The 144179-nt window shown below is 40.8% G+C and overlaps 1 protein-coding gene across 3 annotated transcripts; it reads left to right on the top strand.

Annotated features, from left to right (window-relative positions):
* The first annotated feature begins 41972 nt into the window (after window positions 1–41972).
* NECTIN2 (nectin cell adhesion molecule 2) lies at window positions 41973–104824 on the top strand. 3 transcript variants are annotated; one of them, XM_072110396.1, is made up of 9 exons: window positions 41978–42229; window positions 60105–60437; window positions 61118–61408; window positions 63924–64041; window positions 64278–64429; window positions 89376–89520; window positions 91943–92003; window positions 103628–103696; window positions 104185–104824. In XM_072110396.1, the coding sequence occupies exons 1-9, from the start codon at window positions 42019–42021 to the stop codon at window positions 104347–104349; spliced, it is 1545 nt and encodes a 514-aa protein (XP_071966497.1). In that variant the 5' UTR covers window positions 41978–42018; the 3' UTR covers window positions 104350–104824. The 3 variants fall into 3 exon arrangements, with proteins under 3 accessions (XP_071966495.1, XP_071966497.1, XP_071966498.1); XM_072110394.1 differs by lacking the exons at window positions 89376–89520; window positions 91943–92003; window positions 103628–103696; window positions 104185–104824 and adding an exon at window positions 71684–72941 and having other exon boundaries at window positions 41973–42229; XM_072110397.1 differs by lacking the exons at window positions 41978–42229; window positions 89376–89520; window positions 91943–92003; window positions 103628–103696; window positions 104185–104824 and adding exons at window positions 44785–45096; window positions 71684–72941.
* Window positions 104825–144179: the final 39355 nt, after the last annotated feature.

Here is a 144179-nt window from a genome sequence, read left to right as displayed (position 1 = left end):
CTCAGGAAGTCTGCTATTCCATTCTGACTCCCTTTTAAATGTATAGCTGTTAGGGATAAGAGATTGTTCTCTGCCCATGTGAAAATTTTCCTTGATAGATGCAGTAGGTCTTGACTCCTGGTGCCCCCTTGATGGCGGAGATAAGCTACTGTCGTCACATTGTCTGAGTAGATTTTGATATGAGAGTCTTTCAGATATTGAGAAGCCCCCTTCAGTACTTCCCAGACCGCCTTCAATTCCCAATAGTTTGAAGACCGCTTGTGAGTCGTCAACGGCCATTGCCCTTGAAGGTATCTCCCTTCCAGATATGCTCCCCATCCTGACAGGCTTGCATCCGTCTGAATGACCTTCACTGGTCAAGGAAACCAGTGAACTCCCTTTTTTAGATGTTCTTCTTCCGTCCACCATACTAGGGATGACTTTATGGATGGAGGTAGCTGGATCTTTTGATCCAGGTGTAAGGGATCCTTGTCCCAGGAAGACAAAATCCAACTTTGAAAGGTCCTCATATGACTCTGGCATCACTGGACTGCTCCTATGCAGGTGGTTAGATGCCCAAACACTTTCATTGCCTCTCTTATTGTGCAATACTGACATTGTAGGAATAAAAACCATTTTTTGAATCATGAGGCTCCTTTTCTCCTCTGGTAGGAAAGACATCTGGAGACTTGAGTTCAGTTGTGTACCTAGAAAGACAGTCACTCTGTTGGGAGTCAGATTGGATTTCTCCCATTTGATGATCCATCCCAGTTGTTGTAGGGTTGAAATAGTCAGATTCCTGTGTAAGATCAATTCTTCTTCTGTGTCCCCAATTATTAACAGGTCATCCAGATATGGAATGATCTTGACATTTTTCATTCTCAAATGGGCTATTATCTCTATTACAATTTTTGAGAAGGTCCTTGGGGCTGATGAGACCCCGAACGGTAAAGCCCTGTTTTGAACCTGAATATTTTGTTTGTTGGAGAGGAAATCGCAAACCTGAGGTATTTTTGGGATTGTAGGCAAATGGGTACATGGTAAAAGGCATCTTTCAGATCTATGGTACATAGGAATGCATGACAAGGGATGAGATTCGTGGCTGAACTGATCTTTTCCAATTTGAATTTCCTGTAGAGGATGAACCTGTTTAGCGACTTTAGATTGAAGATAAGTCGGAAGGAGCCATTGGGTTTTTTTTTATCAGAAATAGGGGCAGTAATGTCCGGTCAATGCTGTATTCCTTGGTACCGGCACCACAAACCCCATATCTTGCAGTTTCATGACCTCCTGCCATAACTGAAGAGAAAGGGACTGATTTTGTAGATTCGTCACTGCAAACTTCTTGGGAGGAAGGGCTGTTAGCTCCAACTTGTAGTCATTCTCCAAGAGATTCAGAACCCTGGCATTCGACGTTATTTGTGCCCACTGTTGGTAGAATCCTAGGAGTCTTCCCCCCACTCTGGCGTCATTGCTTCCTGAACGGTTGAGTTGTATTGCTGGAGCTGAGGAGAAATCCTCTTCCTTTTCCTCCCTTGGAATAGCTCCATCTTCCTTGTTTGCCTTTTCCTTTATAAGGAAATTTCCTTTCTCTTGGGTCACGAAAGGGTTGTTTCTTTGGAATAGCCTTTGTTTCTGGAAATCCTTTTTTCCTGTCTGCAGCCTTTTCTAGAATAGCATCTAGCTCCGGTACGAAAACATATTCTCCCTGGAATGGATTGCCACACAATTTGGAACGAAAGTCCCCACTCCATTGCCTCAGCCAGAACGTACGTCTGGTTGAATTTGAAAGGGCGCCCTCTTTCGCACTAAACCTTACTCCTTCTGCTGATGCATCGGCTATAAACGCTGTTGCAGATTTTAAAGTAGGTATCGCATCCAAGAGGACATCTCTTGGGGTTCCACTCCTAATATGGTTTTCCAATTCCGACAACCAGAAGAACATTGTACGGGCTACTGATGTTGTTGCTATATTGGCTTTAAGGTTCAACATACTAGACTCCCAAGTTTTCTTCAATAGGCTGTCTGCGTTTCTATCTAACGGATCCTTCAACTGTATTGCATCTTCAAACGGGAGGTCCGTCTTCTTTGCAATCTTTGTTACCTGTATGTCTACCTTAGGAGGGTTATCCCATAGGCGAGAATCCTGCTCATCAAATATTAACCTGTTTTTGAATTCTTGGGATACCGAGATCCGGTTCTCTGGTTCCCTCCATTCTTCTAAGATTAGCTGTTTTAGGATTTCATTAACAGGAAATACCCTCCTTTTTGCTTTTAGAATGCCAAAAAGCTCATCCTGTACCGACTTTGATTCTTCAATGTCCTCAGTTTTAAGTGTATCTCGTATAGCTTTTAGAAGAGCATCCAAATCGTCAGATACAAACATATATTTTGACTCCATTTTGGATGCTGAGGAAGAGGGAGGTGTGTCCATTTCAAATAGAACAAGCTTCTACATCAAATATGGAGCCATCTCAGATTCCGAATCTGATTCTACCACTCTGGGTCTCTTGCAAGGTGGCTATAATTGTGGGATTAATGCAGAAATGTATGAAGACACTGATGTCTGAATTTCACTCTTTATGAATCCCCTCATTTCATCCATAAATGTTGTTCTTTCTTCTCGCATTAACCCATCAATACATTCTTTGCAGATTGTTTTTTTGTAATTTGGTGGTAGTTTATTGCAACACATATTGCATCTTTTAGAGGATGCTTTCTTCCTCTACACCTCTTTAGTTTTTTCCTTCTCCTTAGGATCCTGCTAAAGAGATGGAGATCAGGAATTTACAGAAACTCTCGGTAAAGGAGGATAATCCCCCCGTCCCCCCAGCTACCCCCGAAACCACTCACAGGAGTTATAGGAGGGGGTTCTGGTAGTCTTACATCCATAATCAGGGATTCCATGCCTTCAATCTAAACAGAGTATCATGCATTTAGATAAATATAAACCATAACATGTACTACAAGAAGACAAATCCTGACCTAATAAGCCGCACCTGCATGACGGAATAAGGCATTTAGACATTGTACAGCAACATTAAAGGCATAGACCTGAACAAGGTACCTTACACCCACTGGTTTAGGAGTGTCACGACCGAGTCACCACTGATGCAATCCTTTAGACCCCAGAGCAGCGTGCAGTTCGATTAGTACTGGCATCACAAGTAGATCCTGTAGACCTCAGATCAGCGTGCGCCATTTTTTATGTTATGGCGCCCCGCGCCAGTTTACAAAAGGCCCGATACGTCACTTCCGGTGCGACGCGGTCCACCGAAAGTAGTCACCAAGCTCCCGACACGCAGCCGGGAGCACCAAGATGGCAGCGCCGGGTGTCTTTAGCTTCCCGGAGCTGCAGGCAGAGCCGGCTGGAGACTTCGTGGGACCAGGAAGAGGAGGCTCGCCACTGATCGCGATCCCAGTCTCCTCGGATCAAGGTAAGAACCCGTCTTCTTTTAATGCAAACTCCCCCATACAGTCCCACATGGCGGAGACCGGAGGAGTACTCTCCACTCCCTGCCTGTGTAGGGACAGGAAGCCACTGGTATGTGGATGCAGGGGGGGGGGGTGTTTTAACCTCTCTGCTTCCTGTCCCTGCAGGGTCAAGGGTCATCCTCCATGTGGGGCCGTCTTGGGGGACGCTAGGGGAAAAATTGATTTTCACTTGGACAAGCCTATACTCACTAAAAAACATATGTGGTGGTAAAAAGCTCAGTATCAATGTAGATAAATTCTCTGGGTGGTGTAGTTTCCAAAATAGGATCAGTTATAGGGGGCGTTCAGTGTTGTCGTAGCTCAGGAACTTTTCAAATACAATATTGCCCTATTGGAAGAAACTGCACAAGAAAATCTTACATGTGTTTACTCATTTTATCCTGCATGAATGTGTAAATTTTAGGACTAAATAATCATTTTATTGTCAAAATTTTAAAATTCCAAATAGAAACTCCATTTTGTTTTTATTTTTGTGAGATGTTTGAAGGGTAAACAAGCTTAACAATGGCTGTTTTTAATAGTTTGAGGGGTACAGTTTTAAAAATGTGTCGATTTGTGGGAAGTTTCTAATAAATAGAACTTTGAAAACCCTTATACAGCTGCATTGTCCTCTAAAAATATTGAATCAGAAATTTACTTAAAAGTGTGGAAAATCCCTTTTTGAACTGTAAGCCTTAATAAAATAACTTCCTAATAAAATTAATTAACATATGAAAAATTATGTCGGCGTAAAGCAGACATATGATTAATGTTAGTTAGCAGGCAATTTGGGCGGTAAACTATATGATGAGTATAACATTTTAGAAATCAGAAAAATAGGACATTTTTTAAATTTTTTTACCAAATTCCCATTTATTTACAAATAAGGCAATATATTTCAAGTAAAATATAACATAAATTTGAAGTACAACATGTTATGAAAAAACAGTCTAAAATTAAACTTGGCAAGATAAACAAAAAAAAAACAGAACACCACAACAACGATTAACAGTACTAAGGCCCCTTCCACACTAGCGAGTGTGATGCGATGAACTCGCATCACACTCGCAACGCAAGCTGCCGGGAACGCACGGCCCGAACGCTGCACCGCGGGAGTGAACTCAGCATGTCAGTTCACTCCCGCGGTGCAGCGTTCGGGCCGTGCGTTCCCGGCAGCTTGCGTTGCGAGTGTGATGCGAGTTCATCGCATCACACTCGCAAGTGGGGAACGGGCCTAACAATAACAGAGGTCACTTAAGACCTAATCATAAAGGTAACTCCACTATGCCAGAGTGGTCAGAGGTGGCCCTCACCATTATTGAATAAATACCAAAAAAAATAGACGAAAAAAGGAAAACCCATGCCAATAATAATCTGATGTAATAGAGAAAATTTATTGATAACAAATTAATTCTTTAAAATGTACTAAAAAGTTCCAGGAGAGACAATGCATGCACAACCCAGGTAAGGGTACACAGCTGTATATAGAGTAATGCAAAGGGAGCGCAGCTCCTAATGGCAGTAATGTGTACTGCACCACATAACAAAAACTCATACCCAGACACAGAAGTTAAGCAAATAAATACTACAAATAAATATGCAGTTATTTGAAAAAAGTATCAGACCCAAACAAGGATAAAAATCTGTGAAAGAGGAGATCCCGTGGACCACAGTACCTGGTGTTCAGCCCCCAACGCGCATTTTAACCCGCTGGTCTTTCTCAAGGGGTAACGCTCACTAACACAAGCCAGATATATAAACTCCTCCCCCACCAATGGTGCTGGAGCAATAAGTGTCATGCGGGAAACACCTGTGTAACAGGCGCATGTTTGGACACATTGAGTCACGTCAGCAACGAGGCAGGGCCCGTGACGTCACAGGAGGCGGAGCTGAAGTCCGTCCCATGTGACCGACCGGACACGCCCCCCGCCACGGACGAAGCAGCAGCGGCGTACCAGATATGCGCACTAAGGTCCATTAATGCAAGATCGCAGCACATGAAAGAGGAAGACAAAAAAGACAAGATATGTATGCATTTGAACCGTGTATAACAAAACACGATACAATATAAACGTATTGGTTATGCCTCAGTATAAAGCACAGAGTACAGAGTACAAACAGGGTTACATAAATAACCATAGGATGATCCAACATGGACGATCATAAAAATTGAAAAAGGTGGTGAGAAAGAAAATCGGGAGAAGGTAAAGAATTAAGTGACACCTTAATCGGGAGAAGGTAAAGAATTAACACCTAATGAAAGGGCTGGTGTAACCATATACAATATGAAAAATAACATAAATTTAAAAACACTGAAAAATTGATGGGATAATATAAGAAGGACAAGACCAGTGTGAAACAATATATCATAACAATATAACAATATGAACAATATAAATCCATAAAATAATGTAAACATTTCGTACACATTTTGTAAACATTTGTAGACGTGAATAATAATGCAAGGTGGTGAAGTGGAAAACTGACAAGCATGCAAACAAAAAGTGCAAGTGAAAAAAGTGCAAAGTGAAAAAAGTGACGCTTGTGCAAAGTGCTAATTATACTTATGAGGATCCGGACTATACAAACATTTTTTCGAGGAATCCAAGTGAACATACAGATTAGTCCAAGATGAGGGCCTATTTAGGGCTACAAAAGGGTCAAACAAAAAGAACACCACAAACATTCATAAAATATGAGCAGTCAAATATCAGAGCGAATCAGAATACCTTATATACTCGAGTATAAGCCTAGTTTTTCAGCACAAAAAATGTGCTTAAAAACCCAAACTCGGCTTATACTCGAGTCAAAAAAATAAATATCTAAACTCACCGTTCCGGCGACCCCTGTATATCTTCTGTGCGATCTGTCCGGCAGGGGCTGGCAGGCTATATACACTGGGGCAGGGTCTGGCAGGCTATATACACTGGGGCAGGGGCTGGCAGGCTATATACACTGGGGCAGGGGCTGGCAGGCTATATACACTGGGGCAGGGGCTGGCAGGCTATATACACTGGGGCAGTGGCTGGCAGGCTATATAGACTGGGGCAGGGGCTGGCAGGCTATATACACTGGGGCAGGGGCTGGCAGGCTATATACACTGGGGCAGGGGCTGGTAGGCTATATACACTGGGGCAGGGGCTGGCAGGCTATATACACTGGGGCAGGGGCTGGCAGGATATATACACTGGGGCAGGGGCTGGTAGGCTATATACACTGGGGCAGGGGCTGGCAGGCTATATACACTGGGGCAGGGGCTGGCAGGCTATATACACTGGGGCAGGAGCTGGCAGGCTATATACTGGGGAGGCTGTGACCAATGCATTTCCCACCCTCGGCTTATACTCGAGTCAATAGGTTTTCCCAGTATTTTGTGGTAAAATTAGGGGCCTCGGCTTATACTCGGGTCGGCTTATACTCTAGTATATACGGTAAGTGAAAAATGCATCAAATACCCAGCCTGTAAACAAAAAAGGGGGGGAACGAAGGATATGCCTGGCAGGATAAATCAGTAAAAACCATGTAAGTTAAAATATTGTAAAAAGAACAAGAAAAATGCTGAACAGTATGAACAGGCTCCACGGACAGTGACACAATATCATTGAATATACACCAATAATGGAAAAATATATATAGGTGTAAGTAAAAAAGTTGTTAGGCAAGAGAAGAACACCAGAGCATGTAGGTTACAGAAATGCAGAGAAGCCAAAGTTCTCATTCAATCCCAGGGGTTGCACTGTGTTCAAAGTCCAGATCCATTTGGACTCAATCTGAAGAAGTCTTTTCTTCAGTGCACCTCCTCTCATGTTGAAATCGACATGGTCAATACCCCGGACACGAAGCAGATTAGGATTAGATGCGTGATGTTTTCTAAAGTGACGGGGGATGGTCTTCAATTTTTCAAATTGAGAACAATCCAAAAGTGACGTGTTCGTGATGTCATTGACATGTTCTCTTACCCTCAGACGTAATTCACGAGTCGTCATGCCAATATAAATTTTGGGACACGGGCAGTGGGAAAAGTAAACAATGCCCTTTGTATCACAGGAGATGATCCAAGAAATTTTGTATTCATGGCCCCCTCGGAGATCAGAAAAGGTTGTTGCACATTCCATATTTGGACAAGATATGCAATGGCCGCATGGTTTGCTACCCCATCTAGGTCTTGTGGCTCCAAAAATACGTGATTGGGATTTAATCAGAGGAAAATAGCTTCTTACCAATAAATCACGAAAGTTTGGGGCTTTTTTCGGGGCAGTGGCTGGATATTCAGTAAGTATTTGTTTAAAGATTGGGTCCGATGTCAAAATTGGCCAATATTTCTTCAGGATGGCGGTCATCTCATCCCATTGGTTATGGAACGGAGATACAAAACGTGGTGGTTGTACAGTAGAATCTTTTTGTCTTGGATAAAGGAGAGAAGAGCGATCTGTATATCTAGCCTTCTTTAAGCCTTTTTGATAGAGAGTCTACTGTAACCCCGATCGAGAAAACGTTGTTGTAGCTCCGCTGCTTGATTTTCAAATTCTACATCAGTGGAGCAGATCCTCCTTATCCTGAGAAATTGTCCAGTTGGAATGACATTTACCACACGTCAAGGATGAGCTGAGGAATAATGAAGATATGCATTAACGGATGTTTCCTTCCTAAATACATCTGTACGTAAAAGGCCATTTGTATCATGAGTAATCCGTACATCCAAAAAATTAATGGAATGAGTGTTACATTCGAATGTCAGTTTGATATTCCAAGTGTTGTGATTCAACTTGTCAATGAAAGCTTTCAAATCCTGCTGACTCCCCCGCCATACAAAGACAATATCATCTATGTACCGGGCCCACAAAGGGATCCGGCACATAGAAGGATAATCAGATAAAAATAGCTCCCTCTCCCACAGCCCCAGGAACAAGTTGGCATATGAGGGAGCACAGGCTGCCTCCATAGCCGTTCCCTGGAGCTGTAGGTAGAAGGAGCCATTAAAAGTAAAGAAATTATGATGCAAGATGAACTCAAGAAGAGTCACAATGAATTTTTGTTCTTGACATGTATGATTCGTCATCTGTAAGAAAAAGGCAACTGCCTCTAGGCCGTCTTTATGTATGATCGAGGTGTACAGTGACTCTACGTCACACGTCACCAAGAGATCGTCGGGTTCTAAAAAGACCAGTCGGCAAAGAAGATCTGTGGAATATGACGGTATGACGGTAAACTCTGAACAATAGGAGTAAGGAGTCAATGTACCTACAGATCTTATCAGTCAAGTTACCTTTTCCAGAAATAATTGGTCTGCCGGAAGGGGTCGTCGCATTCTTATGGATTTTGGGAAGTAGATAAAGCGTTGAAATCACAGGGTCCTTTGTACGTACTGCCTCCGCAACAGGTTTAGAAATCATGTTCTCATCCACAGCTTGTTCCAAAATGATCGATAATTGTAAGCTGTAAAGGTGAGTTTCTTGTAGCAGTTTACATCGCGTAGCTGGCGGTAAGCTTCTTTGAGATACATATTGGTCAGCCACAGAACCACATTTCCGCCCGACGAACTCTTGGTGACGTGTGACGTCCATTCGTAACGCAACGCTAGCGCACAGGGGGAGGTCCTCGGCCAGAGAAACGCATGCGATCGGCTTAACAATCGCATGAGTTTCCCTGGAAACGCATGTGCATTCGGGCCGAGGACCTCCCCCTGTGTGCTAGCGTCACGTTATGACGGATGCTTAGTGGTACGTGTGACCACGGCCTAATCCGTATGATTCCTCGAAAAAATGTTTGTATAACCCGGATCCTCATAAGTATAATTAGCACTTTGCACAGGCGTCACTTTTTTCACTTTGCACTTTTTTCACTTGCACTTTTTGTTTGCATGCTTGTCAGTTTTCCACTTCACCACCTTGCATTATTATTCACGACTCAGAAATGTTTACGAAATGTTTACGAAATGTTTACACTATTTTATGGATTTATATTGTTATGATATATTGTTTCACACTGGTCTTGTCCTTCTTACATTATCCCATCAATTTTTCAGTGTTTTTAATTTTATGTTATTTTTCATATTGTATATGGTTACACCAACCCTTTTATTAGGTGTTATTCACTTAATTCTTTACCTTCTCCCGATTTTCTTTCTCACCACCTTTTTCAATTTTTATGATCGTCCATGTTGGATCATCCTATGGTTATTTATGTAACCCTGTTTGTACTCTGTACTCTGTACTTTATACTGAGGCATAACCAATATGTTTATAGTGTATCATGTTTTTTTTTTTGTATTTATTTGGTAAGATAAACCGTTGCAAAGTTATAACTGCATAACGTGACACAGGCAGATAAAATTGGGCTGTGTCCTAAGGGGGAAAATGAGCTTAGTCCTTAAGGGGTTAAAACCTGTCTTTACAAACCACTTTAGAAAATTTAGAGCAAAGTAGGCCTTGGTGCAAATTTTGTCAGTTTTTCTCACCTATTTTGTACTTCATTCCTGCAAACAGCAAATTGCAAACCACAGATCTAAATGTTGCATTTTTAACCTTATATAATCCTTTATTTATAAGTCAAATTAATGTCACATACAAAACTATGAAGTATGACTGCGAAGTGGACAGCAAAAAAAACATCAGATACAGTAAAACCTATAGCACAAGGACATTTGAGGCACAGGGTGGAACCACAGCCGCCATGCGGAAGCCTTTGCAGAGAGAAGTCTTTGTGTAAAGGGAATGGAGGCTGAGCTGAAGCTTGGATGTGCGTTGCATGTAAAGTGGATATAAAGTACAACATGCAGAGCACACGCCAGGATCTGATCATCAGTTGTTAATACAAGCTGCAAGAATATGCAAGAAATCTGTAGATCATCACTGAAAAAACAGAGCACAATTCATTGACCGCACTACAACTTAAGCTGCTCACACCATATAGATTTTACCATTCATCATGGAACATTCTATTGATTGTCTAATAATCAAACTATTCATCCAGAAACAATTATCCTCATGATTTTACGCAAAGCATATGCTCATTTCTTCACTTCTCTAGTTTGAATGAAGTGTATTCCTTAATTCATTGCAATGACAAAAAAGCTATTTGACATTCTAAGTTATGTTGGTTGTTTCCTTCCTAATTGTGTAAAATTAAAGTACATTTTCTAGTCTCTGTGCACCACAGAGGCTGAGGATCTGTTTTACTGACACATCCCTGAATAGACACAAAGTTCAAGCTGTCTGTAAGAAGTGTTTCGGCTCATGCTGTTTATACATTTACTGAAAACTCTAAAAGAAGCTCTCCAGCTCTCTCTAGTGGTAACATAGTAAAACCGTATATTATTGTTTGATGAAATAGAAAAATTTTTTAAAGGTAGCATATGTTGTAAGCTTAAAAATTTAAAGCTTACTTACTTTACAGATAAGTGTTGTTCTTGAGCTGGAAGCACAGTGATGTTTCATTTGTGTACAGGTCACCGCTCATGTCAATGATTAGTGTGGATGTCAGACCATTGCTGATATGAAATTGATGACCTAAGCACAGGTCATCAGTATAAAACTCCAAAAAAGCCCTTTTAAGCTCGAAGCCATACTCAAGAGTTGCATTGTTTCTGAACATTACTTGAAATATAGGATTCTGCACAATCAAGTCACAAGAATTTCAGAAATTGCAAGAAATTCAGAATTTCAAAAATTTGTTATATGTTCATGGGATCTTATTTAGCAGACACAACTAGACAATGTTCTTTGACAGTTAGTATGCAGGGCATTATAACATAGGGTAGATGTTATTCTTTGGAAGATGGGCATTATACTACAGGGTCATGATGGACTAAAGCCTATCCAACAAAATGTTCCAGAGGAGATTAAAAAAAATATGCAAGGACTAAGAGAACTGGATTGTCAGCATTATTTACATTAACCCTGGAAAACACCACTGGTGTATAGGAAGTGAAGCTCCCGTAATAACAGAAAGTAAAAGGTCATTGTTTATGTCTGCAGCACTAAGCATAAAGTCAGAAGCTCCTAAGATACTGTTATACTGTTAACCACATCTGTTTTCCATGTTAATGCCCAGGCCATTTATCTTTTTATTTCTTCAATGCCTTCTACAAGCTATAACTTTTTACATTTTCTTACACTTTTTGGGATGCAATAAAGTTTTAAATAGCCCAATTTTGGGTGTCATATGAACAACTGATGAACTTTTATTAACCCTCCCTTTACAGCATACTTAAAATAGAATGCAAAATTCTGTTTTTTTTTTTAATTCCCTTAATTTGCACATTTGTTGGGGGGGGGGGGGGCGGGGGCTCACATGCTATGTGGAGTGAACTGCAGAAAGAAGCATGGCAGCTCTGGTCCATGACATCCTGCAATGAACTACATCTACATCTTGCAACTGATCAGGCAGAAAGGATGATCTGCTTTCAAGGCTGTCTGCCATCCATGTGCAAAGAGGTAGACAGCTGTTTAACCTACATTCAGAGGTAGAGGAAGGATGGATGGTACTCTTTACGCTGGTAAAGATAAATAAAAAGGAAGCGGGGCTTTACTACAGTACTGTAGCAATACTGTGCTGAGAGACATTATGAATCAGATAGCTGGGTTGTGCTAATATAGGTACTATAGTACATACCTCCCAACATTTGTGAAAAGGAAAGAGGGACAAAATGGTGGCACGCTAAGCCACACCCCCAATCACTCCCTGGCCACGCCCCAAATTTTAGCCATATTAAAATAATAAAAATCATCTCAATAAAAAAAAAAAAAATTATCCTCATTGGGATTTGAACCCAGAACCTGCAGTGTCCATGTACAATAATGTCACAGCACCTCAACCAACTGAGCTATAACCTCTGTGATTAACAAGGTGGAGAATTTTGGTAACTAAGAACTATGACTATATACTGCCTTGGTATATAGGGAGGGATCTTCTCAGATTATTGTAATTATTGAGACTATTATTATTATTATGGAGATTATTATTATTATTATTGAGATGATTATTATTATGGAGATTATTATTGAGATGATTATTATTATTTTTACCTTTATTAATAATCATCTCCATAATAATAAAAATAATAAAATTTATAATAATAATAATAATAGTCTCAATAATTACAATAATAATCTCTGAGAAGATCCCTCTCTATATATCAGTGCATTAGTCTGTGTCACAGTGTAAATGGCAGATAACACTTCTTAGTTACCAGAAATCCTCAGCTCTGTATCACTGGGCTTATAGCTCAGTTAGTTAAGCTCCTGTCTGCAGTGCAGAGGGTCCCAGGTTCGAATCTCAGCCTGGCCAAAACTTTATTTAATTTAATTATATAAAGAGCTTGTGTCTGGGGAAGCCCTGGAGACCCATAAATGGACAGATGCTGATCAGACCTGATGACGTGGTCCCTGCTCTCTCTGCTAAGCCGACACTTCTCTGAAAAGGATTCCCTGCCCGATGTCTGCCCTAGGAGATGCAGTGACCATATATGGACAGATGGTGATATGAACCTGATGACGTGGTCCCTGCTCTCTCCGCTAAGCCCGACACTTCTCTGAAAAGGATTCCCTGCCCGATGTCTGTAGAAGCCATTCTGTACTGTGAGTTCTGGCTTTCAAAGTATTTACTATGGGGACACAGCGCCGGGACACAGCGGGACCTGGGGGGAGAATCCGTGACAATCTCATAGCTGCCCGTGACGCGGGGCAGAGGTACGAAAAACTGAAAAGTCCCGTCAAAATCGGGACGGTTGGGAGCTATGATAGTATATTAAGACTTGCTGACTGTGCTGAAGTTTCTTTATAAACTGAACTGCACTACAAGGGCTGCAAAAGAGCTTGAGCTAAATTCCCATAGCTTAATGTGCAAGGTTTCCTGGGAATTGTAGTTTCAGCATGCAGGCAAACACTGCATGCTGGGATAAGAGGAAAAAGTGAAAACATTTTTCTTCTTAGGAATGTGCTAAAAGTATGAGATTATGATGTTTAGGTCATGACTAAAGCAAAGTACCAAACCAAAAAAATACTGAAGAGTAATCTGAACAAGAGAAAATGTCAGGATACCAGGAAAACAATGAACAAAGTACAACATATGGAGCTAGCTTAGAATCTCTATAAATCCCTTCTGTTCTAATTGAGAATGACAAAACTAGCAGATCTTGTGAACCACATGGAGGGCTTAGTAGGCTTGGTTTCTAAGTTGGCTAACCATGTCCATACTATTTCGCAAAAAACAATAGACTGACAATGCTGCTGCACCTTTTGCTTCCCAACAGCATAAGGTAAAAATGTTCCTCATGGATCATTTGTTAGGTGACCAAGAGAAATTTAAACTTTCTGGGAATCATGTTTGCTATAATTTAGAGTTAATTCCACCCTTGCCAAGATGACAGCAGAATATGTCTCTCCATTGCAGGGAGATCCCCAGTACAGGGCCCTGAAACTCCCTCCAGGAGTGAAAGAATGGATATTAATTAGAATTTTTTAAAAAGCCAGATCATATTGCACTCGCAAAATCACAACTCCTCTCCCTGCAGCAAGGCAAATGCTTTGATGAGGAGTATTATATGGAGTTTCGCAAGCACTCTGCAAACCCGACCTGGTGTGAACCCTCTTTGAAGGCCCTGTTTAAATGGGGACTTTCTAAGCCTAAAAGAGATGCCTAGGTTGGCCATTCTGTTCCCAGTTTCTTAGGACAAGGTTGTAATTTGCTCCTCACCTTTAAAAAATTCAAAACTTTTTTTATTTTTCTGTGTAACAAGCTTTACAAGGGCTTGTTCTTGTTTTGTGTAACACATTCTCCTTCCTAGTGTCCTTCCTATTGAATATTCAATGCTGTTTACTAGGAAGCAGGAAAATGAATCCAAATGATGAAAAATGACTCCTCCTCTTTATTGTGCACTCTAAATGACACCTCCCCTTTGTTCTCTGTGTCAATCTGATTTTAATACATTTTAAAAAATTAAATCCTTTTGTACAAAAATATCTTGTTATTTTGAAGTATTCTGAGACTAATAACTTTTTCATAGTTATGGAGTGATGCAAGGATTTTGCAGAACGTGATGACATTTTCATTTTTAAAAATGTTTGGATTATATGACTTTTTATTTCAATTTTTATTAATTGCAAAATGGTGAAAAAGTGTTGATTCAAACATTTCAACGCTACTTGCTCTACAGGATTCACCGCTGGGAATAACTGGTTCAATATTTTGATATATTTGGACTTTTGGGATGTGATGATACCTAACAGATCCATTCTAATGACAAGCCTCAAGAAAACTCCATGCTGTCATACTAATGGATCAATGCCAAGGGAAGGGATGGGAGGGCGACAATTCAAGTTGGTGGCACCCAAAGGCCAGAAGTTTTTTTTTATAAAGAGCTGAGCTGTTTTTTCAAATGCATCCAAACCAAAGCCCAACCCCTAGGACTGAACAGAGGATTTTCTCAAGGTGCAAGGTAAGTTATAACACACAATTGTATTGTAATGCAAATGCTTAGAAAAGGCAGAAAGGCATATGTGCACTGCAGGTGTGATTGACTTCTTTAACCTCTTTAGTAAAAATAAGATCCCTGGTGACAGGTTCCCTTTAACATTATTTATTGAAGCAGCTTGTAATGCAAATACAATTTAAACAGTTAACACGAAGTACATGATAAAAAAATGGGATGGGAGAAGAGGGAAGAAAAGAAAACAAGGGGTGAGGGAGACAATGTAGCAGAAACAAGAATAAGGGAGGGGAACAAGATGAAGACTCAATACGCCAATAAACATATCAATGCAAAAATAGTCCAATGCAGTGGACGAGAATAATAGTTACAATATAAGCAAATGTAATAACACATCACAAGTAACACACAACAGAACAAAGAAACACTGAAAGTAAAACCAAGGGTTCAGCATGTAAATATGAAGCAACAGTGGAGTGGAGCCATCCTCCATCCTCTTTTTGTGTTCTATTTCAGCAACCAATCGGGAACATGAGGGCGCCTAATGGGAACGGGCAAAGGGAAAGAAAAGCTTATGCTGGTGAGCTAAAGTTGGACACCCAAGAAACGTATTGATAATGTTAAAAACGTTGTCTCAAAAGGTCCGTACTGGCTGACAATTCCACCACTCATGACACATAGTACCCCTGACTCTGCCAGGCCCCCCCTGACCAGCCCCATTACTGGTCCAAGAACAAGGGGAACAGGGAGTTAAATATGAACGGTACCCTATACCTAGGATATAGCACCTTATAGTTGATTTCCTGAGCTTTGCATGCCATAGAAAATCTCAACCAGTTGGACAGTGGGAACGTCTTCCAAAGTTCACATTCCCAACTCTGGACAAACAAGGGTATGTGAGGGAATAGAATCCATTTTCTGTTGTGTTCTCACACTATGTATCTTTTCAAAGACCCCTATGCTTAGTACCATCCCCCGCGCACACAGATCATTTTACACTGATACATCCTGTTGAAGGCAGAGGAATGTTACGCATCCTCTGGAAGTTTCTTTGTCTCAAGAACCTATAAAAACTCTTTGCTACCTAAATAAAGTGGAATCAAAATCTCAAACAGCATGTGAAGGTCTGAGTGGTTCACTGAGCAGCTCGTACTATACAATGATTTGGACACACATCACATCAGAAAAAGGGATATTTCCCTAACAGGTAGGGAGGTGAACATGTTGTGTACCAAGATGCAATATACATGGAAAAGGTCACCAGGTAGAGAAGAAGCAGAGATTATCAAAGGGAGTTAGTTTCCTTCGCCGTTGCAATCTTTTCTTGAAGAAATTGTAAAAATGTTGGGGTTAGTTTTATACCCAGGTCAGTTTGGGGGTCTGTAGTCGTTCAATTAATAGAGATTCCATAGACGGTAACGTTGACTGGGTGGTAACATCACAATAAGTCAGGGGAGGGTCACAGGAAGGAGGAAGCAAGGTCTGTCGGAAGTTGCTATTGCTAGTAATAGCGACAGGCGGGCCGCCTCTCATATAAGGACATAACTACCTGGTTAGGGAACCCAGGGCTGCCAAGGATTCCCCTGCTACATAAAGAAGATCTTGGAGCTTGTAAGAGAAAAGTGGAGATGGACCACAGAGACCAGACTAATGGTGATGAGACCATTCTATGACTCTAGAGGCGAGCAGCAATATAGTAGACTCTACAGGAAGGCAGGGCCTCCATGAGCCTACGTTCATACAAGGACTGACTTGGCTATACAAGGACACCAATACAAATTTACCAAATAGGAAAGACAAATGGTTATAAAAGGAGGTAGGCAGGTGCAATGGAACAGTTTGAAATAAATACAACAATCTTGGTAGAGCATTCATCTTTAGGCTATTGATACGTCCCAACCAGGAGATATTACCATGACCATTCACCCGGTCAACTTTGGCGCCATGTCTTAAGTGCCGCCGGCAGAGAAAAGGTTAACACCTGGGGTCGGTGCAAGCACCGACCGCAGGTGATAGCGATGGGACTTTTCTGCAATATGCAGCAAAGCCCATCTCTGTATAAAGAGGGCTCAGCCCGTAAGCTTCATACACCCTTCACAGCTCTGTGGCGGATATATCCATCGCAGAGCGTGAAGGGGTTACAAACCTGATGCAATATTTGAACAAAGCCTTAAGAGGCCTCTATATTAGTTAAGTTGTGCTGTATTTAATCTGTAAAGAGGGTCCAGTATATAAATAAAACTGGGGGTGCTGTATGGATTTTAATTTATTCTAGGGAACTATAGATAGTACAGTACCATATATTTTATATGTGGGGGGCAGAGTGGTCAGTTGTGTTGTGAGGGATATGTTTTATTTAGGAGCACTGTTATCCAAGGGACTGTTGTATGTTTAAGGGCACAGTGTGGAACTGTTCTGCACGGGGTGTAAGAAGTAATGAAGTCCTCTTCTTGATGAAGAAGTAATCACCTGTCATCACTTGTAATGTACTAGATGCCACCAATGCATGAGAGCTCGCAGCATCTGTACTGTCAGTCACAGTACAGTCAAGGTGTGAGTGCATTTGTCTGTATAGTAGGGAATCATGGGTAGGCAGTAAAAAGGCATCAGGTAGCAAAAATGCTAGAATAAGCCCTGCTTCTCCAATCTGTCTTGTAATGTCCCATTAAAATACAGTAGTAATCTGCAAATCTTCCATGGTGTGGTCCTCTCTGACGAAATGTGCAGCTACTGGGAGATCTTTCCTTCAATTTTTTATATCAGATTGATGCAAATTCATGTGCTGATGTGTCTCTGGCATATTTTTCCCAACATAAAGGCCTGTGATTGGACACTGTTGACACATAAGAAGGTATGCCACATTAGAAGACCTGCAGGAAAACTTCTTATTTACCTGCTGTGATTGAGGTACAGGTATACCCATGCAAATGTGCTGGCATGTTTTACACCTATTTTGCAGGCAGGGTGTGGTATACAGCCAGGCTATACACTACAACCATATTTGTTCAGACAAGACAGACCTGGAAAAACACTTCCTAGAGCTCAGCTCTGAATTTCTCCAGTTGGGCTACCGACCAAAAGTGACTGACAACCAAATAAAACAAGCAGCAGCCATCAACCGAGAACATTTACCCACATATAAAGAAACCCAACAGGATGTCAGAGTAACCCTAGTAGTCACTTACAGCCCACAACTGGAGATCCTATGTCATATTGCCAACCTATTCTGCATGAAGATACAAGACTAAAAGAAATATTCCCAGTCCCTCATCTCCTGTCCTTCCAGTAACCACCAAACCTGAATCAGCTTGTTGTCCGGAGTGCCCTGAGACCTCCATCAGAAAATGGTACATCACCCTGCCTGCAAAGCAGGTGTAAAACCTGCCAGCACATTCGCCCAAGTGGACGTTTTCCTGTCTTCTAATGTGGTCTACCTTATTATGTGGCCTACCTTATTATGTGGCCTATATGTTGGGAAAAAATGCAAGACACTCCATCAGAGTATGAACTAGCACAAATCTGATATTAAAGATGAAAGGAAAGATCTCCCGGTAGCTGCACAAATTTTCCAGAGAGGACCACACTATGGAAGTTTGGCAGATTACTATTTTAATGGGACATTTCAAGACACATAGGGAATGAATGGGAGTATAAATTAATGCAGAGATTTAACACTTTACAAAGTGGTCTTAAAGGGATTATCCGGTTATAAAAATTTACTTAGGACCAGGCTGGGCGGGCTATTTAAAAATAATAAACGTGTGCTTACCTCATCCGGCGCCACCGATGTCCCGCGCCGCGGTCCGTTTCATCCGTGCCCCTGTTTGTTATCTCTCAGCGTTGTAAGCGCTGGGAAATGGTGTCGGATGGTGTCGTATAAACAAACCGGCACACAGATGAGACAGACCGCGGCGTGGGACATCTGAAGCCGGACGAAGTAAGTACACGTTTATTATTTTTAAATAGCCCGCCCCAGCCCGGCCCTAAGTACATTTTTATTACCGGATAACCCCTTTAACATTCATTCTGCCATAAATAGGATGTCCCTGTATTTATCAATCTGTTGTTAAAGTTTTTTTTAACATCCTTTGATGATCACTGCCTAGTGTGTATAAAATGCTGTGAGTTTTCAGTTTCATACATAACATCATGTGCAGCTAAGAGAACTCACCATCAAATATACTCAGTTATCCTCAAAAAGGTATTGCCTGATTTCTTCACTCTTCTTCTGCTCTCCATGGCTAACACCGTACAAATCTACACTACCAGCTGCTTCCCCAATAACAATTTTGGCAGATACCATTCTATTAGACAAGCCAGATTCTTTTTGTACAGCACCTTACAGTATTTGTTTGATCAGCACCTGTAGCAATCATGTCCGTAGTGTGCTACAAAGGAGAAGGTCAAGGAGCAAGACTGACACCAATGAACTCCAAAACAATGGAATCTATGAGCTGACTCATGCTCTATGTCTCATGTGCATCTAAATGGCTTCAAATAAAAGCTTGAAAACCTCCTATAAAGGTAGAAGGGGTGGTAGGTGGATGGATGGGACGTGAGGATAGCCCTTTTTTGGGCTAATCCCCACGTCCCGGGTGTCTTTTACAAAACTTTATTACATGTATATGTTAATTTTTTTATGCGGCTACTGGGGCATGGAGTAGCCGGACATGAGGCTACTAGTCGCGGCTACTCCACGCCCCAGTAGCCGCGTTACTCCGCCTACCAGGAAATCTTCAGCGCACAGCTCTTGGTAGCTGCGCGCCCTGGTCCGAGTCTCCCGGCTACTCCGCGGCCGGCGAAGATTTCCTGGTAGGCGGAGTAACGCGGCTACTGGGGCGTGGAGTAGCCGCGACTAGTATCCTCATGTCCGGCTACTCCACGCCCCAGTAGCCGCATAAAAAAATTAGCATATACATGTAATAAAGTTTTGTAAAAGACACCCGGGACGTGAGGATTAGCCCAAAAAAGGGCTATCCTCACGTCCCATCCATCCACCTACCACCCCTTCTACCTTTATAGGTAGAATCGGGGTGGTAGGTGCCCTTTAAATTAAAGGTTTCTCACATCAAACAGAAAAAACATAGATGCACATTTACTTACCCGCCCTGTTGACACCGCCGATCCCAAATGTCCGACGAGTATTTGGAGCTGCCGCAATTCACTAAGATTGTATGTCCAATTTCCTGCATGTGTCGCTTCCCCCGCTGAGGTCCGCCGGAGTTCACCTTCTTCTTCCCGGTGCATGTAAGTGCTGATCTTGCAACACAGTTTCATTTTTAAATTCTGTGGTTTGTCCGAATCAGTGGGCCACGCCCCCCATTTTGTGCCGCAAAAAAAAACGCTGGCGCGGATGCGCCACAATCCGATCACGTGCGCCAAAAACCCAGGGCAATTCAGCGCAAACTGAAAAATTTGGGAAACCTGACAGAAATGCGTGTGACGGACCCTTAGTAAATGTGACCCATGGTCGGCATGTACAAAAACCAAGATGAAATCTCACATATATTAAGATTGAATAGACATCTCCTGGTGTATGGATTGTCTCAATGTTAATTAACTTAAAGCGGTATACTTTTCATAGTTTTATTCAAGGGATAATCCATACATTCTTAATGGAAGCAGATCTCAATGATTTCCATAACTGGAACCTGATTTGTGAATGCACCATAAGCACATGGAAAATTTTTGTGTTTTAGTAGCATAAAACTTGCTTACAAACTTCCACTAGTGACATTTGCAAATTTGTCATTAACATTTATTTGTGATGGAGATTTCTAGCTTTATAGTAACATAGCATGCATATTCTTAAAGGAGTATTCCTACAAAGACAAGATTCTAAAATATACTCAGGATAACAAAATAATGCATTGCAGAAGCTCACACACACAGAATTCCTACCGGCAAGCAGCATGAGGAGAGTAAAGCTCCAACTACAGTTTGATTCAGGCCGGCCGGAAGCTCGGCACCGGCGGCATCAGGGGGCGGGCGCAAGGTGACGGCAGCGCCAGGGAGCAAGGTGCCGGATGGAGGGATGCAACGCGGTCCCGTCCTGCGTGCGGGAGCTCAGTGCCGGCCAGTGCTGCCCCCTCGTTGAGCAGGAGGCGCGCCGCCTGAGACGAGAAGCTCAACTCACCTCATGGCAGGTGTGCCCCTGGGGAGGGAGACACAGCAGATCTGACATTGTATGTTATGGCTTAGATGTAGCGGTGCTGAGAACACAATTGTGTTTTATATGCATCTCATTGATCTCATCATGTCTCTTATGTGTCTGCTTAGAGAGTCCTTGTCCACACTCTGGAATTTTACACCCAAGCCTAGGGAGTGATAGGAGCTAAAACAGCAATAAAACATAGGATCGTAAAGTAAGGGGTTAAAATGATCTTTATTGTGTAAACATCACTAGCGGAGTGAAATTTTTGAATTTTCTTTCATGTGCAAACTCCTTTAAGTGGAATTTGTATGTAAGTCGAAACAGGTATACTTTATAATTCATACAAAAGGATCATCACTCACCTACCCCTTTCCTACTCAAGCTCGCTTGAACAGGTGTTGAAATCAGCTTCATGCAAAGGACAAATCCCGTTGGCTTTGACTAACATAATCAGTAAAATTATTTTATTTCCAATTAAAATGTCATGGTTCAGATAATTACCTGAGTCATGAAATTGTAACTGAAGATGGAATAAAGCTACCTTTTTATTCAAGATAATTTATAATTTTAACTCCAGACAAAATTATTTGACAATTCGATTTTCCAAGTTTGTGCTCTCATGGGAAAAAGGATTATCAATAAGGCTTCATTATAGACACCTTACAGCTGATAATTGCAGCCCGGGACTATAGTAAAGCATTCAGAAAGCTTCACCAGAGGTCACAATGGGCAGAAAGGTCTGTCTGTAACTAAGGGTCATCTGTAAGTCGGGTGCCCTTAACTCAAGGACCCCCTGTATTGCTGTATTCCTCAACAGCTTCTTTTGGTAGAGTGTTTTACAGCCCCAGTGCACTTACAGCAATGTTTTAATTCTTTTAAATGTAGAGGATGATATCAGTATTGGCCTTTGCAATTTTTATATATAGTTTTATGGAACTCGCAATAGGTTTACAAATAAATCGAACCATAACCTTCTTTTTTCAGATTAAGAGAGGTCTAGTCAGGCCATTTTTTGTTATATAAAACCAAGACCCTTATCAGGAACCTTAACTCAGAGGAAGTATCCAATTTTAGTAATTTACATGAATTAAAATTGTAAGCTTGTAATCTGCCTACAATGGGCAGTAAACAGTGCAGCCCCCTAATATCTCATTACAACATCCTGTTTTAATTTAAAACAAAAAAACAAAACAATGAGGCCTTTGTAGTCTGCTATTATCCAGTGGGCTGTGCTGTGTGTCAAGCAAAACTATCAGTGGCTCCTCATAAAGAAAAAGTTTTAGCTCTTAGGCCTCTTTCACACTTGCGTTTCAGATCATGTCAAAGTCTGATCAGGGTGCGATCAGGGTTTGGTCAGTGAAAAACGCACATTTTTCATCGGAGTTCAATCAGTTTTCAGTCAGAGTTTGTTCAATGTCTCAGTTTTTCACACACTTTTTTGAGCAATTTCATTGCAATTTTCATGTACATATAATTGTGACTGAGGTCTATCTTTTCTATGGCAATTGATCAGTGAATAACGCATTGGACTTGCATGTTTTTCAGAGTGCAATCTCTATAGACTTGTATAGTGCATTTTTCACGCGAGTGACTTGCAAAAGTAGAGCATGTGTGTGCATGAAAAAAAATGCAAGTCTGAAAAAATCTGTTGATTAAAATGAGTCAGAGTACAATGCAAGTCTTGCACGTCAAAAACATGTGCAGAACACGCGAAAAATGCAAGTGTGAAAGCGGCCTAACAGATAGATGATGATGGAATTGTAGTCAATAGAAGGATTTGTAAAATCTGAAGGTGATGGGTTGAAAATATCATCAGATCCCACAGCAAGATCAACATTTGATGTGTACATTGTTCATGATTCTGCCAACATATTTACATATTTCCCATAATCCCCTAGTGGAGCATCAATGGCTATAAGTCTCCAAATGCCTATAAAGCAGCCTTTATTGCCAAACTCTCCATTAGGAGAACTCTTACTTCCTGACCATAGAGACACCAGGAATGGTTCAATGAACATAGCTTTAGCTGATCTGATGAGAAGTTGTTGGATTAATAATTACTGTGTATGTTGGGATGAATACACTGAAATTTAGGTTGAGTGCACTTGAACAGCCAGAAGCTTAGGTTCAGCCATTGCAAATCAGCACAGGTGAAGAAAAACGCTAAATAAAACTTAACTTTTCCTACAAACGGTCTAAGATTGACTTACCTATCAGTATAGACATATTGAGTAAAATAGATAGCAAACAATAGCTGCCACAATGGTTAGCTAGCCAATAATATTCTACAACAGCAACAAGGCTAGTTATTATAGCATAGGGTACAGAAGTTAACATCAGGAAGGTATATAAACAAGAGGGATCTCACCCATTCAGTGATGCTTGGGGAGCATTGGCAGACAGTAAGGATGGATCGTGGGGTCTGCAAACGTCTGTTCAACCGGCCATCTGATCCTCATTAGTCCAAGGAAGGCAATAGTTAGTATTCCTAATCAGAGCCTATCATTGTGACCTTGCCCTTACAGTTCCCACCGACTTTGCAATCTAGTTTCCATTAGGATTGAAAACACTGACAGATCTATCTGACTTATTATGGGAACTGTCAGATTCTGCCAAGGTATCTGTTGCTTTAAAGAGTAACTGTCACAAGATGTGACCCCACTAAACTACTTGGGTTCTAAAATACCCTTGTTTATTTGAAATCTCACCATTTACCTATAAAAAAACTTCTTCTCCGGAGTAAGGCAAATATGAGTCTTCTCACCTTATTTTCGCATGAGCAAAGTCAAGTTTAGGCAAATGCAGGATTAGTGTCACTTCAGAAGACCCTACACTCACCGGCCACTTTATTAGGTACACCATGCTAGTAACGGGTTGGACCCCCTTTTGCCTTCAGAACTGCCTCAATTGTTCGTGGCATAGATTCAACAAGTTGCTGGAAGCATTCCTCAGAGATTTTGGTCCATATTGACATGATGGCATCACACAGTTGCCGCAGATTTGTTGGCTGCACATCCATGATGCGAATCTCCACCACATCCCAAAGATGCTCTATTGGATTGAGATCTGGTGACTGTGGAGGCCATTTGAGTACAGTGAACTCATTGTCATGTTCAAAAAACCAGTCTGAGATGATTCCAGCTTTATGACATGGCGCATTATCCTGCTGAAAGTAGCCATCAGATGTTGGGTACATTGTGGTCATAAAGGGATGGACATGGTCAGCAACACTGGTCAGGTAGGCTGTGTTCAATTGGTACCAAGGGGCCCAAAGAGTGCCAAGAAAATATTCCCCACACCATGACACCACCACCACCAGCCTGAACCGATACAAGGCAGGATGGATCCATGCTTTCATGTTGTTGACGCCAAATTCTGACCCTACCATCCGGATGTCGCAGCAGAAATCGAGACTCATCAGACCAGGCAACGTTTTTCCAATCTTCTACTGTCCAATTTCGATGAGCTTGTGCAAATTGTAGCCTCAGTTTCCTGTTCTTAGCTGAAAGGAGTGGCACCCGGTGTGGTCTTCTGCTGCTGTAGCCCATCTGCCTCAAAGTTTGACGTACTGTGCGTTCAGAGATGCTCTTCTGCCTACCTTGGTTGTAACGGGTGGTGATTTGAGTCACTGTTGCCTTTCTATCAGCTCGAACCAGTCTGCCCATTCTCCTCTGACCTCTGGCATCAACAAGGCATTTCCGCCCACAGAACTGCCGCTCACTGGATGTTTTTTTTTTTTCGGACCATTCTCTGTAAACCCTAGAGATGGTTGTGCGTGAAAATCCCAGTAGATCAGCACTTTCTGAAATACTCAGACCAGCCCTTCTGGCACCAACAACCATGTTCAAAGGCACTCAAATCACCTTTCTTCCCCATACTGATGTTCGATTTGAACTGCAGGAGATTGTCTTGACCATGTCTACATGCCTAAATGCACTGAGTTGCCGCCATGTGATTGGCTGATTAGAAATTAAGTGTTAACGAGCAGTTGGACAGGTGTACCTAATAAAGTGGCCGGTGAGTGTATATACTGTTCCTTAGTACCCAGAAACATGCTGTGTTTATGTCATGTTAAAGATAAGGATTTCATCTCTCAGATTACATCAGGCTTATGACTTTGTGATTTACAGAACCAGAAATACAGGTCACTAAATACATAGTTGTAATTGCAAGCTGCGGATGAAGATCTAGGCCTATATTTTAATTGCCTGTATGTCCAGTTATGTACCTCACAACAACTGGAACCACTAAACTTGAATTATCTCATGTGAAAATAAGGTGAGAAGAGTCATATTTGCCTGACTTTAGGGGAGATTCTTTTAGGAAAACATGAGATTTCACATAAAAGAGAAATGTACAAAGGACATTTCATACTCTACCTGAGGGGAATTTAGTGGGGTAAACCTGGAGACAAGTTTCCTTTAACAGGGAAAATAGTTCCCACATTACACTTCCCCCAAGGGCCAAGTGTAATCTTGAAAGACTCTATATATAAAAAGAATACTTTCCCCATGATGAATGTGGCCACAATACATTGATTTAGGCATCACCAGATACTGACTTATTTATAAATACGTTTTGTTTTAAACATATTTAAGACGTTTTAATGATTTTCAACACAATTTTTATGTGTCACTTTCTTTTATAGTTTTATATCCTGCAATTTTCATGTGCTAATTCTAAAGGGGATCTCAGTGCAATATCTAATTCACTTCAAAAACTCAAAAAAAAAAAAGAAATACAATGGGCAATAACACATCTATAGAAAACACCATGATTACAATAGATGATGTCACTGCTTATTTATAATTCCTATCTGCACAGAACTCCATGATTCCAATCGTCTCCAGACTATTTTTGTCATTAGGTTGCTGTAAAGCATATTATTAAATGCTGAAGCAAGAAGTCAGCAGCACCCATAATCCTGTCCAGAAAAGAGAGATTGTGCAAATGAGAAAAAAGTTATATATTTTGTTATATGGTTTGAACCATTTTCTTTTATGCCTTAAGGCAGTGATGGCAAACCTTTTAGCGGCCAAGTGCCCAAACTGCAACCCAAATTCCCCCTTATTTACTGCGAGGTGCCAACCAAAAATTAAAGCAGTAACTTATTGCTCCCTGTTCAACAACTTTCAATCATATTGGCCTCCTGAGGACAGCAACATAGTAGAAAGATGGAAAATTTTCATAATTTTATCTTCTTTCCAGTGTCCCTCTGTACACAGAGAAAATCGTGGGGCCAGCAGGAGGTCCTCCATAGATAATTTGGCCATATCTACACATTCTCCCTCTTCCTACAGTCCAAGTAGCGAAGTAAGTATCAAAATATGACTGAAAGCAGCATCTTTTAAGTTGCTTGGAACTGCAGGAAGATTCTTTGAGTTCTGTCTGGAGTGCTGGGGCGATGGCCCGGGTGCCCACAGAAAGCGCCCGGAGTGCCGCCTCTGGCACCCGTGCCATAGGTTCGCCACCACTGCCTTAAGGTATGTTTTGCCATATCTTTTTATTTTGTATCAGACATAAAATGATTTGTTTTCTTTCTCGCTGTATTTTTATATTTTCCCATGGCTTAATTTTTAGGGTAAAAATAACATAATGAAAAAAATTACACACTGCCTCACATACATAACACATGCCACTGGAATTTGCTGCACCTTATGAGCTTACAAAGTTAATTTTCTGGGTAGGAGCTATGCATTTTTAGCTTAAAACAGTGTGGGTTCAAGTTAATATAGTGCTACTGGAACATGTCATTAGGCTTATTAGTGAAAATCATGTGACAGGTTTAATAGGCCTCTGTTCTTCGCAGACCCAGAAGTCATGAACAGGCTTTGATCACATTGTGGGGGATTGTGAGGGCTACAGAGGGTACCCCTTCCTTCTGGATAGAAGAAATCGCATGCCGCACCAGGTGTAGATAAAAACGTAATTCTTTAATTCCAATTTTCAGGTAAAAATAGTAACAAAAGTGCAAGAAAACTGCAGCAATGCATCCTGATTGACAAAAGAGTACCAAAAAATGTATGGCAGTATAGCCTACGCGTTTCGGACGTACACGGCGTCCTTACTCATGGTACTCTTTTGTCAATCAGGATGCATTGCTGCAGTTTTCTTGCACTTTTGTTACTATTTTTAACTGAAAATTGGAATTAAAGAATTACGTTTTTATCTACACCTGGTGCGGCATGCGATTTCTTCTATCCAGACTTTGTCCTGATACTCGTGGTCCCCGAGTAGCAGCCAGCACAGTGACTGACAAGTAAAGGTGAGCGGTCAACTATACCTCTGTATTTTTGTGTACCCCTTCCTTCTACCTGTCCCATTAGCTGTAGCCAACTTTGATTATGGCAGTTGAGTGTATATAATCTGATGTTTATAATCTGTAGATCGAACTTGTACATTCACAGTAGCAGCGCAATCACTTGGACAAATTTGAACTGTGAGCATACTTGTTCTACATCAAAAATCTTGTCCCCTGGTGTCATGATTTTTACTTGAGATTATGCCCATGCACAAGCCCATTAAAGGGGTCATCCGGGTTTAAATTTTTTTTTATGGCCGGGCTGGGGAGGGCTATTTAAACATAATAAACATGTACTTACCTCCTCCGGTGCTGCCGATGTCCCGCGCCGCGGCCCGTCTTCTCCGTGCGCCGGTTTCAGTAACAGTGCGCACAGGGAGCTTCCGGCCGACCGGATGCTCCCATGCGCACCATCTCCCAGCGCTTACAACGCTGAGAGATAGGGAGGGATGGGAGGAGCCGTCCACAACGCGGACCGGAAGCTCCCTGTGCGTGGCTTCCGTGCCCCTGTTTGTTTACAGGGGCACTGAACGAAGTGACCGCGGCGCGGGACATCGGCGGCGCCGGAGGAGGTAAGTCCATGTTTATTATGTTTAACCCCTTCCCGACGCGCGCCGTACTAGTACGGCGCGCGCCGGGTCCCGGTGCATGGAGAGGGCTCGCGGGCCGAGCCCTCTCCATAGCCGGTAAGTCTTTGCTGCATATTGCAGCAAAGGCTTACCGGTAACACCCGCGATCGGTGCTAGCACCGATCGCGGGTGCTTTCACCGCGATCACCTCCGGCAATGCTGCCGGAGGCTTCAAAAAGATGGCGCCGCATGGGCGCCGCCATCTTGGCGCGGATCTTCGCTCCCCGATTACGTCACGGGGAGCGGTGATCCGTTGCCATGACAGCATCAGGCCTCACGAAGGCCCGAAGCTGTCTCGTTTTAACCTATTCATTACAATGTGCTATCAGCACATTGTAATGAATGAGAAGTAAAATCCCCATATACTGCCATATTGCAGTATGGCAGTATATGGTAGGATCGATCAGACAACCTAGGGTTAAAGTACCCTAGGGAGTCTGAAAAATAGTTAAAGTAAAAGTAAAAAAAAGTTTAAAAAAAAAAAATTATATTAAAAAAACCTAAAAATTCAAATCACCCCCCTTTCCCTAGAACTGATATTAATATTAATAAACAGTAAAAATCATAAACACATTAGGTATCACCGCGTCCGAAAATGTCCGATCTATCAAAATATAATAACGGTTTTTCACTGCGTTTAACCCCGTAACGGAAAATAGCGTCCAAAGTCAAAAATGACATTTTTTTGCCATTTTGGAAAATATAAAAAAATTAATAAAAAGTTATCAAAAGGTAGCACAGTCCTAACAATGATAGCAATGAAAACGCCATCAAAAGTCGCAAAAAATGACACCACCCACAGCTTCGTACACCAAAGTATGAAAAAGTTATTAGCGCCAGAAGATGACAAAATCAAAAAAAAAATTTTTGTACAGGAGGTTTTAATTTTTTTAAATGTATGAAAACATTATAAAACCTGTACAAATGTGGTATCCCTGTGATCGTAGCAACCCAAAGAATAAAGTAGACATGTCATTTGGGGCACACAGTGAAAGCTGTAAAATCCAAGCCCACAAGAAAACGTCGCAAATGTGTTTTTTCACCATTTTCACTGCATTTGGAATTTTTTTCCCGCTTCCCAGTACGCGCCATGGAACATTAAATACCGTCACTACGAAGTGCAATTTGTTACGCAGAAAATAAGCCATAACAGAGCTCTTTATGTGGAAAAATAAAAAAGTTATAGATTTTTGAAGGTGGGGTGTGAAAAATGGAAGTGAAAAAACTAAAAAAGGCCAAGTCGTTAAGGGGTTAACTATCCCTCCCCAGCCCGGCCATAAAAAAAAATTTAAACCCGGATAACCCCTTTAAACTGAGTCCACCAAAAAATATGCATAAAAAAGTAACCATAATCGGCACGTGCAAGGTTCTCCAAATTATTATGCATTTTGCCTCAGTATTGATAAATGTGGGCCAATGTTTCCACCTCCATGCTTGACATCGGCAGTATTTCTCTTCCTCCAAAAATAGCAAATTGAGTTAATGCCAAAGAGCTAAATTTTTGTCTCATCTGGCCTCAGAACCTTCTACCAATCACTCACAGAATTACCCAGGTGCTCACTAGCAAGCTTCAGACAGGCCTGCACATGCACATGCACATTTTGAGCAGAGGGGCCTTGTGGGCACTGAGGGATTTTAAACCATTATGGCTTGATGTGTTACCAATGGTTTTCTTGGTACATCTACACACTTCCATGGATCTGTCCCAGTAGATGCTGACCTCATGGGGAACAGCAGGAATTAGGGATGTTAAATCACTAGTCATGTTGTTATGCTGTACCCTGCATCTCCCCAACATTTCATGATAGTGTGGAATATGTGCACTGTTATACACAGATTATGCTGTACAAAGTGCAGAATTATATGAATATAATAGTGCACATGCTCCATTCTTTAGTGTGTTAGGTCTGGTGCCAGGGCCCCCTGTCACTGAAGGCCCAAGGCAGTTTCTATGGCTGCTACCACTGTAATTACACCCCTGTCTAGCTTATCCCACTTTTTGAGATTTTGCATGGTTCCCCAGATTGATGTCCATTGTCAGTCATGTTGTATATTTGCCATTTTCTTACTATTGCACAAACAGTTGTCTCCTCATCCAGCAGCTTACTTATGGTTTTGTAGCCTTGTGCAGGTCTATGATCTTATCCCTGCATCCTTAGGCCACTTCAATACTTGTGTTGTAGATCACATAGTGTGCAATACATTTAAAATGAATGTATTTGCCAGTGTTTTATCAGTTTTTGATAGTAAGTGTTTTTGCCTTCTCACGCATTTTTTCTGATGTTTTCAATACATTTTTGATGCGTTTTTCGACTCATTTTAAACGCGTGAAAAATACTCAGAAAATGACTGTGGTTTGCATTATAATTCCTGCTTGGTTGCTATAAGTCTTATTTTGAGCTAGCTAGTGTTTATCATAGATTCTGTATTTTGGATTCCTTGACCATTTGTCTGTTTTCTGACTCTGTTTCCCTGCCAATTGTGAACTGCATTTGTCCTTTTGGTTCTTACCCATATTATGCCTTACCCATATTCCTTTGTTGCAAGAAGGGAATGTTAATCAGGGTAGTCAGGGCAAGTAGATAGGGACAGCTAGATAGACAACTGTCCTGGTCTTTCCAGTCGTTCCAGGCCAAGGCCATTCAGTTACAGCATAATAACGATAGACATCATGCTATCATGCCACTCTTATAAAAAGATGATGAAAAAAATGAAATAAATGGTAATAAAAATGTTTATTTACAGGATGTTTGTTTTAATTTCCGGAATAGGAGTTAAATATTACTGTATGATGATTTCTTATACTAGAAGTAATTCTTTTACTCAAAGTTGTTTAAACAGTTTATGAACCTCTGTTTAATGTGATAACTTCTCATAAGCTACACATTTCTACATAGGCCAGTTTGGTAAGCAATGTGTCTTATTCAATGTAGCAAAAATGATTGCTAGCTTAAAATGTTTATCTGATGAAATGAAGAAGTTGCAATATAGTTATTTTAATTTCATTATAGTTATTTAAAAATGTTCCATTTTACACATTCGCACACAAGTATTTTCCTGTTCTTTTTGTTTTCTCATAAGCCAGCTTTAAATCCCCCTTTAGACTGGATTTCCTTGCCTGTAATTTGGTTAATTTGTTTATTCTGCCAGAACGGAGCTCCCTGACCTTCCTCTTTATTTTCTGATCAATACTTCCTTTATAATATTTATAATGTGTTACAATTGTGACTCTCCTACTTACTTGGTTTTACTCAGCTTTCTGATCTTGACTATGTCTTTCTGTCAAGGCATGTTTGATGATAAGGGGGCTAGTGACAAAGGAGGTGTGGTTTTCCCATCCTGGAAAACTGGAAAACTTATTTGCATATTTCCCAGAATTCCCTAGTGGAGCTTCTATGGCTATAAGAGATTGAGGCTTAAAGGACATCTACCCTCAGGATCAAGGATTGTAAACCAAGCACACTTACATGTTGATCCAGCCAGAAGGGGCACACACCAGCATGTAAGTGTGTTTGGTTTACATTCCTTGATCCTGATGGTAGATTTACTTTAAGAGCTTTGCAGTACTTGGGCACATATTCTTGAGAACCTGGGTGAAATATGCTCAGTAAGGTAACACTGTGATTTTTTGTAGCAGAACAATAAGTGTGGCCATCTACCAAAAATCTTTGTCTAAACGTACCTCTGGATAAATTGGCATCAAAGTATATTGCTGGTATGTGTTTACAAGTAATTTAAAAATTTAAGTTGGGCCTCTGTATGACCCATGGAGCGTTGTATGGTGGAGCGCAAATATGATGTAATGGGTATCAGTGAGACATGGTTGGACAATAGCTATGACTAGGCTGTTACTATAGATGGTATAGTCTTTTTAGAAATGATTGTATAAATAAAAAAGGGGGAGGGGTTTGTTTACATGTGTAATCTTGCCTCAAGCCCGTCCTGCGAGATGACATCAGTGACGAAAATGAAAATGTGGAGTCCACATGGGTGAAGGTATGGGAGGGATAATTATAAATTAATACTAGGGGTTTGTTTTAAGGCACCAAAGCATGGTGAAGTACTTATCATGGGGGACTTCAATTACCTAGTTATTGACTGGGGGGTAGAAACCTGCAGGTCCTTTAAATGCAGCAGGTTTTTGTCAACAACAAAAGACAATTATCTGTTGCAACTAGTCCTGGAGCCAACAAGAGGGGGGCTTTATCCTAATCAGCCTGACCTGACAGGGTTTTAAAATTACATGTTGGGGGAAACCTGTGGAATAGAGACCACAATATCATTGATTTTGCTTTACTAGAACGGTTAATAGAGGGGCAACAAACACTCTAAACTTTATGAGGGTGAATTTTCAGCAGCCGAGGGAGGACCACAAAAGCATAAACTGGGACAATGTTCTCAAAAACAAAAGCACCCAAAAAATTTTTTGCAAATATTCTAAAAAGACATGTGAGAAACACATACCATATGGGAAAAAGCATAAGAGAAACAAGGAAAAGCCAATGTGGTTAACTAGTACTGCAAGGCGTACAATAAGTGAGAAAGATAAGGCATTTAAGGCGCTAAAACACAAAGGTAGCGATGAGACATTACAGGATTATAGAGACAAAAATAAATTCTGTAAAAACAGAGAACACACCTTTATTTTTTATATTTGAAGATCCCCTGAGGACCGGTTCTGTTTCACCGGACTGGTGCATAGCAACTGTGATGCCAGTATACAAAAAAAAATCAAAAAGTGATCCGGGAAACTACAGACCTGTGAGTCTAACTTCTGTTGTGGAGAAAATATTTGAGGGGTTTGTTAGAGATGCTATCTTGGAGTATCACACTGTACCTAACCTTATAACCAAGCATCAGCAAGGCTTTATGAGGGATCGGTACCGTCAGACTAATCTGATTGGCATCAAGAGAGGAATAGATTCTCATGCTCCCACACTCCAAAACATACTGGTAGGTTGATTAGATTGTTAGCCCCATTGGGGACAGGCTCCAATTTGGCAAGCTCTGTGCAGCACTGCATAATCTGTGTGTGCTATAAAAATAAAGGAATTATTATTATGATAAGGACATAGTTTTGTCCATATACAAATCACTAATCAGACCACACATGGAATATTGTGTACAGTTTTGGGCACCAGTGTATAAAAAGGACATAGTAGAACTGGAACGGGTGCAGAGGAGACCAACCAAGATTATTAGGGGAATGGAGGGACTAGAATACAAAGATCTTTTTATACCTAGGCCTGTGACCAGGACAAGGGGGCATCCTCTACCCCTAGAGAACAGGTGGTTCTACCATCACCATAGACAAAGGGGAACTTGGTTCAAGTCCCAGGGGGGACATTTGCAAAGAGTTTGTATGTTCTCTTCGTGTTTGCGTGGGTTTCTTCTGAGTCCTGCAGTTTCCTCCCACACTCCAAAACATACTGGTAGGTTGATTAGATTGTGAGCCCCATGGGGACAGGCACTTATTTGGTAAGCTATGTTCAGCGCTGCGTAATCTGTGTGCGCTATATAAAAAAAGGAATTATTATTATTACTATGATACTTGGAGTTATCCACCACAGACCATGCCTCTCTTTCTCTACACACTGCGCATGCCTGAGGAGCAGGTGCAGATGGGAGAGAGGAATGCCATGGCCCCATGGAACCTATCACTATTATGTTCACATAAGTGGAGCGTCCACAACTCTATGGGCATTTTTACGCCCCACTGACAGTCACATGTTGACACTGTTCTCATTTATTGCTAGAAATTAATAGTTTTATCTCATGAGGTGTTTTATGCTAATATATGACACATACTGATGCACATATAGTTTTTATATTAACATTTTAGAGAATAGCTGTATTTTTTTGTTTATATAGTATTAATATGTAACGAGATGTTAATTTACCCATAATGCTTTGGATATACGTCACTTATCTTTTGCCTGAGGAAAGTGTATTACACCAAAACATTGCCACTTTTGAAATAAAAGTTCACCTGAATTTTTACTTAATTTTGCAGGTGCTGCCTGCTTTTCCATTTGTTATCTATCTTATATCTATATATCCATTATCTATCTATTAAACTATCTATCTTATATCTATCTGTCAATATATCAATTTCATATCTTTATGCTAAAATATTTTGGTCTGCCCATTTTTCAGGTATATAGATTTGATAGATACAACCTTTCTTAAGATCAGTGGCATAACTTGAAGCTGATGGGCCCGAGTGCAAAGCCCGAGCCAGGCCCTCAACTATAATGTATAGTTTACATTACTGCAGTGCCTGAGTTAGTGGTGGCCTCAAAGCTATGCTGGGTCTGCCAGCCACCGTTGAGGTGTCACCATGTGTTGCTGCTCTCCGGAAGGAATGGTAAGGGATGGTACACCCCCATGGGAAATAAGTCCACATCTCCAATCTTCTATCTGGCAGAAGAAGGGTTCCATGCTGAGCAAAGGCCTGTGCTAGCTGTCCCTCTCTTTCTCAGAAGATTGGTACCCTGGTCACAGGCTAGGAGACCAGGGTCTATGGCAGAGTATCCAAATCTCAGCTTCTTCTTCTGGTTGCTCGGGTAGACTGACAGTCTTCTCCTCCAGATGTGTTCCTTAACTGAAAAACACTAGGGACTGGGGCTGTTCTCCTTACATACCTCCTTATATACCTTCTACCAGAGGAGGAATTGTTACATTTCAGCATAAAAACAATGACAAAGCATTCGCCCATAGACTTATAATGAGTCCCCATCAAATTCTATGCAGCAAGTTTCTAAAGTGTAAACAACTTTCCAGACAGCACATGTAAATTTTAAGTGGCTGACATCACAGTTGTGTGCCAGCTGGGCCATGCACATGTAGCTGTCACAGACCTGGAGGCGGCACCCGAGCACATGATGACAGAAGAGGAGCTGCCCGGGGGCGTCGGAATGGTGAGTACTCCATGTATTTTTTTTTAGGGCTGGCAGGCTATATACTACACGGGGCTCGCTGGCAGGCTATATGCTAAAGGGGGCTGGCTATATACTAGGTGGGGCTGGCAGGCTATATACTAAAAGCGGGCTGGTTGGCAGGCTATATACTAAAAGCGGCTGGCAGGCTATATATATACTACAGGGGGCAGGCTATATACTACAGGGGGCTGGCTATATACTACAGGGGACACTTCGGCTTATACTCGGGTCGATTTATACTCAAGTATATACGGTATATTTACTAGAAACTCGACACAAATCACCCCATTTTCAAAAAGCTTTTGGTAAGCTTGTTGGTAACCCTCTAAGCATCTCACAAGAATTAAAAGAAAATGTAAGGTCTATTTGCAATTTTTACATTTTGACAATAAAAAGATTATTTAGCACTAAAGTCTACGTTCATGTAGGATAAAATGAGAAATACATCTCAGTTGTTTTTTTTTGCAGTTTCTTAAAAGTAGAGCAATACCTCATATGTGAATGTAAACTACAGAAGAGCACAGAATGAAAGGAGCACCACTGAGCTTCTGAAGGGCAGAATTTGATGATATTTTTTTTAAGCACATTTGAAAGGTACCAGGTTCCTAAGTTACCAGAAGAGTGAACCCCCCCCCTTCCAACAAATTTTCCTAGTATAAACACTGGCTCCTATAAGTGAAGATCATTTTCCAAAAACCCTTGATTTTGCCCCTTAAGGGGCTAATGAAGAAAAAGCACCCCATAGTTTGTTACCCAGTTTCTGTAGAATGCAGTTATATCCCACATGTGGTCACAAACAGCTGTAGTGGCGCACTGCAGAGCTTAGAAGGATAGTCTATTTGCTTTTGGAGGGCCAATTTTGCTGGAACAAATTTCAGGTGTTATGTCGCATTGAGTCCCTATGAGAATATGACAGTAAAAAAATTTCAAAGAGTTGACCCATTTTGAAAACTAGACTTCTCAAGGAATACAGTAACACTATATTTGGAGCCCAGGGCACTGTTTATCCTTTATTAGATTTTACAGGTGGGAAGACACAAAAAAAAATCGATTCTGTCATCGATTTTTACTTTTTTTGTGTTTGATACACCAAATAGCATAGATAACATATATAATGCAAAAAACAACCCCTCACACAGCCATATTGACAAAAATGTTACGGTGCTTGGAAGGCAATGATGGAATATATATATATATATATATATATATATATATATATATATATATATAATATGTTTATATATTTTGATGTATATATATTACTGCCTTATGCTTGAGAAATATGAAATGTTGCTACTATAAAGAAAACACAATTTGCATTCACTTTGGGAATCACTGCATCTAATTTTTCTATAGCAGAAAGCCTCAGAAAGACCTTGGCCTTGCCTCCTCCTTCTTCTCCCCCATGGCACTAAGAATAGCAACACTGGGAAGTAAAACATCAAGTTTATGAAGATCAGTCATGAGGTTGTCATATATCATGGTTGTGTGTTGTTCTATTTTTCAAGCTGTCTTTTTTCTTGGCCTGTCTTCACCTAATTCACAGTCAGTATCTTTTCTTTGAGTTAAATGTTTGGGTTGTGCTTCTGGTCTCATCATGGTTGGTTTACAATTTTCTATTTGAGCATTTTTTGAACAATTTTTTGAACAATTGTCGTATTTCACTTTAAAAAAAGCTGTAAGTGTCTATTCCTATGCTTTCTGCTGGCTTGAGTAGAGTACGATTGGTTCAAAATTGTATTATCACATCCAATAAATAAATTTTAAACGGTGGCTTTCTACTCTAAAAAAAAATCCAAAATGCACCAAAGTTGTGCAAAAAGTGCAAAAACAAAGATTTAAAGTGGCATAATAAAATCTTGGCGCCATCATATTTCTCAAAGCTACAAATCATGGGCTACATATGGTACACAGTACAAACAAAATAAGACATTACAGAAAAATAAAGTGGTCAAATGTAACAACTGGAATAAGGGCCCTGCACACAAGGGCTTACAACCTATAAAGTTGGGGATTCCCGGGTATATAAGTTGCTTATTCCCACATTTACAATACATGAGCTTTCACCTAAGTCTAATGTAAACATAATTGAGAATAGTGGTACAAAGTGCCACAGGGAAGCTTTCTAATATAAGGGACAGTATTCACTACATATATGTAGTGTGAGTCTCTTTAACAATACGTAATGCTCTAATAAGTAAACATAGTCGTAATTCTGTTAAGATCAGGGGTAGATCTCTGCAGTTTGACAAGTGATACTAAAAGTGTAATAAACCTGAATACTGAAATCACGAGCAATGACCAATGTGCAAACAATGTGGAAATATAAAAGAATGGCCTCTGGCACTAGGTGTGAGTCAGAGAGATAGGATTGTGTCATCAGGGTTGGAGGCGATACCGGAAGTTAGACAGGGATTCTTATCTCAGCAAGACGTGACAAACCCAACCGGGCACAGCAGAAAGACTGAGGATGTAAAGTATGTTATAGGTTTATTGTGGTATAGGTTTATGGAAACCTACAGCTTGAGCTCACTGGTTCATGAACAGAATGCAAGTGAAATACTGTGAAGACTGACACACCATCTCAGACAAGATTGATATATGGAGAAATATTAATACAAAAAATTGTAGGTTTATGTGTCATTCAGGATTTTTACATGGTAGATGGTTCTTAAAATGTTCTGTTATTTACCCCGTGTTCCCAGCAATAACATTTGATCCCGTAGTGTCGTGGTAGACTATTCTATATTGAGCCTCGCTGCTCTGACTGTGTTACCGTATATAAGAGTTCCTGGAGTCCTCTGCCAGCCTGACCTTTAAAAATATCAAACTCATCATGTGCCACATCGCTGAGATTTTCTGTGCTTACATGACACACTTTCACTTTCTCCCTTTTGACCCAGAGCCAAGTTTACCTCTTATACTGTTAATGCTGATACTGTCATTTCATTCATGTGGAAAACTGTTTCACCTGATTTCAGAGAAAAAAAGTATATAACGGGGGACTTACCAGTCTTACATAGGCATAGCAGCTGCGTGGCACATATGTGGCCTTATCTGATGTCACTGCATAATGTAATCAGGGACTGGAAGACAGGTGCATGAGCAAGCAGTAAGTCTAGACAAAATGGTCCTAATATTTGCTACAATGTATCAGCGTAGGTAAAATATATGAAACCCCATCTCAAAGTATTGCTTATACCAAATAAAATCTGGAAAAACCAGCTCTGTTAAATGTAAAAAATATGAATAAAAGAGAATATTCTTATTTATGGATCCTCTGAAAACTAACAAAGATTTTGAACATGGTGACAGATTGAAACACAACAGATTTGCTGAACTTTTCAAACTTTATTTTGCTGCAATGTAAAAACTCTGTTTTGACGTTAAAGGGATAAATAGCTTTTACACCCTGCCCACTTGGCTGCCCCATATTGCAGATTTCTGGCATTGGCTCATCCTGTAAGTCATGCAGAAATCAGTGGAGACATAAGACAAATTTGATTGCTACTGGAATTCTGAGATGGGTACAGGACAAGCTGATGCTGAAAGTCTGGAATACACCCCCTGTTCTGCTGAGCACTGGATTCCTGGCAGTCATTTGGATGTTAGATAAACATTAACAGGAAAACCCAAAATTAGTATCCGATCAAATATGTTTACAGTAGTAGGGAATTGATTGATATACTGTCCCTATAATTTCTTATGTGGTGAATCTTGTGTCATGAGGCAACAAGTTTGCTGCCAGATGTGTCCTAGTCTCTCCACAGTTCATGAAGGCCCACCAAATTCAGAATAAACTGCTTCAAACAATATCCATCTTCCGACACCAACTTCCCAACACCGACTAATCAGATACAATAAGTGTGGAGGGTATTGTCTGTACTCTATTTCAAAGAGGAGGAAATAAGTTACTCGGGAAGGTTGCATTCACCGCTCTCCCAAGGGTTTCAGTTTTTCCAAGTAACTTCCCTTTCCCACAGTTTTAGTCGCAATCCTTGATTGTACAAAAATATAAACCTTAATAACCCAAAAATAAGTGGTGATTTCATCTATTTTTTTACCCAATATGTAAAATGGGTTTCTTTACAGGATGGGTCATAAAACACTCTGACTGCTGTGAACATCATTGCTTTCTATAGTCCTTTTGTGAAATCCCTTCCAAAAACTTGAAACTTTTACATCTGACCCCCTGTGTGGGGAAATTGTAGCTGTGAGGATTGTACAGCTTAATTTTGGCATTCTTTATTAAAAATAAAAATGTGAAACTTAGTTGTGTCCAAAAGTGACAATTGATTTTTTTGGAGGGACATCCTGTTCTCCTTCATTGAATGGTATTGGTGGGGTCATGCAGATGGAACAATCCATGCTTTTTATTCTATCTGTACATCTTAAATCATTATAATGGAGAAACCTTTTGAGGGTCATTGGAGGAAAAAATCATTCATGAAGACATAAATTAGCAGGCAGCTATATGTTGGGGAACCCAATCAGCTGTGACCACCAAGGTAAGTTGAGGTCTGTCATACATTTATTGTGCAGTGAGTAGGAGCCCTGACATTAAGTAAAACTACTCTACGACTTCCATATGCCCTAATAGAACACATAGGAAGGTATTGTCTTTAATAATGTTGTGATACTAATGTTGCTTCCTGCTGTTGCTGTTAGCAGAAAATTTTATGTGCAACTGAGGAAATCAATGTTAAGGGAAATCTACCATTGAAATCAAGCATGATAAACCCGGGGCACTTACTCATAGATCCAGGCTCAGTGGTTATGGTAATTGACTTACATTTGTTATTCATGGCCTCTAAAATCAACTTGTAAATGTATGCTAATGAGCCTGAATGGCTACCCTAGCCTCTCTGTGATCTGGCTTTATAGACTGTTACACTGTTTCACCCTTCACACTTCAGTCCATGCACCATTAACAATCATAGTGCATGTATACACATTTTATAGTGCTTAATTCTATTTGTCTGAGGATACATTAAGGGCCCTACCTGTAATCCTCACCAGCTGTGAGGTCCACTCACACACCAATGACAGAAGTAGGACTGCTTATGGCAGGAGTGAATATGAGGACATATGGACTATGCATTTTTCCCAACCCATGAGGCTTAGATTGTTGATATGGTATATTCCCCATATAAAAGACCAGGCCTCTAACAAAATATGATATTTAGGGGGCCTGGTACAGATTTTGCAATGGAGCCTAGATGCTATCAATAACTCATTTCACTGTAGGGATTAAGAAGCTCACCTCTATTGCTGTGGTCTTATTTATTCTATAGACATCCTATATATCATGCTTGTTTAATTGTTAATTGTCATCTTAGTGAAAGACAAGGAATCTGTTTTTTTCTCTCGTAAGTTTTGTTTAAATCACAGCACAGCAACTGTTTCTTGCAATGTCACTGTCACATTCTATAGTCATTGTTTATGAAGAATCCTGAATACAAACTGTGAATCTTGACAGAGTTTTTTTTTTTTTAAATAAAATGTGCTCATAGACGGCTATGAATTTGGTTTTCTTTATTTCTGGAAGTGTAAGCAGCCATGTTAACATTTTCACAGCTTCTTAAGAAATTTTTAAAAATGGCAAAAAAAGTGACATTTTCGACTTTGGGCGCTATTTTCCATTATGGGGTTAAACGCAGTGAAAAAACATTATTATATTTTGATCGGGCATTTTCAGATGCCTAATGTGTTTATGATTTATACTGTTTATTCATATTTATATCAGTACTATAGAAAGGGGGCATTTGAATTTAGGGGTTTTTTTTAATATAATTATTTTTCAAACTTTATTTTATTTTTATTTTTACTATTTTTCAGACACTCTAGGGTACTTTAACCCTAGGTTGTCTGATTTTCCTCTGCATTCATTACAATGTGCTAGTCGCACATTGTAATTTATGGGCTAAAAGGAGACAGCCTCGGGTCTTCGGAAGACCCAAGGCTGTCATGACGACTGATCTCTGCCCCCGATGACTTTACAGGGAGCATCAATCTTTGCCATTTTTTTTAAGCTGCTGGCAGCTTTGCCGGAGGTGATGAACGGGTTGACACCCGTGATTGGTTCAATCTGTGTTACCAGTAAGTGTTTGCTGCAATATGCAGCAAAGACTTACTAGCTATGGAAAGGGCTAAGCCCGTGAACCCTCTCCATGCACCCACACCCGACGTGTGATGTATTATTACGTCACATGTTGGGAAGGGGTTAATAAATGTGGCCCAGTGTGTCTTATCCGTATTTGCAGTGGATTGCTAGGTGACAACCCCCTGCAACTCCTGTTTTTTAATTGGATCCTCAAAAATGGATGAAACAAGGAATACACTTGGGACTTTGGGGCCACACGGCAGTGACATATGGGAAGTACTATTGACAGACGGTCCTAAAAACAGGACAATGGAGATGTTTTTTGAGGCCATGGTCGTGTTCAGGAGGCCTTAATTTGCTTGATGTCCCTATCGTACCAATTCATAATTTTGATTTCATATACAGTCACACTGTGTACACTTTTAGAAATGAATATAAACAGATTCATACCAACCAAACACATGGTAAACATTCAAGAACACATGCGTTTTCAGTCTGTTTATAAACGGTCCAAGAAAGCACTGCGTGACAGCACATGTACTACTTTGATTTCGTTTAGAGGCGCAATGAAAGCACAAAGGGGTATACCATGGCCTGACCCAGTGTCTTGTATTGTTTAAATACAAGACACTAGGCAGTGACGTAACAACAGCCGTAACAGTCATAGCGGTTGCTACGGGGCCCGTGCTGTACATGGGGCCGGGATGGACAGTGATACCAAGTTTGCTTGGTGCCGTTCTCCCAGGCCCCGTCTGCTATGCTGAACGCAGAGCTGCCCACCTGTGCTGCCCTCCTACCAGCCCCAGACTCATGACCCGCCCTCCAGTACGTCCTCCCTGCGGCCATGTATTCCCTCCCATGCACCCGCCGGCACGTACCTCCCTCCTGCCGGTCGACAGGTCCTCCCGACGACCGGTACTTCCACCCACTCGCAAGCTGGCATTATCTCCCTCTCCCACCCACTGGCGGACAGGTGCACTTGCCGGCACTTCCTCCTACCCGCCGGCTGATGCATCCTCCCGCCAGCCGGCACTTCTTTCCACCCGTGGTCAAGTTCCTCCCACCTGCTGGCCAACACGGCCTCTCACCAGCCTGCACTTCCTCTCACCGGCCTGCACTTTCCCCAGCCAACCGGCGGGCCGACGCGTCCTCCCCACTCCCCGGACTACACAGCCTGCTGATCTTGAAGAAGGCAAGACCAGCCCACGAGGACCAAAAAAGCAAGTAATGTTTTCTGGATATATGTGCATATGGTGTGTGTGTGTGTATATGTATATATGTGTATATGGTGTGTGTATGTATATATGTGTATATGGCGTGTGTATGTATATGTATATATGTGTATATGGTGTGTGTGTATGTATATGTATATATGTGTAAATGGTGTGTGTATGTATATGTATATATGTGTAAATGGTGTGTGTATGTATATGTATATATGTGTATATGGTGTGTGTATGTATATATGTGTATATGGTCTGTGTGTGTATGTATATATGTGTATATGGTCTGTGTGTGTATGTATATATGTGTTTATGGTGTGTGTGTATGTATATATATATATGTGTATATGGTGTGTGTGTGTATATATGTGTATATGGTGTGTGTATATATGTGTATATGGTGTGTGTATGTATATATGTGTATATGGTGTGTGTGTGTGTGTGTGTGTGTATGTATATATGTGTATATGGTGTGTGGGTATGTATATGTATATATGTGTATATGGTGTGTGTATATATGTTTATATGGTGTTTGTATGTATATGTATATATGTGTATATGGTGTATGTGTATGTATATATGGGTATATGGTGTGTGTGTGTGTGTGTATGTATATATGTGTTTATGGTGTGTGTGTATGTATATGTATATATGTGTATATGGTGTGTGTGTATGTATATGTATATATGTGTATATGGTGTGTGTATATATGTGTATATGGTGTGTGTATATATGTGTATATGGTGTGTGTGTATATGTATATATGTGTATATGTTGTGTGTATGTAAATGTATATATGTGTATATGGTATGTGTATGTAAATATATCTGTATATAGTATGTGTATGTATACGTATTATATGTGTATATGGTGTGTGTATATGTATATATGTGCATATGGTGTGTGTGTATATATATATATATGTGTATATGGTGTTTGTGTGTATATGTGTGTATATGGTGTTTGTATGTATATGTGTGTATATGTGTATATGGTGTGTATGTATGGACAGTGTGTATATGTGTATATGGTGTGTATGTATGGACAGTATGTATATGTGTATATGGTGTGTATGTATGGACAGTATGTTTGTAGATGCTGTATATACTGTATGTATGTGTATATAGTCTGCATAGAGAATATGCGTGTACTGTAAGTGTATACGAGTATATAAAAATTAGTGCATGAGTTTAAAACTTTGTGTGTGTATATAATACAAATGTATGTACATGAGTGCGTAAATGTGTGATTTTATAAACGCGTCTTTACAAATTTGTACAATTTTTTTTTATATGGGCCCAGGCTCTCCTAGTTACGCCCCTGACACTAGGTGTTGGTTCCCAAAAGTTGTGTTTCCAGTGAAACGCATAAGTGATCAGGTCAAGGCCCGCCTCCGTGCACGGTCATTGCACTTTTAAATTGAATGAAAGCGGTACGTATAACCACCGCACCCTAAGTCTTTATTATAATAATAATATTAAGAGCAAAAATGTTAGTTGTATTTTCTGCACTTTTACTGAATCCCAACTCAAATTTAGATGTTAAACTATGTGGACTTCACATCAGTGACTAGTACATAAGGCTCAACCCTTCTATATAGCTGTCTAGTCTGTTACTAAATATATACATTTTACACATGGAATCAACAATTACAATTAAATATCAAGTCAACTCTATAGAATGAAGAATATTTCTCTTCTTGGCCTCTCAATCCACATCCATCTTTCCTTATGGATTACAGTTCACCAGTCAGACAGTCCCATAGACAAACAGATAATAGATAGATGGATAAGGAAAGGCCACTCACACTAAGCTGATAAAACTGAGGCTGATTTATTGAACACTTAGGTCAGCTTTGAGACCAATCAATAAATCATCTCAGACCTTGTACTACCTTCTCCACCTTCCTCTACTGAGTAATAATTCATCATACAATATACAGAGCCCCCTTTCCAGCTGCTTGATGTATTAAATCCTGCCACTCAATCCCTCCCCCACCAACCTTTCCTAGCTCCTAACAACTATTACATGACCACAGATACAAGTCCTTGAATTCTCCTATATCCCTGTTTAGGGTGCTGCCACCCAACTTTCTTGGACCCCACTTTCTTGGAATAGCAGACCAGACAATGTCAATAAAATGCTAATTGGCTATTAAGTCAAGTATTATTTACAATGGGTGACTATAAGTCAACTGCTCTGAGAAGGATAAGATGAGTCATTTCCACTACATGACTTTTACCGGTTACATTCCATGATTGTGAATAGCAAGTCAGCTTAGATAGGAGGCAACTGGGGATATATGGTGATAGATCACTGCATAACCAGACAGGTCTGTCATTCAGAAGCCTGGGAAAGCTGAGTGAAGCCAAGTAGGAATTAGATGTCATTTTGATTTCTCAGAAACAGGTCCGCCTAAAAAGAAACCGAATCTCAGTGTGGATTTGCTCCTTAAATCATGGACCCTCTCCTCTGATAGTTATTAATACATTGCATGTAATTCCAGAAGCAGCAGCAGTTCTAGTTCATTAGGTTCTGGCTGTCCTCTCGGTGCATGTCAGATCATGCAGTGTCCTAGATTTCCAGCCTAGCAGTGATGAGAGGGTTAATCCCTGGATGAACAGGTGAAAGGGGAGGAGTCTAGTATGATAATAGTAAAGTCTGACGTCAGCAGCTGGGAGCAGTTCCACAGCTCGGAAGAGGGAGAGGTGATTGATACTGGAGAGAGAAGGAGCACAGTCTCCTTTATTATCCTATACGAGGGGGAGAGAGAGAGAGAAGCCAGGAAAGCAACAGCTACTGAGAAGCCACAGGAGACAGCAGGATGCAGCTATTCTTCCTTCTCCTGGGACTGCTATTCTCAGGTAAGTGACAGCACCCATGGACCCTACACAATGCACACACAGGTGAGGATCCTGGATGTAGCCACACAGTGCAGACCCATCTAGTAAGCATTCTGCATAGGGCCATTGATCGCTGTGCCACAGGTTATGTTACACAATGACAACATGTTGTCACAATGTATCCAGGGTTATTATACTCATCTATGTTCTCATTTAGTAACCCGTACAATTGCTTTGCTGTTGATCTATGTGCCCAGGGTGATATTTATTGGTATGGCTGCATTCTCTATGTATCCTGTGTACAGTGCAGTCCTTTCTTCATGGTGTTTGCTTGGCTGCACAATCATTTTACTTTATCAGGTTTCTACCTTAATATGTCCCCTATATAACCTTTCTCCTATCATACTGTAGATGCTATAGGTGCCCCAGCTTGTTAGGGATCCCTATAGAATCTGTAGCAGGACAAGGAAACATGGACTAAGAACAGGAGACTGTGAAAAAGACACTAACTGATCCACACACACCCTAAATATTATAATTTCAGAGTATGAAACTCCTGCAGTATATGTTGACCTTTTACATGTATGGCAATTACATGTACCCCACTTCCTTGTCTTACCTGTAAATACCTAGCAGGCTTTTCTAGGGAAGAATGTATAGTAGGTTGGTTATCGATGATCCTTTTTAGACAAATGATTATTTGTAAATATTTCATATGAAAAGGTTTGGGCCATTTGTTAACCGCCAGGTCTACCCTGAAAATGTTATAAGCAATACTTGCATGCTGCCAAAGGTATGACTGTAACTGCAGGAGGCCTTCATGGGAAATACTCCAGTGGGAAGCATGAAAATGATCAAATGTATAAAATCCAGGGCAATTCACAGAAATTAAGCCATATTTTCAAGGTATATTGTCCAGAAATTACATTCAAAAGTTGAATTATAATGTACCAAGTTCTAGGGTTTTTTGAAGCAGATGGCATCAGGTAATAGGATTGTATGCAGTCAGAAATGAAAAGATAATGCAATAAAAGAGAGGACCCAATAAGCTTTAGAGCCCTATAGTTGGGCTGTCTAGTTTTATATCCTCTATAGCTTCTTGCAGTTTACTGTTCTTCCCTCATTATAACATCTCCACTCTGGATAAAGTGCCTAGTCTGTGCTGTCCTGGAATTCTGGGAATGCATGGGTAATAATTAGAATCGGGGGGAGGGTTGATCTGGGCTGCATCTCCTAGGGGAGCTTATTGTATATGTGAGAGAGAAAAAACTGAGGTCACAGTCCCTTGTATACACTGGGCCTGTCACACCCAACTAGGAAAAGGCTCTCACACTGATTGTTGTGCCCCATCCCCCAGGGCCAGGCACTCTCACCGATACTAGTTATTGAGTTTCTTTGTTGAAAGGAAGTTATTGTGGGGATGCGTCTACTCGAAGGCTTAGATCTCAATGAGAAACCTTTACCTTAATGTTAATGATCCGAGACTGTGTTTCACAATATTTATCATTACCTTGCTACAGTGGAAGCAGGTAACTTTTTAGCCAAGTTCACACATATGAAAGTAAAAGTCGCACTGGCATTTGATAATTTAAAGAAAATCATCTATTAAATGTTCTTTACGTTTGTGACTATTGCATTGCTGAATGCATATAAAAAAATTACATCCACATACATAAAAGCATACTCACTATGACCCCAAACTAACAGTTAGTTTAAACTGAAACTTTGTATTTCCGGTTTGACAGGTAGTAAAACCCCTCCCTGCTTTGCATACAAGTCATATAGACTTGGAAGACCTTATATGTGCAAATTGAATTATGTTACCAAGTGCTTTAAAAGTTTTCTTCGATTTCATTTGTTTACATAGTATTTTAGGGGGCAACTTTAAAGTCCATTCACAGGGTAGCTATCAAATTATTATATAGAAATGCTGCAGGTTCTAAATCCGCATGGAAAATCAACTTCCTCTGCAGATTCTTTTCATGTACCAGATGGATGGGATCAGTATAAATGTCAACAACATTGCTACATTTACACTGCAAAATTAGCAGGTAATATGCATCATGTGAAGACAGCATTATCATTCCAGTTCTTATGTTTCCAATACATTCTAATGTTTACTGTCAAGAGGAAATACATTGCCAATACGTATGTTACAAACATGGTGGCAGGCATATAGGGCCTTTGTGTGCAGGACAGGGCTGATGGGATCATCTTTGGGGAGGTGTTTGAGACCCCATTAAGACTCATATTTAAGAGGGTCTGTACGCATTAAATAAATGTATAAACATCAAATTCATCAAATGTTGAGCACTGTAGCTTGAGGGAATGTTCCTAATACTTTCCTTTAATATGAAGTTTACCAGTACTCTAAATGGGACTTAAAATTCGGCAGACCTGATAAAGATTTTACCCTGTGGTTCAGTAATGGCGTATTACCCCTTGCCATTATAGATTAAATGACTGGTCTGTTAGAGTGTAAGCCACTTGAATGTTATACAGTGAAGATACCAGAGATTTATGACTGTGTGATAAGTCTAGTTGATACAAGAATCTGAACTAAAACAATGGAAAGTACTAAGAAATTACTCTTTCTGTACTTTCATTTTTATCATCTCTAACCTGTTCTAAATGTTCTTGACAAATATTATTTATTGATTTTTAAACTACTGCAAAACCGTTTGAACAAAAAAAACCTGCAAGTGTAAACCTTATTATACAAGAAATTGCCAAGGTTTGGCAGGAATTACAAGAACACAAAGTACTCTTCTGCCATCCGGTCTGCTTTCTTCCTCCTCCGCGCAATGTGTGTATTAAAGACATCACTTAAAAACATGAGTTTGGCTTGGTTGCCATTACTTGTATCACTACTTGCTGACTGTGATAACATCCAATGAGAAGTCATATTACTTCTCCACAGAAGTAGAACTTCTTCATGTTTTTACATAGTTATTTTTTTTTAGTACCATGAATTGGGGCTGGTAACGTCTGCAGCTGGATTTCATTAAGCGTGAATAGGGAAGAGGGCATAATTCTTGTCAGTGATTGGGACATAACTTTTCAATATACATACTGGGACAAATTAACTAGCATCCATTCTACCATGTGAAAACTGTTTGCACATGTATTTAAGAAATGTATGTGCGGTACGTGAATTATTTGTCGCGACTCCACTATTCTTCACACAAACTTCTGCACTGAGATGGGCGTTCTGGTGCTCAGTCAGACCGTGTGCCACATTTAACATGCAAAGTCTGACAGAAGTGTGTTGCACGGCCCATGTTAAAGGTGAATAAAAAAAAAAAAAAAAAAAAAGTTGGTGCACAATGTCGGCACTGTGCAGAGGGCGTCGGATTTATGAATCTGGCACCCCTGCATTATACACTGGCAAACTACACTGTTTTTAGTAAATGTGTCCCACTGTATGTGTAAAGCTTATGCTTCCAATGTAGTTTATATACAGGGGCACATCGATTAACATAAAATCTGTAGTTCCAGCCAGTGTATGATGTCCACCTGACACATAGGAAGACTTCAGTCTCTCGAATGGCAGATGGAAGGCAGGGAGCCCAAGGATAAGTTTTTCATAGGAGCCTAAAGGATTCAAGTTACGTCTTTGTGAATATGAGGACAGACTATTAATGTCAATAATACCTGACAGTATTTTGGACACCATAGACCTCCAGCTGATCAAATAAATAGAGGGCTGTATACTGGCAATAGAGCGTATTGATATTTTCGTAACTTCATTAAATCCTATAATACAGTTTCTTTATAATCAAGAGACTATAAATATCCATTTCAAGCTATCTATCAAGTGGGAATTATAGGTTACATTGTAGACCTATCAGTGTATATTAAGTACACAAATAGTTATTTTGCATTTATGCAAAATAAAGAAGGCTATTGGCTTCAGTGTAGGCTGTCCACAACATGGAGAAAGAAACTGTGTTTCCAGTTCAGCCTGTAAATACCTAGGAGTCTTGTTAGCTTTTAATATGCTGTATCAATCTCCACAGTATATAGAAAACTATGTACCTCCAGTGGCTCAGCAATGCTAACCGAGACAGTGGGGCCTGCTGGCCCAATCATTTTCAACGATGCTTGTATTAACTTGCTCATTGTGCTGCATCTACTTGTACATCATGCCCGATAATAAATAGAAAAGGATCAACATTACCTAGACTGTAAGGTACGTAAATCCGTGGAAACCTCCAGCATAGCCGTTCTGTGTACAGGAAAGGCGAATCTTCCACTGCATGGTGTTTATAATATAGAAGACCATATTCCTCCTATATGTATCCTCCAGTGACTCTATCGTATTTATCTAGTATAACGCTAAATGCTCTAGTACCATCATTGCCCCTTTTATTACTTCAAATCTCTTCTCCTCCACCTCTATCAGTTTTCCTGCCTGTCTACCTCCCCTTTATTTTTTATAGAATTCTGACTACCTGCCCCTGAGTGGTGCATTCCTTCCTCCTATTCATTTATCTTTTTTCTCTTATTACAATTTCATTCCTTTCTTCTCCACGTCTATTTTTGCTCTTGGTTTACGCTCTGTTGCTCCCGGATTTTATTCCTTGTTACAGTCAGCAGTGGAGTTGATATAAAAGAGAAATTCTCTAATGCCAGTGAGAGTTAACCCCACTTGGAAGCAGTTGCTTAGATGAGCGTTTAGTACTTGCATGCTCCCTGCATAACACTAGTGATTATTAAAGAATTATGCATCTGTTTGTGTTTGACCATCTGTATGCACACAGAAAAACAAAACAAGTATTATAAAAGTGGATATATAATACTCTTTACATCTTAGGCAGTCCTATAATGCAAGCCAGTAGTACATCTGCATCTGAAGGGACCACTACCTTGTACCTAGTACATTGTCAACTTTGTTCTTTCCATTACATATGTCTAATTCAAAGATCTAAAAAGAATTATATCAATTTTAATTAGTTTTTTTTCTAAATCAACACGAGTGAAAAGCTTTTTGTTCCCTTTGTAAAAATTTTTTATGGTGCCTTTCATAATGAACTCTTAGGGTGGCTTTTGACTTCTTTGGGTTTTATATACCCCACCTTGGTGGCTATCCCAATTATCTGTCATGCATCATATAATGGCACCCATGCCCATTGCATAAGATCCTTGTCTAAGATTGGTAAACTCAGCAATATAGTTTAAGCTTTTGTTGTGCGGCACTGTTTTTATAGGGTGCTTTATATTTTTTGGCTATGATGGCACAAGTCACCTGAATGGCCTGTGTTTTCTTTTATGCCCTGATTTTAAAAAAGTCTTGCTAAATGAACAGGCTGAAACCTTTTTTCTGAAGCTGCTAGTTGATCCATTTAAAGCTGGACCATCCATAATACAAATTCACCTGGTTATTTGTTTGAAAAAATGGGGCCTGTCTGCACATGGAACATGAAGGGTGATGCAACCGTACAACCTACAAACGTCACATGTCCATTATTTTTAACTGTATACTTCTATACTGCGAGCTTGAATAGAAAGAATGAGGTGATGGAGAATTTAAATGACAGTTTCTGACATTCTGGACACATTATTTGGTTTGCATTTTATTAATGTGTTCACTATAGCATTGGTAATTAAGAGGAACCAAAAGCCAATTTGGAGAAAAGCCATATAATAAATGGCACATGATAACTCTTGAGGGATGTTTAGGTTGTTAACATACCGGTACCTCAGGTGCGCCATGGTGATGCACCTTGGACATGAGAACACACCTGTCTTTGATAATGTAGCTGATGGGCCCTATATTGGCCAACTATGTGCATTATCCATAAAGACCACTGGTAAAGCTCTCCATGGCTATCATAACGCTCACTGTTTGAATACACAATGGCATGGAGCCTTCAAGGAACAAGATCATCTGTTTGCATTGCACATATATAAGAATGTCTAAGTTTACTAGTTACTGTAAATAAATTTGGGTCAAGATGACTTTAGGCTCTAAGAGCAGGGTGATTTGGTGTAATTATATTTTAATTAAAGTCAGTAATTTCAATTTTAACAGGTATGCAGCGAAGGGTGGATAAGAGTGAATAGTCATTACTGATAATTTCCACTGATATAATTCATACGGCAATTTAAAAAAATGCTATCTTAACTATGTTTAGTCATTAGAAATATTCAGCTATGACACAGCATAGGTAGTAGTGACAACTGTTGTGTGAGTGAAGCCTGGTTATGGTAGCGCTATGTAACCCTAAGCTTTGCACACTACAACCTTGATGTAACGTTGGTTGCAAGAAATGGCAGCATCAATGATCTGAAATGCACATTGTTTATTTTCTATTTTTGTATTTATTTCTATGTTAACACAATGGTCTTTGATATTTTCCAACCTTTGGCAGCAGTTGAAAAAGTAAAGCTATGTCTCTTGGGTTTCGTAGTTTTTGCATTAAAAGGTTTAGTATGACAACAACTGAAATACTTTATTAGGATCTAGTCCATTGGACGTAGATTTGACCTATCAAAGAAGGAGCAACTGATCCTATGTGCACCAAATTACTTTTAATCAATATTCAATACAGCAAAGAGTTTAATTCACATAAGTGTCTGTATTGTTGCTAAAAACCTGGAATTTGATAGATACTATTGATTTAATGGATTTCTAAAGCATTTCTGATATTGTTTACACAAGTATATTCCCATGCTGTCTAGGCCGTTGTTACTGCAATATCATACAGAAGGGTTAGAGTGCCCCTTGTTTATCATGCTTGATTTTTCATGGGAAATTTCTTTTAAAACGCCATACCCAAAATTCTTGTGTTGGCCCCTAAGGCTTGATATGTAAGTAAATCTATAAGGGGAGTTGCCCAGATATACCAAAGTGCTACACTTGTGCTTAGGTTGTGTCTGGTATAACAGCTCAGCTCTATTGAAGTTATTGAGGTTAAGCTACATATGATGACATAATCCATGATTTTCTAATCTTTGACAATGTCTTTCAATCTTGCATTCAAAATCTAGTACAAACTTAAAGGGGTATTCTCATCTGGGCATTTAATTTACCTGCCATATGCCAAAATTTCTCCAATTGGATGTTATTTTAAAAAAAATGTACCCGTGGGAAGATAATTTCCTATAAATCTAGCCATTTTGTCCTTTAAGAAATTGTTGTCCATGGATATGACCATCTCTGCTGGAGTGATTGCACAAGAAACAACATGGCCATGCAGACATCTGCAGAAACAAGAGCGGTCCTATGGTAAAGAATGCTGAATCCAGGTGGTTAGGCCGGAAATGATAGTACATGTCTTGCCAGGGTGCAGGTTGGTTGGACAGTCCTGTTTCTAAGGGACAACATGGCTACATTTATTGGAAATTATCTTCCCACAAGCAATTTATTTTTATTTAAATTAAATGTGAATGCCCAGCTGGAAACACCCCTTTAAAGAAGCTTAAGCTATTTTTTTTTTTTTTATACCAAAATGAGTCTTTGGTATACAGGTTTACACGTGGACAACTTGTGTGAAATGTTAAAGAAAATGTAGATGGTTTGTATGAACTGTCTTGAGAAAACCAAGATGCATAAGACCTAAGGACCTAAACATATGTTGTTTTGTTAGCATCAATGATTCTCAGTTCAGCCATGTCCAGCCTCTGTTTACCTTGTTCGTCATTCCATGAACAAAGGAGAAGATGAAGCCTTTCAATGGTATAAGCCAGACAATGCCATGTTGCCCAGTGACCATTATTCTATGCCCATTCTATAATCTTCTGTAGGTGTATAAAAATCATATGGTTTATCTGGATCTCACCCTTGGCAAATGTCTTTTTTGTATTGGGGGCTTTTAGAACATTCTAGTCTATCTGGTCCAACAAACCTAAAGGAACAATCATGACCTATTGAAGTTTATGAATTTCAGCTTTACCTCCTTAGTTGTATTTATTCAAGAAGTACCAGGACTTTGGTATGTGCTGTTTATAATGCCTTTTAAGACTGTTCCTTGGTGGTCCTCCAGAGCTTTAAATATAAGATTTTATGTGACAAGTTAGAGTACACAGTTTTTTTTCTTTTTTGTCTTCGGGGTAGCTTAGCACAGTATATCTTTGTTACTTTTGGGGGAGGGCCAGAGGCTTGTGTTGCTATTGATAAGTGCTTGACTTGTACCTAGGCTTGGTGAAGCTTTCTTTGTGTTCCCTTTTATTTCAGACTGCAGTTTCGGTGGTTACACATAATTGTTGGGTAGTAACTGCAGGGATTTTGGCTGTGTCAGAGACAGGTCATAGCGGTTTATATGGCTGCATAATAGTTACCGGCAGTGACTTTTATGAGTATTTCTGTGTCTGTGCTGTTTATATTTTAGAATGACTGTGGCTTTATGACTTGGTATATTGAAAAAATGTTAACAATGTAAATAGCACAAGCCATTAGTGTAATTGGAGCAGTATTAGGGAGGGAGGTGAGTATTTCATGCGGTGACTTATATATCCTATATCCTATGTTTCATAGAGGCAGCCCTGCAATGGGGTCCTAGCCTGTTACCCTTTATCATGGGCTGCATGCATCTGTGGAGCAGTTGTATACAGTGTACTGCAAAAGCCGTAGAGCCACAGGACTGAGACTGTGGTGTTGAGGGCTGAACCTTTCACTCGCCACACCACTGCAATGCTGGTAAACGGGGAAGTGGGAAAAGGTGAATACATCATTCTGTATATCCATTCTCCTGTGTTAGAAATACGTGCAGGAAGGGAAGCAAAAAGGTCCTGAATGTGAGTGGGAGTATAACCACATAGCAGTTGTAACACCCTGTGGAATATGTTGGCGCTATGTTAATAAATGTGAATATATAAAAATACATGACATATTTTTCTCAGTTTTTTACTATGACGGTGATGGATGGCGGTATGATCCAGATTTCGGAATTATACTTAATATAGTCTCCACCGAAAATAGCATACGGTAATTTGTTATGACTTGGACTTCATAAATGGACCTGTTTCTCTTTTCCCCCTTTCACCTTAGACCAGCATGGATTACCTGTACAATGTATTCTGTCTATCAGTGCTGAATTTAGTTCTAACAACCAATTATGGGAAAAATAATATGATTTAATTGCAAATGTTGGATATATTATTATGGTTTATTCTATATGATTTCTGTTTATCCCCAAATTTAACAGTTAAAAGCAGCAGCTAATGTCAGACACTGTACAAAAGGGATCATTGTGTTCTCTGAATGGCATTGTCGGCCTGGGCTTTCTTTTGTGCGGCAGGTAGACATGTAGGCCACAGCTACTAGGTTTTTCTTTCTATAAATAGCTTTCTAGTACTGTAGTGCTGTGTGTTTCCATGGCCATTCTTGTCATCTAGAGGTCTGTGCTAGAGAAAAGAATGAGCATGTTAATATTCTACAGGTGTCAGCCTGGCAGAGAGAAGCCGTAAGTGAAAAGCAATATGTAGCCCTGTGTTTCAGGGATGCTTGCTCCCCTGCAGTCATTAGTAGACCTGTGTTTTCTGTAGCCATGTGTTTGAGGGAGGGGGGGGCTTGCCCCTCCACAGACATTATTATTATTATTATTTATTGCTATTTGCATACCCTACAAGTCAAGAATTTTAGTTTCATGTTTTGGCCTGATGTCTATAAGCTTTAAGTTACACATCTGGAAAGGAGCCAGGTAGACAACAAGCCCAGGAATTGTGGGGACCAAAACCTGACATTTTGATAGAACTTTTATTACACAAATATCTTCTAATATGTATATCTGCAAAGCTGAGCTTTCATTGGTTTCCATCAGCAATTAAAAAAATTGCCTCTGATAATTCTCCCCCATAGGTGAGGTAATTTTTCCTTCTGCCAATCATAATTTTTATCTGCCATACAAGTGAGAGACTATAGTGGCCACTGTATTGCTGATCCTCCGTGTACAGAGCCTTCTTGTGGTGCTGGTTCCTACAGTTTTCCCATTTGACAGATACAATCATCAGTGGCATAACTAGAAGCTGATGGGCCCCAGTGCAAAGTCTGTGCTAGGGCCCTGACTATAATGTATGATTTATAGTAATAGTCTTCTCATATGGGAAAGATGGATAACAATAAGGCCTCATGCATCTGATGGCACATGGCCCTATGTATTTCTATGGATTCACCCACATGGCCATGGACGTTCCAATGGGCCATCCTCAGTCAACAAAAAGACCACAATGGCCATGATGATGTTAACTCTGGAAGTTACTAATCCCCCTCTCCTTCCCTCCTAAATTCCTTGTGCTGGTAATTTTTTTTTCTGCACAATATATCATCTTATTTTGGTAAAGTTTTTATATTTTATTTAGTAATTTCTAGAAGCAATATGCCTGGTAGATATTTTAGGAATGAAGCTTTGGTTAGTATATTCCGCTTCATAACTGAGCTAAAAGAATGTATGTTCCTGATGGACTGCTTGCCAGCATTCCTGACTACACCTACAGAGTGATCTGTGGTGTGTTTACATAGCAACTTTATCTTATGCCACATAAGGATTTCAAAGCCTTTGACAGGAACCAGATGTTAGAGGTAGAATTGGACGTAGAACTTAACCAGAGGGTTTCAGACTTTTTATCATACTATTGAGCCTCCCTCAGGTGTGGTGTGTGGTTTTTTTTAAATCTTTCTTTTCTTTATAATAAAGATTGATGAAAAACTATACAGTGTTTTGAAGTATTATATTTGATGCGATATAAATCTTCAGTGTTAACCGTACCAGTAGCCAGATAACAAACAAGTTGACCGTGCTAATAAGATATGTTTACTGATTGGAAATTCCACAGAAGCCCACAAAGATTCTAACCATAGTCCAGAATGACTCAGTCACTGAGATTGTGTATGATTTTATCTTATTGGGAAACAATTATAACTTATATTGTGATTAAATTAACAAATACATCCAAGTGCCTGATTATGAAAACTGTTAGTTTCTCATAAGAGGAAACTTCACAAACAATCGGGTAAATTTCTATGGAGTTGTCCCAACAATGCTTCCACCCACAATAATCGTACTGGATTAAGGACATGTGATACATGTGTATGTATTGTATGTCCTTATAGCCCACTCCTTTTAACCACAAGAGGTTATATAGTAATACCAACCCCACCTTTTCACTGCCTCTTCATTTGCAAATACCTGCCCGATGTGTCTGTTTTCAGCTTCTCAGATCCTCCATATTTACATGAACAATTACACTCATCATGCAGTAGATGACACATTTTGTAACATGCTCATCATTTTCAGTTATTCTGAGCATAGGGGAAGTGTTCTTGTGAATTCTTTCCAGCACTTGCATCTTGCTATTATCATATGAATAGAAAAATATACATCAAATTCTGTAATGTATGCAGCATGGAGGGATCATGTTACACAGATGTTTTTTATTTCTTACACAAATTGCACATATTTGAAGATGAATGATGTATTTATGTTTTGAATCATGTATAGCTCTTTGGCCATATTGCTTTTTGGCTACCTAGTACCATTTTACATTTTAAATCTTTTAATACCTGGTAATAGTTGCAATATCCAACTTTCCAAGGATCCAGATTCGTTAATTTATGTGGTTATATCCTTGTTTCTCAGCAGCTGGAAAGAGACAATTTACAGATCGTTGCTACAAAACTCTAGTGACCTTTGTTAGTAGAGATACTGGTAGTCCATGGATTGCAGGCTCTGCATCTGCTAATTGGACTGGGCACTTAGGATGGTATAAGACCTGATCCATGTCTCTGCTATATAAACAATTCTGGGGTGCATCAATGTTTTGGAATGCATGAACTCATGGTGGACACCACAGAATAGAAGTCTGTTTAGTCATCTGGGCCTTTGGTCAGTGACTGATTGCAGTCAGAGCATTAAGAGATTTGCACATTGATTGTACTTGAGTGATGGGCTAAAAGATAAATGGCAGAGAAAGTGAATGCTGGGAAAACAGACCAAAATGGAGATCTACATGTTTTTTTTTCTTTGTCCCAAAGTACAAATAAAGACCCAGAGAGATCTATAACCTAGATGGACTGTGGCTGAAATTTTTGACTACATACATTTCACAACAATCCTGTTCTGCTTTCATAGGATCCAGCCATGTGTTGCAGGTAGACGAAATTCCAGCAGACAAAGAGACTCAACCAAGTTATGGTACTCAACCAAGTTCACACAAGACTGCTGTATGACTGCTTTATTTATACAGAATTAGGCCTACATATATATTCTATAGAGTTATTCTTATTAATGCCAAGTCACACATATGATAAAACTCTACTCTTCACAGTTCATGCAGGACAGTCCATACACACATTCCTAAATAATATCATCTTATTGGTGGATGCTTCTTGAAATCAGTTGAGTGTAGCTATGTTAAGGGATGACAAAAATTCAATGCTCTATTTTTTTTTACTTTATTAGTGTTTTTGAGTTATGTGTGAGTTTGAGCCTTTAAAATGGCTTGAGGGCTCCCTTCTTCATGTAAAATTGGCCATATTGGTTTTGACCCGACTTCCCAAACAAAAAATAACTGATGGTAAAAACATGAACCTACTGATATGTAGTTATTTAATTAGATTTTTTTTTTTCCCTTCATAGTGATGATGAGTTAAAATGACAGTGGGATTAGTTTTGTACTTTACAGGTTAATTAGAAAAACCGTATTCGGTCCAAAGTTTTCAGCCTTAAGGGAAGGGCATGTGGAATAATCATAAAATTATGTTCCTTGGAATGAGACAAAACTACTGCAAAGATTGTAAGCTAGACTGTGTTGTAACTGGAACTATGCAGCAGCCCTGACGGCGTGGAAGATTTGTAAGCCATCTGCTGTATAAACTATAAGAACTCTGGCTTATACATGATGGGAGTTGCCATCTCAGGGGTAACTAGAGAGTAGTCATTTCAGTGCTCCAGTGATCAGAAGTAGCATCCCCTCCCCCACCTTTTACTGCAGTAGGTTGTGCTCAAGTGCCAAGCTCAGTTAAATACTTGAATGCTATAAAACATGCAGATGTGTTCCCTGAGGTGGTACATTTACATGCCTCCTTGCCAGCTTGTATAGCTGGGTAATTGCTGTATGTAGATGTGTGGATGCTTGCAGGATTATCTGTGTGTGTCCAGATGTGCTCATCCAAATCTTGATATAAGGGAATTAAACACAAATTGTCTTACAAAACACACAGATGAGACCTAATACCAGTGCTTGCTTTTATACCATTGCTTAAGGCTGTCACACGGACTCTCAATCCTATCAAAATAACGGCAACAAAGAACTTGGACGCTTTCTTTGACTTCGTGGGAAGGCTATTGTTCTGCTAAAGCAGTATGTGGTGAATACATTCAATGTATACAATATATAACTTTAAGACAATACAGCATCAGATGATAGCACCAATTTTTTTTCTTTTTTGAGTCAAACACATGGCTGGTGGGACACAGAAGCACTCCTACATTATTGAGCCATGTAAAAATAATGATTTGACATCATCCCCATATCCATGTACAACTGTAGTTCTCTTTTTGACAACCATAATGGCCAATATGAGGAAACCTCTCTTTTACTCAGAACAGTGGATAAAAATGTTATATTAATGTGAATCCAAGCGGATAGTAGAATGAGTCCCTTCACAATATGTCTCCTATGAACAGAGGCTGACCTTCAGCTGAAGGCAATATAGGAAAGGGCCTTCCACCACCCACTAAAACTTTTTCAATGAGAGGTTGTCCAGGATAAATGGCAGTCACTGGCAACTGCTTAATCTTTAGGCAATTTGAAAAGCTTTGATTTTTAACAACTAGGAAATTCTAAACAAACATGGCCATATGCATTCTAAAGGCTGCAGAAACGGGCGTGTGTCACCTGTAGGTAACCCGTATACCAACATAAGCGAGCTGTATCTGCAACAAAAAATATATGACCATTTCAATGAGGCCGTGTTTTGGACGCAAAAATAAGTGCATAATGCAGGCTTTACCGTCAATGACATTGAGGACTTTAGAAGTACAGCTTGAAATTTAATTGGCTGTTTAGTTATTCATGATCATGGCCTCTTTCTATATGCCCCACGAGTGTATATGTACATTGTAAAGAGATATATTGCTCTTCATGTGCAAGTAATGTCTGTCTGCAGCATTCTCTAATGATGAGGTGTGTTTTTTTTTTTTTTTTTCCCCTCCTTGTCATAGTCGATTCCTACTTGCCTAGACTTCTTATAGGTGGTTTTTCAGAAAAAGTTGGAACCAGAAACTGTTTCACATTCTTAGTCATGCCCCTCCCCCTCCTCCTCCTCTTGTAACACTCACTAACTGATCGGTCTTCCCTCTCCTATGTCTAGCAGTGTCTGGAGATCTTGTAACAAAACTATGTCTGTCTCTGGATATCCATATCTCACAGAGGAGAAGGGAATGAGACATGTGTATCATATCTCACAGATAACCTCCACTGAATTTTAAGTTTACAGTCATCTGGGTGGGGTAGGGGGGACAAAACTCATGCAAAATTAAATATTGTTAAACAATGGGAGGTCAGAGTAAATGGTTTTTAAGTGCTAATTAAAACCTTCTGCAATGCAATAGATTTAGGATTGAACTGGAACAGGTGCGACTCTCATTCACTGTAATGAGGCCAGACTGCCGCTACATATGGAAGTGACTACAGTTATATGACGACTGATCATCAGGGTGTCAGAATAATCCATATAAGTTATTAGTAGCAGCAGATAAACAGAGAAGGGAACATGAAGCAGGTGGCTCCATTCTCACTGTAGTGGCTGTACTGAGTCACTGCAGCTTAGCTCTCATTTAAATGAATCTGTGATTACACTGACAATGTAGCTGTTTGTTTCCTGTTCCATTCTCTATCTGCTGATCTGTAGGAGTCATGAGTGATTGAGATATAAGTGATCCCATACATATCTCTCTCTCTGTGTATGATTGTAAATTTATTAAAATGGTAAATTTTCTAATACCTATGTTCCTTCTCCTAACATACATTTCTTCTTTGTTTCCATTTGCCTTTTTATCCTACTTATCACATACTACCTTCTTTAGTCTTGCAGGCCCAAGATGTTACAGTAACAGACAAGATGACTGCTTTAGTTGGTAAGGAAGTCATTTTTCCATGCACGTTTTCCAGCAAAGATCCGAAAGTACGTGTGACTCAGATAATGTGGATGAATTCTACCGTCAGTTTAGCAGTGTATAGTCCTCATCTTGGCATTCATGTGAACGATCCAACACGTTTTCAACTAGTGGATCCATCTCCGACCAGCGTAACACTCAAGATCTCTCGGGTCTACTACACTGATGAAGGAGAGTATTCCTGTGAGGTTACCACTTTTCCTGATGGTAATCTGAAAGCCTTCACAAAATTGACTGTTAAAGGTAAATTTACAAATGTGTGTTTACCTTGTGGATTAATAAACAACCCTATTTTATGAGCGTAAAATTAATATTGGGTGATGGTCAAATGAGACTGTATTGGTCATGTTGTGGTACAGTATTTGACAAAAGAGTTGAATCAGGGCTTCTACTGTATCCCTCCCTTACGTCCCCTCCAGGTCCCTGGGCCGGTGCATTAGCTATTGCCAGCCAGGATGTAGCGGGAATACTATGCCAGGTGGGGCCTGGCATAGAATTATGCTTCAATATGGTTGGGCACCTGATATTAGTATATCTGGCGTGGGGTTGGGGGGGGGGCAGGGGCATTGCTTGGTAAATTCTATTCCATACATCTGTTGCACTCAATATAAGGGTTTAGACATCTGATACTTCAGCAGTATATAGGCTGCCACCTGACTATGGGATTTATGTTTGCTCTTGCTTGAATAGCATCACTGGGCTACAATAGACTAAACTGTTGATGAGAACATTGCCTACTGTATGATAAACCAGGTGGCCACTTGTTAACATGTATGGCTAATCCAAAGAAGCTCTATGCTTGTGGTAGCACTAAATTAATATGCTAGAACTATAAATGCTATAACCTAATTGGTGTTTTTCTTCTAGTTTTTCACATATCTTTATCTAATCTATAAGACTCACAATGCTATTCCCACTTTTAGCCATACCACAGAATTCTGCAGAAGCCAAATCCGGAGTTGTGGCAGATGACCAAGAAAAAGTAGTAGCTACATGTAAATCAGCTAATGCAAGGCCTCCATCCCAAATAACATGGCATAGTGTGATTCCTGGAAATATAAGCAACACCATTACCAATAACACTGATGGAACATCTACTATAGTCAGCGACTTCATAATGACACCAACATGGACCACTGATGGGATGCCAGTCACCTGCATAACCAACTATGATTCAACAGACTACCCTATTCCATTGAAATTGTCAGTGCAATGTGAGTACCTTCAGGTTTTGTTAAAATATATTTGTTGATAGATCAGTTGGTGGGGGGAAGTTGCCTCTTGAAGCAGTTTGCCCATGAAAGAAAAGTCTCACATTTCTAGTAGTGATTATGCAAAAAAGATATTATTAACCCCTTTAACTTTAGAATTTTACTCGGTTGTGAGATGCTGTGTTCCTTCAATGCCCTTAGATTATCGGGGGTTTATATACACTTTCATTTAGCTCCTGAACATTCACTAGTATCTGACACTTAGAAAAAGAGAGGAGACCTATCAGAGATGATGAGATGCATACTACACTTGACATTTTCAGCTCTATTACCCATACCTCCCAACATTTCTAGAAGAGAAAAAGGGACAAAATGGCGGCACGCGTCCCCCCCCCCTAAGCCGCACCCCTAAATGCGTCCTGGCCACGCCCCAAATTTCTATTACTAATAATCATCTTCATCATAATAATAATCACCATAATAATAAGAATAATAATCCTCTCCATAATAAAAAATTTTGCTCAACTTGGGAATTGAACTCACAAACTCTACAAGTAATAGGGATGGAGCCTCTATCCACTACGCTATTGGCTCAATGGTTATTGGTCAGAGGATTTTCTGTGACTAAGTCTTTTACTATTACACAGTGACACAGGCTCCATGCACTGCTATATAGAGATACATCTTTTCAGAGATTACTATTGTAATTATTGAGATGACTATTATTATTTTTATTATTATCATGGAGACTATCATTATTATTATTTTAATAATAGTAATTATCTCAATAATAATCTCATTAATCTGAGAAGATCCCTCTCTATATGTATCAGTGTGTCACAATGTAACAGTGAAACTCTTAGTTACATAAAATCCTCTCCCTCACATCCACAGAGCTAATAGCCTAGTGGGTAAAGGCTCTTATCTCTACTGCAGAGGGTTTGGGGTTCAAAATCCCAGACTGGGCAAAAATGTATTTAATTTAAAAAAGAGATTGTAATCTGGGGAAGCTCTAGGAGACCATATATGGACAGATGGTGATCTGAATCTGATGACGTGGTCCCTGCTCTCCGCTAACCCGATACTTCTCTCAAAAGGATTCCATGCCTGATGTCTGTAGAAGCCATTCAGATTCAGTACTATCAGTTCTGACTTTAAAGTATTTACTATGCAGGACACATGCGGGTCCTGGAGGGAAAATCCGTGACAATCTGACAGCTGCCCGTGACCCGGGGCAGAGGTAAAAAAAAACGGGACTGTCCCGGCAAAACCAGGACGGTTGGGAGCTATGCTTTTACCCTACTCATGCGCCGCCAGCAGAAAGTCAGTGTGTATGTCTGTGTGAGCTTGTCATGTAATGCATGGGTTTGGGCCACTGCATGGAACAGAGAGGCCCTCAGTGCAGTGTGAGACAGAGCAATGTCTGCCAACCCTAAAGTCAGAAGATACAGGATCAAGTCTAGGGGCAACCAAAATTGTGTACAACCAGGACAGGTTGGAATTATATCTGTGAAATGCTGCATTTAACCCCTTCACGCTCCATGATGATATATCCGCCATGGAGCTATGAAGGGTGTATGAAGAGGGCTCTTGGGCTGAGCCCTCTTCATACAGAGATGGGCTTTGCTGCATATCGCAGCAAAGACCCATCGCTAACACCCAAGGTTCGTGCTTGCACCGGTCACGGCTGTTAACCTGTTGTTTGCACTGCACTGGAAGCTTATGGTCGCCGCCATCGTCACTCCCCCTGAATGTCATCGGGGGGGGGGGGGGGGATGCGATCGGTTGCCATGACAGCCTCGGGTCTTGTTCTGACCCGAGACTGAATGGCTTCTGCATATTCATTACAATGAATGCTAGTGGCTCATTGTAATGTAAAGTGTGCAGAAATGCCATCTACTGCGATACAGCTGTATTGCAGTATATGGAAGGAACAAAAGTAGTGGTAAAAAAAAAGTTTAAAAAATGTAAGTTTACCATGACCATATTGCCTGGATCTCAGTTGGAGTCCCTGTTTATCATGCTTTTATTAATTTTGATGGTAGATTTCCTTTTAAATGTGCATGTCACGAAGTGCAATTTTCACTCTGGCTGCTAAATAGCTGTAACACCCTTTTACATCAAACAGGACAATGATGAAAGATCCCTCTATAGATAATTACATCAACAACTAACTAAAATATCATAGCTTATTTATTCCTCCTATCTGCATAAACGTTGTCTAGAAAACTCCATAGACCTCAATAATTTGGCTCCAGACTATTTCTGCCTATGTCTGAGGCTAGTGGGAAATATATCACTACTAGTGATCACTAGCAGCCCACATAATGTACAACAGAATATAGATGCAACAGAAAATAGATACAACCGGGGATTTTAATCTGTTTGGGGGAAAAAGTGTTTAGTTTTGTTCTGATTTTGAGTCAAAATGAAAGTTATTAACGCGTTACCTTTACAGAGTTTATTATTTCTGAAAGTAACAAAGTATTATTTAGACTGTATCTTCCTACTCTTGTAGATTCCCCTGTGGTAACAATTGAAGGCTTTGATGATAACTGGCACTTGCATCGCAGCGGTGTCTTCCTGATATGCAACGCAAAAGGCAATCCCCCTCCCACATCATATATTTGGAAGACGTAAGTACTCGTGAACATCACAAAACTTGTTTGTGTTGGGACATTTTAGGCTTACTCTCTATTGGCATTGAAGCAGTTTTCTATGCAGCTTGATTCAAATTCAGAAGTGGATCAAGCAATGTTGAAATGCCCATATATGTGGAACATGAATAAATTATGTATTGTCAGATTTTGTTGGTAATTTTAGTGATTTTTTTTGATTTTTTTTTGCTTCTTTATCTTTTTTATAACCAAAGTGTAGATGGATCTCCACTGCCTTCATCGGTCCGGGCAAAGGATAATGTATTGTATGTGGATGAGGTGGACGCACGTGTAAACAGATCATTTTTATGTGAAGTCACCAATGCTCTTGGGAGCAGAGCATCCCGTCAGGATGTCCTTGTGAGAGGTAATTACTATACTGCATGTGTGACCAGTATGCTGTGTGACTGAACCAAACAGTGTCTATATAGACAGCCTTGATTTTATCCTGCTGGCATTCATACATCCAGTCACCTGCTGACATCAAGTTCTATCCATGGGTCTCATACTTGATGGTTCTCCTACTAGGCACCAATCATTAATGTCATTCATTTTTCTACTAATTTGAATGGAACTGCACTCCACACATCTAAAATTGATTTTCTTTTCCACCATATAAATTGTCATACCCCATATACCTGTCTTAGGTGCCATCTTTTCATAGTCCACTAGCTGAATAATGACTTTCTGCCTGCTCTTCTACAATTCTGCATGACCTAGCATGCTGATTACCTTCCAGGTCATAATAAATTGGCTGAAGATGTTCTGACCTGCTTGACATTATGCTTGAAGATCTTGGATTGGTCTACCAGCTAAATGTAATGCAATGGTCCTCTTTCAGTTTTTGCCTAGATTATAGTAGTCTGCATGTGGTATATGATTTCTCACGAAAATAACTGGGATTTCTTTCATTTTTGAATGAGGAATATACAAAGGGCAAAGCCAAAGTTATGAGTGGATTCATGTACTTTTGAAGTCTTCTATGATGGAGTAATATAATTAATTTCATTGACCCATTTGTAAACTTGATTATAGAAACTTAAAGTGAGGAATGTAAGGAATATAAAGTCTCTCTCCATATATAGTTCTTGTACTCCATGATGGGAAACCCCCCTGTGCATCTAAAAAGCAGAGCTCTGATTAATATTATAGTCAGCCATTTATGCAGTGTTTCCTAATATATTCTATGCATACATTTTTTTTTTTTTTATTCCGGCTGCGTTGGCTGCCAGCCCTCAGCATTGCCTAAATGACTATGGTGTCTGAGAACTCGATTATTGCATAGGTATATATTATTGGCTGTGTGTATATAACATAATTCTAGAAAATGGTGTCCTCCCCAGGGGAAACGGTGCAGGTTATTGTTGGAACATTAAAATGGATCAAAACCAATAGGATTGTAAAATTAAATCTGTAAATCGCATATGTTCCAACTGAAAAAAAAAAACTATTTTCTGTCCCCATCATGAGCATAGAATGGCCTACCTGCCATTTAATGTTAATCAATGCAAGCAATGACACTGACCTTCAATAGTATTGATTTTTGGCTTAATGGCCTGTACTGGAAAAAATCTAGAGGCATTTTTGATATATGTGTAAGGGATAAAAATCTTCCTCAATATTTTTTTCACCAGCCCTACTGAATCTATTATTTATTGGTAATCCAATAAAACGTTAAATTAATTTAAAAATGAGCTAAAATGATACAATATGTTACGTAGAGCAAACCATGAATGAGTTGAAATAGATTTTGTCCCTTGGATATATTGTGCCAAGCACCACTGAAATGGAAATGACCCTCAATAGATCTGTGAACTGATGGCTATACAAGGTGTTTGATAATTATATGTGCATTGCAAGTTTACTTGCCCGTCTTGTCCCTATTATAGTGGCTAGAGCCAGAGATTTGGATTTAGGGGGAGAAGAGGTAGCAATTGTATCTGGGCCCTAAACCCTGCAGAGGCCCAAAGGCTAATATGCTACACAAGACAAGTCTCAGGATTATAAATGGCTCATAAAGGGTGGGAGACAAAAATGTCAAAATCTAATAATGCATTGCCTTAAATATTTGAAATGCAGTTATTTTGTTATTCCCTCTACTGTGTAGAGCTCAGCTAGCTGACCAGTACAGCTACTGAGATGACACTTGGGAGGGATTGAAGTATTTTTTTGCATATCCAGGCAAATTAGACCTTTGGGAAAGCAAAGTGACTATTTCTCTAGGAGCAATATTGATAACTTACTTGGCAAGTTACCAAGAAAAATCTTTTTTTAACTTGACAGCAAACAAGGGTTTGACTTGTCTGTTTTTTTTTTTTTTGTATTTTAATGGATAAATGCTTTTGGGTATGAGTGATGCCATATAGCTATACAGCTGCTGATTGTGCAATGACAGTGAGAGTTTTCTACAGCTGTGTATGTAACCCCTCTGACCTATGCTGCTATCCAGCATATGGTGCTACCTGTTAATTTGCCCCATCATCTCATATAAGCCTATACCATATCATTTTTTTCTCTATATATGGATTCATCGCAACAGGACTTGCCCAAGGTTTTTCATTGCAGTCTGCTCTATAATGGAATGACTGGCTGGAAGGAGCCTCATCTACTGCGAGCATCAGACAATTGGATTACTTCTGAATTTTGTTTTGCCTATGTTCACTTAGTCTATAGTGTAGTATTTCTTAATTGCTCACCATGTACACACTTTTTAAAGGCTAATTTTTTTTTTTAACAAAATAATCTCATATATTCGGTATGCTAGCACTGTCAGCAGCTCTTTGTTACCCAATGCTCTGCCTTTTCCAGGCAAACCAGCCAGGTGATAGATTTAAAGTTTCTCATTTCCTCTTCTACATGATGATGTCACCTATGACCTGAAGCAATATGTTAGGGGCGATAAATTTCATAAAGCAGTGTTTTCTCTGTCCTGTTTTTCTGGCTTTTGTCTGGAGGGTGTTGAGTCATTGATCATGCGTGACGAGAATATATGTAAATAATTTTATATTGCATAGGAGAACTAAAAGGAGTTTTTAGTGTTTTAGGCCACAATCTATTTCCTGATGTTTATAGAAATAACACGCATGTATATGTTCTGGACAACGCCTTATCGGCTTTGGCTATGATTACAAAACATTTGTAATTGTTTTTTTTTTTTTTAAAGTGTAGGAACCGTTTATTGTATGCCAGAGGTCTGGGAAATCTGAGTGATGAGCCAAACTATCATCTGCAATTTTTAGATCAGTTTACTACAAAAATTGCTTAACAATTTCTTAATTGTTGGGGGGGGGGGAGCAGCAGAGGTGGGAGCAAATAGAGGGAGAGGGGACAGAGGTAGGAGCCTTGTTAGGAGATACAAAGGTCCCTGTGCTCATAATAAACCAGTGACTCTGGGTAATCAGGTGCCTGATGCAGATTTTGCATTGGGACCAGCCACCAGGAGCTTCACTTGTTTCATTAATGGAAACCAAATTGTTTTTCTTTTCTCAAACTTGTATAGAACACATAACTGCAGATTGATAAAACTATGCATTCAAGTTTTCAATCAAAGAACAGTTTCTTGGTTTAGATGTAAAGCGAAATGGCAGTGTGTTGTAGAAGCTGAGCATGTGTATCATAAAGCTTTCCTTTTATAGCAATAAACAGGATATACATTGAGGAAGCCATTGTCATCTTGGCCCAGATTGTCAGGCATCCTGCTCTTGTTTTTCAATTACCAGAAAGTCCTTTGATGGCCATGAAGAAGGGGGCCTGCTTATGAAATGCGAGTTAGCAATCAACAGGCAGACATTGTGCTTGAATGCAGCTCTCCGGCTGACACTGCAAGCGCCAGGCTGCTCTGGGAATTTGAGGGCTGGGGGAGGGGATCATACAAGATGGAGATTTCGAGCAACCAGCATACAGCAACATGTTCCCTACATTCATGCCTATTGAAGCAACTAGGTCAATTATTAACATGAGTACACGACGCAGCTGCGCTCCAATCATTCTCTTTCCTCTCTCGCAATGAATGGCTTTTGTATTTTCTCTTTCTAATCTGTGCACTGTTTACAGACTTTGGTTTCTGGGCTATTTTTGTACTTGGCCTTCATTTGTTGCCTGAGCCACTGATATTGCAACTTTTGCAACTGCTTCTTCCCATGGAAAGTTTTAGCGTAAATCCCATAAATTACTGCACAACATATCAACATATTGTGATAATTTGAGAAGGCTTAAAGCAATAGCTCATAAACAGTTTTTAAGTATAAATATCCTTTCATTTAGTTTTAGACTTTTGTTTATTTTTCATACTTTGAAAGTGATCCAGATTCCCTTTTTTAACAAGGCCTTAAGAATATAGGTTTCAGATTTTTGATTTTTACTTATTATCCATTACTCATTATTTGCATTCTTTTGCTGCAACTGTTTATTCTGTTACCATGACATCAGAGTTCATTAATGTTTTTTCATCTGTTATTTCCGTGTCCAGAAACTATCACTTCCTATTTGGCTTTAGTTTTGATTTAAAAATTTCTTCCATCTCGGCCAAAAATCTGTTTCCCTTTAAAAGTAAAATGAAAGCCCAGTGTCCATTTGCTATTCATTTGGACGTCCCTGGCTATGGCAACTAGCAGCCATATTGCAAAGTTAGCGTCTGGTTACCGTGAGTACAAGAGTAAAAATTTTAGCTTCTTATCGATTCTTCACAACAAATTGAAAAAAAAATTTTCATGGTTACAATATTCTATAAAATACTCTAAACAAAGTTCTAATGAACCATAATATCTAGTTACATATTGCCAAAAATCTAGATGTTGGTGATGGCATGTGTCCTAACGGGATTATGACTGGATCGTCTAAATTAATATAAGCCCAGAGGGCTATAAATAACAAATTTTCTATACCTCTCTCTGGTTCTCTGGTATTTTAGGTACGTGGTTTCTGTATATATTATGGGTAGCAGAAAGTTATTTATTTATTCGCTCTTGCGCTCCCTCTCTCGTTAAGTCCTAGCTTTACAATGATTGCTAGAAGAGTAACCTGCCATCTTGTGCTCAACCCTCAATCAATAACCATTAGTCACTCAAGAGCTTGAGCTGGGAATATATATATATTTTTTTTTTCTTGTACTTTCATGACTAATTAAAGCGAACTGTTCACCAGGAATGTACGTAATTTTTTAGCTGGTGACAAATTCCAATAGCCTACGTTACACTGCTTTTAAAAAAGCCTTAGTTAGAATTCTGAATCATTTTTGTAGTCAATGATAAAAGTTCATTTCAAATTGCCTACCTCTGTCTCCTCATGCATTCTTCCTCTACTCCACGCCATTCTCCTCCCTCCCCTGTTCAATGCACATGACAGGAAATGGGGAGAAGTGGGGGAGCTGCATGAGCGTGGAGGAGAGAAGACTGACAGTCACACATGGGTTGCACCTTCCCTTCCCCGGGTCTTAACACATGCTGATGGCAGGGAGCAAGTCAGGCAGAAATATACTTAGTTGTGTGCTAAGGGCTCTTACACAAAGTCATGGTTTCCTCAGCATCTGTTTAGATTAGATTCGTTTTTCAGGCAAAATGTGTGTCTGTCGACAGTATGCAAAAAATGTGATATGAACCCAGCCTTGGGTGTCTGTTTCCATCTTCTATCACAATGTAGTGGCATGCCAGGTGTCACATCCCACTGATTAACTACTAATTTCCTTATAGATGGGTATTTTTATTTTTATAAAAGTGCAAGAAAAGTGGCTTACTGCCCTTTTGGGGGGCCCTTGAGGTGGTTCCTCTGGTTCACCAATTTTTTTTTTTTAATGAGATCTTTTGGATTTATTTTTATTTTATTTGAAAGTTGTACTATTTTAACCTATGTCTACAAAAATTTTGCATTTTTATAGTTATATTAAGGATGAAGCTGTATTTACTTGATTTGATTATACACTCTAAATTTATTGTAGACATAGATTAAAATCGTGTTCTGATATATTATTCAACTTTCTAATTTACGTCTTCTCCTGCAATACCCAGGACAATATAGGACTATAGTAGCACATTAAAGTAGCACTTCTATTAGTGGTATCTTCTAATAAACATTTTTTTTAAAAACTTAAGGGGCATCACAATAGAATTGTTTCTTACATGGATGATGAATGTACAGAACAGTTATTATACATTTTACATGATTCATTGTACCTGTGGTAAACGTTTTACAATCCATGCTGCTCCTGTTGAGTCCTTTATTCTTTAGTCTCAGCGCATTAGATGGAACTAGTTCTTGTTTAATAATAATAATGGCGCTTATTGCTGTTTCTGTGAATGAGCTCATAGTGTTTATAATTACTGCAAACTGTGAGTTCAGATTAAATAAGGAAGAAAACATTATAAGCAGAATGAGTCGTTCCACGTATAGGTTGTCTAATGTTGTGCTACAACCATTCAGTTTTCTGTAATGCGATAAATCCCTAAGCTTGCCTGTTTATACAATAGTGTGGTTCAGTTCAGGAGCCATTAGGTTGTATTTTTTCTTAAAAGCATGATGCAAAAAGGAATCAAGATGTCCTTTTAATATGTGGATGAGATTGTAATGATTCTTTTATAAAGCCCTAGCTAGAAATGAAGAATGTGCCGGGTGCCAGCAAGTCACATAATTTAGTTGTTTTATTTATGTTCAGTTCAAATGCAAACTAAAACTTGTGGTTACTACTGGGTCATTGATGTGAAGCGGCTCCAAATGAACAACAACTCTATCTAATAAATTATAAATTCATACATGCCACTCCTCTCAGTTTTGGTAGTAAGCGATGGATACATTTGACATTTTTCCACCCATACATAATTTGTAGACTGTTGCTTGGCAGCAGCAAGGTCTTGTTCTTCCTTCTCAATCCAATTCTCTAAAACAAAGTTATTCTGCTTGATTCAACCCTCTATAAATATACAAGCGATCAGAAACTTTAATTGATTATTTAATTAATTGCCGCACATTCCCATTGCTGAACTTTTTTGTTGAATGAATCTATAATTCTATTCGATGAGAAGTTTGATGAAAAACTTGGATACCGTATGTCACATGTTCTAATAGTATAGCTATGGAAATGCCTAAAGATTATATATCTTTTTTTTTCTATGGATTTTTGTTTCGTGAATCGAGTCATTTATTAAATTTGTATTTTATTTCAAATGTCTCAAGTGATATTGTAATGAATTAAGCACTTGAGCTTCAGTGACTTAACTTTAGTTTGCAAGGAGTCTGATTCTTAATCTGTATCAAAATAAAACTTTAATAAAATATTTTTTTTTTAAAATACTATACATACATATATATTGTGAGAATGATTATACCGTTTATTCAGCTTATCCCCATAGAACTGCATGTGACACATACTGAACCCCATTTTGCTAACTGATCTTGTGCATGTACAGATTGAGACCTTCCTTCATTCTTACATGCTCATCATATAGAGACAAAGCGAGCACTTGCCATTGCATGTTTTGACTCCTAGATTTTTCCTCACTGTTTTGCTTGTGCATGTTTTTTTTTTTTTTTCAGTAGTAGATGTATTTCAATATGCTAATGTTGGGGGTTTGGTGGGGATAATGGACTGAAATGTTAGGCTACAGAATTCCTATGTTTCTCTCGTACCCAGAACACGCAATGCAGCCGCAGACAAACGCAGGAGCCATCGCCGGGGGGGTAATTGGGGGGATTCTGGTCCTACTCCTTCTGGCTGCCATCATCTTCATCGTCATCAAGAGAGGAGGACTACAGAGCAAGAAGGATCGTGGAACATACAATCCGAAGCTAAGAGTATTTGGCTCTGGAAAACCAACTGAGCAGTTTACTTACCAAGATGATGGAGAATTGGATAAACCTCTCAAAGGCCCAGTCCCCTTGAGAGACAGTGGACTTAGCCCCTCTTTGGGAGAGGAGGAGGATGATGAGGACGAAAGGATGAAATACAAAGTTCTCGAGGATGACGAGGAAGAAGAACGATTTAATGAGGTGGGGCCTATGTTGCAACTCAGACCCCATCATCCAATTGACTCTTACCTGGATGATGACATGGAGTCACAGACTGATGGCTCTATCATCTCCAGGACTGCTGTGTATGTGTGACCACTCTAGATAAGAACTGTGTACCAACGCTATCTAATGCTAAACACCTGGACTGCTGAGTGTTTATATCCGTCCCAGTGAAATGAAATATAGAGTATGTGGAACTCTACCCAACCCTGTCCCACCAGTCACCTGGACTTTATCTAACCTCATTGACCGTGAGCCATTTGGTCCGCAATGTACATATGCATTATGAAATATCACCTTCATTTAACTTTTGCTCTTCAGGTATGTGCAATCCCCCTACACACTAAAATATCTACATCCTCCCATAAACATTGCCTAATCTACAGATACTTTAGAAACCCTTAGATGAACGCCACTATACCGTGGTGAACAGGTAGACATATTACATGCCTGTTAACTAGACAACACAGATCTTCTGCTCTTCCTCTCAGAGAATATCCAGGACTATTAAGACTTATGACTGTTTTAAATATGGACTACCCTATCCTGCTGGGCTTCATGAGTACCCCTCATTATTTCAGGGGGCTAGGTATGGTATAGGGATGCCACTCTAACCTTATATATGAACTTATTGTGCCAGGATAATGATGCCACTTGCAGTCTTGGAAGTATCTGCAAATTGTGCACTGGATCTTTCCTTTTAAAGGGGTTTGCACTATTTAAAAAAAAGGGTTAATATTTTAAAGGATTAATATGAAGAAAATGGAGTTTCGAGATAATGGGTAGGGGTGATAATTTTTGTGTTCTTAAATTTCTGCTATTATTTTTTTGTATTTCTGTATAAAAAAAAGAAAAATTTTAATAAACATCATGTAAAAATATCCAGTCGTCACATTTTTGTGAAATATTTTTCTATGGAGGATTAAATAAGATAAATCCTACTTCTGCATAAATCTACAGGTAACCCTTTTTAATGTCAAACTGTCAAGCTTCTTAGTTATATCCTTTTCCAGAAAAGCTGGGTAATAACCAATATGGCCACTATTATAGTTCCCACAGTGTTTGTCGCCCAGCTGTTCTAGGATCCCGAATAGTAGATGGTCCTAGTTACTCAAGAACTGCTATATCCATGCTTTAAGAAAGTTTTCTTTAAGTTTGTTTGATAGGGAATTTACCATAAAAATCAAGCGTGAATAAACCAGTGGCACTTACTCATAGATCCAGGCACTAGGACTGTGTAAATTTTTTTTTTTTTAATATTTGTTATCCATGACCTCACTTCCTTCTAAAAGCAACTTTTAAAATTATGCCTTGTGTATTCTCACTGCAGCAGGGTTTTAGCACATGTTTGAAGGGAGAAGTGCTTCTTGCAACAGCCTGGTAACTACCCCAGAGTCCTTCTGGCTCATTAGCTTAATTTTAAAAGTTTATTTTAGAAGGAAGGCAGCTATATATATCAAAATATAAGAAGATTAAGACCATGTACAAAGAAAGATATGCATTCCAATTCTCCTCGAATGTCCATCAGGCACACAAGTTTTAGAAGAGGTGGCAAATCTCCCAACCTTGGTGGAATACTCCAATATTTGCTGGGCTCTTAATTTTAGATTTGATGTTGGCACTTTACATGCAAGTGAAACCCCTTTTTCAGGAGGTATGTACAGTGCCTTTATAACAATTAATGTCACGTTTTCAGTTGATTGTGACTTAAGCAAAAGATCCGTATGCTGTTCTCCGGAAGACCTGTTGGCAAGTATTAAATAAAAACTTAAACTTTTGTTTGATTCCACTGCCTCTGCTTTTTGAGCCTTCATTAGGCACCCCCAATGTGTCTCTGGTCCCTCCTTTTTACACTTGTCAATGACTGTAATCTACTGGTCACACAAAAACACCAAACTAGTCAGGATGGAATTGAAACCAACAAGGGAAGGAAACCTGATGAGATGGAGTCCATACATCAATTCATTGAAGTACATTTTATTTTTGCAGATTAGGCATTTGGAGGTGGCCTACCTCCTTTATCAGAAAATTATTCTTTGCCCACAGAGCAACTGATCCAGACAATGTCCTTGAAAGCAGGCCAACGTTTCTGAGTTTTGATTGGAGATGGTTAATTAAAAATGGAAATGACTGGTCTGGTGTCTCCGTGATCAACTTGGTTATGAATTCTACATTTACCTGGAGACTAATACCATTATGAAATGTGTAATCTGCCAATAATAAATTGAATGAACTGATGTGTGGACCTCATCACCTCACCAAATTTTCCCCAGTCATTTCTTTGACAATCTGCTTGTTATCCACTTGACCAGGTACTATAGTATATACAGATTCAACTGTTTTGCTGCCTAAGGATTATTTTCCATGTCAAATATCCAAAAGCACCCAAGGAAAGCCTCCACCTTGAGGTGTGGGTGTCAGTGTACAACTTATCCTATAGGATTACCTTGGGGGCCCTAGTGCCATCTCGCTCTTATATTTTCTTTCAAGAATGACCATTAGGCAGAGATGAGCTGGGATACAGGCAGTGTTTTAATGGCTAGGGAATCAGAAAGGTCGGTATATACCCACCGTGATTGTATTCTGTACAATCAGTACTATCTGGTGCTTTCCTGTCCCCTTTTTGGTCTGTTCAGAATGTGTTTATATATCCTAATAGTCTCTTGCTGATTACTTATTGTAGCTTTGACAACACACTAATTCCCATGGATGACGGTTTACTAAAACCGGCAAAATTGGTAAGGAATTACTTCCTTCATCACATCATATGGAATAAGCTACCACTGTTTCTGGTTAGTGAAGCCAGTGTTCTAAAAAGATACATTTTATATTATGTAATTATTATGAATTTGCTCCAATGTCACCTTATGGACACATTCTCACAAGAGGATAGAATGTTAGCTTTTATTATCCAGTGAGCCTCCTGCAAATAAAAGTTATCTGGTTTCATTGTCACAGCGTCTTGTCTCTAGTTTTAATGAAGAAAGTTCCAATAAATGCTTTTTTTTTTTTATTTTTCCAAATAAAATTTTGACTCCTCCTTGACCTCCCACCAGGCGTTTGCTATTATATTTTCTGCCTCTCCTTCTCCTCCTCCACCATAGAGGTGTAAGTAATAGTTTTAGCCAGGTATGCGGAAACAATGCTGCAAGAAGAATGTTTTCAAAAATAGAATGGTGTCAATGGAAAGATGTCCATCAATGCCATCCGCCAAGAGCTGTTAACAAGTCTGTCCAGCATTGTTCTACATGGAAACTCTCACCATTGATGTAGAAATAAGATCAAGTGATTCAGCTGTTCACTAAAATCTAGGCAATACACAAAAAAAATAACCGCTTAAGATTTGCAATGAAATATTTTAGCTGTTACAGGTGTTTTATTCAGCATAGAGCTGAAGAGTGATATAAGTATATGCATACAACAGTGGAACATGGTGGAGGTTCCTTTTATAAGTTTCGGCAAATGGATTTGGTGATTTTGCATTTTTGTCAGGTTTAATGGAGTCTTCAATACTGAGAAGTAATTTTACATCATGTAGTACCATCAGAGAGGCATTAGTTTTGACTCTGGCTTTATGTTGGTTGGATTGTTAACCTGCAACAATGTTAGTTCCGAGTCCTGGAACTGACGATATGGCTCCAACATGCCCTGATCAGTCTATCCGAGAGACTCAAGATATGGGCAAGCATATATCCGTATAAGGTCTGTGGTAGGATCTCCAAGATATTTAGAACAATCTTCCTGCCAGGTTCATTCAAAAACTCTCCAAGGGTACCTAGACTAATCTACCTGAGTTGCCTTTTTTGTCAAATATGCTTATCGGTGTCTGATTAGTTAAAGTTCTTTCTCCTGTCCTTTTTTTTTATCCTTTTCTTTTTTTAACTACTTCTGTAGACATTTCTGAAGCCCCCAAATGCCACTTTAAATGGTGTTATACAGAAGCATGTTTCGAGGGGCATTTCCTTAATATGCCCCTTTTGACATACTTACATTTTATGATAAATTTGGTTGCATACAAACATACAGTAGTGTCTCAGGTTTCTTATTACAGTACCTTTCAAGTTTTGCTTGTCATACAAACATATACATTAGAGTAAAGATCATTTGATTTGAATTTTTTTCAGAAATGTGATCTCCATTAATTTTCACATTTGATGAATTTTTTTTTTGTGAGGGTTACACCATGCCACTAGTTCTTAATCATAAAACCTTTTTATGTTGCTTTGATTGTAGCACAGAGAGAGTATAACAAAATTTTTTGAAGATAACAGTCACCAATTAGTAAAATGTGTACATGCCCTATGCTTTGAATTACTATAGCACATCTGTGGCCACAGGACATCACTAGTCACTCACACTGCTCTGGTGAGATTTTGGTCCACTCTTCTTGTCTCTTCTACAATTCTGAGACTATTGTGGGTTTTTTAGCCATAGCTTTGTCACCAAGGATTTTCAAGAGGTTTTCCATTGGGTTTAGACTAGGACTCTGGGCTGCACATTTAATTGTTTGTTTCAATGTTTTCTGTCTGTGTGACAGAGGGTATTATTCTGCATGAAAATTGCTGATAGATTGAGTAAAGAATGCAGGGAAGTAACTATGTGTTGTTGAAGAAGGTACTGATAATAACTTGCATTCTCTCTGCCAAGTAGCTTTATGTGGGTTGTAACTTCTGCTTTAGAAATCATGCCCCAAACCATGACACTTTCTCCATCAATATTCAGTGACTTCTTTACACAGTTTGGATTGAGTCCTCTCCGAATTTTATGATGAACATAATGTTACCCGTGATGTTGTAAGGTGCAATATTGTAGAAAAGACAGACTTGGAATGACCAATTTATCTTGCTATGGCTAATAGTGGCACCCCTTTGGCCTTCATCATGACAACCTGCTCCCGGAGGGTTTTGGAACAGCACACCAGTGAAAACTGGAAAGTCAGGCTGTAAGTTAAATAGGGGTTGACAAATAATCACGGAAATTAGCACCAGATGCCAGATTTAAACCAATAACTTAAAGTGATTAGTGTTCTTTTTATTTATCTGATTTACATTTTTATTCTGTGCTTAAGAACGTATATTATATTATTAAGCTTAAAATACTGCTATTTTACAAGCTAGGACATATTTGCATATGACAACATAATGACCATGATTTAGAAAATTGCGTAATATTCTCTAATTTTGTTTTCAAAACCATTGTTTGTATTATAGTTTTAACTTCCTATTTCAGTTTTTTTTAGCTTCCTTTATTTTTTTCATCTTCCATTGACCTCTCACTTCTTCTCTTTATTTTCCTTTAACTCCAATGAGGTCTTCTCCTGTTCCCTTTTACAGTCTCGCTTTTTCTTCTCATTTTCTTTCCCTCTTAATATTTTCTTATTACGTTCCCCAATGTGTCACTTGCAACTTGATCTTATGTAAATTCAGTGAAATATGTCCCTATTTGTATAATGTAATTTTCTGATTTGTAATTTTTTTTCCCATTATTGTCCATGATTATCGGGCTGCAAACTTTCCTGGATTCTAGTAATAACATTTATTAAAGATAGGTGGTATAATTATGCTGTTTAGAGATGGGCGAATCGATTCTAACAAATCGAATTTAAGTTAGAATTTCAGGAAAACTTCAATTCGCCACAAATCCGAAGTTTGCAGTGATTCGTGGGAACAAAGTTTTTTTTTTTTTTTCCTCCTTTATTACCAAAATGGACGCAAGCACACAGTGTTACATGGGGCAGAGAACTCTGGGAAGGAGAAAGGAACGCCCTCTATCACATGTGAAGACCTGTAAGCCTATGAAGGACCAGCAGGCTTATTTGATGTCACACAGCCCTATAAAAAGGCAGCCATTTTCAATCACGGACTTTCACACTGCATGTACTGTCTGTAGCGTACACCTGCTTCTACTGTACTGTGCTGTAGTGATTTTTGCTCCAAGGGAGTCCATTTTTGGAGATCTGTATACCCCAATAGCAGTTCTGTAATAACTTCTGTTTCAATACCAGGTTGTCCGTTTTGGGGAATCTGTATACCCCAAATAGCAGTTCTATTTTGTTGCTGATGTGAATGGGAAGAAATTTTGTGTAAAATTCACATACTTTCTTTAGTGATTTCTGCTCTTATCCCAGGGTGTTAATTCTTGTGCTTCTGTATACCCCAAAGAGACAGCTGTATGCGTCCAGCCATCCTAAGGTGCAGAAGCTGACCATGCTCCTGTGCAAGTTGTTGGCACTGCAGTCCCTCCCTTTCTAAGTCGTGGACAACCCTTCACAAATATATAGAACAGAAGGTGTCCCAGTCCTTGAGCTTATCGGTTTCTTCCAAGGTGCACGGCAGCACAGACGTGTGGAGCTGTAACTATGGTCAGGGCCAGTACATGTCCTATAGGGCCCACGCAGCCACACCAACAACTTGAAGAAGAGATGACTACTCAACATCATGCAAGAAGAAATCAATGTGTGGCTTTTCTCCACGACAACTAAAAATCGGAACCATGGTGACAGACAATGGGAGGAACATGGTGTCCGCGCTACAACGAGGAGGGATGGTCCATGTGCCCTTCATGGTGCATGTGTTCAATTTGGTTGTCAACATGTTCCTCAAGTCTTCCACCCAGCTGCAAGACTTTCTAAAAATGGCCAGGAAACTGTGCATACACTTCAGCCATTCTTACAAAGCCAAGCACACCCTCCTCGAGTTGAAGCGGCAGAACGGCCTCCCCCAACATAGTCTGATATGCAATATTTCCACCTCCCTATGTTAGACCACCTGTATGAACAGAGAAAAGCCATTTGATTTTTTTGATGATGCAAGTAGACCGTAATACACCTGCAGTTTCCTTAGGCCCTTTGAAGAGACCACGTTATTTGTCAGTCGCCAGGACTGCGGGGATGAATGACTTAATTCCACTGCTTCATGTCCTGGAACTTGTACTGCAAAATCTGTCTGGTCAGTGCACTGGAGAAATGGTGACTACATCTCATGGGCACATGAGTCCAGAGGGGACTGAAGTAGAGGAGGAGGAGGACGACATTGGAGCAGAGTCTGGTGAAATCAGTGGCTTTTCCACTAAAGAGAGGAGGAGCTGGAACATCCGGAGGAGATAGAAGATTAGGCAGATGACAAACAAGCGTCGTGGCAGTATACAGTGGAGATGGAGGCTGGGAGTCCTTCTGAGTCGCTTGCGCAGATGGCCCGCAGCATGCTGTTTTGCCTAACTAGTGACAGCCGAATAGTCAACATCCAGCATAGGGATGAGTTTCTCTCTCCACCCTCTTCCACCCTCGCTACCGGTTGAAAATGGGTGACTTTTTTTTCCAGCTGCTGAAAAGGAGGAACAACTGGCGTACTACAGTCATGGCCAAAAGTTTTGAGAAGGATACAAATGTTAATTTTTACAAAGTCTTCTGCATCAGGTTTTATATTGGCAATTTGCATATATTCCAGAAATGTTATTAAAGGGGATGTGTCACCATAGCAAATGGCTGTAATTGGGTCCAATGCATTGTGACAAGTACTTTCACCATTTACACTTATTACAAAATCTGCAGGCTTACTGAGATGACTCCTTTTGTCCTGGTTGCTGGCGCCCCCTGGTGGTAGCTGTGTCCCGTCCTGAGAAGCAGCTGATCTGGCCGAGTCTGCGCACAAGGAGTCAGCAGCTGCTCTGCACTACAGATCATTCCACGGGCTCACAGCTCCTCTCCACGCTGAGAGATCAGCTGACACACTGCAGCCAATAGGAAGTGAGAGAGGAGGAGGGGCAGGGATTGTGCTGTGATGGCCACTGCTTACCAGCTCCACAGGTGCTTCCAGCAGAAGATACAAGGTAACTGTAGCCAGACATGACATCTGCTGCACAGAGGAGTCCTCCCCTAACATGGATCATAGCAATGTAGCAGCCCTCTCCTCCCTCCACCATTCGTCAGGTCATACAGGAGGCTGCAGAGATAACACAAGTAACAGGCTGAGCTCTGACCTCTCCTGATGCAGTCCTCCTCCTGTACTCTCCACCATTCACTGTCCCTCCATGCTACCCTGCTGTCCTGCAGTCCTCCTCCTGTACTCTCCACCATGCACTGTCCCTCCATGCTACACTGCTGTCCTGCAGTACTCCTCCTGTACTCTCCACCATGCACTGTCCCTCCATGTTACCCTGCTCTCCTGCAGTCCTCCTCCTGTACTCTCCACCATGCACTGTCCCTCCATGTTACACTGCTGCCCTGCAGTCCTCCTCCTGTACTCTCCACCATGCACTGTCCCTCCATGTTTCCCTGCTGTCCTGCAGTCCTCCTCCTGTACTCTCCACCATGCACTGTCCCTCCATGTTACGCTGCTGTCCTGCAGTCCTCCTCCTGTACTCTCCACCATACACGGTCCCTCCATGTTACCCTGCTGTCCTGCATCCTCCTCCTGTACTCTCCACCATACACTGTCCCTCCATGTTACCCTGCTGTCCTGCAGTCCTCCTCCTGTACTCTCCACTATACACTGTCCCTCCATGTTACCCTGCTCTCCTGCAGTCCTCCTCTTGTACTCTCCTCCATGCACTGTCCCACCATGTTACCCTGCTCTCCTGCAAAGGGCCCCCTGTGCCTGACTAGCAGGGAAGTAGCTAAAGATCAGTAACATGTGAGAAGCAGTCATCTATTTATCTATGCATCCATGCATGTCAGCCTGATCGACCATGGTGCTGTGAGAATACATAGTACATGTGTAGTGTGCAGGGGCCGCCAGATTCAGGATTTCTGGCGCACGTTCTTCATGAATTTGGTGCCCCCTGCACTGCTTTGACAGACTGCACCAACTTTTTTGGTGCACTTTTAACATGGGGCGTATGACACAGTTCAATTGGACTTCTATTGGATCAGTAAATGCAGGGACTATTTGAGCAAAGCAGGTGGAAGGAGACTCTGAAGGCTGAGCGCTCTGTGGCATTGAGGTGTGGAATAACTGCCGCTGTCAGTGCTGTGCATGTGCCTGGCTAGGCCTCTCCCACATTTTCTTCTGTGTGGAGCAGCAGAGAGGCTGAACAAGCATCATACAAACAAATAGAAAGGCATCTTTACTTCCAGGTAACCATTACAAATAGATTTTTGAAATATTTTAACCTCTTTGACAGCTTTTTGCAGTCAATTGTTTTGTGGCATAACCCCTTTAAAAGTGATCAGCTTAACTGCAATTAATTGCAAAGTCAATATTTGCCTAGATAATTAACTTTTTCTCCCAAAACACATTTCAACTTCATTGCAGGACTGCCCCAAAAGGAGCAGCTAACATTGTTTCAGTAATTGCTCCATTAACACAGGTGTGGGTGTTGAGGAGGACAGGGCTGGAGATCAATCTGTCATGATTAAGTAGGAATCACGCCACTGGAGGCTGGTGCTTGGCATCATTGTTTCTCTTGTGTTAACCATGGTTATCTCTACATAAACACGTTCAGTCATTATTGCACTGCACAAAATTGGCCTAACGGGGAAGAGTATCGCAGCTAGAAAGATCGCACCTCAGTCAACAATCTATGGCATCATCAAGGAATTCAAGAAGAGAGGTTCCATTGTTGCCAAAAGGGCTCCAGGGCCAGCAAGCGGCAGGATTAGCTCCAAAAAGTGTTTCAGCTTCGGGATTGGGCTACAAGGTGAGTGATATCACCAGTCTTGTCTCATGCCAACTGTAAAGCATCCTGCAACCATTCACGTGTGGGGTTGCTTCAGAGCCAAGGGAATCGGCTCTCTGTCTTGCCTAAAAACACATCCATGAATAAAGAATGGTACCAGAATGTCCTCCAAGAGCAACTTCTCCCAACCGTCCAAGAGCAGTTTGGTGATCAACAATGCCTTTTCCAGCATGATTGAGCACCTTGGCATAAAGCAAATGTGATAACTAAATGGCTCGGGGAACAAAATATAGATATTTTGGGTCCATGGCCAGGAAACTCACCGGATCTTAATCCCATTGAGAACTTGTGGTCAATCATCAAGAGAAAGGTGGACACACAAGAACCAACAAATTGTGACAAAATGCAAGCATTGATTGTGCAAGAATATACTGCTTTCAGTCAGGATTTGGTCCAGAAGTTGATTAAGAGCTGCCAGGGAGAATTGCAGAGGTGCTAAAGAAGGGTCAACACTGCAAATATTGACATGCTGCATTAACTCATTTTGTCAATAAAAGCTTTTGTTACTCATAATATGATTGCACTTGTATTTCTGTATGTGAAAAAACCTCTGACAAACACACATAAAAACCAGAGGGCAACTGATCTTTTAAAAATATAATATTTGTGTCATTCTCAAAACTTTTGGCCATGACTGTATAGAGAAATATTGAAAAGACAGTTGGCTGTTGCCTTTGTGCGCCATTGTCCATCCTCTTTCAGGTTTGACCGAGGGGTTCCTGGCAATGATCCCTCACATACTACTGCCCTGGCTGCGGTAGGGAGATTGAGGGGGAGGGGAGGGGGAGGAGCAGCAGTAGCTCTATCAGCAGCAGCTTAAGTCTGGAGTCCTTAATGAGCAACTTCCTTCACCCGACTAGTGAGGAGGGTAGCCGCCACCAGCAACAGAAGGACATGGAGTGGACCCTGCACCAGAAGGTGGTGCCCTACTTGCACAGCACTTTACCACCCTAGGTAGAGGATCCCCTGGACTACTGGGCAGCCAAACTTTATGCGTGGCCGCAGCTTGCAGAGTTTGCAGTAGAGAAGCTGTCCTGCCCGGCCAGTAGTGTGGGCACTGGTGCTCAGTGCGGCGGGGGCCATTGTTACCCCAAGGAGAATCCCCTTGTCCACCCATAATGTGGATAGACTGACCTCTATGAATCAGACTTGGATTGGCCAGGATATCAACACACCAATGCCTTATGTATTAGATTAGATCAGCCATGACGCCTCCCCCAAATGTTGAGAAATGAGTCTGGATTCTAACTTCCTGCCTCAGCCACTATTCTGATGCTGCCACCTGTCTGATGCCACACATCTGCTGCCAGTTGCTCCATCTGTCTCTCACCATCTTTACCAGGGACTGGAATGGTCCACCACCTCCACAATCTGTCATGTTGCTGCCATCTAAAGAATTTGTCAATGTGCCAATCTCTGACCTCTTGCTGCTGCTATCATCTCCACACTCTGTCATTGTGCCACTCTTTGGCTTACCATGTTGCTGCCACCTCCATACTGTCATTGTGCCACTTCGTGGCCTACCAGATTGCTGCCACCTCAACCCTCTGTCATTGGGCCACTCTGTGGCCTCTTGCTTCTGCTGCTGCTGCAAGCTCCACAATGTCATTGTGCCACTGTGCAGCCTACTCATGCTGCTGCCAACTGACCGCTGTCTCCCTGGAACACCCTGTGATTTCCATAATGCTGTTTTCACCCTCCACCACTCTATGACGTTGCCTCAATGTTTGTGTTTCCCCTTCATTTTATCTGTGAGAAGGAATGAAAAGCCTCAGGATTGATAGCCAAAAGCAGGAGTGGATACAGAACACAGAGGACATGCAAATATCCCATTTACTGGTCATCTGTGTTTTGGATCCACTCCTGTTTGTTTTTGGCTTTAGCAATACTGATGATGGATTATTGACCGATTGAAAGCGGACACTGACGGATGAAAAGAAGGGCAAAATAATCAGTGACATCAATGCAAAATTACTGCCGACACCCTCTGCACTCTTTTGGGGGATTTCTACATGTATCCACGTTTAACAGAACAGGTTCTGTCGTAATCTATGGTATCATCTTTGCTTATTTGGTGAAGTTGGCCTCTGTAAGTGTACATGTAATTGAAGAGTGAAGCGATTCTAAGAGCGGCGGCGGCTGTCATGTGCGTGTCATACTAAAACACAGCATTGTTTCAAGACCAAACCATGCTCCCTATGCATACTTGAGCATGGTACAATGTTCTACAACACCGTACAGCAGTGATGGCAAACCTTTTAGCGGCCAAGTGCCCAAACTGCAACCCAAATTCCCCCTTATTTACTGCGAGGTGCCAACCAAAAATTAAAGCAGTAATTTATTGCTCCCTGTTCAACAACTTTCAATCATATTGGCCTCCTGAGGACAGCAACATAGTAGAAAGATGGAAAATTTTCATAATTTTAGCTTCTTTCCAGTGTCCCTCTGTACACAGAGAAAATCGTGGGGCCAGCAGGAGGTCCTCCATAGATAATTTGGCCATGTCTACACATTCTCCCTCTTCCTACAGTCCAAGTAGCGAAGTAAGTATCAAACTATGACTGAAAGCAGCATCTTTTAAGTTGCTTGGGACTGCAGGAAGATTCTTTGAGTTCTGTCTGGAGTGCTGGGGCGATGGCCCGGGTGCCCACAGAAAGTGCCGGAGTGCCGCCTCTGGCATCCGTGCCATAGGTTCGCCACCACTGCCCTACAGGCTCTCTGTAGCCAGGAAATGCCTGTTGTTTCACGTGATTCGTCATGATTCAATTGGGGCCAAATCAAATTTTTTTGAAAAATTCGGTGAATTGGGTCAAACCGAATTTCAACAAATTCGCCCATCGCTGATGCTGTTATATCACCTATTGTTACTAGTGAATGTAGTGACTGTGTTGTATATGGAGTTGGCCCTATATATAAATAAAAAGTTTTTTCATAAAAGTCTATCATCTTTATTGTCCTGTATTGATTCAACAAGTAAATAAATGCCAAGCTATCCTCGTGCAAAGGAGGAAGCAAAATCCACTCTTCTATTAAAATAAATCCATGAATCAATTATCCATTTCATAATGATGAATCTAGTAGAATACTAATGGAAAAGTTTCAGTTTAAGTTACAGAGAACAGAAGTGATTAGCATTTTACATCCTTAATTTTAAGAACCACAAATGTCACCACTCAGTTTCCTCAAAGTGAACATTACTGTCTGTTCATATACAGAAACTTCTTGGATGGCTGCTTGGTGCCCTCTTAATATATATGGTAACTGTTGCCAAGTATACACTGTGCTGCCGGCACCGGGCCTTTTTATAGATCTTTACTTCTAGAAAAAAACATAATGGCTCCAATTTAGCAGAGCTCTGTTGTACCATTGCCAAATATCTATTCAACTTTTGTATTGGTGTAACCGAGGAGCTGTTTTTAATTTTCACTCTGTTACTTTCTACACAAGTGATTGAACTCTTGCTGTGTTTGGTGAAGAATTCATGCTTTAGACTATTAGAAGTTAATTCTATATGAATGGTAATAATTTTTGGAAATTCCGTTATTGTACTACACCAGGCCTTTTTCTCGCAGACTGAACACCTCTTTTTAAATTGTAGCCAAGCTGCAATAAACACTAATGAACAAACGTGGCACTGTAACTTTAGAAAAATAATTGGATGTTGAATTATTTTTATTTCTAGAAACTCTTTAATGTAAAGGTTTCCTTGAACCCTTTCTCTGTCATGGATGTGTCTCCTGAATGTTTAGCTTTTTAGTAGCCAATTCCATATCTCATTGGTCCTGGCTACGAAGATAAGTGGTAATACAAAACCAGAGATGATTACAGTTAAAAGTGCAATCTTCATATTACTGTTTCCATTTGTAGCTTTAACAGTAGTGTCTCCAGTTATGTGATATCTAGAATCTTAATCCTCATTCAGATAACACAAATGGTGTGGTTCTAGATGGCATCTATTAAAAGTTAGAGCCTTCTGAATTGTGCCCAAAACCCATGGAGGAGCTGGAGAAGGATAAGGGGTACTGCGAGGAAGGGGAAACATATAATTTGAATCTGGCATGAAACGTATTTCATGTTAAATAGGACGCACAGGTAAGATCCAATGAGTTGGGATAACAAAGTTTCTGTTTCACAATTAAGTGATATGACTGACAATCCCAGCCTGAGTCAGTGTCAAATTGTTCAACTGAAACTGCTCTTAGAAATCCATTGTGATGAAATTCTCTGATCTCTGTGGAAATAATGCTTTTCTTTTATATATGATCATATAAATGTTGCTCGTATGTCTTTGTGGCTTGGATAAAAGCCTGAAAAACTACATCCTTTATGATGAATATGTCTGAAGAATCAGAGGATGGTTCAGACATTCTGCACTTCATGAGTCACCATCGCCTTTCTTGCTCTTTGCTGATTCCATTGATGACTAATACTGGCTAAAGATGTAGCTATGGGTAGAGGCACTGGCTTTTGCAAATGTAGCAAATTGTTTTTTCTTTTTACAATTTAGTGGTGTATGTTGTGTATAACCATCCAAAATATGCAGTCACAAAGAGTAAAATAGAAGATGTTTAGTTATGCTATTTTTAGAAATATCCAAGTTCCTTTCAAAACAAATAGCTTTTTGTTATAATGAATATGTGTGTGTGTATATATAGCGAGAGAGCGGAAGGGGAAATAGAGTCAAGTAAACAATGGCCTTTCAAGCACCACCGTATTCCACAGTATGATTGAAGGTGCTGTCTAGGATTCCAAAAAAAAGTTAGAATCTATACAGATAAAAATATACAGTACTGTACTGTAATATACAATACCTTTCCATGGATGGTGAGATGCAAGAGAATCTGATTTGTGGCTGTTCTTGCCAAGATCTGGTGCCTGTAACTGTTGACATCAGAGTGTGTAATCAGAGGTAGATCCACACTGCTGCTATGTAAAGCACTGCAGAATATGATGGGGCTGTATAAAAAAAGATAAAGCAAGCATCCAAAAGTGAAATTCAGGAATGGCAAGAAAAAGAACTTTGGACTCTCAAGGGATGTATAGAGACACCCCTCAAAAATGTAAAGACTAAAAGATAGCAGCCCTATTAAGTTACAAGAGCATCATAAAGTTGGCTCAGACCTTTATGTGGACAGCAGGTAGACAAGACCTTCTTGCTTGGTGGCCTTAACCTATAAAAATAATATTTTATCTATATAGCATCATTCTATTCTGCGGCACTTTGCAAATCATGGGCTACATATACAAATAAAATAAGACCTTACAGAGTAATAACATAGTTATATGGAAGAATAGTCCTGCTTGCGAGAGCTTACAATTTATGAGATCATCAATGTGTAATATGAATGGCCACATATTTAAATGGCTATGATACAGTACCCAGCAGTATAATACAGTTGGCCAGCTTGTAGCTTCCTCTAGTTTCCATGGCTGAATCATATTGAAAATGCTGTCCAGTCTGCAGGTGGAATAGAAGCCGAAAATGAGAGATTTTCAAAGAATAGCTAAAAATTACACAGAATTCTTCATTTGAGTTGCTTAATTGTACCATAAATACAAAAAAAAGTTTTTAGAATCTTTTTGTAGTAATATCTTCAAAATGTCTACTGTGATAAACTCCTGATGAACAGCTAAAACCTTGCTAAGTTGATATTGGGAAAAGCTTTCTTTCTTCAGCCATATGCTGCTCTTCTTCTGTGCCTATCATTAGTTCAGTTTACAGATAATTAGCTGGAATATGCAATGGATCTTAAGTTGGATTCGGAGAACAATCCTCTTAATGCTACCATCATAGCTGCCAAACTGCTTAATGTTTTTTTCTTTTTTTCTTGATTCTTTTTAGCTATTCATGCTAGAGCTGTTCACTCAAATCAAATTTTTGTGTTAAATTAACCCTTTCAAGTGATTTCATTGGTAGGGTTTATTAAAATTTAATTTTCAGTTTCTGCTTTGAAGAATACTATAAATAACTTCACTACAGATAAGAAAATCTCAACAGGACACTGACATCCATCTATTGCAACAGAAGGGGCCATGGGTCTGAATGTACACATTAGTCAATAATTTGGAAACTTCTTAATGTGAACTCTTGATTTAAGAGGAAATAGTTACTGTATTCTGCTTTTTTTTCAAATTGTGATGACTTAAAGGCAACCTGTCACCAGGTTTTACCTGACTAAACTAGCAGCCCCTTAGGTAAGGTATGGAATGTCCATTCTAGAGTTCCTTCTTTTATGTGAAATTTCTCTCTGTAAGACCTGCTTACCTACAAAAAAAATCTCCCCCAAAGTCAGGCAAATATGACTCCACCTCATTTTTACATGCAATGAGTCTAGTTTAATGGTTGCAATGGTAGTGTCACTTCAGAAATTCCCATCTTCTGTTCTATAGTAGCTGTGTTCCAGACTCCTAAAACTCGTGCACCCAGGAAATATTCTGTGGAAGGTTTACTGTGACCTTCTCCAGTGATGGTCAGTGACAAGTTATGTAGCTCCCAGAAAAATTTCCAGGTGCTAGACCAAATATAGAGGCTTCTGAAGTAACACCACCCCAGCAAACATTTCACTAATGCGTGAAAATGAAATAAGTCATATTTGCCATATTTACATATATTTTTATAGATAAAGGGGTAAGATTTCACATAAGAGGGAATTCTTAAAAAGACATTTCCTACCGTACCTCAGGGGATAGCATCTTCGTGGTGAAAACCTGGTGATGGAGCCCCTTTAAGTGCTGATCTATGGTACTTGTTAACTTGTCCATAGACCAATAGTCTAAAGATATACCAATAATTTTAAATCAACCTTTTGAAAAATGTTTTATTGTATTTGGTGTTTGTTGATAATCTTGAAGCAACCAAGATATTTGCTAGATCCTGTTAAAGGGAACCTGTCATCCAGAAGGTAATTTTTACATGCTGACAGGTTCCGATAGCTGCTGGCATAATGATTTATAAATGTCCTTGTTGTGCATCTGAATAATTCCATACATTTTTAAGTGTTTCTTTAAAATTAACTGGCTCATTACCAGCAGTGTGAGCGGAGTCCTGGAATCTTTCAACATATAAAAATGACCATCCTGACGGCAGCTTCCTTTTATTATTGTTGGTATAGCAATTGAGCCACATAAAATATTAGATGGATACATCCACTTATTTTGATAGGATTTGCAGTGATCCACCATGCATGGGGCATGATAACTGAGAAATATCACTGATTAAAGTAGAGCATTCATGTATGGGAGTCCAGCAATAAAGACTTTTTGCTATCTAATCTATAAAGAACAACAAAGAACAATCATTTTAAAGTAAACTAATGCTTGTGGTAAAGAGATGTCTGACTTTGTCTTTAATTTTCACTGCATTATTGGTTTAGAAAAGGAGGTCTTCTCCTTAAGATCTTTGGAGAACATTTGATTCTCTCTTGTCATATAAACCTTTTCACATTGCATTTGCCTCCACATGACTCATAATGTGATTACTGACCTATAATTTCCTTGAGGCCCTTTGAACACAAATGCCATGCTATTTCCATCTTGCATGATCACACATTGAGGGTAGAGTATAATATTGAATGTCAATACACTACTCAATTTATGTCTGAAAACTCATTTAACAAACTGTCTATTTCTTATTCAAATAGAGAAACCAAACCCGTCTGGAGCAGGTACCACAGGTGGCATCATTGGGGGAATCATAGCCGCTATTGTTGGGGTAGCAGTGGCAGCTACAGTGATAATGATCTGTCGACAACAGAGAAGGAATGAGATTGCCAAAGATGAGGAAGAGTAAGTTCTGTCATCCGTGGATATTCTGATTGTACTGTTTAGTTCTTCACTACTGTTATAAATAACATGAGATTTATATACATTTTCCCTGCTATTGAATTCTCACTACATACAATACACATATTTTGCTAAATTACTGTATATACTCGAGTATAATTTTCAGCACAATTTTTGCACCTCACTCAGCTTATACTTGGGTATATAAAAAATTAAGTTAGTGCTCACCCTCCGGTGCTGTCCCCCAATGTCCTCTTCTCCTTGCAGCACCTCTACAGGTTCCCGGCTGAGCAGGTAGATGCACATCTAAGCGATCTGCCAGCACACAAACAATGATGTCAGCAGGCGGCGACCCTACCTCATCATAGATTGTGTGCCGGCAGCTCACATAGACGTGAACCTGCCGGGAACCTGATGAGGTGTTGCAGGGAGAAGAAAACAGCGGGGGTCAGCACCGGAGGGTGAGTATTAAGTTCATTTTTTTAAGGGGGCACTCTGCTTTACATTACATTCATGGGGACACTCTACTTGACATTAGATTCATGAGGGCACTCTGCTGGACAGTACATGAATGGGGGCACTCTGCTGGACATTATATTAATTGGGGGCACTCTGCTGGACAGTATATTAATTGGGGGCACTCTGCTGGACATTATATTAATTGGGGGCACTCTGCTGGACATTATATTATTTGGGGGCACTCTGCTGGACATTATATCATTTGGGGGCACTCTGCTGGACATTATATTAATTGGAGGGGCTGCTGTGGAGATTTTATTCATGAGGGAAGACTACTGGATATTTTATAAGAGAGTAGCGGCAGCATTTCTCCCCTTGGCTTATACTCGAGTCAATACGTTTACCCAGTTTTTTTGTGGTAAAATTAGTTGCCTTGGCTTAAACTCTGGTCGGCTTGTACTCGAGTTTATACGGTAGCATTCAATTTAAAAATTGTGAGGATGCAGTTCTTTTGCATTTTTGCATAGCTATTTTTTTTCTCCTCGCCTAGGAATAAAACCTATCCATTAAAAAAAAAAGACAGCATGTGGATGACATCTGTATGTGGTCCGATTTTTCTCAACAGTTGCTAGGTTGCTGTTACTGTGCAGGGCAACTCATCTGTTTATTTTGCAAATGTGAACTAATGCACATACAATACGGACTGAACACAGACTTCACATATCCACAATTTTTTTTTCAGATGCACAGAGCTGTAATATTTTCTTACAAGCTTTGATTTTACGTGTTTCACTTAGTGCTCCAAATGACACATCCCTTTTGACACATCCATACTTTGTCAACATATGCTTACAGAAATACCAGATTCATATAGTCATATAGTTAGGTTTTAATAGATTTTAATTTCACAGCCACGGGAGCCATATAAAAACATTTAAAATTGACTGATCTCCACCAAATTTCTTCTCTCCATTCCTCACCTTTCCACATAGTACTACACACTTTTATAGTACCGGGTGAACCGTTAGTGGTGAGGCTCCTTCACTGGCCTAAGCAGTCATGCGTTGAATTCCTGATCCTTTTATGAATTTTTCTTTTTTTTTTTAAATTGATGTTTTTGATATTTGTATATGAATTAATAAGCACATTTTAAATATTATTGTAACAAATTGTTTGAAGCCTGGCATCTTTTGTAGGGTTTATATGATAATATATAGATAATATACTGATTACATACTGGTATGCCTTTTTTTTTCCTCTTTTGGAAGTATTCAAAGTTTGTTAATACATTTTTAGCATGTGTATACCAGTCAGATGTATGAATGATACCTCATTGAAACATTTAGAGCACTATCTACATTCCCCCATTTTGGGATGTATACTTTCCGTTAGTGCCACATAGAGGTCGAGCCTTAAAATATGACTCCGTTATAAGCCAACGTCATATGTAGACAGCATTTTGGGATTATTGGCTATGTGAGATGCTAAGTGCATTGAATCAAGTAATACTGATGCACCTTTTGGAGATCCAGTTCCATGATCGGTGTGAAAATGGGTTTTTCATTTATGCCCTATCCACAGGATAAAACTTTAATTGTGCTGAAAGTCCCTTAGAAATCATTGTGATACAGGACAAGATCATTCTTCCACACCATTGAATTCTGTGGGACTTCAAGGATGGCTCTACTGGATCTCTGTCGTCCTTGGTAGTAGAGGGGAGTTTAGGGAGGCTTGTATTCCCCCACTCTGATAATTGCAGGGTGGGTTCTTTGCTGTCAGAATTTCACAAAAATGTATCCCCTATCCTGTGAATTGGGGATAAATGTCTATAAAAATAAAAACCCTTTTACATCACCTCTTTTTTTTTTCAGGACCACGGTTGGACCATTGTTTCTGTCCTGTCTTTTCTTCTGCTGTCCCACCTTTGCTTATTTTAAGAATTTACAATCATTGTGTTTCTTATTAGGTTTGATGGACCACCAGCATACAAACCACCACCACCATCTTTAAAGCTGCATACAGAACAGGTAAAATATATACATATAATATTCTTTGCAAAACATAACAACAAAACACTCAAGGTACCTGTTGTTAAACAATAATCCTCTTTTCTATTAATCCCTCATCCCATATGGTGTAGTAGGAGTTTCCTCTAAGTATGACATCTGTGTCCTCCTGTTTAACATGTGCTTTCTAAACACATTTTATGATCTATTATATTATTAGTAGATCATGAGAACAAATCTCTTCTGTTTTTTTTTTTTTGTTTGTTTTTTAAATGTTTCTCTTTCAAAATTGTCCTGAAAATCAACAGTTTAGAACATACATTAAGGGCTACTTTGTTATCATCTCTCCATGAAACTTCCTGTTCACTGCTCAAGTTCTGAGGAAGCAGGGGGAGTGTGACAGTGTAACAGTCTGTAAATCCAGATCACAGGGGGCTAGGGAAGCCCCTCTGGCTCATTAGCATTTTAAAAGTTGATTTTAAAGTAAGGAGGTCATGGATAACAAATATAAGAAGATTACCACAGTCATAGTGCCTGCATCTACGTGTAAGTGCCCCTAGTCCAAACCTCAAAGTTCAGGTCCGCACCATAAGCTCAACGCCGCCACTAGTCAGACCCACGATCAATGTTGGCAATGGTCGCAGGTATTATCTATTTAAATGCAGCAGGCAAAGCATCCAGTGGTATTTAAATTGATATGTGGTGTGCACAAATTCTGTAGATAACTAAGGGGGCATGGAGGGATGTGAATGGGCGTGGCCAGTGGCAGAGAGGGCCGGAACAGGGATTTCCTGCTCTGCACCTGCACAATCGTTGGAGCCAGAAAAAGACCTGGCAAAGAAATATACATTCCACTGCCTCTTGATGTATCTGACGCTAAAGGGGTAGGGATGTCCTCATACACCAGCGCGTGATAAAACCGACCCTCTTGTGTCTTGGAAGACGTAATGAGACGTGTAAAGCTTGGTTAGGCATTTGTGTGTCTTTAAATGGGAAATAATTTAGAAAATCTGATACTAATACAAGTGGGGGACACCCTCACATTAGATTGTATTACCACCTTTAAGAGCTATTAGGCATGTTTCCTACCATTTGTCAGAGTAAGTGTGCTGCCCACATTAATTCTTTTGCGCTGCAGCGTTTTTGTTGATTTTTTTTTTTTTTTTTTGCTCCACACCTTCAAAAAGCTATAAGTTTAAAGGACACCTGTCATGAGGTCTGTGTCACTTGTCCTGTCACCTCCACCTGTTCACCAGCTCACAAGGATCCCATCCCAGCCTTTATCTAGTTATTTCATACATTATTCATTGTAAAATCATCTATTCTTTATTATGTAAATGAGGCTGGTCACAATGTCAGAGGCAGTGATGTCACCCCTGTTACCCCTCCCCTCTCCTCCCCCTGCTCATGTCTGTGTGTAATGTATAGTAAAGCATGGCTAGTGTGTGTGCTGCATCTGCTGACATGCTGCATCCTCCTAATACACATGTGAGACACAGACATCAGCTACACATGAATCTGACATTTTCTGCTGTAACATGGCTGCCTGGAGCTGCTGTATCTCTCCTAAACACACACAGGCTGCGTGGGGCGTGGCCACCAGCACCAGGAAGCACATCATTATACAGCCTCACTCCATTATACAGGCTGTCAGTCATGCACTGGGGGTGTGGCTGTGCCTCCCACTCATGAATAAGGTGGACAGCTTGAATATGTTAATGACTCATTGGACATTTCACAGGTCATTTGCTTACAGCTTTAGGACCTCATTGCTTAGGTTTGCAGGCATGTAGAGGGACAATGAAGGGATAGAGGCAATGCTCTCTAATGGCAGTTTATGAAAATATATTTAGTTTAGGGGAGTTATTTTGCATGACGGGTTCTCTTTAAAAAAATTTTTGTGTACAGAGCTGTGTGAGGGCTTACTTTCTGCATAGCAAATTTTACTTCTTAGTGATTTATTCCATACCACATACTGCAAAGCTGCAGAAAAATTCTGAATGTGGTAAAATTGGCGATAAAACCCATTTGCGTTACTTTATTGTGGGCTCAGTCTTTACGCTCCAAATGATACATCTACTTTATTCTTTGGTTCGGTATGATCACATTGATACTAATTTTAGAGATTTAATTGTGTTTTATTGCATTTTCAAAAATTAAAACAATATGTACAAAAAAAAAGAAAAAAAAACCTTTTTCATACTTCAGTGTATGGAGCTGTTTATAGGGGATCTACCACCAGGATGAAAGATGTATGCAAATGAGCCTGAGGGCCTAATTTGCATAAATCTTTCATCTTGGTGGTTGATGTCCTTTAAGACGTCATTTTTTTACGAGATGAGCTGACTTTTATGTTGCTGCCATTTTGAGGACTGTGCAACTGTTTTTTATGTATAATCTTGTAAAAGTCGCGTTTCAGACATTTGGGTTCCATTTTGATCGGGCATTTTGTGATGCAGGAATACCTTATATGTTTGTGATTTTTACTGTTTGTTTAGTTTTATATCAGTTCTAGGGAAAGGGGAGTTTGAATTTTTAAATTGTTTTATTTTTTTAACTTTTTACTATTTTCTTAAACCCTCTAGGGTACTTTAACCCTAGATGCTCTGAATGTCCCTACCATATACTGCAATATTTTTTACACAGTATTCATTACAATGTGCCACTGACACAGTGTAACGAATCCACAGATACTATACAGCCTCAGGTCTTACGAAGGCTGTCATAGCAAATGATCACCGCTCCCCAATGAGGTCTCAAGGTGCGGTGATCTTAACAAAATTGCAGCACCCATGCTCCGCCATATTTTAAATGCCACCGGTGTCTTTGCTTTCAAGGAGTTAACAACTGCTGCAATATGCAACAAACCCCATGTTTGTATGAAGAGGACTCATCTTGCGCACCCTCTTCATACATCCTCAAGAACTCTGATGGATATATCCATCAGTGAGCATTGAGGTTAAACACCCCTTACCCTGTACCTACCCTGACTGATAACAAAAAACATTTAAACTGCACTCATGTTCATAGCGTATAGATATGACTTTGTCATGTGCAAACAAAAAAAAATTCAAGGTGACCTGCACAGTCTGTCATTTCATTTACACTCTGTTAGAAGGTGTATATATCAGAGGTAGAGAAAGTGATTTGCCTTTTTCAAAGCAGAAGTTCAAAACTTGACTTTGGTAGTAATATCTAAAGTAAAATAGCAGACATTTGAAAAAGCCTCCTTGCAATTGTTCTGCCATTTGAAAATAGGTGAGAGAATTTACATATTATGGCTGTAGACAGTACATGTACACATTTATAGTGGATAAACTTAACTGGTCAGTGCAGAGTGTACAGTAAATAAGGTGCATCAGTTCATAAAGTTCAACCTATTATATTATACAGTGTTTATGCAGAAGAAGGCAAAGACCCTGCAAGGCTAAAGCCAATTGCCAGAAAAAATTCTTCTCAACCCCTATTACTCCGTTGATCAACAGAAACTATTAAAAAAAAGTTCTATTCACATACAACGTGATAATATTGCTCTCCAGAAAGGCATCCAGGCTCCTCTTTAACATGTTCATATTCAGCCATTACCACATCTTGCGGCAGAAAGTTCAGCAGTCTCGGTGCTCGCAAAGAAAAAGTAAGGAATCCCTGTCTTTTGTGTAGTAGGTCACACAGGCCAAGGAATAAAGAGATCTTTGGAGAGATCCTTGTACTCACCATTCAGATATTTGTACATTGTAATGAGGTCCCTCCTTGGTCATCTTTTTTTCTAAGATGAATAACCCCAAATTTAGTAATCTCTCATTGCATTCTATTCCCATAATAATTTTGGTTGTTCTCTTCTGCACCCATTCCAATTCTACTACCCCATATACTCAGGTAAAAGCCAACTCGAGTTTAAGCTGGGGCCCCAATTTTACCACCAAAACTGGAAAAACCTATTGACTTGAGTATAAGCCGATGGTGGGAAATGCATTGGTCACAGCCCCCTGGAGTACACAGCCGGCCAGCCCCCTGGAGTACACAGCCGGCCAGCCCCCTGGAGTACACAGCCGGCCAGCCCCCTGGAGTACACAGCCGGCCAGCCCCCTGGAGTACACAGCCGGCCAGCCCCCTGGAGTACACAGCCGGCCAGCCCCCTGGAGTACACAGCCGGCCAGCCCCCTGGAGTACACAGCCGGCCAGCCCCCTGGAGTACACAGCCGGCCAGCCCCCTGGAGTACACAGCCGGCCAGCCCCCTGGAGTACACAGCCGGCCAGCCCCCTGGAGTACACAGCCGGCCAGCCCCCTGGAGTACACAGCCGGCCAGCCCCCTGGAGTACACAGCCGGCCAGCCCCCTGGAGTACACAGCCGGCCAGCCCCCTGGAGTACACAGCCGGCCAGCCCCCTGGAGTACACAGCCGGCCAGCCCCCTGGAGTACACAGCCGGCCAGCCCCCTGGAGTACACAGCCGGCCAGCCCCCAGTTTGCCCAGCACTTAAAAAAATAAACTTACATACTCATCTTCCGGCCCGTCCCGATGTTTGACGCGGCTCCCCAATGCTTTTTTTATTGACTTGTGTATAAGTCGAGGTGAGGAAAAACTCGGCTTATACACAAGTATATATGGTATAACTGTACACAATATTCCATGTGTGGTCTGACCAGTCATTTGTATAAGGGTTAAACTTTGTCCTTATCATGATAATCTATTCCTCTCTTGAATTTTATTTGCTTTAGCAGCAGACCCCTGGCGCTGATTACTAAAATGAAATGCCCCCAAGTCTTTTTCTCCATCAGTTTAAAAATTTTCATTTAAAACATAATTATAATTTGCATTTCCTTGACCCAACTGCATAACCTTACATTTATCCACCCTTAAACCTCATCTACTGTTCGTCAGCCCGGCCCTCTAGTTTCTGCAAATTCCTCTGTAATAATATACTATCCTCCTCTGTATTTTATTTAGAGTGTAGTATCAAATGCAAAAATTGAAACTCTACTGTGTAAACCCTCTATAAGGTCATTAATAAAATTATTGAAAAGAAGTGACCACAAAACTGACCCTGTGGCACCCCTCTGATAACTTTAGCCCAATTTGAGAATTTATGATGATCTTCTATCACTAAGCCATTTGCTAACCCAAATACACATTTTCAGCTAGTCCCAGCAGCCTCATTTTATGTACCAAACTTTTATGTCTTGGAAAAGTCCAGATATACAACATCTACCGCCTTCCCCAGGTCCGGACTAGAACTTACCTTCTCATAGAACCCAATCACATTTGTCAGACAGGACCGATCCCTCATAAACCCATGCTGATGCTGGCTTATAACATTATGTACGGTGAGATCCTCCAGGATAGCATCTTAAATAAACCCCTCAAATATTTTCCCAACAACTGATTTAGACTCTCAGTTCTGTAGTTTCTAGGAACGCTTTTTGACCAGATTTTTAATTAATAGCAGCACATTTGTTGTGGGCCAGTCCTGTGGAAAATATGTCGAATATTAAAAATAAGATGTTCATGAGATTTTTTTTATACAGAATAGTACAAACCCCACCCCCAAATCAGTAGTTATAACTGATAACCCTCACCAGAACTACCTACCCTTTCTGTGATACATGGGTGCAAATAATACCTCTAGTAGCGTTTCAAAACTCGATAACCTACAGAAACCCACATACAAAGATAGCTGAGGTAACAGAATTAAATAAAAACAGGCAGTACAGTAGTCAGCATGGTGACCATTGCTTACCCCAGTCCCTTAGAACATATAATTATGTTTAGCATTGCAGTTCAGACCCATTCACTTGGATGTAACTGAGCACTAGCCAAGCCATGTTACTGATAGACGTTGGAAGCAGCTTTGAGTGTAGGCCCAAAGATTTAATGTTGATGATCTATAAAAAGGACAAAGCGACAATATTTCAACCCCAGAAAGTCTCTTTTCAAGATTCTTTCCAGATAATACACAGATGTTCATGCTTGGAGCTTCAAGCAATACGTTACTACCGTCATGGCATTTCCCAAACCAGTGGTGTACATGTATGTGTGACTGAGTTTGGTGCTCTATTAATCCTAGTGGGTTGAGCTATAGTATTGCACATAGTTTGTCGATTATAGAGTATGATTACAGTATTTAGCAATACAGTCAAATACGTGAAAAATTGGTGTCACATCATTCTGTTGAGGGATCCTGGGGCTGGGACCCTCTAACCATAGATTCATAGTATCATAGTATATATGGCTGGAAAAAGACACAAGTCCAACCTTTAAGAATTAAATAAATGTTTTATCCCCATAACTGCTCGTACAGTAAAGAACCTTTGTCTATGTTGATGGTAAAATCGCCTCTCCTCTAGGCGTAGAGGATGCCCCCTTGTCCTGGTCACAGGCCTAGGTATAAAAACATCTTTGGAGGGGTCCTTGTACTGTCTGTTCAGGTATTTGTACAATGTAATGAGGTCTCCCCTCAGTCATCTTTTTTCTAAACTGAATAATCCCAAATTTTGTAATCTGTCATTGTATTCTAATACCCCCATTCCCCTAATAATCCTGGTTGCTCTCCTCTGCAACCGTTCCAACGCTATTATATCCTTTTTAAATACTGGTGCCCAAAACTGTACACAATATTCCATGTGTGGTCTGACCAGGGATTTGTATAAGGGCAAAACTATTAACTTTATCATGAGAATATATTCCTCTCTTGATACATCCCATAATTTGATTTGCTTTAGCAGCAGCCGCCTGGCTCTGGTCAAAATTAAGTTTACCATCCACCAATACCCCCAAGTCCTTTTCAGCTCCAGTTTTACCAAGTAATTGGCCGTTTAGAACATAATTATACTTTTTGTTTCCATGGCCCAAGTGCATAACTTTACATTTATCTACATTAAACCTCAGCAACCATTTCTCTGCCCACTCCTCAAGCTTCCACAAATCCCTCTGTAATGCTAAAATATCAACCTTAGTATTTATTACTTTACACAGCTTAGTATCATCTGCAAATATTGAAACTTGACTGTCTAAACCCACTACAAGGTCATTAATAAAAATATTAAGAAGTGGCCCCAATACCAATTATTTGCAGCTGAATCTTTTTCCCACAGCTGGAAATAAGATCAGAGTTAAAGCATGTCACACAATCTGTACATAATTCCATTCTATCATTCTATTTCAGCTTTAAAAAGCAACAATCCCAATCAGTTCACACTTTCCTTTCTGCACTACAGATGCACCCCCCCCCCCAAGTAAAAAAAAAATACAAATGTTGCATTAGTCTTACATTGACTGTATGTAATGTAAAATAAAAATCAGCAATGTGAAGATCACAAAAATATGACATACTGTAGTTTTATTTCCATCCAAAAAAGATTGCAACGGCAAAGAGACAAAAAAAGATTAGAATGTGCATATACACCAGTAGTTTATGTAAACATATTATTGGATATTGTGTGTTGTAGTAGTGCCATAGTCTGTGCCATAATCTGCTGCCGTGGCAGCTGGAAGTTGAGCCATGATTGGTTGCTGTTCTGTCACAGGTCATTAATATGAGCTCTGAGCTTTGATTGGTTTCTATAGGCAATGCGTATAAGACAGTTTACATGTGAAGTAAGATGATATGGATACAAATATAGGGGGAGATATATCAGAAATGTCTGAGGTGAAACTGTTCCAGTTGCCCATGGAAACCAATCAGAGATCAGCAGTGATTTTGTAAACCGCTGTAAACCCATTCTATTTTGTTATAGTTAAGAGCAGTTATTTACTATCCTGAGCAACGCTGGGAGCTACACCTAATCTGATATATTAAGCTGAGTGTATATATGTATGTGTGTGTATCTATTTATGTCCGCTAAAGGAATCTGCAGAGTCGCATTTACAATCGCCAACTTTGCACAGTCATTCTCGGGGTATGTCATACACTAGGTTTTGAGCCAAAATTTTCACCCCGCGCTTTTCCAAAATCCACTTGTTAGTCACCATATACAGGAGCCATTGTCTGCTGCTGCTGTGGCAGTTAGATGCTGAGCTGTGATTGGTTGCTTTTCTGCCACAGGTCATTAATATGAGCTCTGAGCTTAGATTGGTTACTATAGGCAATGAGTATAACACACTTATGGGTAAGGTGAATAGAAACCGAGAGACAAGCAGGGATGGGGAGTGTGAGTGACAGAGACAAGCAGTGACAGTGTGTGAGTGACAGAGAGACAAACGTGGACAGTGAGTGAGTTACAGAGAGACAAGCATGGACAGTGAGTGAGTGACAGACAGGGAGAGATAGATGTATATTATTTTTTTGTTAACCACTTCTATTTTGTTATAGCTAAGAGCAGTTATTTACTATCCTGAGCAACGCTGGTATCTACAGCTATTACATGTATATGTGTGTGTGTGTGTATGTGTGTATATATATATATATATATATATATATATATATATATATATATATATATATAATGTGTGTAGCATCTTCTTATTCTTTTAAAATGGCAACCGTAAATTATATACATCACCCCTCTAATGTATATAATCAATGGTAATCAATTTAAGTTATCAATGAGCTGATAACTTACAACAATCCTGCAGAGAAGTGGTACCAAAGATAAGTCTTCTAAATGTTCCATAAATTATAGTAGATTAGTGTTTTAATTTTTCAATTTTGACAGATGCCCTTTAATCCTTCTTTACTTTGACATCTGTCAAGAACACACTACCAAAATAGGGAATGAGAGCAACATCAGTACTAAAAGAAAAATACTGAAATATTTTATTTGTATACATTTAAATTTAATTAAAATCCATTTAAAAGTATAGTATTAAGCCCAAATGTACAAACACACAATCCATATTACAGTGCATCCAGTAAACAATAGTTGGTGGGGGATACTGGGCATTGTGCTTCTTGTGCTTCACCCTATACTAATATAAATATAATACTGCTTATTAGCTTTTGCACTTAACCAGTGGTTATACATTTTTGGCTTTCAAATTGTGCACAGGCCTATATTTATAACTTTGGATATGTTGCCGCTATATTATGTTTTTTTTAATCAAAAACAGCCTGAAAACCGCCATACTGATCATGTAGGGGCATGGACAGGCAGGTATCAAGAACTTTAATTTAATGAGTTAGGGCAGTTTTAAAAGTTTTCTGAGAGATTTATTGAATTTCCCCCAAATTACAAGTCAGTGTGATGTACTCTGCTTAGGAGAAATCTCCAATTGTATATAATATAAGCCAAGGTTTCTCCCTTCGGAAAAATGTCATTTTGTCAACTGCTGTTTCTAGTGAAAAAGTTGCCTACTCTATTAGTGAAATGCAGTTATTGACACAATCACAAAGTTGATAAATTTTCTCAGTCAATGCTATGTGTATCCTAGGAACTACGTGCTTTTCTATGTGCTGTTCTTTTATCAGGCAGCATGGGGTGAAGGTGAATATCATTTGCAATAGGGGTTACTTATTTAAAGAACACTGGGAAGCACTGATATAGAACACTTGACATGATACTATGTATACCACCCAAACCAAGGAAGGTGCTAAAACTTAAAAACTACATTCTATTTATAGTTTGGGAGGATTCACATTTTTTGTGTTATCATTGGAAAAGAATGTAGTGGTTTGGATTTCATTTTGTTTAACAATGTGATAGGTACAAAGTCTAAACCTGTCATGTTACACAATTGCTATGTAAATATGTGCAAATAGCAGCCTGATTCTACTTCATAGATCTTACAATATAATTGTTTCTCCATAAAATGTTTCTAATTACTTTCTGCAGAGCTTCTGTTATAGTGATAATACATGATAATCAACAGCAGTTAAATTAAAGTATATGTAGCTCTAATCATATACAAAGCTATTAATTACTTCATATACTATTCAACATATTTTACTCATATTCCATATTTCCCTTTTTTCAGTGTGGTCCTACCACAACTGCTGCAGGAAATGTGGACAGAGGGGCTGGTACTGGGATAATGTATAGTGATGGCTTAATATTGATACCCCAATTGTCATATTCTTGTACTTTCGTCGGGTTTCCCGAATATTTCCGTTTTGCATCAAATTGCCCCGGGATTTTGGTGCGCCGCGATGAGATTGTGGCGCATCGGCGCTGGCTTTCATGCGACAGAAATCGGGGGCGTGGCCGTCAGCCTGACGGATTCAGAAAAAACGCGGAATTTGAAAAACGAAATGTTTCGCAAGATCAATCACTTACATGCACCAGGAAGAAGAAGGTCAACTCCGGCGGACCTTGGCAAAGCAGTGACAGCTGCTGGATATCAGGCACACGACTTTAGTGAATACCAGCACACCCAAATCCACGTTGGACAACGCGCCGCAGGATCGCGACTGGACCGGGTAAGTAAATGAGCCCCAATATGTCAGTGTTGGTGAACCTATGTCATGGGTTTCAGAGGTGAATTTCAGAACCATTTCTCTGGGCACCCAGGTGGTAACACCAGCACAGAGTTTACTAGACAGGTTGAATGACTCAAGGTATCCTCCTACAGTCCTGGGTAGCCCAAGATATGCTGCGTTCAGTGCTATTTTAAAGCAATTCATCCTGGGAAAAAGGAGGTGTGCACAGGGCTGGTTTATCATTTGGAGCTCCTGCCCTGTGTTTATTCCCTACAATGATAACCCGAAATTCCCCTCCTTCTTGATTGCCATGTTGGCGCTTTGTGATAAATAAGTGGTTTTTGGCTGTAGTTTAAGCCTGTGAAAGGTTCACCATCACTGCTGTAACGAATGTTCTACTAGATATGCACACTGTCCTCTGTAAGTCTGGCGAGCCCAATTTGGCTGTATTCAATGAAGCCTGGTCTAAAGTTCCATAGAAGACAAAAAAAAAAACAATGTTAATAATCTCCCCCACCTAAGTCTCTAAAAGAGTATTTAGACCCCCTTCATTTCATCTAATAATGGAAGACATTTAAAAAAAAAAAGGCAACTGAAAGTTTTTTGCCATATAAATTCTAATGTAATGTTGTTATAAATGTTGACACCTTACAGTGTGTTTTTTGCTTGTTTCCCTTATTGCACGTGCTTGGAAATATTTTCATGCAATTTTTAAAATATGTCCAAGATTGTGTTAAATGACTAAATGCGCAAAAGCTTAATTAACAATTTTTTTTGCAGGTTCAAAGTACTGTTCTAGGTTGGCAATAAGAAGATATTGACATTGAATGTTTAATTGAGTCAGCCAAAAACCAAATAAACACAAGTAATAAAATAACCATAACCATTCACTCATTTAAAGGGGTTGTCCGGCTACATGAAGGTTTAACTTGCAGATTGGTTGCAACCTCCACAAATCGTGAGAATAGGGGTCCATTGTAACCTACATTGACATAGCAGCTGGTTGCACATGCACCTACTCACTTTTTCTACTCTACTGGAATAGCTAGGCTTGTCTGCTTCAGTCAGTCCATAGACAGTGATTGGCAGTTATCATTTATTTTCATGGAGACTCCAACATTGGGATCCCCACTGATCAGCAAGTTACCCCTTATTCTGTGGCACTTGATGTGTTTGGACAACCCTTTTAAAGGAGAACAAAAATAGGTGCTAAGAAGTGATAATTTGAAATGGACCTCCTTTCTATATTGGAAAGTTTTAAAAATATTAAAATTACAATATTATTTTTTTTTAGCCTTCTGGACAAGAAGCTCTACTGAGAAACCCACCACACCAGCATGAAATTACCTATGATGAGGATATGGTAATAAATCAAGTCTATCTATCTATCTATCTATCTATCTATCTATATAAATCTCTTGTATACCAAGACTTTCTTTATTTCAATTGCATGTCCGTTGCCACCAGTAAGCACAGACAGCAAAAAAACAAACAAAAAAAAGTTCAATCAAAAGTTATGACAGATTGATGATTGGATAGTATAACAATGGATGGGTAAATGACTTGTTAGATGAGTGAATAGCTAGATAGGTAAGGGGACATATGTCAATAGCAGATGGAAATATGAATAGATGACTTAATGGATGACTAGTTGGATGGCTTTGCAGTCTTATTGGGCAGGTAAATGTACATGTGAAAGACTGGAAATATGAATGGACAGGCAGAAAATTGGATGGGACAATAAGCACATGGATGAGTAGATGGATAAATATTTTACATGGCTAAATATTTACGATGAAAAGATTGTCAATTTTATGAGCTTAAATATTAATCCTAGTACCCTCTTTACAGACTCCCCCAAAAATCCGACAGTCATCCGACCCTCGGCTCCATTCAGCATTAGAGGATGAGTATTTGGAACAAGAAAACCCAATCTACAATGAATTTAAGCCTCATGAAAATGGATCCCGTCAAGAGGACCATGGCTTTGTGATGTCCCCTGCAGTGTATGTTTGAGGAACATGACCTTCTATATGGGAAAAGGACAAAGATTTTGCCTCAACAGGTTCAGTGGCCTTTTTATAAACACTTATTTCTGGACCAAATGTGCAGTGCTATATAAGCATAACATTCCACAACTACTTGTTGGTCTAAACATTATATGATGCCATGTTCTACAGACTGGGCTACGGCATCTAAGGAGGACCTTACCCGCACACAGTGATACACAACAGGTGGGGCTGGGGCAATACATACATGGTGACATGATTGTCAGTATGTACAACACTGGGATAAAGTGTTAAGCACAAAAGGATGGTAAGTATGAAAACCGTTGTTTGAAGGAGTGTGTGGATGTTTGTATGTAAATTTATATGGCTTTATAATGCGTTCTTTAACGAATACTGTAATTAAATAGCTATCACTTGTGACCTTGACTTTAGTTTAATTTTTGTGATCTATTTTTAATAAATCATTACATCTTTTTTTATAATGCTGTCCATGTCCATTTGTAACTGGATGATATAACAATCTTTTCTTTCAAAACTTTCTAATGAAACATCTCATCTCAGTATTTGGATGCTCATTAGGATCAGTGATTCTAATGAGTATGAAATTTGCAGTAGTATGACTGGTATTAAGCATATTAACAGCCCTACTCAAACTATACCCTTTACTTAGTGCTTATTAGAAAGCCTACTTAAGCCAGGGACAGGCCAATCGGGGTCACTGAGCAATAATTTACATTCACATTTTTCATCTGCAATGTGTTTTCCTAAATCGTGAGTGTCCGTTTAGAGATGTGTTTTAGCCCCAATGTGTTTGCAATGTGTTTCCGAATTTAAACATTTCCCATTCAATATAATTAATCTGCCAAATATATTTCCTCAGTCAAAAAAAGTACCTGTGTGAAGATAACGTCCCATAAATATATCCATGTTGTCTCTCTCAGAAATTAGATAACTATCCTTTCATTCGACCACCCCTTCACCATTGAGGTGCCTGACCACCTGGATTCAGTGTTCATTACCACAGGATGGCTGTAGGATATGCAGTAACTCTCAGACATTTCATATGAAAAAGCAATTTGTTTCTTTGTGCAATCACTCCAGCAGCAGTGGTTGTATCCAAGAGCAACAATCTCGTTTGTAGGGGACAACATTACTACATTTATGGGAAATTATCTTCACACAGGTACACATTATTATATCCAATTGAAGAAATGTATCTTTATGGCACGTACAGTGTCTTGCGAAAATATTTGACACCATTGAACCTTTCGTCACATTTCAGGCTTAGAACATAAAGGTGTAAAATTGTAATTATTTGGTGAACAATGAACAACAAGTGGGACACAATTGTTAAGTGGAACAAAATGTATTGGATATTTTAAACTTTTGAAAAAAATAATCTGAAAAGTGAGGCGAGGAATATTATTTGTCCACTTAAGGTTAATACTTTGTAGGGCCACCTTTTGCTGCCATTATAGCTGCAAGTCACTTGTGGTATGTCTCTATCAGTTTTGCTCATCGAAAGTGTGAAATTCCTTCCCATTCTACCTTAGAAAAAGGCTAGAGCTCAGTGAGGTTGGATGGAGAGTCTTGGTGAACAGCAGTTTTCAGCTCTTTCCACAGATTCTCGATTGGATTCATATCGGGACTTTGATTTTGCCATTCTAACACCTGGATACGTATATTTGTGAACTATTCCATTGTAGATTTTGCTTTGTTTGGGATCATTGTCTGGTTGGAAGATAAATCTCCATCCCAGTCTCAGGTCTCCAACAGGTTTCCTTCCAGAATGGTCCTGTATTTGGCTCCATCCATCTTCCCATCAATTTCAACCATCTTCTATGTCCCTGCTGAAGAAAAGAAGGCCCAAACCATGATGCTGCCACCACAATGTGTGACAGTAGGGATGGTGTGTTCAGGGTGATGACCTGTGTTGCTTTTACGCCAAACGTTTTGTTTGACATTGTGGCCAAAATGTTAGATTTTGCTTTCATCTGACCAGAGCACCTTCTTCCACATGTTTGGTGTGCCTCCCAGGTGGCTTGTGGGAAACTTTAAATAAGACTTTTTATGGATATCTTTGAGATCTGGCTTTCTTCTTGACACTCTTCCATAAAGGCCAGATGTGTGCAGTGTATGACTGCTTGTTGCCCTATGGACAAACTCTCCCACCTCAGCTGTAGATCTCTCCAGTTCTTCCAGGGCCTCTTGGCTGCATCTCTTATCAGTCTTCTCCGTGTTTGATACTCCTTACATTTCAATATGATCACTTGCACAGTTCCCCTTGGGATGTTTAAAGTTTTTGAAATCTTTTTTTTTTCCAATTCCGACTTTAAACTTCTCCACAACAGTATCATGGACCTATCTGGTATGTTCCTTGGTCTGCATGACCGCGGCGTGTAAGGGTGTTTGCGCTGTGGATCGGATCCCCCGTGCCGCATACCGGGGGATCCGATCCACTTCTGGGCAGCTCCGAGGACTGGCATGTGCCCCGGAGCTGCCCGGTCTCCATGGCAGTCAGACCCCTTCCGGGTCTGACTGTAAACTGTCTGAGCATGCGCAAGCTTGCTCAGACAGTTTACACTGCTCTACAATAAAATAGTATTGTAGAGCAGTGTATTGAACTTAAACCAGTGATCAGAGCATCACTGGTTCAAGTTCAAGTATGTATAAGTAAAAATAGGCAAAAACACTTAACACTACACATTATAATAAATAAAAAATAAATACATAAAAATATAAGCCCCTAAAATGTCACTTTCCCATAAAAACACTTAATAAAGTATAAAAAACACAAAAAAACCCGCATATTTTGTATTGCCGCGTCCGTAACAATCTGTATAATAAAACAGAATCGTTACTGGACCCGCACGGTACACGCCGTAGAAAAAAAAAACGCAAAAACGTTCCGAAAAAAGATAATTTTTAATTAATACCCTATAAAAAAATGCTCTAAAAAGTAATTTAAAAAATGTTATGCACTCCAAAATAAGCCCACTAAAAACAACAACTCTTCTCGCAAAAAATAAGCCCCTAACTAGATTTGTCAGCCGAAAAATAAAAAAGTTATGCATATGAAAATATGGTGATGCTAAAATGAACAAGATTTTCTCCAAATTGGTTTTTATTCAGTACAATTGAATAAAATACACAAAACCCCCACATATTTGGTATCCCTGCGTCCATAACAATCTGCATAATAAAACAGAATCGTTATTAGATCCGCAAACTTAACCCCGTAAAAAACAAAACAAAAAAAAGCTCCAGAAAAAAGATCATTTTCAATTAACACCCTATAAAAATGCTCTAAAAAGGGATTTAAAAAATGTTATGCACTCTAAAATAAGACCACTAAAAAGAACAATCCTTCTCGCAAAAAATAAGCCCTTAAACAGATTTGTGAGGCGAAAAATAAAAAAGTTATGCATATGAAAGACGGTGATGCTAAAAGTAACAACATTTTTGCCAAATTACTTTTTATGCACTAAAAATGGGAAAAAAATAAAAAAATCTATATAAATGAGGTCTTTTTGTAATCGTGGCGACCCATAGAATAAAAATAATACACTATATTTATGGTATGGTAAACAGCCAAAAAAAAAAACCCATAAAAATCTTCCTGAAAAGTGATGATTTTCATTTCCTCCACCAACAAAGAGTTAATAAAATCTCACCAATTAGCCTATAGATTCCCCCAAATTACGTACCAGAAAAGTGCATCTCATGTGGCAAAAGAAATAAGCCCCCTATAGGTCCACATTAAAAAAAGAAAAAAATTATAGCCTGTACAATGTGACATAGCAAATCTGCTCGGGATGGCGCCTCCTTCCCTTCTATGCCCGGCCGTGCGCCCATACAGCAGGTTACCACCACATATAGAGTATCCGTGTACTCGGGAGAAATTGGGTAACAAACTTTGTGGAGCCTTTATTCATTTAATCCATTGTAAATGTTTAATTTTCCACCCAAAATGAGTGTATTGTGAAAAAATATTACAATTTGCAGACTGCACCTCCATTTTGTTTTAACCCCTATAAAACACGTAAAGCGTTAACATACTTCTTAAAAGTGGTTTTTCATACGTTGAGGGGTGTAGTTTCCACAATGGGGTAATTTACGAGTGTCACTATTATTTAGGCCTCTCAGTGTCAATTAGAAGTTGAGCAGGTCCATCTAAATACAGGTTTTGGTGATTTTACAAAAATTTTGAAAAATGATACCTAAATTCTGAGCCTCATAACATTCTAGTAAAATATGTGGAATCTTAAAAAACCATCCAACATAAAGCAGACATTTGGGAAATGTAAGTTATGAATTTATTTGGGAGCTATGACTATCTGCATCAAAAGTAGAGAATTTAGAACGTTGAAAATAAAGAATTTTTCCAAATTTTTGCCAAATTTTGTTTTTTTTCATAACTAAACACAAAAGATATCATCCAAATTTTTAAACTAATTTGAGAAAACAATCTCAAAATCCCCTGGATATCTCATAGCGTTCCAAAACTATAACCACTTATAGTGACACAAGTCAGATTTGAAGAATGGGGCCGCGTCCTTAAGGCCAAAATAGGCTGTGTCCCCTAGGGGTTAATTTGACACCAAGCTACAACAACCAAACCAGAAAATGAATAATAGAGACCCCCCCCCCAGGGACTACAGTAAAGGAAACACCCCAGAGAAGACAAATACTGAAGACCTCACCGCAGACAATAATAAAAACAAATTGGAGACCCCCCCCTAAAATCCCCTGATACTGGAGCCCCGCAGAGTCCCCCTAATAATACTTGAGCCCCAGAGAGATCCACTAGTAATGCTGGAGACATGCCAGAGCCTCCTAATAAGGCTGGATACCCCCACAGCCAGCCCCCTAATAATATTGGAGACCCCCTATTAATACTAGAGATCCTCATGAGCCCTCTCAATGATACAGGAGACCCACCAGAGGCCCACTAGTAATACTGTAGACCACCTAGGGCCCTCTTAATCAGTCTTAATCCTGTGGACCCCCCTAGGACTTGGACTAGGGTTTGTTAGAGATGCTATCCTGGAGTATCTCACTGTGCACAACCTCTGCATGGGTTTATGAGAGATCGGTCCTGTCAGACTAATCTGATTGGTTGCTACGAGGAGGTAAGTTCAAGACTGGATCTGGGGGACGCTGTGGATGTTGTATATCTGGACTTTTCATAGGCAACTGCTTTGAATAGGGGAAAATCTGTGTATTTGGGTAAGTAATTGGCTTAGTGATAGAAAACAGAGGGTCGTCATTAATGGCACATTCTCAGATTGGGTTGACATTACCAGTGGAGTGCCACAGGGGTTAGTATTGGGGCCACTTCTTTTTAATATTTTTATTAATGACCTTGTAGTGGGTTTACACAGTCAAGTTTCAATATTTGCAGATGATACTAAGCTGTGTAAAGTAATAAATACTGAGGTCCATAGTTTAGCATTACAGAGGGATTTGTGGAAGCTTGAGGAGTGGGCAGAGAAATGGTTGATTAGGTTTAATGTAGATAAATGTAAAGTTATGCACTTGGGCCATGGAAACAAAAAGTATAATTATGTTCTAAACGGCCAATTACTTGGTAAAACTGGAGCTGAAAAGGACTTGGGGGTATTGGTGGATGGTAAACTTAATTTTAGTGACCAGAGCCAGGCGGCTGCTGCGATGGGATGTATCAAGAGAGAAATAGATTCTCATGATAAAGACCTAGTTTTGCCCTTATACAAATCCCTGGTCAGACCACACATGGAATATTGTGTACAGTTTTGTGCACCAGTGTATAAAAAGGATATAGTAGAGCTGGAACGGTGCAGAGGAGAGCAACCAGGATTATTAGGGGAATGGGGGTATTAGAATATACTGACAGATTACAAAATTTGGGATTATTCAGTTTAGAAAAAAGACGACTGAGGGGAGACCTCATTACAATGTACAAATACCTGAACAGACAGTACAAGGATCTCTCCAAAGATCTTTTTATACCTAGGCCTGTGACCAGGACAAGGGGGCATCCTCTACGCCTGGAGGAGAGGCGATTTTACCATCAACATAGACAAAGGTTCTTTACTGTAAGAACAGTGAGACTGTGGAACTCTCTGCCGCAGGAGGTTGTTATGGCGGACTCTATGTACATGTTCAAGAGAGGCCTGGATGCCTTTCTGGAGAGAAAAAATATCACGGGTTATGGTGATAAAACATTTATTTAATTCTTAAAGTTTGGACTTGATGGACTTGCGTCTTTTTCCAGCCTTATATACTATGATACTATGATACTAGGACTCTCCTAAAAATATTGGAGACTCCTAGAGCTCCAATAATAAAGCCCCCATTAGTTCCCACAATAACACTGGCAACCCAAGACATATCTAGTTTAAAGGAGATCTTATTTTTAGACACTCCCATTCAGTCTATTGGAGAGCAATGTATGATCACTTGATTTTTTTCAGAAGTAATATAATATAATTGATAACATTTGATGGATTTTTTTTGTACAAAAAATGTTTACAAAATTAATGTATCAACAAAGAACCTTTATTTTGCAAAAAATGTGATGCTAATAATTGGAGAACAGCAGTGACTGTAGCGCATAAAAATATGATCAAAATTTCTGAAGGTTAAAACAGGCACTAATCAGTAAGAAGTGTACAGGCCTTTGCTTTGAATGACTTTAGCACATCTGCGGCTACTAATCTCTCACACTGATCTGATGTGATTTTGGTCCACTCTTCTTTCAGTCCCCACTGTTTCCGCAGTTCTTTGACTGTTGTGGGTTTCTTAGTCATAACTTTGTCACCAAGGATTTTCCATGGGTTTTCCATTCCTTGCACAAGCCAGTCCGTGCTACTTCCGGAGGTGAATGCATATAAGATTAAAAAGGAAAAGAGTATTTTCCATTAATGACGTCGAGGAATGGAAAGACCATTATGTTCAACAGCTAGGAGACTCAAATCTGAGACAAAAATAGATACCTAAAATAGATATACCCATATCTAAGGTCGGTAAAGGAAAAGGATTTGCACTTTGAGGACTCTGCGCAACTCAAGGAACCAATGGACAGGAAATTTGACTGCCTGTAAAAAAAGGCCTGGGAGTCCTCAGTCTAATTTAAAAACTAATATCTTCTCCTGGGTTGGGAAAAGGCTATGTGTGAGACTTTTTTCAAAGAGTAACCAAATGAGGCTAGATAGCATCTAAAACATCCAATAATTGACCCTGACACTATAGGGGACGACATGCAGAGGCAGCAGCAGCAGCGACATACCCCAAATGGACTCGGGCTTCAAACCAATTTAAAAAATTCCTTTTGGCGAGGATAACGTGTAGCACTGTATGTATCAGTATTTTGCCTGGTTAAGGTGGCAGAGAGGAACCAAAGGAGGTGAGCAAGAAGCGCTGAAATGATTTCCTATGTGAACAAAAGGTTGACGGTATATTTAGTCGATAACACAGCATGGTGGCGACATAGTGGCCAAGTTCCATAACGTATCTGGTGAAACACCCGAAAAATGAGCCTGACACAGCTCTTTTGATAAGGGGACGACATGTGGAGGCAGCCATGGAGACGACTTCCAAGTGTGACAGTATGGGGCATCCATATTGCGCTGCTATGATTGAAACTTCAGGTCTCCAGCATGGCGGCGACAGATGGACCGAGTTCCTTTATGTATCTGGTGAAACACCCGAAAATTCTGCCTGACACAGCTTGTTTGATAAGGGGACGATGTATGGAGGCAGTAAAGTAGTAGCAGATTAAAGGTGCTGCAGTTAAAATTATGTTAGTTGGATCTTGGGATGGAGCTGGCGGTCCGCTGCCAGGCGAGCTTTCGACTATCCAAGCCCCTGTCTCTCCGCTCCTCCGCACCCAAAATGGGCCTGGGGGCCAGAAGCGTTTACTTTGAAGAAATTATAATTTTCAAAGCAGGCGGGGGCTACAAACAGCACTTCTAAGAACCTGTAAAATATCAAGTGTAGTACTGTTCTTATAAGTTTTGGTTATGGCGGGTGAGGGGAATGTAAACAGATGCGCTGAAATAATATCCGTAAATGATAAAAGTTTGCCAGTATATTTTGTGGATAACACAGCAGGGTGGCGACAAAGTTCACAAGTTTGATGTGGAAGCCATGAAAACAACCCAAAATTCTGCCTGACACAGCTCGTTTGCTAAGGGGACGAGGTATGTGGAGGTAGCAATGGAGACAACGTGTGGAGGCTGCTATGGAGACAATTAAATTTGGATAGTGCCTGTATGTGGCAGTCCAAAAAAGTTTTCAAACCAGAGGAGCAGGTAGGTGGTCCTCCAGAAAAATTAAATAAATTGAGTGCCTGTATGTGGCACTCCCAAAAATTGTTTAAAACAGAGGACCGGGTAGGTGGCCCTCCAGAAAAATTAAATACATAGAGTACTATAGCTAGAGCCAGTTGGCCCTGGCAAAAAATAGGCAGTTTCCTCTTCTTTAGTGTACAAAGAGGAGGAGATGGAGGACAATGAGGAGGAGGAGTGCATACATTATTCAGATTGAGCTATTTTCACCTGGTGGAGAATGGAAATCCTGAGAAAACCAGGCTTTATTCATCTTGATAAGCGCCAGCCTGTCAGTCGACAGGCGTGTATGCTTATCGGTGATGATGCCACCAGCTGCACTGAAAACCTGCTCGGACAACACGCTAGCAGCAGGGCAGGCAAGAACCTCCAAGGCGTACAGCGCCAGTTCGTGCCACATGTCCAGCTTTGAAACCCAGTAGTTGTAGGGAGCTGTGTGATCATTTAGGACGATGGTATGGTCAGCTACGTACTCCCTCACCATCTTTCTGTAAAGATCAGCCCTACTCTGCCGAGACTGGGGACAGGTGACAGTGTCTTGCTGGGGTGACATAAAACTGGCAAAGGCCTTGTAAAGCGTACCCCTGCCAGTGCTGGAAAAGCTGCCTGCTCGCCTACTCTCCCTCGCTACTTGTCCCGCAGAAGTACGCCCTCTGCCGCTAGCGCTGTCAGAAGGGAAATACTGTTTCAGCTTGTGCACCAGGGCCTGCTGGTATTCATGCATTCTCACACTCCTTTCCTCTCCAGGAATGAGAGTGGAAAGATTTTGCTTGTACCGTGGGTCCAGGAGAGTGAATACCCAGTAATCGGTGCTGGAATAAATTCTTTGAACGCGAGGGTCACGGGATAGGCAGCCTAGCATGAAATCTGCCATATGCGCCAGAGTCCCAACGCGCAAGAATTCACTCCCCTCACTGGCCTGACTGCCCATTTCCTCCTCCTCCAACTCCTCTTCTTCTGCCCATACACGCTGAACAGTGAAGGACTGAACAATGGTCCCCTCTTCTGTCTCGCCAACATTCTCCTCCTCTTCCTCCTCATCCTCCTCCACCTCATCCGATATGCGCTGAGAAACAGACCTAAGGGTGCTTTGGCTATCAACAAAGGAATCTTCTTCCCCCGTCTCTTGTGACGAGCGCAAAGCTTCCGACTTCATGCTGACCAGAGAGTTTTTCAACAGGCCAAGCAGCGGGATGGTGAGGCTGATGATGGCGGCATCGCCACTGACCATCTGTGTTGACTCCTCAAAGTTACTCAGCACCTGACAGATATCAGACATCCATGTTCACTCCTCATTGTAGACTTGAGGAAGCTGACTGACCTGACTACCAGTTCTGGTGGAAGTTGACATCTGGCAGTCTACAATCGCTCTGCGCTGCTGGTAAACTCTGGATAACATGGTTAATGTTGAATTCCACCTCGTGGGCACGTCGCACAACAGTTGGTGAGCGGGCAGTTGGAGGCGGCGCTGCGCTGCCCTGAGAGTGGCAGCATCTGTGCTGGACTTCCTGAAATGCGCACAGATGCGGCGCACCATAGTGAGCAAATCAGACAGATTGGGGTATGTCTTGAGGAACCGCTGAACTATGAGATTTAACACATGGGCCAGGCATGGCACATGTGTCAGTCTGCCGAGTTGCAGAGCCGCCACCAGGTTACGGCCGTTGTCACACACAACCATGCCTGGCTTCAGGTTCAGCGGTGCCAGCCACAGATCAGTCTGCGCCGTGATGCCCTGTAATAGCTCTTGGGCGGTGTGCCTTTTATCGCCTAGGCTCAGCAGTTTGAGCACCGCCTGCTGTCGCTTAGCGATGGCACTGCTGCTGTGCCTAGAGCTACCGACTGATGGCGCCATACCCACGGATGGTAATTCGGAGGAGGTGGAGGAGGGGTGTGAGGAGGAGGAGGCATAGTAGGCCTTTGAGACCTGGACCGAGGTAGGCCCCGCAATCCTCGGCGTCGGCAGTATATGAGCAGCCCCAGGGTCAGACTCGGTCCCAGCCTCCACCAAGTTAACCCAATGTGCCGTCAGCGATATATAGTGGCCCTGCCCGGCAGCACTCGTCCACGTGTCCGTGGTCAGGTGGACCTTGTCAGAAACGGCGTTGTTCAGGGCACGGATGATGTTCTCTGACACGTGCTTGTGCAGGGCTGGGACGGCACATCGGGAAAAGTAGTGGCGGCTGGGGACCGAATACCGAGGGGCGGCCGCCGCCATGAGGTTTCGAAAGGCCTCGGTCTCTACCAGCCTATAGGGCAGCATCTCCAGGCTAAGCAGCTTGGAGATGTGGACGTTGAGGGCTTGGGCGTGTGGGTGGGTTGCGCTATACTTCCTTTTGCGCTCCAGCGTCTGGGTATGGAGAGCTGAACGCTGGTGGAGGATCGTGGAGGCGAAGATGGGGTTTTCGCACGGGAGGTGTTTGGGCCGTGGTCCTGGGCAGGGGGCTGACTAGCAGATGACACAGGGGAAGGAGCAGTGGTGTGCCCGGCCGGAGGTGAACGGGCTTGGTGCCATTGAGTGGGGTGTTTAGCATTCATATGCCTGCGCATACTGGTGGTAGTTAAGCTAGTAGTGGTGGAATCCCTGCTGATCCTGGTTTGGCAAAGGTTGCACACCACAGTCCGTCGGTCATCCGGTGTTTCTTTAAAGTACCTCCAGACTTCTGAAAATCTAGCCCTCGCCACGGGAGCTTGACTACGGGCAACATTTGGCGCTGATGCACCAGCTCTGGCCCTGCCTCTCCGTCTGGCCCCACCACTGCCTCTTCCAACCTGTTCTGCTATAGGACTCGCCTCCGTCTCAGAAGCACTGTGTTCACCCGGCCGATCAACCCAGCTTGGGTCTGTCACCTCATCATCCTCTGATCCCTCAGTCTGCTCCCCCCTCGGACTTCCTGCCCTGACAACAACTTCACCACTGTCTGACAACCGTGTCTCCTCATCGTCCGACACCTCTTTACACACTTCTTCCACTACGTCAATAATATCATCATCACCCACAGACTGCGACTGGTGGAAAACCTGGGCTTCGGAAAATTGCTCAGCAGCAACCGGACAAGTGGTTTGTGACTGTGGGAAGGGTCCAGAAAACAGTTCCTCAGAGTATGCCGGTTCAAATGCCAAATTTTGCTGGGAGGGGGCAGACTGGGGGGAAGGAGGCTGAGGTGGAGGTGCTGGAGGAGTGCTGATTTCGGTGACATGGGTGGACTGCGTGGAAGACTGACTGGTGGACAAATGGCTAGAAGCATTGTCCGCAATCCACGACATCACCTGTTTGCACTGTTCTGGCCTCAACAGTGCTCTACCACGAGTCCCAGTAACTTGAGACATGATGAACCTAGGGAGTGTAGCTCTGCGGTGTTCCCCTGCTCCCTCATCAGCAGGTGGTGTCTCACCCCGCCCAGGACCACGGCCTCTGACCCCTGCAGTAGTTGGACTCCCACGTCCACGCCCTCGTCCTCTACCCCTTGCCCTCGGGTTAAACTATTTCCAAATTAAAGTGTAAACTTTTAATTTTTTTTTTTTTGTTTATTTTTTTTTAACAAAACGATGCTATCCTATTGCTATGGCTAATTTCTAACCTACACTGACAGCACACAACTTGCTTTGCAAGATGAGTTTGAGCTATAAAATGAAATAAAGGTAAAAAAAAAATAAATCAGCAGACTCTGCTTAATTCTAATCAAACCCCTAATAAATTGTCCCACTTCGGTGTTTGAGGTGGATATGCGTGTCACTAAGAGCTAAACACAACGGTCGCAGGTCTCCCAGCAAATTCCTCACAATATGGTACTAGCTGTACTACTAATGCCAGCAAGCCCAGCCACAAGCAAACAAAAAAAAAGAAAATATAACGCTATTGTAGGCCTAAGTAAGCCGTTGGGGTTCTCCTATGGCTATTTTGTAGCCTACATTGAAAGCACACTGCTTTGCAAGATGAGTTTGAGCTATAAAATGAAATAAAGGTAAAAAAAAAATAAATCAGCAGACTCTGCTTAATTCTAATCAAACCCCTAATAAATTGTCCCACTTCGGTGTTTGAGGTGGATATGCGTGTCACTAAGAGCTAAACACAACGGTCGCAGGTCTCCCAGCAAATTCCTCACAATATGGTACTAGCTGCACTACTAATGCCAGCAAGCCCAGCCACAAGCAAACAAAAAAAAGGAAAATATAACGCTATTGTAGGCCTAAGTAAGCCGTTAGGGTTCTCCTATGGCTATTTTGTAGCCTACACTGAAAGCAAATTGCTTTGCAAGATGAGTTTGAGCTATAAAATGAAATAAAGGTAAAAAAAAAATAAATCAGCAGACTCTGCCTAATTCTAATCAAACCCCTAATAAATTGTCCCACTTTGGTGTTTGAGGTGGATATGTGTGTCACTAAGAGCTAAACACAACGTTCCCAAGTCCCCCTGCAAATTCCTCACAATATGGTACTAGCTGCACTACTAGTGCCAGCAAGCCCAGCCACAAGCAAATAAAAAAATAAATGTATAACGTTATTGTAGCCCTAAGAAGGGCTGTTGGGTTCTTGTAGAATCACTCCTGCCTAACACTATTCTAATAGAACACCCTAACGCTTTCCCTGACCAGCAGCAGCTCTCTCCCTAGCGGCATCCAGACACAGAATGATCCGAGCAGCGCGGGCAGGGGCTACTCTATTCCAGGGTCACCTGATCTGGCCAGCCAACCACTGCTATCGACGTGTAAGGGTACCACGTCATGCTGGGTGGAGTGCAGAGTCTCCTGGCTTGTGATTGGCTCTGTTTCTGGCCGCCAAAAAGCAAAACGGCGGGAGATGCCATTTTCTCGAGCGGGCAAAGTATTCGTCCGAGCAACGAGCAGTTTCGAGTACGCTAATGCTCGAACGAGCATCAAGCTCGGACGAGTATGTTCGCTCATCTCTAGTTACAACCAAGGTAGGCAGAAGAGCATCTCTGAACGCACAGTACGTCGAACTTTGAGGCAGATGGGCTACAGCAGCAGAAGACCACACCGGCTGCCACTCCTTTCAGCTAAGAACAGGAAACTGAGGCTACAATTTGCACAAGCTCATCGAAATTGGACAGTAGAAGATTGGAAAAATGTTGCCTGGTCTGATGAGTCTCGATTTCTGCTGCGACATTCAGATGGTAAAGTCAGAATTTGGCGTCAACAACATGAAAGCATGGATCCATCCAGCCTTGTATCAACGGTTCAGGCTGGTGGTGGTGGTGTCATGGTGTGGGGAATATTTTCTTGGCACTCTTTGGGCCCCTTGGTACCAATTGAGCATTGTTGCAACTCCACATCCTTCCTGAGTATTGTTGCTGACCATGTCCATCCCTTTATGACCACAATGTACCCAACATCTGATGGCTACTTTCAGCAGGATAATGCGCCATGTCATAAAGCTGGAATCATCTCAGACTGGTTTCTTGAACATGACAATGAGTTCACTGTACTCAAATGGCCTCCACAGTCACCAGTTCTCAATCCAATAGAGCATTTTGGGATGTGGTGGAACGGGAGATTCGCATCATGGATGTGCAGCCGACAAATCTGCGGCAACTGTGTGATGCCATCATGTCAATATGGACCAAAATCTCTGAGGAACGCTTCCAGAACCTTGTTGAATCTATGCCACGAAGAATTTAGGCAGTTCTGAAGGCAAAAGGGGGTCCAAACCGTTACTAGCATGGTGTACCTAATAAAGTGGCCGGTGAGTGTATAATGGCCCTGCCCGGCAGCACTCGTCCACGTGTCCGTGGTCAGGTGGACCTTGTCAGAAACGGCGTTGGTCAGGGCACGGATGATGTTGTCTGACACATGCTGTTGCAGGGCTGGGACGGCAAATCTGGAAAAGTAGTGGCGGCTGGGGACCGAATACCGAGGGGCGGCCGCCGCCATGAGGTTTCGAACGGCCTCGGTCTCTACCAGCCTATAGGGAAGCATCTCCAGGCTCAGTAATTTGGAGATGTGGACGTTGAGGGCTTGGGCGTGTGGGTGAGTTCCACTGTATTTCCTCTTGCGCTCCAGCGTCTGGGGTATGGAGAGCTGGACGCTGCGCATGGAGACATTGGTGGATGCTGTGGAGGATCGTGGAGGCGAAGGTGTGGTTTTCGCACGGGAGGTGTTTGGGCCGGGGTCCTGGGCAGGGGGCTGACTAGCAGAGGCAGCAATTGACACAGGGGAAGGAGCAGTGGTGTGCCCGGCCGGAGGTGAACGGCCATGGTTCCATTGAGTGGGGTGTTTAGCATTCATATGCCTGCACATACTGGTGGTGGTTAAGCTGGTAGTGGTGGAACCCCTGCTGATCCTGGTGTGGCACAGGTTGTACACCACAGTCCGTTGGTCATCCGGTGTTTCTTTAAAGAACCTCCAGACTTCCGAAAATCTAGCCCTCGCCACGGGAGCTTGACTACGTGAAACATTTGGCGCTGATGCACCTGCTCTGGCCCTGCCTCTCCGTCTGGCCCCACCACTACCTCTTCCAACCTGTTCTCGTCGAGGACTCGCCTCCATCTCAGAAGCACTGTGTTCACCCGGCCTATCAACCCAGCTTGGGTCTGTCACCTCATCATTCTCTGATCCCTCACTCTGCCAACAACTTCACCACTGTCTGACAACCGTGTCTACTCATCGTCCGATACCTCTTTACACACTTCTTCCACTGCGTCAACAATTTCATCATCACCCACAGACTGCGACCGGTGGAAAACCTGGGCATCGGAAAAGAGCTCAGCAGCAACCGGACAAGTGGCTTGTGACTCTGGGAAGGGTCCAGAAAACAGTTCCTCAGAGTATGCCGGTTCAAATGCCAAATTTTCCTGGGAGGGGGAAGACTGGGGGGATGGAGGCTGAGGTGGAGGAGCTGGAGGAGTGCTGATTTCGGTGACATGGGTGGACTGCGTGGAAGACTGACTGGTGGACAAATGGCTAGAATCATTGTCCGCAATCCACGACATCACCTGTTTGCACTGTTCTGGCCTCAACAGTGCTCTACCACGAGTCCCAGTAACTTGAGACATGAACCTAGGAAGTGTAGCTCTGTGGCGTTCCCCTGCTCCTTCATCAGCAGGTGGTGTCTCACCCCGCCAAGGACCACGGCCGCTGACCCCTGCAGTAGTTGGACGCCCACGTCCGCGCCCTTGTCCTCTACCCCTAGCCCTCGGGTTTAACATTTTCAAAATTAAAGTTTAAACTGTAAATTTTTTTGTGTTTTTTTTTTTTTAACAAAACAATAAGAAGAAATCACACAGCAACCACAAAAGATGATGATGATTGATGATTGCTATGGCTAATTTCTAACCTACACTGACAGCACACAACTGGATTTTGTGGTGTGCCTGTCACTTTAAGTTTTGAAATAAAAAAAAAAAATCGTCAGACTGTGCCTAATTCAATCAAACCCCTAATAAATTGTCCCACTTAGGTGTTTGAGATGGATATGTGTGTCACTAAGAGCTAAATAGAATAATCGCAAGTCTACTAGTGCCAGCAAGGCCAGCCACAAGCAAATAAAAAAAAATATATATATTGTGAGACACTGAAGGGGTTAACTGTGGATGGGCGGTATGTTTCCCCTAGGTTTTGCTATTATGCAAGGCCTTAGTGCTGAGGTTGGGTGTCCAGCACCTTGGACACAGGTGATGGGAGCAGCCCAATCAGTTTTTTTTAAAACCGCTCAGCAGAGCTCAGAATGTTGTCTCTCTCTGGAAGGAGACTGGAGAGCACACAGCCCTGACCTCTGTGCCTGGAGCAGTCAAGTGATTTTGTATAGTGGTGAGTTAGTGAACACCTGTATAGTTAGCACCCTGACGGGTAGGATTTTTGTTTGTTTAATGCCTGAATGTAAAGGCTGTTTTATTTTGCTGCTACAATAAACGCAGGCGAGACCTGTTTTGGACTGTACTTTGGTGTCACTGTCTTGAACTGCATCACAGCACCCCGCTACCACGGTCTCTACTGGGCCAAATTCCCACATATGGTGCTTCGGATTGCGGGCAGTTCAAAAGACACACACCTGAAAGGCTCGCTACATCCTGCAACATTGCATGGCCTGGGTGAAAGCAGCAGGCAAATTGCAGGATAAAGCCAAGATGGAGGACTTTATTAAATACCTGCAAGAGGAGGCCAGAGCTAATCGGCAGCAGCAGCAGGCCATGCTCCAGCAGCAGGAGGAGAGGTCCCGCCAGCAGCAGGAAGAGTCCCAGGCTAATCGACAGCTGCAGCAAGCCATGCTCCAGCAGCAGGAGGAGAGGTCCCGCCAGCAGCAAGCCATGTTTCAGCAACAGGAGGAGAGGTCCCGCCAGCAGCAGGAAGAGTCCCAGGCTAATCGACAGCTGCAGCAAGCCATGCTCCAGCAGCAGGAGGAGAGGTCCCGACAGCAGCAAGCCATGCTCCAGCAACAGCAGGAAGAGTCCCGAGCCATGTTCCAGCTGATGATGGAAAAGTTTTCTGGCGTTATGGCAGCACCGCAAGCGACGACTACTGAGGGGTCCCATACTGGTTTGCAAGGGTACCCGGTTGTCCAGCATTCCGCACGGGCTGCAGTGCAGAAGGCTTTACAAAAGATGACGGCGACCGACGACGTGGAGGCGTATCTCACTGTGTTCGAGTGAGTAGCTGAGCGAGAGGAGTTACCAGCTGAGCAGTGGGCAGATGTCCTGGCGCCGTTCCTGACAGGCGAATCGCAGAAGGCCTACTACGACCTGAGTGAAACGGAGGCCCGTGAGTACCCCCAGCTAAAGGCGGAGATTCTGGCTCGTCTTGGGGTCACCGTTCAAGTTCGTTCCAGCCGGGTCCACCAGTGGGCATATTCTGAAAAACTACCCCCGCGCTCCCAAATGCATGACCTGATCCATCTTGTCCGGAAGTGGCTAAAACCCGAGGACTGCACCCCAGCACAGATGGTCGAGAGAGTGGTTCTTGACAAGTTCACCCGTTCTCTGCCCTCTCGGCTCCAGCGGTGGGTTGGACAGGCCGGTCCCACAAATGCTGAGGAACTCGTGTCCCTAGTAGAGAGATATCGGGCTACGGAGGATCTTCTACTTATCCCTCCCACACGAAGCAGTGCCAGTGACAAGGCCATTAAACCATCTGGTAAGACTGCTACTGCAGAAAAAGGGAAACAGGTCAGGTTGGGAGGGGGTACACTGGGGGACTTGGATACACAGAAACCCAGTGAGGCTCGTGACAGAGGTCATAGCCGTATCCAGTGCTGACGATGCCATGAAATGGGCCATATTGCTGCCAACTGTCCCCTGTCAGTGGAGCCAATGGACTGCAACCAGACCCGGCGAATGTCACTGTTTGCCCGGCCGGTTCTGGCTGCCGAGTCAGTCACGGATGCAGAACCCCAAGTGTGTATGGTCACAATCGGTGGTCACACGGTGGAAGCCTTGCTAGACTCAGGGAGTCTGGTTACCCTGGTGCGGGGAACTTTGGTTGATCCTGGACTGTACAGTGGGCGTAAAGTGGGAGTGTTATGTATACATGGGGACACTCGCGAATATCCCACTGCTGTCATCAACCTACATACCCCTTGTGGTACTGTTACCCATGAAGTGGGGGTGGTGGGGACCCTGTTTCATGAGGCTATTATCGGCAGAGACTTACCGGTGTTTTGGGACCTCTGGAGACGAAGACCCACCTCAGGTGCTGTTGCAGTTAATGGACGTCAGGTATGTCCGGCCTTGGCCCCTGAACCCTTTGAGGCCGATGTACCTACACCAGCAGTAGGGGTGACCCCAGGTGATGAATTCTCTCCCCTAGAGGTCCTAGCTGGTGAGGTCGAGGGCCACGAGGAGGTGGCCGACATGCCGGACCTTGAGTTTTCCCGTGAGAATTTTGGGGCTGCACAGCTACAGGACCCTACCTTGTTTAAAGCACGGGAGAATGTTAAGGTGATAAATGGGGTACTCCAAATACCAGGGGCTGACAAAATATACCCCCGAATGGTGATTGTTGGGGAGCTGTTGTACAGGGTCGACCAGATACGGGGTGAGGAGGTTGAGCAACTTGTAGTACCCCAATCTCACCGTAGGCTGGTGCTAGAGTTGGCACACAAACATGTGCTGGGAGGGCACTTAGGTGCTGAGAAGACCCGGGAGAGGATCCTGCAGAGATTTTTCTGGCCCGGGGTGTGGGAGGAGGTAAACCGGTATTGTAGCTCCTGCCCTGAGTGTCAACTTACTGCCCCGGTGTCCCACTTCAGGAGTCCTTTGGTCCCGCTACCAATCATAGAGGTGCCATTTGAACGGATTGCAATGGATCTGGTTGGCCCCATAGTCAAATCCTCAAGGGGGCACCAATACATCCTGGTTATCCTGGACTACGCTACGCGGTATCCCGAGGCGATTCCATTAAGGAACACCTCCTCCAAAAACATTGCTAGGGAGCTGTTCCAGGTATTCTCCCGTACCGGCCTCCCCAAGGAAATCTTGACTGACCAGGGTACCCCATTCATGTCTAGGGTAATGAAGGAGATGTGTAAGTTACTGCAGGTTAAACAGCTCCGCACCTCTGTGTATCATCCTCAGACAGATGGCCTAGTCGAGAGGTTTAACAAGACCTTGAAGGGGATGCTAAAGAGGGTGGTCAGCAAGGATGGGAAGGACTGGGATTGTTTGTTGCCCTATTTGATGTTTGCCATACGTGAAGTTCCCCAGTCCTCCACGGGTTTCTCACCCTTTGAGCTGTTATATGGCCGTTCCCCACGTGGGCTTTTGGATATAGCCAAGGAGACCTGGGAACAGGAGAGGACCCCCCACCGTAGTGTGATAGAACACGTCTCCCTTATGCAGGACCGCATAGCGGCGGTAATGCCCCTTGTAAAGGAGCACATGACAAGGGCACAAGAGGCCCAGTCTAGGGTCTACAATAGGTCAGCCAGACTCAGGACCTTCAACCCAGGCGACAGAGTGCTAGTTCTGGTGCCCACCGTTGAGAGCAAGTTCTTGGCAAAATGGCAAGGACCATATGAGGTCATGGAGAAAGTAGGGGAGGTAACCTACAAGGTATCTCAGCTGGGGAGGAGGAAACCCGAACAGATATACCACGTGAACCTCCTAAAGCCATGGAGGGAAAGAGAGTCCCTGATGGCTGTGGGAGTAGAAAAAGCGTCTGTCCCCAAGAAGGGGACACCGGAGGTAGGTGTACCCGATGCCAAGGTGCCTGAAGTACGGATCTCGGAGTCCCTCTCCAGGGCCCAGATTCAGGAAGCGAAGGAGTTTGTGCTCCGAAATGTGGATGTGTTCTCTAAGTTACCGGGACGTACTTCAGTCATCAAGCATGATATCATAACCGAACCCCACATCCGGGTACACCAAAAACCCTACCGGGTCCCTGAAGCGCGCCGGCTTGCCATATCCGAAGAAGTCAGGCAGATGTTAGACCTGGGGGTTATCGAGGAGTCTAAAAGTGACTGGTCGAGTCCTATTGTGTTGATTCCCAAACCTGATGGTTCCCTACGGTTCTGCAATGACTTTAGGAAGTTGAACGAGGTGTCCAAATTTGATTCTTATCCCATGCCCAGGGTTGACGAGTTGATAGAACGACTTGGACAGGCTAGATTCTTCTCCACCCTTGACCTTACGAAAGGGTATTGGCAGGTACCCCTTACTGACAGGGCCAAAGAGAAGACCGCTTTTGTTACTCCTGATGGGCTTTTTCAGTACGTGGTACTCCCCTTTGGGCTACATGGGGCTCCCGCCACATTTCAGAGGTTAATGGATCTCGTCCTAAAACCTCACCGGAGATATGCCTCGGCCTACCTGGATGACATCATAGTTTACAGTAACGATTGGGAGAGTCACCTGGCCAAGGTGCAAGCAGTGGTAGACTCCCTGAGGGCAGCAGGGTTGACAGCGAACCCCCCAAAATGTGCACTGGGTCTGGAAGAGGCCCGTTACCTGGGGTGCCGTATTGGGCGAGGTGTCATCAAACCCCAAGTAAATAAAGTGGAGGCGATCCAGCAGTGGCCACGACCTATGAGCAAGAAGCAAGTGAGGGCTTTCCTAGGCATAGTGGGCTATTATCGCCGATTTATCCCCGATTTTGCTACCATAGCGGCACCCCTGACTGACCTGACCAAGGGTAGCAGGGCGGTGATGGTAAAGTGGAGTGAAGAGGCTGAGGGTGCGTTTCGGCAACTTAAGACGGTTTTGTGCGAGGGACCGGTACTGATCACCCCTGACTTCACCAAGACCTTTATTGTGCAGACTGACGCTTCGGACGTGGGCTTAGGGGCTGTCCTGTCCCAAGTAGTGGAGGGTGAGGAACATCCCGTGACCTTCCTGAGTCGCAAGCTCACACCTCCTGAGAAGAACTATAGCATAGTTGAGAGGGAGTGCTTGTCGATAAAGTGGGCTCTGGAATCCCTGAGGTATTACTTGATAGGGCGACAGTTTACACTAGTGACCGATTACTCTCCCCTCACCTGGATGAGTCAGGCCAAAGAGAGGAACGCCAGGGTCACAAGGTGGTTCCTAATGTTGCAGAATTTCAAATTCACGGTAGAACATCGAGCAGGAAAGCTGCATGGGAATGCCGATGCCCTGTCTCGTACCCACTGTCTGATGGCCAAAAGTGTTCGCCCCCACAGGGTCAAACAGAGGGGGAGGGTATGTGAGACACTGAAGGGGTTAACTGTGGATGGGCGGTATGTTTCCCCTAGGTTTTGCTATTATGCAAGGCCTTAATGCTGAGGTTGGGTGTCCAGCACCTTGGACACAGGTGATGGGAGCAGCCCAATCAGTTTTTTTTTAAAACCGCTCAGCAGAGCTCAGAATGTTGTCTCTCTCTGGAAGGAGGCTGGAGAGCACGCAGCCCTGACCTCTGTGCCTGTAGCAGTCAAGTGATTTTGTATAGTGGTGAGTTAGTGAACACCTGTATAGTTAGCACCCTGACGGGTAGGATTTTTGTTTGTTTAATGCCTGAATGTAAAGGCTGTTTTATTTTGCTGCTACAATAAACGCAGGCGAGACCTGTTTTGGACTACACTTTGGTGTCACTGTCTTGAACTGCATCACAGCACCCCGCTACCACGGTCTCTACTGGGCCAAATTCCCACAATATATATAACGCTATTGTAGCCCTAGGAAAGCCGGTTGGGTTCTTGTATGGATAGTTTCTAACCTACACTGACAGCACACAACTGGATTTTGTGCTGTGCCTTTGATGATGACTTTTAGTTTTGAAAAAAAAATAAAAGTAAAAAAAAAATCGTCAGACTGTGCCTAATTCAATCAAACCCCTAATAAATTGTCCCACTTAGGTGTTTGAGATGGATATGTGTGTCACTAAGAGCTAAATAGAACGTTTGCAAGTCTCCCTGCAATTTCGTCACAATATGGTACTAGCTGCACTACTAGTGCCAGCAAGCCCAGCCACAAGCAAAGAAAACTGCAACGAGCAGTTGCGAGTACGCTAATGCTCGAACGAGCATCAAGCTCGGACGAGTGTGTTCTCTCATCTCTAATAAAGATGATTATTTTCCAAAGATACATGTCTGTGCTATTGTATGGTGAGTTCTGTAAATGTGCATTTCCTATAGCTGTATCATTATACTGTATATGTTCTATTTTTTCTGCCTGTTCATATACCCCATGCCTAAGTGTTGTTTTATAGATCTGCTGTTCTTCGTTATACAAGTCCAAGAGTGTTTTGATAATTCATCTCTCAGTAAAATAACAGAGCAGAAATACTCCACATCCTGCCCAATATAACTTAAACACTGTCTCAAAGTATATCACACCGAGGTTGGGACATCCTGAGACATTCGTTTCATGCTAGTTTTTACCATTAAGAAGCTGTTAGGTGTGATTAACAGTTCACATTTATGTTTGTCTACTACACTGGTAGTGAAAGGGGAATGTTTTGGGGGTATGGAGATTTTCGCTTTCTCATTTTATCGTCTCTTATAGATAGTGTATTTTTTGAGGTAGGGATGATGCATGAAGCCTGACTATACAGTACAAGATATCAGGCCACAATAGACATAGGCCATTAATCAGAAGTGTACAGGACTGATATTGAGCAAAGTCGCTGTACAGCTTGGGGATGGAGACTGAGCTCATGCAGCAGGGATGTGAGATGCATGAGAAGTGGATGTAAAGTATGCACAGGAAGAATGAATAACACTTGCATAACACAGACCAAAAAAAAACCCTATGCAGCATGTCTTGCCAGCAACAATCACATTTTATTGTTTGCCTTTGTCCTGTAATACATGTATTCATTTAGGGGCCTGGTGCAGTGGGGCTTAATACTACTGGATACCTTTTACTATATAAATTAGGAATCACAATCACTCCACACAAAAGATGTGTTTTTTAAATCTATTTCTCCTTTACCACCACAAACTCTCTGATAGAGTATCCACCCCGAGGATAAGCTGAACAAAAAAAGGATACTGCTCCCTCCAGCCCTCAATTAATTTGTTGTTTCCAAACTGTTACATGGCATCTATCGATGTGGAAAACACCTATCAGGTCCGTATCCATCCTATCTAAGGGCAAATTCACACAACCATTGGGGGATGAATACATGGCCGCTGTATATACGTCCCCCATAGGCGGGGAATGGGTGCACAGCGCGGTACGGTGCCCGCACAGTTCCATACCCAAGAAAAGATATGTCCTATCTTTCACCATATTACGGCGTTGTGCACCATGTATCTCAATGGAGAGGGGTGGGACGAGAAGCGCTCACCCCCTCTTTCTCTCCCGTCCGCTGCCGTGTGCCCCCCGTGTACAGCAAACGTTATTTCAGAAATGACCTATAAATGGAAAAAATCAAGCCCTTTTATTTCTTACCTAAAACTGGATGATTTTCTCTTGGTAGGGAGATTACAGGAAGCAGTGGAATCCCAGATTATTCAGGTGTGCGCTACCCTCAAGAGTTTAGGATGGTTGATGAACAGAGAAAAGTATTTTGTGATCCCATCTCAACAAAAGTTGTTCTTAGAGATCTATCTGAACCAGGGGTGGGATGCTTTTTGAGGGCAAGACTAATATACTTAGTTCTACCCAATATGTAATGTCCCCTTTCATAATGCCCCCATGCATTGTTCCACCATTTATAATGCATCCTCTCATTATTGATGCCCAAACTCTCACTAGACCCCTATTCATAATGCCCTCTCTCTTTATGACCCCATTTATAATGCTCCTTCTCATTATTCCACCATTTATAATGCCCCCTCTCATTATGAACCCATCTCTCATTATGCCCACATTTATTATGCCCCCGTTTATAGTGGTCATGCACCTTACACAAGTTGGACGATCAGAAACAGAGGGCCAGATGTGGCCCGCAAGCCGTAAAATGTCCAGGTCCAGGTCTAGACTCTCAGAAACAATAGTCCTTCGTTTCAAAACAAAAAGTTAGAAAAAATCAGACGGGCCATAGAGTCAGCCAGGACGAGGGATACATGTAGGTGACCACTAGAGATGAGCGAGCACCTTAATGCTCGAGTGCTCGTTATTCGAGACAAACTTTTCCAGATGCTCGAGTGCTCGTCTCGATTAACGAGCCCCATTGAAGTCAATGGGAGACTCAAGCATTTTTCAAATGGACCATGGTTCGGGAATAAAAAGTGTTATTTAATTGAAAAAGAATGTCTTCTCATAAGTTAGCAGATGTATGCAAACATCTGCAATCTATTTTTCACTGTTCTGCGTGTATATTATCTCCCGTCAAGTTAGCAGATGTGAAGAACAGTGAAGAATAGAATAAAAACAGTGAACACAGGATCATTTAAATGAAAAACACAGTGAAGAATAGATTGCAGATGTTCGGCACATCTGCTTACTTGTCGGGAGATACGCTGTCCCGGGATCCGCTCCTCTTCTTCCACTGAAGTCTCCCCGATCTCTCTGCCCTTTCCAATGTCTCCGTGCGGCTGCCCCAATGTCTCCATGCCGCGGCTGCCCCGATGTCTCCGTGCCGCGGCTGCCCCGATGTCTCCGTGCCGCCGCTGCCCCGATGTTTCCATGCCGCCGCTGCCCCGATGTCTCCGTGCCGCCGCTGCCCCGATGTCTCCGTGCTGCAGCTCCCCCGATGTCTCCGTGCTGCAGCTCCCCCGATGTCTCCGTGCTGCAGCTCCCCCGATGTCTCTGTCCTGCTCACCGTGTTCTTCACACATATATTGTTCTTCACATACTATTTTGTTTGCACCGTTTCGCGCATATCTTCCGACAAGTAAGCAGATGTGCCGAACATCTGTAATCTATTCTTCACTGTGTTTTTCACTGTGTTTTTCACTTAAATGATCATGTGTTCACTGTTTTTATTCTATTCTTCATTGTTCTTCACTGTGTATTTTTAATTAAATGCTTGATCTCGAGCAGGGGAAATACTCATCCGAGCAACGAGCCGTTTCGAGTACCTTAATACTCGAACGAGCATCAAGCTTGGACGAGTATACTCGCTCATCTCTAGTGAGCACCTAGAGCACCATCCTGCTACCCAACTTGGAGAGTGCTATGCTGCCCAGGGATGACCCCTTCCAAATAGAAATCAACTGCATGTGCATCTTTAGGATGCAATACAGTTGATTAGGAGAGCAGTGCTCTATAGTTTTAAAGAAAAGGCTGCACTGTCTGGCTCTACAGAGCACCCCCTCTCCCAGATACTGTCCTTAGTGAAGCCATGGGCTCCATGATTGTCCTGCACTTTCTGCTCTCTGACTACAGGGAAGCCTAACACTGATCCTCAGCCAATAAGTGTTCGCCTTCACTAAGCTCCTCCGCCAGCTTCCAGATCACTAGGCATTGCTGTCTGTGGGAAGCAGACAAGCAAAGAGACAAGGTACAGACTTAGCCCTGCGTAATCTGTGTGCGATATATAAATAAAGAATTATTATTATTATTATTATTAAGATGGGCAAGTGGTTTTGTCTACTGGAGGGGGGTGAATTGGGAGATGGTCCTGTGTAATTTGAGTGGGGGACGGGTAAGTGATGCTAAAGGCAGCTGGTTCTGTGTATTGGAGGTTGGTGATGAGGTCCTATATAATGCACTGGTGGTACCTCTATATTCATGTGATGCTCTAGTTGCCCACATTATTCATGTAATGTGCTGGTCCCACCTCTAGATTCATGTAGTGTGCTGGTCGCACATCTATAATCATGTACAGTAGTGTACTGGTTGTACATCTATAACCATGTAGTCTGCTGTTTGTTCCTCTGTATCCATGTAATGTCTGGTCACTCCTCTATATTCATGTAATGAACTGGTCAATATAAGAACAAAGGAGAATAGGAGAAAATACATTCTTTCCAGAATTATGTGGTCGACATCTTAAAAAGTACAACTAATAGGCCTCAGATTGATGAGTATTGGAGTGCAGATAACCAGAGCTGGATTTACTTCTATTAATAAGTAATGAATTTGTCCTTTCTGAAATACCCATGCTGAATCATGCCCCAGTTTTTGTTCTTGGGTGTGAAACGTTAGACTACAAAAAGCTCTGACAATAAGGCAAATTGATGTATGCCTGATTCCGTCTTACTCACCGCACCCACAATACAATTTTACAGTTTGCTCCAGTTCACTCTATACTGCAGTAACTTCGATAGATGTAAATAATAGATGTTGAAGGTATTTTAGCATCAAATATTTACTACAGTCAAGGTAAATTAAAATGGAAAAATGTAACTTATAAAAAAAATACAAAAAATTGGGTCATACTCAGTTACAGGCATATATCCAAGGATAGAGCACCCAATATATACTACAAAGGGAGTCCTTAACATGAAGTTATTGTATTTTTTGTTAATGCAAAACCAAAAATTGAATTCCTACTTTTTATTATCTAAAAATGAAATATCATGGCACAGTGTCACATAGTTAATATTAATTACATACAGATAATTATCTAAAATCTGAAAAAATAACAAAAACTTTAAGAGCTGCCAACAAATATCTAATCCAGTATATCACATGCAGTATACCCAATCATATATTTAATGCATATGTGAAATCATACATGAATTTAGTGGTTTGCTAGGGCCCTTGTGTGTATACATGTATTTTGGTAATTCATATGTTTCATATATGCATTAGATATATGGATCGGTATAATGGATAAGATATATTTGTTGACAGCTTTTAAAGTTTTAGATAACTATCTCTATGCAATAAATATTAACTATCTTTTCTTAAAATATATAAATACTGTGTGGTGTTATTTAATTTTTAGACATTTACTTTGTTTTTTCCCATTTATAATACCAGGGATAACAATGTGCACATAGTTATATTAGATATAAAGTGCCTTTTAATTCAAATATCTACTTGTCATGTCAGACACAGCGATACCTAATGTGTATGATTTTTACTGTTTATTTATATTTAGGTTGTCTGATCGATCCTACCATATACTGCCATACTACAAACTGCAGTGTCCTGGATTGCAAACCCATATATTGTCAAATTTGCATGGACACTATCTATTGACAGACAATATATATAGTCTTATTGGCCAAAATTGCCACTGCTACAGAGGGAAGCATAATGTACTTTCCAGGATATTTTGCCACCGTTTGGGCACAAAACAGTGGGAAACAGAAAAGGAGCTTATTATAGTATTTCTGGACCACTTTGTCAGTGATTCCCAATCAACAGACTTGTGGGTTAAGTATTCAAGGAAAGTCAAAGTAGGAATTGAAAACCAAGGACTTCTGACCAGAAAGGAAGCACTCTAGTGCAGCTCAACACACAGTGAAGCACTGATCCCAGAGGCATACCTAGGAGAGGCTGGGCCCCAGAGCAGATTTCTGAATGAATGAACCCCTTCCCCATTCGAAATTTTACACTCAAATAAACACACATTAATATCCTTCTATATACAGTATATAGACATTCAGCATAAAACCTACATACAGTAAACACACACCATAAACTCGTATATACAAACAGCATATACATACAGCATATACATACAGTAGCATATGCAGCATATACAGTCCACATATACACACATACAGCAAATAAACACCTAAATTTAATACCATACACAGACATACAGCATATACTTACACATACTGTACATTAACTACACGCCACACACACATAAACAATACACCCAATAGTCCAGATGCCGGAGCCTCCTCACACTGTGGGCCCCACAAGTGGCTGCTATGGCTGATAACACTGTAGTTACGCAAAATTGAATAATAGACTATTCCCAAGCTCCATAAATCCCATCGTGGCAGGAAAAAGTTGCCCCTAAAACCAAACCCCAACACACCACTGCCCCAGAGAGGGACTAAAAGTGAGGGTAGTAAGGGACAACCCTTCACAAGGTTGAAGTGTTCCGTGCACAATCCTCCACACAGTACATTGCACTCAGCACGGGAACTTGTAGTTATACAGAATACTAGTGCGCCTCTCATAGAAAAACAAAAGCCCCCCATCCAGGGATACCACCATATTTTTATATATATCCAGTTTTACCAATTGAAGGTGCATATTATGTCATGTAACAGATGAAATTTCTTTGGGAGGGTAGCAACACAGGGCAGGAATGTAGTAAGCGGAAAAATGTAGGAAGATTGATCTTTCCAACAGAGACAAGGGCAGATGTTGCCATGAGTTAAGCAAGTCCTATAGCAGTCTTCACCAATGGTTCAATATTAGGTGGACCCTATAACCCAGTAAAATTATCACCATTTTGTCACCGATAAAAAAAAATTTATAAAAAAATGTTCAAAAGATTCCAAACTGCTACCTTGATCCTGCAAAAAAAAAAAAGACTTTTTAACCAATTCTGTGTACACAAATGCAAAGAAGACACCAATGTCAGAATATGAAATTGTCTTTTTCTTTTTCTATGCCAAGCAGGATCTGACACAGAATTAATCCGCCTGATTCTCTAAGTATATCCAGCTTGGCAGGGAGTGTCGCCCAATTTAATTTATAGCTATATATAGGATATGATGTACTATGATCTACTATCACCGCACTAGTCCCAAATTCCAAGAAAGATTATTTGCCTACACCTCTGATGAGTCCAAGATAGAAGACAGGACATATAAAGGAAGTAGAGGGGAGAGCCAAGCTTATCCATACCAGTGCCCTTAGACTGTGATTGATACAGCTGATAGCAATTAGCTCTTAGTTTCTTGATCCCCTAAATACAGATGAGCGGATCACAACTTTAAGTTCAGTTCCGGGGTTCATGTGCGTTCATGCAGCCAGTCCAGCAACTGATGCCCCTAGCTACTAGCCATGGCTGTGATTGGTCAGGGAGACACATCTGGTAAATCACAGACATGGCGGGATGCGTGGTTCTCGGGATGCGTCCGAAATTAAAGTTTTGATTCGTTTATCTATACTCCTGAAGCAATAGACACTTTTTGGGATTGCTCACAGAGTAGGGAAAGATAGAGGAACTGCATGCTTATATGAATGCTCTTTTCAAGGTACTGTAAGCTCTTGCGAGCAAGGCGCTTACTCCTGTTGTTTCCATATGACTATATCCCCCATGTTTTGGAAAGTGCTGTAGAATATGATGGCTCTATATAAATAAAGATTATTATTATGATTAAAGTAACACTCCAGTCAAAGCCGATTTATTGAATTATTTATACCTTGTGCAGGGCCTACCAAGGTTCTAGGAATACAATGAAAATGAGTCATGCTACTCCCTTCAGGCCCTGCACCATGTACAGTATTAATGAAATAGCTTTGACTTGAGCGTTCCTTTAAAAGCAATCACATTTTTTTCTTTGAGGATAATACTTCTGTGGCCAAGCAATCACGTTGCAAAGTTTTTTTGTACTGTACCCTACTGGTACATATTTCACGTTAGGTTCTTTAGCCACCTAAGCTGTTTTATTTGCTATTATTATCCAATGAACAGTTAAAAGGGTTTTCCCATAAACTAAAGTTGCTGATCAGTGGGGGTCTTGCTGAGACCCCACACATTGCAAAAACGAGGGGTCTTCCTACTCCATTAGTCTGACGGAGTTTGTGGGAAAACCACCTGAGGTAGAGAGAGAGAGCCATGTGGTGAACAGTCTCTACAACTACTAAGAAGTTTGGCAGGGATAATAAAGGGGAAATTGGGCTGAAAAATTAGTCTGCACAAACTATACACTTCTTTCAACCTTGTTTAATGAATTTTTTTTTTTAAATTCCTCCTCACTGAAACTATTTTCCCCCACCTTGGATGAATTTCCACAAAAGCTATTAGCAACTTATTTATTCTATGTGTTCCCAGCTGACCTACATTGACAATATTGTCAATAACTACTATTATGTCTCAATAAAGATAAATAAAAGCAGAGATGAAACTGATTACATATCTGTGTACTACTCTATAAGAAGGAAAAATGGAGCACAACTAAGAGGATGCAGATTGCCAAAACCAGGAAGATATAATACCTGGAAGTCTCCTGCAGGGCAATAATAAAGAATATCACGCTTTCTACAGGTTAAGACAACATTTTTAGCTATACAGTTATGCAATTTCTAGTCCTAATAATCTCTCCAAGGGTGGATCCACGCTATTTGTATAGTCATGCAGAGCCCCCGGGAAAGGCGAGTCCGTGGAATAAACTGTTACAAAATTGATCAGCATGGAAGAATTTTAACACAACATTGCTTATAATAATAAACATCTGAAGTTTTAAATTGTTTCATGTGGATGGGAATGTCTAACTCATATCTGAATGTTACAAGGCTAGTGTACTTCTTTGTACTTCTATGCTGTTGTTTGGCAGCTGTATATACCCACATTCTAGGTTTTGGAACAACATCCATAAAACACCACTTCAAGGTAACTTCAAGGTAAAACACCACTTCAAGGTAACTTCCACTAGGACATTTTACTTGGCACGTGCAACAGATGAATAAATATCTGTTTAAGGCATGATAAGAATATACCCTATAAGGCCTCTAAACCTCCATAATATATTGGTCATTTTTCTGATAAAGAAAAATAATTAATACCTTATTATATTGTGTTTAAACAGTGTACTCCTTGAGAAATTTATGGTGTAGTTTAGTAAAATTGGGATGTTTCTCAGGGGTTTCATTTTTTAATTCCATCTCACAGCTTCTACAATAACATTCTGCTGATGTGTAAATCCCTGAATAATACCATAAATGTGCTTGGTGATCATTCCCTACTAAGTCTCATAATATTTATGGACAAAAGATTGGGGCCACATGTAGGGTGTTTCTAAAATCTGGAAAACACTTCATCATACAGTGGGTATGGAAACTATTCAGACCCCTTTAAATTTGTCACTCTTTGTTTCACTGCAGCCAATTGGTTAGATCAAAAAACTTATTTTTCTGCTCATTAATGTATACTCTGCACCCCATCTTGACAGAAAAAGACAGAAATGTAGATATTTTGCTAATTTATTAAACAAGAAAAATTGAATATCACAATCTCAAAAGTATTTAGTCCCCTTAACTCACATGCTGTCCATTTCCTTCTAATTTTCCTTGAGATGGTTCTACTTCTTCATTGGAGTCCAGCTGTGTTTAATTAAACTAATTGGACATGATTAGAAAAAGCACACACCTGTCTACTGTATATAAGACCTCACAGCGCATGTCAGAGCACATGAGGTCTAAGGAACTGCCCAAGGTGCTCAAAGAGAGAAATTGTGGCAAGGCACACATCTGGCCAAGGTTACAAAAGAATTTCTGCAGCACTCAACATTCCTAAGAGCACAGTGTCCTCTATAATCCTTAAATGGAAGAAGTTTGGGAAGATCACAACTCTTCCTCGACCTGGCTGTCCAGTCAAACAAAGCAATCATGGTAGAAGAGCCTTGGTGAGAGAAGTAAAGAACTATCATTACAGCCTTCCACCAGTCAGCTTTATGCAAGAGTGTGACGACGGGATACCCTCCTCAGTGTAAGACATATGAAATGAAAGTATAGAAGATGGCACTCAATCCAATATGTTAATAAATGCTTTTATTCTTGCACCAATCCACTTCAATACATGACGTTTTGGTCAAATAGACCTTCCTCAATTGCTGTGGATAATATATAGAGTATTATTAACAGATGCACAAAAACGAGACGTGTAGACAAGAATTAATTATTTCTAATATTATACAGTACAGTATATAGAAAATAAACAAAAGCAGTCTGTGTATACGTATGGTGAAGGACTTCTCTGTAGACTTCTTAGGTATATATAATTTAGAATATTAGAATATTATAAACAGATATCCCCATATCCATATCGATTTAATTAAGGATATGAAACTAGAAGGAGAAATGCCTATTTTGTTGGCAACTGCTAAATTCTATGAAGCTGTTAACATCTGTGGTCTTAAAATAGTTTTTTGTAAAAATTTGATTTTCTTCTATATAAATTTCAAGATCCAGAAAAAAAATTTTCAGTGTTGCATTCATATGTGGAAGTAAGATTAAACCCATTTCATCAAAATACTTTATGAACCTGTCCTGAATTGTGCCCAGCCACAAAATGATACAGTCACCTATGTATCTTTTGTAGGTGCATTTATATTTTTTAAAAGGATTACTGTCAGAATATATAAATTGCTCTTCAAACACCTTCATATGTGGATTAGCCAAGGTGGGTGCAAATTTTGCACCCATCGCCGTACCGACTATCTGATTATAAAAATTCCCCCCATACCAGAAATTGTTTTTACTAAGACAAAACTTTATTGATTCATCAAGGAAATCTTTATGCTCAGGGGATAGTTCCTCATCTAAATCCAAGTGTTTCTTTATCACTTCTACACCCATCTCTTGTGGAATAGAAGTGTAGAGTAATGTTACATCACATCTATTCATATCCTTAATTACCATAAATTGATGACCTGTTGGAAATCTTTTAAGTAGGAGTTCATCTTAACTACATGCCTCTGAGGAAAAAGTCTATATACTCTGAGAGGCGACTGGTGAGTTAACCAATCCCCGAGAAGATAGGATGTTCCGGGGGTCTCTCCTGGTTTTTGTAAACCTTTGGGAGGTAGTATATAACTGGTATTCGAGAAAGATAATTAAATTCTTTTTGATTAATAATATCTAATTACCTAGCATCCTCTAAAAGGGTTTGTAACTCTCTTTTGTACTTATCCATAGGGTTAATGTCCAGCCTCTGATACGTGCTCCCATCCCGAAGGAGTCTCTCCATTTGTTGATCATAATCTTCCCTATCCAGTATGACCAAGACCTTATCATTTGCCTTTGTGGGCTAAAATATGTGGGGAGGACTGGTAGGAAGTTAAAAATAAGGATATAAAAGAAAAAAAGGACTAAAAACCCATAGCACGCTTTCAGGAAAAGCATAATCAGAACCCGAAGGGGGCTACGTTTCTTTGGCTTTGAAGCCGTTAAAGCCAACTGGAGGGGTGAGGATTTGAATAAAAGACTTAATATTAGGGAGGGTGTGGGGAATTGCTCTAGTAGATGCTTTGTAGCAGTGCAGAAAGCAGGGACACATGCAGAGTTAAGTCCAAAACCAAGTGTTTTATTCACACTTCCTTGCCGAAACACAAATTCAGCCTTGGCTTAGGCACATACAAAATAAACCCTGCTTGGCTGGGCACTAACTAATACAACAATAACACCTTACTATACATGTACCAGGCTGCCAGGCACATGGTCTTGGCCCGCAGTATAACAGGAGGCACACAATATATCAACCATTCGGGAAGTTTATTTGATCAAAAAAAATATTTCCATAGGCACTTTGAATCATGTTGATAGTGTACCAGTAACTGCCTTTGGCAATAAGGTGTGTGCAAGTTATAGATTGTAAATCCGCAACACACTTAATATTAAGTATGATCGATCCCCTACATACTGCGGATTAATTTACCTTGGTGGCAGGGATCTTCTTTGTAGCCGTAATTGAGAACCTAGTCATTGGAGGAGGGGAAGGGATGGCTGGAGGTGTGTGCTGAGGCTGATCTTTGATTGGTCCAGTTCGGAACTCATGATTGGCTAGGAGAATGACTAGCATATGCACCAGAAACCATCTGGATAACGTAACCCATTGGTTTTTATTATTTATGACATACCTGAGGAATGTTGGTGACCAAGTTGACATTTGGCATGAATTTGCAATAAGTTTTTGTACGATATAATGAGATTAATAATGAGTATGGGATTGGTTTATAAAAAGTGTATTTCAGCTGTGAGTTTATTAATGCAAAACAGTGTGGGATGAAAGGATATGATAAAGATTGTGTCCTGTATACATACATTCTTTGAACTATTGATGTAATACGCTTTTTAAAAGTATGCAAAAGATTTTGCATTTAAATACCGGAATCTAGGACAAACACCAAGCCCCGGAAAAAGCCTGAAGAGGCAAAACCTAGGTCGGACGAGCAGTTTGGCGTTTCTTCTTTTTAAAGATTTGCTGCGCGCTTTTTAATGTTCTTTTGTGCCTATATGCAATAAACCTTTTACCCTTTACCTTGGCGATCTGCCCCATCTGTCCATAATATCCAACAAAGAGTCGATAGTGAACCTCGGGCATGGGACTGAGACGGGGTCCATATTTCGATCTAGTAAGTGGAAACGGAGAGGAACAGTGAATCAAGGAGATCTTTTATTCATAACCCAAGAAGAGGTGGTGAGATTCCTCATCGTCATGTGCATATAAAAATTTAATATGGAGTACACAACTGGCACTTCTGACTTTTGGCCTTTTGGGAGTGTGCCTAGCCAGTGGCTCCTTTGATTTTTAACTCCTTGTTCCAGGTACCAAACCACTATTGATTTTTCAAATCTGCCTGTGTCACTACATGCAGTTATAACTTTGGAACGCTTTATCTCACCGAGTTTATTTTTGGACTGTTTTTTTCATGACATGTTGTACTTCACATTAATGCTATATTTTAGTTGAAATATATTGGAATTATTTGTAAAAAAAAATGGAAATTTTGTGAAGATTTTAAAAATATTCATATTTTTCTGATTTCTAAATCTTACAGTTAGTCTAACCGCCAAAAATGGTTAACTAATGGCTAACTAACATTAACGGGGTATTCCCATCCGGGCATTCACATTTCATTTAATTCATTTGCCATATGTAAACATTTCTTCAAATAATGTTCCTGTGTGAAGATAATTTCCCATTTCTCATGTCGCCATGTTGTCCCTTAGAAACTAGATAGCTTCCTCGGATACGACCACCTCACATTTTGGCAGCGGTGGCCAGATATGCGCTATTGAGTCCTGCCTGACCTCCTGAATTCATTTCCAGAGGACGGCTGTAGGATATACAGTAACTCTCAGACATTTAATATTCAGAAACTTTTTGTTTCTTTGTGCACTCTCTCCAGCAGAGGAGGCCTGATCCGAGGACATAGTCCTGTTTCTAAGGGACCATAAGACTACATTTATGAGAAATTATCTTCACACAGGTACATTTTTTTAATAACATCTAATTGAAGAAATGTATATATTTATGGCAGATTAATAAAACAAAATCTGACTGTACAGAGGAGAATATCCCTTTAACCATATGTTAGGAAGCTTACAGTTTGAACAACAATTTTCCAAATTAAAGTAAATTTCAGATTCAATATTTTTAGTGGACAATTCATCTTGGTAAGGGTTTTCAAATTTCTATTTATTAGAAACTCCCCACAAATTGCCTCATTTTTAAAACCACACACCTCAAACTATTCAAAACAGCCTTTGTTAAGCATGCTAACCCTCTAAGAATCTCACAAGAATTAAGTTCTATTTGTAATTTTTAAATCTTGACAATAAAATGATTTTCCAGTCCTAAAATTTACACGATCATGCAGGATAAAATGAGAAAACACATATTAGATTTTGTTTAGCAGTTTCTTACGAGTACCCCTGCCCTGTCCCGCAGTATAGAGCCTGCTGCCCCCTGTCCCTCAGTATAGAGCCTGCAGACCCCTGTCCTCCAGTATAGAGCCTGCTGCCCCCTGTCCCCAAGAATAGAGCTACTCCGAGGAACACCTACCCTATAAAAAAAAAGTGCATTAAACACAATCCAAATGTAGCTCCTTTTATGTGGCAGTGTGAACGGAGGTCTATAGACTCTCACTCTTCAATAACAACTTAGTATTATACAAACAATCAAGACCATCCGAAGTATATTTGCAAAATAGTCATTTATATTCATCAAATGCCGTAGAATATCAATTCATTAGTACATCACCAGTCTTCTTTTTCCGGGAAAGCAATTGTTCATTGTTTAAAGTTCATGAACTTTAAACAATTGACAATTACTTTCTAGGAAAAAGAAGACTGGTGATATACTAATGTTCATCTCCATCTTCAAAAATCCATAACTTTTTCATTTTTCCATGTACAGAGCTGTGTGAGGGCTTATTTTGTGAGTAACAAATTATACTTTCCCGTGATGTTATTTATTTTTCCCTGCCATGTAGCGGGAACCCGGAAACAAAATTCCAAATGTGGAAAAATTGAAAAAAAAAAACGCATGTGTGTCACGTTCTTGTGGGCTCAGTTTTTATTACTTTCTCTCTTTGCTCCAAATAACACCTCTACTTTATTCTTTGGTTCGGTACGATCGCGGTGATACCAAATTTATACAGGTTTTATTGTGTTTTAATACATTTTCAAAAATTAAACGAATGTGTACAAAAAAGAAAAAAAAAATTTGCCATCTTCTGATGCTAATAACTTTTTCATACTATGGTGCACGGAGCTGCGAAATGAGCCGATGTTTTCATGGCTACCATTTTGAGGACTGTGCGACATTTTGATCTTTTTTTATTACATTTTTTATGTCATTTAAAAAGGTGTAAAAGTCAAGTTTCGGACATTTAGGCGCCATTTTCTCCGTCTCGGAGGTCACTACCGGCCCATCTCTGCATGAAGAGGGCTCAGCCCGTGATCCCTCTTCATACACCCTTCATACACCCTACAGATAAATCCGCCACGGAGCGTGAAGGGGTTAAATATCCCCCCCTTATGTTCACACACGTAGGTTGCTAGATACTTTTTAACACCTTAAGGACGTTGCCATTTTTCGTTTTTGCATTTTCATTTTTCACTCCCCACCTTTATTTTTCCATGTACAGAGCTCTGTTTGGGCTTGTTTTCGGCGTAACAAATTGCACTTCATAGTGATGGTATTTATCATTCCATGCCGTGTACTGGGAAGCGGGATAAAAATTCAGAATGCAGTGAAAATGATGAAAAAACGCATTTGCGCCGTTTTCTTGTGGGCGTGGATTTTACAGCCTTCACTGAGCACCACAAATGACAGATCTACTTTATTCTTTCGGTCTGTGCGGTTCGGTACGATCACGAGGATACCAAATTTGTAAAGGTTTTATAATGTTTTCATACATTTAAAAAAATTAAAAATTAAACGCCAGGAAAATTCTCTAATATATTTTGATAGATCGGACATTTTGGGACGCGATGATACCTAAAGTGTTTATGATTTTTTCTATTTATTTATATTTATGTCCGTTCTAGGGAAAGGGGGGTGATTTAAACTTTTACTTTTTTTTACTATTTTTTTAAAATTCTTTTACATTTTTTTTTACCATTATTTTACATCCTCCAGGGTAATTTAACCCTGCAGGGTCCAATTGCTAATACTATATACTGCAATACTACTGTATTGCAGTATATAGCTATTTTACTATGATTTTTAATAGCCTGTCCTCTGCTGGCTATTAGAAATCATTACACATGACAAGCCTACGAGTCTCAATGATACTCTAGGCTGCCATAGCAACCAATCGGTAAGTTAGGTGCCGCGGTCGGGCAGTGATAGGCGGGTGTTGCCTGTTTTATACAGCCATTACCCGGTGTGTATGAAGAGAGCTCAGCTCGTGAGTTCTCTCCATACACCCTTTGCCGAGATAGTTCGTTCTCGGTCGGCAAGATGTTAAGGTTAAAATTGTAAACTAGTGTTTGTGCTGTTTCATAATACACTTTATGAAAAGACACCTTTGATTCCTTTGTAAGTTTGAAGGTCTGTTATCAAATGATGTCTTAAATGCATACTAAGAATATCTTACTTGAACTATAATTTATAAGTATCCCTACCAACGATTACACTGATATCCCATTTAGTTAGCTTGTTTATGTTTGAGCTGATCTACAAAATAAAGACTCATTTGCAGAGAAAAATCCCTTGATTTGGCCACCTACTAAGGCGAATATTATTTGTATTATTTTGTTGATTTAGCTGTTTAAGGGCTTATTTTTAAGGGCGAGTTGTACTTTTTATTGGTATCATGCAGTGGTAAATGTGACTTTTTGATTACTTTTAAGGTGTTTTTTGTTTGGTTGGTTGGTTTTTTATTTATTTTTTGAAGGTGTTCACCATACGGGTTCAGTAATGATTTTATTTTATTTTATGGGTTGCTACAGACATGGCAATACCCAAAATGTGCTGTATGTGTGGTGATTTTCATGTTTTATGGTGTTTGGGAGTTTTACACTATATGGGGCATTTTGAGGACTTTTATTTTGTATAAAAAAAACCTTTTTTTTTCTTCTTTACACTTTTTTTTCTCCCCCTCTGGGACTTTAACAAATGATCATCTGATCACTTGTTCAAATGAATACACTGCCATACTGATGTATGACACTGTATCATAAGAGTAGCAATTCATTTTTATTAGTCCACCATGACAGCCCACCTGTTGGATCCCCCCATATAACTATATCAGGAAGGATATACAATGAAATTCTATTTAGTATGCTAATTTCACACAGGGGCACATTTACTTACCCGGTCACCGGAGTTCACACAAATGCACTGTGCTGCGATTCACTAAATTGCGCACCCGATATCATGAATGTGTTGCTTCCCCACTCAGGCCTGACAGTTCACCATCTTTTTAGTGGTGTATCTAAGTGCTAGGGCTTGCAACACAATTTCAAAGTTAAATCCCTCGCTCAGTCCGAATCAGTCAGACTGTCCAAAGGCACACCCCCTAATTTGTGTCTCGTGGAAGGCAGTGCAGCTATGCCAAAAAAAGGGTTGCGTGCAACACAATCACAACGCACCCGCGACTTAGATATGTGTGCAAGCCATTTTACCATTGAAGAACGGGCACAGCCAGAAAAAAGTACAAAAGCCTTAGTACAGTACATTTTCAATAGCCTGCGGGACAAATTTAGAGTCCGCAAGATAACCAGGTATGTTAACTACTAGAGGCTGTAGAAGATTGGCAACCCACTGTCCCAGTCTTTCACCAAAAGATCCAATGCCAGCCACAATTGAGCACATAGGAGGAGGAAATATTTTAGGAAGTGAATGAAAGAATGGGACAGTAGGTTTATGAACAAACAATCTATCTTTCATTCCTTGATAGACCTATAGCAATACCATCATCCAAAAGACGCAACATACTTGAATTGAAATTGTGGGTTGGGTCACAAGACAATTCTCAGTAAGTTGTGATGTCTTTTAAAATGCTTTCATTTAAATTTCTATAGATGACAGCGTCCAGGAACACTTTTGCTCCTACTTTGTCTGCTGACCTCACAACGACATCCCTATTATTTTGTAATTCAGAAAGAGCAATGCATTCATGTTTACTAAGGTAGTCTAAGTCCCCTTCCACACTTGCGTTTTTCATGCGCGTTTTCTGCGCATGCTTTTGACACGCAGAACTTGCATTGCACTCTGACCCATTGTAATCAATGGGCCTTTTCAGGCTTGCATTTTTTTTCACGCACACACGCACGTTTTTTTTAGCGCACGTTTAAATCTCGACATGCTCTACTTTTGCAAGTCACGCGCGTGAAAAACGCACCATACAAGTCTATGGAGTTGCATCAAAAACGTATTGCACTCTGAGACACTTGCAAGTGCAATGCAAGTGCAATGTGTTTTTCACGCAGCAATTGCCATAAAAAAGATAGAGCTCAGCCCTGAGTCCTTTCACGCACAGAAAACGCACGTGAAAAACGCATTGAAATTGCATTGAAAACGCACTTGAAAAACTGAGACACTGAACAAACCCTGACTGAAAACTGATTGAACTCTGATGCAAAATGTGCGTTTTTCACTGACCAAACCCTGATCGCACCCTGATCAAACTCTGCCGTGATCTGCAACGCAAGTGTAGTAGGGGCCTAAATGTCACCATTTTTTTTTAGTTACTATGAAATTCTCAAAGGGTTAACAAGGTTTGTAAAAGCTATTTTTATTAGTTTGAGTGGTGCAGTTTTGAAAATAGGATGATTCATAGAGGGTTTCTAATATTAGATATTTAAAAACACAAAAAATGTAATACTGATATTTCTGTGAAAATAGGCTTTCAACAGTGGCATGACTAGAAGAGACTGGGCCCCATGGCAAACTTCTGCATGGGGCCCCCCTTCCCCTGAAAAAAAAATATATACATATTTGTACAAACATGTTTAAGCCCTCTTCATACAGAGCATATTGAAGCAAACACCCACTGCTAATACCCACAATTGGTGCTAGCTTTGATTTCGTGGGTGCTGCCATCTTTGTTGAGATCGCGACTCCCCGTGACATCGTCGGGAGCCGCGATTGGTGCTATGACCGGTGCCACCGGTCTG

Source organism: Engystomops pustulosus, chromosome 6 (assembly GCF_040894005.1).
Source record: "Engystomops pustulosus chromosome 6, aEngPut4.maternal, whole genome shotgun sequence".
Classification (NCBI taxonomy): domain Eukaryota; kingdom Metazoa; phylum Chordata; class Amphibia; order Anura; family Leptodactylidae; genus Engystomops; species Engystomops pustulosus.
This window is presented reverse-complemented; position numbering and strand designations above follow the sequence as displayed.

What these genes read in the sequence shown, in the direction of transcription:
- NECTIN2 (XM_072110394.1), top strand. Translation starts at nt 42,019, where the DNA reads ATGCATCCTCCCGCCAGCCGGCACTTCTTTCCACCCGTGGTCAAGTTC. An exon ending in AGCCCACGAGGACCAAAAAA is followed by an intron (nt 42,230 to 60,104) that starts GCAAGTAATGTT and finishes TACCTTCTTTAG; the next exon opens with TCTTGCAGGCCCAAGATGTT. An exon ending in ATTGAAATTGTCAGTGCAAT is followed by an intron (nt 61,409 to 63,923) that starts GTGAGTACCTTC and finishes CTACTCTTGTAG; the next exon opens with ATTCCCCTGTGGTAACAATT.